The 121,896-nt window shown below is 44.8% G+C and overlaps 2 protein-coding genes across 2 annotated transcripts in view; one reads left to right on the forward strand and one right to left on the reverse strand.

The window, feature by feature from the left end:
• KCNH5 (potassium voltage-gated channel subfamily H member 5) overlaps window positions 1–21,341 on the reverse strand; it is a 157,519-nt gene extending 136,178 nt beyond the window's left edge. Inside the window, exons 1-3 of the mRNA XM_033062188.1 lie at window positions 21,228–21,341; window positions 9,015–9,138; window positions 4,546–4,652 (exon numbers count right to left, since the gene is read on the reverse strand). Coding sequence (XP_032918079.1) covers window positions 4,546–4,652; window positions 9,015–9,138; window positions 21,228–21,300 — 304 coding nt within the window. The 5' untranslated portion in view covers window positions 21,301–21,341. The remainder of the gene's footprint in view (window positions 1–4,545; window positions 4,653–9,014; window positions 9,139–21,227) is intronic.
• Window positions 21,342–62,535: 41,194 nt separating this feature from the next.
• On the forward strand, window positions 62,536–119,621 carry RHOJ (ras homolog family member J). Its single transcript, XM_033063030.1, has 5 exons — window positions 62,536–63,423; window positions 107,712–107,770; window positions 114,190–114,354; window positions 115,450–115,545; window positions 116,830–119,621. The coding sequence occupies exons 1-5, from the start codon at window positions 63,246–63,248 to the stop codon at window positions 116,974–116,976; spliced, it is 645 nt and encodes a 214-aa protein (XP_032918921.1). The 5' UTR covers window positions 62,536–63,245; the 3' UTR covers window positions 116,977–119,621.
• Window positions 119,622–121,896: the final 2,275 nt, after the last annotated feature.

A 121,896-nucleotide genomic window follows, 5' to 3' on the forward strand; every position in this document is an offset into this window, starting at 1 on the left:
GCACAAACTACCCCCAGCCCATAACATTTACACATTATTAAAGCACACATGTAGTTTAGCTGTGTATCTCAATATTCTGCATCTTCCATAGTTTTTTAATTTTACTTCCTCCAAGAAAAACAATATATTCCCATTTTTACAGCTTCATTAATCTAACTACATGATAAAGAGAAACTGGAGGCTATATAAAAATTCATTTTGAAATAAAATACATTGTTCTTCCCCTCTTGTTCTCATTTTTTCCTAGCACGTCACACAAACTTAGGTCTGAAAGGTAGAAGGGCAAGGAAGAAAACAGGTGGATGGCATCTTGATTCCCAGTTTACATAACATGGAGCTATCAAACCCAAAAACGATGGACTGTATGTGAAGTGCTCCAAATTTTATATGATTACATTATTTAAGAGGACCTGAGTTGGACTCTCAACGTCCTATCAGGACAAATCAGATTTGATCTCCTTCTTTGTGTTTCAGGTCACACCTCCACCTCCTCACTGCCCTGCTCTCTCCCAGCATAGTTATTTCTATTTAACTTCTGAAATGAAACCAAATGTTTTTCAAATCCTACCACTCAACAAAAACCAGCCAAAACCAGCCCTTAGTTTTGGAGTGGTCAGCTTGGTTTTTGGTAAATCCCCCTTGTTTGCAGAGGGCTCCTGCAGGTGCCCAGGAGCTGAAGCTGGTCTCCCAGGCTGGCACACACGTGCAGGTGTGCTCCACAAGGGGTGAAATCCTAGGACACTGGAGCAATTTTCTTAGGAACACCCTGCTCCCCTGCAGGGCTGAGGATGTCAGATGTTCTCCATCCAGCAAAGCTCTGTGTCCCTCCCTCCCAAACAGCACCTACACATGCTGCACCATAAATGCCTTCACAGCCAGCTAATTACCTCTGGGATTTGATGTGTTTTCAGCCAGTTGACAGCATGGCTTTTCTCCTGAGCTGCCTGAGAGCTGGCACACTGGCACAAACCTTCATGCCCACTGTTATCCCACAGGGGCACTGCTGCCCCCCCAAATCTCCTCTGATGCACCAGGTCTGGGAGCTGTGCCAGAACTGCAGATCCCAGAGGGCAGAGAAAACCATTTGGGCTAGGACTACTGTGAGGAAGGTTAAAACCCACAAGGGTTTATTGAAATTCATCTGGGATTAAACCAGTAACTCACTACCAGTAAACTGGAGAAGTGGGAGAGATGTGGGACTGCTTTTTGTGGTAATTCCAAAGCCATTATGCTAATTATCTTAATTCCCAGTTGCTAACCCAAGACAAAAGACTTTTTATAACTACTAAAACAGAGTGCTGCAGCTTTATGGAGGAATAACTTGCACTTATACCTGGGAATCCATTGGTACCCTTTGAGATGAAAGCAAGTAGGCAAGTAGCAAGTACAAGGGTGCTGACAAAAATCAGAGAGAGAGACAAGGTGGCTGCTGCTGTAGAAGCAGCAAAATGAGGAAAAGCTGCAAGAGGTTTCCTGAGTATTACCACAGAGATACACACATAGAGAGGCATGCATAAACATATATACATACATATATGTATGTGCAAGCATGCCTGATGTGATTGGTGAATTGGGCAGGGGTAAGGACTGTAAAATAAGGGAATGCAGCAGAGCAGAAGAAAGTTGTAGCAAGCTTTCTTGAAGCTGGAGCCTGCAAGCTGGCTTAGAACACCAAGGGGAGTGTGAAGGCAGCAGTCAAACAGATGCTGCCAGAGAGCATCAGCCCTTAAAGATCATCTCTAACACAGCAGAGGAGGATGGGAAAACAACCTGAAAACTTCAAAATCTCTCTCTGCCAGAAGCAAAATGGGTAAAGGAAAAAATCCAAAAGACACACACAGTGACACATTATCAAAAATAGCCAGCACACCTGGACCTACAGTTTGAAAATGTGGGTGGGAGGGTGCTCTGAAGGCACTGCAAGCCTCATGTAGGTGATAAACACAAGCCCTTCCACAGAGTAACCACCTACACTCTGCAGGAGTGCATTCATACCAACAGATAACTAATCTTTATTTCCTTCTCTGCTCCAGTTTTCAGCCTGGAGGAGAAGCAGGCAGTGTATTGATGGACCATCTTCCACAAGGCTCAGAGAATGATGAACAGAAGCAAAGCCTGAGCACACCAGCTGCTGAGCTGGAGCCAAAGGTGAGCCTGTTAGCACCAGTGAGAGGTTGAGGTTCTGGGTTTCGGGTGATGGAGAAGAAAGCTGGCAGCAGATGTTACAGATGGGAAGTGACTCAAGCCCAGAGAGGAATACTGAGTAATTCTCCATAAAGTCCTTCTCTAATTCTGCATAATTTATGGAAAGTGTAGGCTTGGAGATCTGGGCAAAGGTGAAGATTTTATTAAGGCAAATGCAGCTCAATAAATCTCTGCAGCATCACCAAGCTCCAGCAGACACAACCCAAAGCTAAAAGTATCTGCCTTGTTACAGGAAAGTCACCAAGAGAAGACTTTTCTCTCTTTATGCATAAATAAAATAGAAAGGAATTTAATTTAGGCCCCTTCTCGAGCAAGAGCTGCTCCAGCATTTACTAAGAGAAGGCAGGATTTGGAAGAGCACAGGGGCTCTGGGATCCACTTTGGAAACCACATGGACACAGCATGGCAGTGCTGGGCACCACCAACAAAGATCCCAACACGAGACTGTCTCAGGAAATTCCCCTGATGTCAGGGGGCATCCAGGTGACCTGCACAGGAAATGGGAAGAGAAGCAGAAAATCTGTGGAACAGACACATCTGTATGCTTAGGAACCAAAGAGAGGTCATTTGGAGGGCTCCCCAAATGTGTCTGCGGGCACCTGCAGGAACAGCTGGACTTCAGAGCTGCTCTGCCTTCTCTCTTTAATGAACATGCTGGCTAAAATGCCTTGATGCAGGCAGAACTGGAGAACTCTGCAGGCAGGCTATTTTAGTGCCCACACAGGAAGATTCAATCTAAATAGGGAAAACAGAGGTAAAGCATAAGGAGAGGTGTCTGGGATGCTCCCTTCAATGTCATGGAAGGTTTAGGTGAGTTTGCAGTCAGGCACAGCAGCTCTTTCCTGAGGCACAGCATTCCCTCCCCTCAGCCCCAGCAAGCAGGGAAGAGCTCTGGTGATCCCAAGCCAGCATCAAAGCCCAGCCAGGTGATGCATGGTGACCCAGGGGGACAGATCCCCATCCCCACAGCACCTGCACAGTACAGGCACCTGTGGATGATACAATTCCTCCAAAGCCATCTTCCCCTAGCCCCTGGAACTTGCTATAATAGATAAGGTATCCAAGGTTGAGCCAAATTCCTTAAGAATTTGGTCACATTCTAACACTTTGGAAGATAATTGGTTAGAAATTAATCTGTGTAATTGGTCAGTTCACCTTTAGAACTTCTCACTTAGATTGGATGCTGTTCTTTGTATAAACTTTTATTGGTTGTAGTTTGAATCCTCCCTGAACCTATAAATAGGGCTGTCTGCCCTTTGTTCAGAGAGATCCCTGCTTGACCACCCTTCACATGAAATAAAGGTTCTTGTGGAACTCATCAAGTAAGGCCTCCGGTTTTTCTCTGCTGGCTAAATGTGAGCTTTTCTGAGAGATAGCTAAATGTTAGCACTCTCTGGTCCTGGTAAATACCACCAGGGACCAAAAAAAAGAAAAAGCTAAGGCATCGAGAGCCCAATTTAAGAGAACATCTCCAGCAGGATTGGTCTTGGACTTCTCTTGGCCACCAACCCACCCAACAGGACTAATTCTGTGCAGAGCAGAGGAACCAGCTTTTCTGGAGCATTTTAACCTGAGTTTTGGCTTTCTGTCTAGGGAGGATGGTCTGTGCTAGTGAAGGAGAACGTCCATTTCCACTGACAACAACAGGAATTGCAGCCACCAGCTCGGCAGGTTTGTCCCCCATGCACCAGCCCGGCGTGAGGCCACACACCAGCATGGGCTGTGCTCACAACACGCCCTGAGCTCCACAAGCCCAGATGTGACTGGAATGGCTCGTGGTTAAGACAAAACGAAGAAAATCTCCAGTTCTGGCGAATTCCTGCACACCCAATGCCACCACCAGGAAGGACCACAGGCCCTGAATCTCATTAAGCTGTGGAAATCCCTGTTTTTCCAACTAATCCCTGGGCCATGAGCCAGGCTCAGTGCTCTCCCCAGAGCTCGTACGTGTTGGTTTACACCCCGGAGCAGCAGGAGAACCCAGCAGGGCCTGGGTTCTCACTTGTGCAGACATGGGGGAGTTCCCTGAGGGATGTGGGGGAACCTCATTCAGCATTTCCTTTCACTTAACCCAGTCAGTTTCCCTGCAGGGAAAAAATCCTCAAAACTAAATATATTTTTGAAGGAAGGAGTCAGACTAGAGACAGCAGGGAACAACTACTATTCTTGGCAATCTGAATTGAGAGCTCTCTTCCTGAGCTGTGGCAACCAAAATACCTGTTTCTTCTCCAAATCTTGCCCCAAATTTACCCACATGTCAAAATGAAAATTTCTTTCAGTCTGTGAATTGCTTTAAATATGCTTTACCCCTCCCAGCACCACACACAAATGTATACATACTGTTTTTCTTGTAGAGGAGAATTTCGAAGCAGTTTGACTCATAGTTGTCAAAAGTCTGTCTGACTTTTTCAATGGTCTTCTTGTCTGTCAGTTCACCATACATAAAACTGAAAAAAGAAAAAAATTCTGTTTTTTTCTAGACAAGCAACAACATTGTTACAATCATCTTAAATAGCAAAAGCATTGAAGATGCTATGAACTGTCATTTAGCAAGGTTTAATTATGATTTACACTCCACTTAAATATTTAGAGTGTCACAAGGACACCTACAATGGTGAGGAACCATGACCACCTTCTTACTGTAAATGACTGCAAATAAATCCAACATAATGCTTCATTAAGTGCTTTACTGAGCATATCTTTAAGGATATATGGTTAGAAAAAGAGCTGACAGCTTATGAAACCATTATCACCACAGCTGCAGGCCATGGCAGTATTGCTGTCAAAACAGAGAAAACTGAGCAAAACCTCTAAAATACCCCAAATTTTGTTCAATCCTCCTGAAAATCCTTCTGGAGGAGGGATGTAAGCTACCATGGGTAAAGACTGTGGGCTGAACCGATGGCTGCAAATCCAATCTTGTCAAGATGCATCTGGGACAATAAGATAATTGGAATTCTTTTACTAAATACCAATACAAATAGAGGTAGGATTTAAACAGTGAGGAGCAATGACTGCAATGTCTGCACAACATAGCTATGTCTGCACTACTACCAAACAACCAAATGCATCCTCATTTTCCTTACTGTATACTGCATTTCTTTAATAGCTCAGTGGAAAATACTAAAAAGCTTTTGGAGACTCATCCGTCTCCAGGCTGAGAACATAAAAACTTAATTTAAACTCTGCTATTTCTTGCCACTTAACCATCTCATCTTTGCATTCTTTTCCAGGTCAGACCTCCAGCTGGTGTAAGCAAACCCAACCCCCTGACCTTACTTTTGACAGCCTTTGTAAGGAAACAGCCAGGCTTTTATTGTCATCCTCCCCTGGATTAAAAATAAGTGAAGGCTGCTCTGTGCAAATTCCCAATTACAGAACTGAAAGAAAATGGAGCACCAGATAAAAGCTTTCAGACACTTGGATATATATACTTTTAATTGATCAGACTTTTTTTTCCTCCCATTCTCTTAGTTCACAAACAGCTTGAGCCTCAGCTGAAACCTACAACAGACAACCCTGAGAATGTGAAAAGGAAAAGCTATCAGTGCCTCTGTGGTTTCAGTGCAGCTTCTCTTATTGATCAACAGACCTCCAAAGGTTCAATAAACATTTATTTTATGTCTGCTGCTCTGAAAGAAACAATAAAACAACATAGTGCTTAGAGGCTTGCCAAGCATTAAGGTACTCAATGAAGGCCAGCCCATGAATCTTTTTTTCCACAGCCAGCCCAGGGAGGCAGTGGAGCTGCTCCCACAACAAGGTGCTGCCTGCTCTGGGTGATGGAAGCATCAGAGGGGCTGCAACATCTGCATGTCAGCACAGCTGCAGGAAAAGCATCCCTGAAAGGGTGGTCAGGCACTGCAACAGGTTGCCCAGGAAGGCTGTGCTGCTGCCTGGAAAGGCTGTCTTGGAACAGAGACTGGACAGAGCAAAAGGGATAAAATAGGAATTTATTGAAAGGATTCACCTTGGGCAGTGCAAGAGCCTGCCCAGGGCTACACCCAAATCAAATCCAAGATGGATCCTGGTCAGGAGTTTTACACTTTTACAAGTTTTGGTTCATCTTGGGGTCAATTGTCCAACCCCAGCCCCAGGCTATGAAGTCTCAGCCCCTGCCTTGCCCCCTTTCCCTCGCTGCTGTTTCTGCTTTTTGGGTACTGGGTGTCCTTGATTCTCCAGCTGGGAAGGGATTGCTTTGTCCAACCACCCTGTGAAGAGAGCTCACTAACACCTAACATGAAGTTTCAGAGCAACACACTAAGCAGCAGAGATTCTAAAAAATAGAAAAGTTAAAACCCAGGCCATCAGTGAATGGGCAGCCCTGGAAGTGTTCACGAGGATGTGGCACTTGGGAACGTGGCTTCGTGGTGGAGGTGGCAGCGCTGGGTGGGGGCTGGTCTTGATCTCAGAGGTCTTTCCCAACCCAAATGATTCTGTGATTCCATAAAGGGCATGGCAAAACTGTCACCTTTGGGACAGCAGAGGAGATGCCACCACAGCAGCTGAGAGCAGGAAATGGTTGTACCCAGGCATGAGGCGTCATTAATGTTCTGATTCTCATGAACATGCACAGCTGTCTGCAGGACATGCAGAGCACAGCTCCTTCCAAATGACCTGCCCTTCTCTCCCCATGTCACCTGATAACCTTTTATACATTTATACATGAGATGAGTGCAAAAATTTGGATTTTTAATTTTTTTTTTTAATCTATGCCTTTTGATGCTCTGGTGCAGCTCTTTTTTTTTGTTTTCTTGAGACTTAAAAAAATATTTCTCATAGTTCTGAAGGAAAAAAATAGCAAGAATTTGTTGAAGTGCTTGATTTTACATGACTTACAATACAGAAAGTTGTCATTAATTAGTGTTAAAATGACAAATCCTACTTGATGAGAGGTGGATGATACCAGTTAGTGCTGCAGAACATGATCAATCAACTTTATGTTTTAAATTACAGGCAGCTTATTGTTGCAGTAAACCTGTAATGCTCAAATCTCATATTATATTCACACATAAAGAGACATTTTAAAGGCTTCTGGAACAATAAAAACATTTTTCAGAAGGCAATTTTTAACAGCACCAAAGGAACCTCAGAGCCTTTCACTGCACAAGTTATATAAGATTTTTGCTTATCACAACTTTAATTTAATTTAGTCTGTCCTATTTTGTACACATGGAGGGACTCCTACTTCTTTAGTCAATCACTCTGTCTTTTTCTGCCTCTTTTTTTTTGGTTTTTTTTTTGTTTTTTGGTTTTTTTGGTTTTTTGTTTTTGTTATTTAGTGCTTGTCAAATGCCTTGAGTGCAAACTATACAAGACATAAATATCAAAACCACTCTGCTACTGGGAATCTTACTACATAGAAAACACACTTATCAAAGAGAAGCAAGACTTGCTGAAATACACAGAGAGTGGCACAATCTTAGATATTTTATCCACCCTAAAACAGACCAGCTGTCATTTAGGATGCCTGGGTTCCCACCTCCCTCTTAAAGCATCTCTTGGCACAGAAAAGCCTCGTCTGAAGCTCCACATTGTGCTCCTCCATCCTTTGCCAGGATGCAGAGCAGCAGCATCAGGGCAGGTCTGGGTTTGCAGGGCAGTGTTTGAGAGGAATCATCCAGGACAGAGGAAAAATGAAGCATGGAAAGCATCCAACCCTACACCAAATTTCTAGCTCTCTTCATCCTAAAGCATCCAGGCATCAATTACAAGAGACAAACATCTGCCCAGGAGGAACAGCAAGTGCAGATGCACATCAATAACTTCAAAACTCTGCAAGGTGAAGAGCAGACACCATTTCTGAGGTGCAGCTCCGTGGGTCCCATGGGCATCCCCAGTGGGGCTTTTTGCACAGCTTTGGCACTGCAAGGACACACAAAAATCAGGGCACAGAGGGGCCATTCCAGCACCAAATCTGACACACCAGCTGATCACCAGGGCATGGCAGCATCATCTCCTAGAAACTGCCATTGTAGATCACAGAACCACAGAATCACAGAATGGTTTGGGTTGAAAGGGATCTCAAAGATCCAAACCCCTGCCATGGGCAGGGACACCTTCCACCAGACCAGGCTGCTCCAAGTTCTGTCCAGCCTGGCCTTGAGCACTTCCAGATATTCCATCCCCTGTGCCCAGTGCCTGGAATTGGATGCTCCTTGAAAGCAGAAAGGGAAAACCTATCCAAACTTGTATCTCAGCCTGCCCTTCTTGCCTCTGTCCCTCATTTGCTCTGCTCACACACATTCACACACATCAGGGAGCCAGCCCTTCCCCAAAAGCACCTCTTCCTAAAGGATGCAGCAGACACAGCTTAAATGCACATCCAGCCACAAATCACAGCTGCTAGCTCCTAAAAGACCACCAATAAAAGAAAAAAGCCATAAAGCTGCAATGCTTAGAGTAAATATATCAGCAGCCTAATCACTTTCTTGGGAATAAAGATGCATTTTGTGCATTACTGGGCTCTGTGTATGCTTAATAACAGGGGCCAGCATGGGCTACAGAAGAACCACAGTAACAGCAGAACTCAGAACAATGCAGCAAAAGTGCCTTTGAACTGTATAACCTAAAACCCCACTCTACTGGATCATTAGCTAGAGTATATTCTCACCAATAGTAGCCAGGATAAATTTCAAGGTGCTTTACCATGTTGTGTATAAGTTACCAGTTTCATTTAAAGATTGTTTTAAGACTCCAACATCTGCAAAACAATGCCTTTCTCACCTCAATCCTTTCTCCCAAAACCTCCCCAGCAGATTGGAAGTTTCCAAGTGCACCAAGTGGCAGCAAAAAGGCAATGAGCATACCTGCAAGTGCTGCTCTTCTGCATGACGTCAGCTCGGTGGTACCCAGAGAGTTTGCAAAATCCGTCATTACTGTAAACTACGGGCCAGTCCACAATCTGGGCGTTCCCCAACAAAAAACTGGATTCTGCAAGGACAAAGAGCAAAACAGAGGAAGGGCTGTTTTCAGTGGCAAAGTACTATGAAATCCTCCTTGTGTCACACAGCAGATGCAGAGTTATTTGTGACAGTAACTTCTGTCTTGACGTTTCAGAGGGAAATCCAGATGGACATCTGAAAAGAATTAGTGATAAAACAGGATAACTCCTGGTAATGCAAGTAACTTCCTACACCACAAAACACTGATTCAAGCCCCAATGCTTCAACAATTTAGAAAGCATTCATTTTTTCACAACATCTGGGCAAGATAGGATGTTTTATTTTTATTTTATACATATCTTGAAAGCAACATTAAATTAATGAGCAAACTGAGCTTTAAATGTTGAATTGTAAGTGTGCCCAAAGCTGATAATGACTCTTTTCCTTAGAGAAGTAATTTTTTTCTTCCTGGCAGATCTGAGTCTGTTTTGCAGAACACAGCCAGCATCCCTGGGATGAGGGACAGAGTGCCAGGTGATGCTGGGGAAACCAGATGTTTTAAAATTGTAGTCCATGGTAGTCTTCAGTGTTTTCTTTATTTTTCCTGTTAGTTTTCAATTTTGTTCTGGCTACAGCAATGGAACTATATGGTCCCATTCACTGGTGCTAAAAAGCTATTAAAATGTAACTATTAACAATCACTGCTGCATAAAAATTATAGAAAATGTTCCTTTCAGTAGTTCTTGTTGGGGGGGGGAATGGATATTTTTACAAATTTTCCTCATAATAGCCAAAGAATGGTTATGACAACATCAGACATTTACTCAGGTGTGCATGCTGATTTTAACATAGCACTGAGTTTGCATGAGCTACACTGGATTGTACAGTCTGCAAATATTATTCTACTGAATATGGAACATGTACTAAAAAAATAGTATTTCTATCTTTTTTCTTTATAAGCATGAATTTTGAAAAAAAATAATCTGGAGATTATTGGATTTCCTACAGAAAAGCAGATTTCAAAATATTTTAAAGCCATCCAGTGGGAGAAATAGAAGTTTAGATTTTGTGGAATCTAACACTTTATGCTCAAGGCATTTACTCGGATCCATCACAAATATTCTTTAAGCCTAAATGTCAACTTTTAAAAATTGCTTTCCTGCCCACAGGAAGATTCCCTCACTCCAAACAGCAGGAGACCCAGAGTAAAGGCTGAGCATTACATAAAATATCCCTGGATTCCACCAGCCCCTTTCTGCTGGGACTCAGCCCAGCTCAGGGGACATCCTAAACCCTGGGGACCAGAGGGTTTGCTGGAGCTCATCCCACTGCACTGCCATTCCCCCCACACCTGCATCCCCACTGATGCCTAAAGATATTTTAGCTTTTTATATATTTTCATATATTTTTAGCCTTGCAGATTTTCAATACACAGCTGTATACTTTCTAGTACTTTTCCTGCCCTTTCTCATAATAAGCAAACACTTTTCTAGCACATTCTCAAAATTCTGTTTAATCTTATACTTAAGGAGAGAATTTCTGATAAGGACATTTTGTTTTCCACCAGAACTTAACAAATATAACAACAAAATAGGGCAAAGAAGCCCTGGGACCAACTCCAAAGGGCTGACCCAAGGGTGGGTTACTGGGGTGAATAATTTCCTATTGGATGTACTGGCTAGATATACTAATTCGTTAAGTTTTTAAAAATTGTGAAAATCCTTTTTCACATGTGCACAGAGCCATATTTGTTCATCTGGAAGCTTTCATTAAAAGCTGCTTTTTATCTTACCCCTTTAACACTATTGCAATTTTTTTTCCTTTTGTCATTAGGCAGCATCTCCAGTTTGGGAAAGGGGAGACACCCCCAACCCCAAAAATCTGGGCTCTCCCCATGGCTGCCACCCCACCAGCACCAGATTCAGAAATGGAGATGCTGGGAACATCAGCAATTCTGAATTTCCCATCCCACAGGAAAACAACCCAAGGCTGAAAGTTAAATTTGGAAAGATTGTCTTTACAGAACCATCTCTGGCTGAAATTCTCCTCACACATCTCGACACAAAGGGCACAGCCTGGCAATGATGCACTCAGGGATGCCCTGCACACCCCTGAGCTCCCCAAGAGCAGATAACCCTCCTGCCCTCCTGCAAAGCTTCCCCATCCCCAGACATGGACTCCATTGTGTATTCCCACCACATCTCTGTTTCAGGACACAGAGCACACAACAGGAGATACGTGGTGCAGCCAGATAAATAGCATTTAATGGTTGTCCTCTATGGATTTTGTAGTTCTTTGCACCTGAGGGTCTCAAAATATTTGATAAGGTATTCACCAAACTGATCAAATCCACAAGAAACTTGAAAGGGGACAAAATGTAAGACCAAGCTATTGACAAATTGTTGTGGGTTTGTTTTTCTTTTAAATCCCATCAAATTTGGAGTAAAAACAGACACTAGAAACATCTTGGTATATATTAGTATTTCTGATTTTTAAGGTTAAAATCCATAATATTAGTATTAGAAGCTTGACCAGATATTAGAAGGTGTTTTCTTTTGCCCCCTTGAATTTTCCTTTACTTAACCAACTTCTTTTTTTTACCCGTGTCTCTTTCATCCATGCTCAGCACACGAATATGAATCATAGAATCTTTTCTATGATTGAGTCCAGCTGCAAACCCAGCACTGCCAGGTCCAATATCTGTGTATGTGTGTTTGTGTGTCCAATTCCAGCCCAGGGAAAACCTTGAATCAATATTTGCCTCTTGTTAGAGACCAATAAATCCAACTGCAAGCACAAAGCCACAGGAATCCACGTTTCATTAATGCTGCTACTCACCGAGCAACTTGACAAAATTGAAGGAAGAACAGGTCAGTGTCTGACCCTTTGGTTTTATTGTGTACCCAAATCTCAGAATTCACAGAACTCTCTATATTTAACCTACCTAATATTTTATCAGGAGTCGTTATTTTCTTCAACCAAGACACAATTAATTCTTCTCTATTTCTACAGTTACAAATCATAACTCCAGGCAGATTTAATTCTACAAGAGCCAGTCCACACCCACCTGTAAAAATCCAAACTGTGTACTGGATGACTTTCAGAAAACCTCTCTGGTTTTGACCATAATTTATAAAATCATGTTATCACTAACTACGCATAGAAAGTCCATTTCTGCAGTTCCCTCCAATGAGGATGGATCCACAACCAGTTCATGACTAAATCCACCTGCATGCCTGACCTTCCTATTGCTACAGTTCTGATTCACGATTTCCTGGCTAAGAAAGCTCATTACAATTGTGTCTTTGATTGTGATTTCTAGGAGTCTATGGCAAATTCCACTCTGTCCAATTTCCAGCTGGCTGTCTGAACCAGGTGTAAGAGACAAGGGCTGGAAAAATCTTCATTTTATCTCCATCTCCTGTTGCCACAGGGCAGCCAAGAATGGAGGTGTTCAGACTCCCTTCAGGGGAAAGGCAACCTCTCCTTCTCTGCTCAAGTCCTCAAAAGATGAAAGGGGTGTTTGTGCCTTCTTCAGAAGAAAAAGAAAAGGAGCCAACAGAAGGTCAGGAAATGCAGGGTGATGGGCATGGCAAGGACACCAGCACTGGTACCTCCATAGATCCTGTCAGATCCAATAAACAAGAACTATATTCTGCAAGCAAGTCTTTTGAAAGAATATGTTCTTCTGGGGGTATTCTCAAAAACAAGTGTTTCATAAGAGAGTTTAGTTACTAATAGCTGGGCATCACTGAATCCAGCTACTACACCTACACTAGAACACATGAATTTACTTCAATTGTGTCACAATTTCATAGGGATTGCCAAGGAGAGCCAAAGTTATGACTGGTAGGGCATAAATAAACACAGTTGATATCAGCTGTAAGGTGCTGTAAACTAAAACTTGTGCAATATCCATGTTGTGGTGCAGAAAGGAAAATCTCTTTCTGTGAAGCTCCCAATCTCACAAGTATTTTTCCACAGAAGATGAGGACTTCCCCACAGGTCAGTGAGACACTGGGCAGAGCTGAAAGCAACCCAGTAACCCTGACAGGCTCTGGTGTGATCCAGCACATGGTGGAACTCCAGGAAACTGGGAACCAGCTGACCATGGTGTGGTATCTCCTACTCTGAAAACACTTACAGCTGATTTCAAAACTCACACAGTGATTATCCCAAAATCTCTGCTGATGTGCTCATCCTCAGATTTCTCCAATGCACTGAAAGTACATGTCCACTTCCCATTTCCTTACAGATAAAAGGTCAATATTTATTATTTCTAAAGTTGTCTGGATGTCATTGCCTCCACCAACCATCCTCTCCACCACTGCCCTTTCTGATGCACTGTAGGGAGCCCAGATCACACCTCTGTAGGTTGTGCATGCTCCTTGCCACCTCAAACACCAGCAAGGAAAGCAGGGGCTGCCAGCAGACTCATCTGTCTCACTATTGCCAGATTCCTCTCAGGAAGGCAGCAGGCTTTTTATTAGCTAACATAACTCTCATAACATATTTAATAAGGTTTAATGCTGATGGCAAGGAAGCAGGGTATTAGAGGCATACAGTCAGCAAAACTTCAGGTTGGAAAACACCAAATTGAGGAAAACAATTTTTTTAAAAGGAGCTGCATTTGCTGTTGCCACAATTCTATTTTGTAAAAAGGCTCTTTTGTATAAAGGCAGCCTATGCTGTAGAGCAGCAAGCCTTTAATCTTACTCTATCTTGCAGTAGCTAGCACTCAACCCAGTGCTGAGCCTTGTGTTTGTTATTAAAATGAAATAAAAAGACCATAGTGTGCGAGCAATTTTTTAACTAACAAAATGCCTAAAGCAGTGTAAAATTCATGTTATGTAATGACAGGAGAGCAAGAACAGCTAAATCATTCCAGGAGATATGCTTAACCAAGTGAGAAACGTTGTCTCTAATCATTTTTTCTCAAGAATGCTTGGGTACCACTTGCAACCAAAATTGTTTAAATCACCATTTTTGAGAATTCCCTCTCTTCCCAAGGAAACTGGCAACTGACCTTTTTAGAAAGGTCACCTCTGAAAAGACGTTCTATAGAAAGTAAAGTAGTAGCAGAACACAAACAACAATAATGATTACAGCAACAAAAGGAAGCAGTGTTTCCATCTAGGAACAAATTCCTAACTCTATCAATTTGACACAGAGCTGTCCTTCAGAACCACCACCCTTCCACTGCACAGCAAAGGCAGCTCAGACCTCATGGGGGCTGGGAAATATCTGGAATTTGCCTTTTTTTGCTAATATAAAAACCCTGAACCACCTCAGCTGTTGTCAGTTGATTCTGCTCAAAACTGTACAGGGTCAGCATTATTGCTGCAGACTTGTTCAGAGCATCTTGGAAAACTGGTGGTGCTCCTCTGTGGGTGTACTCAGGAGGGGTGTACTAAAAAAGTTCTCTTTTTAAATTTTCTTAGCTTTCCTGAGCGAGTCTTGGCCCTGACAATACCCAGTGTTTTCTGTGGTGACTCCAGCCATGTGCTCATGTGTGACCCCATGAAATACAGAGGAAGATCCTGAGCCCTCTTGGAGAGCACAGCCCTCTGAAATCTGTCTCAACATCCCTCCAGCTCTGGGGCTGGCTGCAGACAAATCTCAGTTCTCGAAGCAGCAACCTCCACCAGCACTTTGTACTCCTGTCAGTAAAACCACAGTGCTGTTTTCTAACAAAGCTGTAATTTCCCCAGTGTCTTTAAAGCATGCAAAACATCAGTGTCATCCAATTTACCCAGTACATTAAGCGTTGCTTGCCTGAAAAAAATAAACTCTCAAAGGACTGACTCTTTACGTCACCTTTCTGTGCCAGTGCTGTCTTTATTTAATACTCATGCTATGGAGATGCAGCAAGGGCTAAACCCAGAGCAAGGTGTCATCACACTGACTCTGCTGAAATTATCCACTTCCTGCCCCAAAAACTGCTTCTCAAATAAAACAGAAGACAAATAATCCAGCGCTGGCTGAAATATTAAATTCACATGTAAGCCACTCAGCTGGGAACACAGCAGCTTTCAGCAATTTAGCAGGTGAGCTCATGGAGAAAAATTAGAGTCTACCTGAAATTTATCTCCTTGAAACTTAGAAAATGAACTGCAGTCATTTGGAGTGTGGAAGCCCACAAACAGCCCCTGCCTTTACTGTGGCACATCACTGACCCCAGGAAGAGCTCTGAGGCAATAAGGACATGAGAGCATCTCTATGAATTACCTGAAAAACGTCATTTCATACAATTCTGATCACAGTTTCTCCCCCACACATCCATTTATCCTAGAATTAAACTAACCCTCACCTATCCCAGTTATCATCTAAATGCCACTGCTGAATCTGCTCTCTATTAAAATTATGCAGAACACAACATAGATGTACTGAGACTAAATTTAAACTGGAGCATGCTGGAGCTCTCACTCAAGGCACACAGGCACCCTCAGGGAGAGCCAGAATCCAGACTTCCAGCTTTATACAAATGAGAGTTCTGCCTTCCCATTCCCAGAGGAGAAAATTGTGGTACCAGGAGCTCTTCAGACACAAGGCTCCTCCAGCAAACGCTGAGCTCACAGCGAGTCCTGGCTGCAGCTCCACACAGCCTGGCTGCTTCCCAAAAATACCTGTTTGGGCAGAAAATGGGCTGCACCCCCTGAGCTCTCCTCTCCGTGCCAGTGGCTGAAGCAAAGCTTTGCACAGGATCCCAGAACCCCTCCTGGCTGTGGAGTGAGGTCCTGGCCCCTTGGGATAGCCAGGGCTTAGCACTTACCATAGCCAGTGCCCTGAGTGTGCTGATTAAACAAGTATTGTCCTTTTTTTATCTGAAAAGCAGATTATTAGAGTAACGACCCCAAAATCTTCTATTATTTAATGTTATCAAATCAGAAAATCCTATTTCCTTCAGCTATCCAAGACTGATATCCAATAACTTAAAATCCCAGTCCACCATTAGACAGCACCCTGTAAAACAGGCTAATTAAATGTATTTCCACTTCCTGACATTATTCTTTGCCTGTATACTCCTTCCAACTGCAATAAGAAAACCTGAATGTTTCCTCAAAAAAAAAAAAAAAATCAATTTAATTTTTTTCCTTCTCTCAGGTTTTAACATTAACCTGGGAATGCAGCAGCTCTTGCAGTGACCTCTTGTGGCAAGTGCTCAGCAGCACTCAAATTTCCTCCAGAAGGAGAGGATGGACACCTCTCCCACCACCCCATCCCACCAACCACGGGACAAAAGGTGAGAAAGGAAAAAAAAAAAGAAGAAAATTAAATATAATAATAATAATAGAAATTAAATGAGGAAGGGAGGGAGGAAAAGGAAGGAATGAAGGGAAGGAAGGGAAGGAAGGGAAGGGAGGGAAGGAAGGAAGGGAAGGAAGGGAAGGGAGGAAGGAAGGAAGGAAGGAAGGAAGGAAGGAAGGAAGGAAGGAAGGAAGGAAGGAAGGAAGGAAGGAAGGAAGGAAGGAAGGAAGGAAGGAAGGAAGGAAGGAAGGAAGGAAGGAAGGAAGGAAGGAAGGAAGGAAGGAAGGAAGGAAGGAAGGAAGGAAGGAAGGAAGGAAGGAAGGAAGGAAGGAAGGAAGGAAGGAAGGAAGGAAGGAAGGAAGGAAGGAAGGAAGGAAGGAAGGAAGGAAGGAAGGAAGGAAGGAAGGAAGGAAGGAAGGAAGGAAGGAAGGAAGGAAGGAAGGAAGGAAGGAAGGAAGGAAGGAAGGAAGGAAGGTGCATCCTGCTTCTGTGCAGGGATTTAGGGAACTGCTGAGCTCTGCATTTTTCTCAGGGCATCCCAAGTGACAGACACATCCACTAAACTTGAGGTACTTTCCTTTAAAGAACTTTCTCTGTGTAGCATGTGTAATTTAATTGGTGCCAGATGAAAATGCAACTTGTTTTAATACAGGGGAGAGAAGCCCATGTGTATCATATCCCACACCCCTGCCTGGAAAACAGGAACCCTACATGAGCTAGTAAGAACAGAAGAGACAAGAGATGCTTTTTTTATCAGTTATACCAGTGGAATAAAAATTTAAAAGGTGTCACAGATGTGACACTTGTTCCCCCCACTCCTTTCCAGGTAACAAAATCACCTGTGAACAGGACTGATCCTTTCACCCACCAGTCACAGGGACCCAGCAGGCATAAAGGTCTGTGGGAAGGAACTGCTTTTTAGGAACAGGGCATAAAGCTGAAAAAGGCCACGATTTAAATGCTAGATTCATTAAAATTCATGCTGAAATTCCCATATTAGCCATACAGAGCTAGGATTTCATCCCAGTGTCAAAATGCATTTGTGAAAGACCCACTTTCATAAGGAAGCTTTTAAGAGTTATTGCAACAGAAACAATACCCAATAATGACTCTTATCATAAAGATAATATATTTATTATATACAGTTTTTCACTAAATTCATTCCCTCTTCCAAACTATTAGCAGTCTTTATTGTGGATTGCTGCCAAGTCCCAGAGTCACCCTTTCCACAAATTCATGCTCCACCACAAAAGTCAATTATGCCATCAACATACACTTGATTTTTTTGTTGATAGAATTTGTGAAGGCAAGACAGACTTGCATGGCTCAACTCACTGGATGACTCTGCCCATGGGACAGGTCCATAAATCCCAGTCCTGATCTAGAGACTTGCCCAGTTCTTTACCCTCTGCACTTCCACAAAGCTGAGCACAGGTCAGCATCAGTAGGAGCTCTAAATGCACTGAAGGAGTGAACAATAATATCAGTAATAACAGGCACAGCCTGCTGAGAACATCTTGGGAGAGAACATTGCCCTTAGGATGGTCCTTATTAAACATCCCAAATACTAATGGCAGTAAAAGGCAGACACCTTAATGTGGTTTAGCCCAGTGCTCTCACAAAACACCTTTCAGCTCAGCAAAACACCTGGTGCTCTTGAGATCTAGGGCACAGCCACGGCTGTAGCGAGATTGTATCAATCTTTGTGAGCCTCAGATAAGCCTCAATGTATTTTCACTGTGCTTTAGCAGAAGAAAAAAAGAAGATTGCAGAGAGTGCACTGAGGTTACCCTGAAGACAGCTCTGCCTGTCCCTTTTACCAACCACAGCAGCGCTGAGGACAGACCCTGCTGCTCCCCGTGGGCTTTGGCTCCCCGTAAGTGGAGCTCAGCTCTGGTGGGAGCAAAGCCCTGCCAAGCAGAGGCTGCCATGCACCTCCCCATGCTCTGGGAAGCACCTGCAACCTGGGATGCTACCCAAACCCCAAAGTTCAACGCTGACCTAAAGCACTTCACAAGCTCCAAGGTGGAAAGTCGTCTCCAAAAGAGATTTCCCCAGGCAAGGCGACACCGTGGGACTCTCCATGGCTTTGGCAGCTGCTCCATCCTTCCCAAACACACTGGCATGGACAGGACATCCAGCAGGGCAGCTCAGCTCTCCCACTCCCCAACACAGAGGGCAAAGAGCCACGGTCACCCCGCTTCAGAGCCATCCTGGTCACAGCCACCCCGCTCCTTTCTGCTCAGCTCCTTGGTGCTTTGCTCATGGCTGCACACTGTGAGCACTTCTCCCACAATTTTAACCTGATGAGCAGCCAAAGCTGAGGTAAAAAGGAAGGGTTCTCAACATTCCTAAAGAGAAAGTGCCCAAAGAATGCTGAAAATTCAATATATGATTGCTTTTAACACCACACCAAGCCTGCACACCGTATTCCCACTGCACCCACTCCCAGTCCTGACTTTTCACATTTTAAAATTATTACAATTTTGTCTATAAATTTTCTTATTAGGATCCATCTCTGGTAACTCTGAGTCATTTGTCTCCATCAACACTTCATTTTGAAGCCATTGCTTCTATTTCACCTGAAGAAGAGCCTATCTGCTGAAATACCTGCCTGATTTTTTCCAGCACTACCCGTAGCCTAATAGAAGTCATTACCCACATCCACAAACCTTCTCCTGACTGTTAAAAAAAGACTTATGATCAAGAAGTGCAAGGGGATTGCACAAATGTGACAAACCTCAAAGGAGAATGTTCCCAAACCAGGAATGGTGACAGAAAGGCTTTTTTGGGGGGAATGCTGAAGATGTATTTTTAAAAACAATCATCAGTCTTTCCTTCATCCCATTCCTCAAACTGTCAGTGAAAAATCCCTTGGAACTCGGTGAATCCAAGTCTAAAAACAAACCCAGCAGACAGCCAGCAGACCAAATCCTTGTTTTCTACCGAGCGCTGGCAGGAGATACTTGAACCAGATTTGCTCCACTGTATACTGTTGAGTTTGGATTAAACAGTACTGAATCCAATGAAAATTACTATTTCTATAAAGGATAAATAAGGCTATGTCCTGGATGACAAAAATAAGAACTAAATCACATTTCAGCTCACAACACTGACAACTTACATGAGTTTAATACAAATTCCCAATCTACTTTCCTCTTGGTGTCCAACAGGGAAGATTTACCTCTCTAGCTAGCACCATGCTTAGACATCATCAGTGGCACAACAAAAGCAGAATAAATGACCAGATCAGCATGATTTATGCTCCTAAATTAGACCAGGTTAAAAACTGGAGGGGATACATGCTTTTAAAGTATAATGTTCGAAAGCCTTCTGAGCTTTTCCAGTTTTTGATATCTCAAAGCTTTACTGAGCTTTCACCAGGGAGGATGTGTGATTTAATTAGAGCTGGATACAAAACCATGGCATTCCCAGACCATGCTCCCAGCCCTGCCAGTGACATGCTGCATGACCTAGGGAAATCAGCTGTGCTGCCCCAAGCCCCCATTTACACCACAATTTGATGAACAGGTTGAGAAAGTCTCTGTATGTCCTCTTCCACAAGGAGTCATACGTGTAATTAAATTCCACCCAACACTTTGAAATTGTCAGAGGCAAAGTGCTATATAAATGCCTATTAATTAAGCCTGCATTTAATATCCTGGGAAATAAATACATTACTGGGGGAAACCAGCTCTTGGAGATCGTGCAGCTACAGGGCTTGACAGGGAGTCAGCTGCCGAGCACAGGACTGACAGAGGCAACACGAGAGGGAGGAAGCCCCCCAAAAACGGCTCAATACAATGCTGGCATTTTAACACACAACATTTGGAAACAAATTCCAACTCCTCATCCGGCTCCTGCTCATGAGGAAAATCCATGAATCACCAATTCACTACCTGCCTTCAAAATCCACTCCAAGCCAGCACACCAGACAGTACTGGTGTGACTGTGAGGTACCTCCAGCGCTGTGCAAGATGGAAAGGTGGAAAGGAACATTTTTCAGCATCATTTCACAGCCCATTGGTGTCTTGATTAATACTAAATGTAGTAACTCTTCTCAGTGTTCCGCTCACCTTTCCCACTCCTGTCCCCAGATGTACGCTGGCACAGCAGTGCTTCCCCATGGGAGCATCACCCTAAACTTGGGCTGACCAAGGAGTTACCTTTTAGCAAACCCAAAGCCGAGCTCTCCTACATTTGTGCAAACACTCCTATGTCTCAGTAGTTACGTGCCAGTGCAAAAACTGCATTAAAAAATGAATGTAACTAGCACAGGACTTCCCTAAAGCAGCATCTACATCAGCACACCCAAAGAGACAGTGAGCTGCAAGCACATCGTAACTTTAATGGAGCTGTGAGCAGTGCTCTTGGTCAGTGCTTTGCACTAGAAAGAGAGAAATTAACTCCAGCAGCAAGGAATAACTGGGTGCCACACAGTCCTGAACTAGCCCTGTAAATATTCACCTAACAGAGGAGCCGTAAATGACCAACTGCAGACAGTTCTTCACCCATTTGCTCAGCCACAGCATTACCATCATCCAAACCACAGTCACTCCCTCACCGCTTTCCCGGCACCTTCGCCACAGACTTTAAAGTGTCACAGAATTGCAAAAAAAACTTTGAACCCCCTGAATGGAAACAGTTGCGAGTCCTAATTACTACAAAACTAAAGAATAAGAAAAAGGGGGGAAAAACGTATGGGGGGAGAGGATGACAATTTATTGTCTCATAGAGGAGAAAAAGGTTCAAATCGGCAGTAGCGATGTGAGAAGTGCGGGGAGGCAGGGAAAGGACCGCGAGGGGATGCTCCAGAGGGGATGCGCGGCGCGGCAACGCCGGGGCGAGAAACCGGAGGGATGGACGGGCATGACCGGGGGAATCTCTCACCGCTGGAGCGCCGGACGATGTTCTCCAGGAAGGTGTTCTGCGGTGCCACCAGCCCTCTCTTGCCCCCCGGCATCCTGCAGCGCCGGGCTCGGGGGCCGGGGGTGCGCGGCGGCAGCGGCGGCGGCGGCGGCGGCGGGGGGGGGCCGGCGGCGGCGGCGGCAGCGCCCGGTGCCCGTGAGTCGCGCAGGGGCGGCCGCGGCCGCTCATGGTAGAGGCGCCCCCGCGGCGGCTGCAGCGCGGTCTGGGGCCGCGCCGCGCTCCGCGCTCCCCGCGCCGCGCCCGCCCCCCCTGCGCCTGCGCGCCCGCCCCGCCGGCCCGCGGGATGCCAGGGCATGGGGGGGACGGGGGGGGACGGCGGGGGATGGGGAGGATGCGGGGGGACACGGTGTGCGGTCTGCCGGCATCCCTTCCGTCCCGCCGAGCGTCCCTCGCATCAGTCTGAGCATCCCCCACATCACTCCGAGCATCCCCCACATCACTACGAGCATCCCCCGCATCCCTCGACCATCCCCCGCACCCCTCCGAGCATCCTCCACATCACTCCGAGTATCCCTCGCATCCCTCGAGCATCCCCCGCATCCCTCGAGTATCCCCCGTATCCCTCCGAGCATCCCCGTATCCCTCTGAGCATCCCGCACATCCCTCTGAGCATCCCGCACATCCCTCTGAGCATCCCGCACATCCCTCTGAGCATCCCGCACACCCCTCAGCATCCCCCCTTCGCTGGTCCTCCATGAAGTTCTGCCCTGAGCGAAACTCACACAAAACCCCCTCCCCACCCCTCCTGGTTTTGCATCTATGCATCGTTAGGTTTGTGGTTGTTCTTTGGGGTTTTTTATCCCCCACGGTGGTTGGGTTTGAGGGGAAACACTCGTATGGCACACACTGGAAGGCGGCCGCGCTTCGCCCGCCAAAGATAAATGCAAAGTGCAACGAAACGTGTTAAACGCCACTAGCCCTGCCTGAAGGCATCAAATATTTCTTGGAGCATTCCCCCCTCTCTCCGTGCGAGGCAACAGGAGGTGGATTTGGGGTGGAAACCTCTTTTCTCCCCGTACTCAGGGAGCAGGCTCTGCTGCGCCGGAGCCCCAGCGGAGCAGGTGAGTCAGTGCCACACCCGAGTTTCTGGGCAAGCTTCGCCCATTCCGGCCCCGGCCACCGTCCTCCCTCCAGCCGTTTCTTGACTAGGATAGTATTTTTTAAAGCTACGGATAGTAAAATCCTGGAAGGAATTTCTCCACCTACTGCTTCTGCCAATTTTGCATGCTGCTGCAGGCAGGAAAGGATCGTAGAAGGAACTGAGACATGGAAAATCAGTGTTTGTTCAGAGCAGGAGCATTCTCTGCAGAGCACATCCCAGTGTGCCGCACACTCCTGCCCTGGTTGGCACAAGCAGCAGTGCTTTTCCCAGGGGACATCATTCCACTGTGGAAAAATCAATTTATTTATTTTTTCATCCTGCTTGAAGCACCTGCTTCCTCCTGTGCTTGAGTCTTGGTTCAGCAAGTCACACTGAGGTCACCTGCACTCCACAGCTTAAAGTTTAAAATCTCTACCACACCAGGAGCTGCTGCTGGAACAGCTCTTTCCTGGGAGCCAGTATTGCTGTTCCTGGAAAATGTCTGGTATTCCTTTCATTTAAACAAATGCAAATCAGGAGCGGCTCAATTACAATCAGCTTGGGAATGCTGACAGAAAACAATTTCGGGGTATGAACCACACCCGATTTGTCAAACATTCATTGTTTTCCATCCAGGTTCGGCATCTTCAGGGCTTTCGTTAGAGTGGTGTGGTTTAAAAGATGCTCCTGCTGAGCGCTGTCCCGAGGTACAGGGAAATTTCCCTCCCGGTAATTGAAGGGTGGAGGGCAATGCCTTGTCCTAAAGCACCTGTGCACAGCAAATACTGAGTGACTGATCTGTGCGGCCAGTGCTGCCAGGACCTCCCTCCCAACCAATCTGAATTTTTATACTCATTTCCCAACCCTCCCTAGACTTGCTACTTGCCCTCCCACTCCCCTTTTCACCAAACCCTTTCTTGTTCCCCCTTCCCACTAAACTGTTCTGTTCTGATGTGACAGCCATGCCCAAGAGTCACTCCATCCTCCCTGCTCCATTCTCCTCAGCTTCAAATCCCTCGTTTAACTTCTTTTGCTTTATTTCCAGTGGCACTAATTAAACAATAGGTTATGGAGAGGGACAAGCCCCAAAACCACATCTTTAAATGTCACAGACGTCAGATAGGAACGGCAAGACGTGGTGGGATGTTTCTATACCAAGGCTGCAAAAAACTCCAGAGGACACTTCTTTCTTTTCCTGGAATGCTGGATGAGGCTAAAGATAACCTTGAAAAGAAGAGTCTGACAAAGAAAGCAAACCGGGAACTGCAAAGAGACTCTTGTCTTCTTTTGGGAATCTTCGAACTGTGCTTGGAAACAGCATCGAGCCACCACGCAGGAAACTGTCAGAAAGGTTTGAGGTCAGTGTAAGTAGGAAAAAGACAACTTGGCAGCTTCTTTCTACATCAAAAATGCCCCAGTCTCAACCAGCTGTTATTAAGTGTGACAGAAAACCAACTGTGATTCAAAATGCTTTTTTTTCCTTTTTTTTTTTTTTTCTCCAGAATAGGTAAATGAAAACAGTTTCAATTTTAAGGAATGTATTAATTGTTAAAACATTAAGAAGAAAAAGAAGTCTAAGCTAAATGTAACAACATTGCTGATGGATGATCAGAGCAATCCTAGTTCTTCTTTCTTCCTGGCTTGCAAACTTTATTTCTTTAAGGGAAGAAACTAGTTTTCCTTTCCTAAAAGGAAAAAGGCAAAAAGGGAATAAGCACATCGCTGTACCAGGGTAAAAGTAATCACGATTCTTTCTGCTTCACCATTTCTTTTCTTCTGAAATTTGAAGCACCTGCTCAGGGTGATTTACCTCTTTTCTGGTATTTCTACAAAAGGCACAATAACCAAATCCAACCTAGCAGTGGGCAAGCACCGAGCTCCCACAGCAATTGGAGACAGCACACACGATGAAGTTCAGCTGCATGTGGTGAAGAGCTGACCCTTGGAATCCAAACCTACAGGAGAGGGTTATTTCACTTCAGGGACTATTAAACATTTCAGAACCGGTTCTTATTCACAGCACAGAGCCTTAAATGTGTCTTCTGCGAATTTATGAATTGGAGAATCATCGCTCCCAGGGCTCCTAGAGGGGAGGGAGACACAGAGCAGCATAAACAGGTCAGGCACTGATCCAATCCAATCGCCTGAGTCATTGGAACATCCGAGCTGCTGAACAGATGCACATTTCCTTTGCTCTCAGTGCTGTGTGTAACAAGGTGAGTCAGGTTCCCTGGGACCACCCTGGGGACCCAGTGAGACTCACCCGCATAAATCTAAAAATATTGTGAGCAGAACTGAGTCATGGAATACCCTTGGCAAGGCTCAGAGATGTTTTCTACCCCAGGTGCACACAGAAGACTTCCCATTGTAAAAACCAGCATCAGGATGACCGTGGGCTTTTGTTATGAACAACATGATTTGTACATATGAACTCCAAATTAGCAATATTTGACTTCCAATGACCTACAGGTATTACTGTAACAACAGCTCAAGTGGGAAACAGATGCCAGACATTTGAAGGATGTTAAATGGTGGGAAAGCAGGTAGAGTTTTCTCCTTACAACCCAAATAATCTGCACCAAAAAACATAACAGAAGAGACTTTTCAGCTAAGAGCATTAATGAATCTTTCTCATGAGTAAAGCACATCTGTTGTCAGATACTGCAGTGGGACAACAGGGAAGCTCATGCTGCAACTTTTTCTCCTCAGTAGGGAGGACTATAAGGTTAGGGGGTTTTTTACTGGGTCGAAAAACACTACCCTAGAACTGGGTGGGGGTTGTCAGAAATCTGCAGGAAGCAAAGCAGCATCTCTGAGCCCCCCATCCTGCTCGCCATAAAGATGAAATCTGAGTCTGGAAGTTGCTGAGGGGATGGCATCAGGTCTGCATTTCTGCATTGCCTTCAGACAGCAGTCTTCAGAAAGGAGGAAATATCACTGCTCATAGCAGCACCTGATAATTCCAGAAAAAAATACTTAGATGACAAAAAATAGAGAGGGGGAGGAAATAAATTGCTGTTTCTTTCCTAAAAATGAAAAATCACAGTTTCTTTCCTTCCCTGCTTTGTGGGGGGGTTTGCTTCTTACCCCATTACAAATTTGAAGAAGTACTTTGGCAGACAGGAAATCAATAAAACCTCAACAAAAGTCACTGCTTTTGGTATAAAATTGATGGAAAGTATTGATGAAACCTCAGACCTAAAGTACTCGCTGGATTCTAATTTGGCACCGATGAGAATTCTTTATTCTCTGTTGTGTTGGGCAAGTTAAGTCTGGACAAGTAGACCTGGAAGTTATGAATCTCCTGTCCCTCAGCTCCTTTAGCAGTTCAAAGCAAAGGAATGCAGAATTTCTGGGAGGCAGCAGCATTCAGCTGAGTCAAGCACACAGGAATTAGGAAGAATTAAGGCTCCCTGTGTATCCTGCACCTGGGATGCACTGAGGATGGCTCAGTGCAGGGATAATGGCTAAGCCTTTCCCTTTTACACTTCTCATTCAACATGGCCTTGTGCCACATTCCTGGGACCCCAGCCAACCTCTGCTCAAGTATGGCATGATTAATTTTTTTTCTGTGTGGTGCTCACCACTAATCTGCTGGTGCTTTGTAGGCACCATTGAATATCTTCTGCATTCTACCTTGTCATACTGGGATCAGACAGGAAACTGGGGCACAGGGAGATTAAGGTCAAAATGGTCAGGGAAATCACAGTGCCCAACTTGAGACATGCAGGATCCTTTAGCAGAGGAGTCCCAGTTCAGCAGAAGTTTATGCACTCAGTGTCTGCAGGCTTTGGTTACAGCTGGGAGAGCAAAGCACTTCTCCAGATCACAAGCTCTGCATTCCCCATGAGCTTATGAAAAGCGCAGGGAGAGTGGGCAGTGGGAGAGCCTAGGTTTGAACAACTTGCACAGCTTCATGGAAGATCCCTGTTTAACGGGAGATTTTACAATAACAGCTCTTGTTTGCTTTTCACATGACACTTTTTATAGCCCTTGCCTTATTATTTCATTGCTTTCATTTTCTCTAGTGGGCACACCAAAGATATTGCAGGCCAAAGCTGCACACAAGTCACAAGAAGGCAGTGGGGGAGGTTTATACACACACACACACATGAAATATTGTGGGGAATGTAACTGAAGACTGTTGCAATGCACAGACATAAGGGCAGAAGCAACCCAGGCATTGTACGGGTATTGCCTCCCTTTGGAGTGGCTAGAAACCCAATTTTTCTTTTCCAGTCTTTTCTTAAGCCAGAATCAGACACTGGGGAAAAGAGCCTTTAAAACATTATCATTTTATTAATGTTGTTTTTCATATTTCTTCACCTGCAAGGTCTGTGCTTCAGTTATCATGAGTCCAGCTGTGCAGTCACAGGGAGCCATTAAAGCCTCTGAAATGACCTAAAATAACACCTTGAATTGAACAGCATCAAAACTTTCCAAGTCCATTATCACAGCATCAGGCAGGTGCTGCAAGGCCCAAACCAAGACTCATGTGTACCTTCTCCCTGGAAGAAGGGAAATCTTTCATTTCCAAGGGTACAGAGCTCATAATTCCTACCCTGGAAGGAAATCCTGACACAGGCTGCAGCATGTTTGTGGGTAGGGAAGCACACAGTGATAAGAGTGAAAGTTTTAATGTCTTCTAGACCTTTCAGGAGAGAAGAGGCAGAAATCTCAAACTCCTGCTTGGAAAGAAGAGTCCTGATTTAATGTGAAACCCCAGTATGACCAGTACCACAGGATGGCAGCTTGCAGATGCCCAGGAAGCAACGTCTGGGACAAGGGAAAATCACAGAGTCAGATGTGAAAAGTAAATGGTTGGTGCTCAGTGGCCAAAAAGGTAATGTGGAATAAGTCTTCCATCATAAGGACAGCAATTATCAGCACCCATGTTAATCACTGGGGGCTCTAATGAGTCCATGGCAACTTCCTCTCCCAGGGTTTCATCCTGAGAAATAAGTTGATAGCAACCAATAATTTATTGGCAGGCTTTGCAGAGATAAATCACTTTATTAATTACAGAGGGCCAAGAAAAATGGACTCATGTCCTTTTCTTCTTGCTGTTCTTTTGGTTTATTTGAGGGGTTTTTGGTTTGGTTGGTTGGGTGATTTTTTTTTGGTTTTGTTTTTGTTTTTTAATGGGGTTTTTTTAAGTGGAAAATATTTTTACCCTGAACAGGTAGTACCTGAAATAACAATCATGTGAAGAGGGGATGACAGTGCTTCCACATTGTACTTCTCAGCTTATTTTTGCCAAGAGCTGAATCATCATAGAAAAGATTCAGAATTGGAAACAATCCACTGGTTTATCTTAGAAGAAGCATTTTGCATTTAATGTCCATCGAAGAACATGTCACAGAAGCACATTCTTCTTCTCTTGGCCTTTTTGACGAATGCTGGATTTTTACCCCAAATTCATCCTTGCAGGCATGCTCTGAGGAAATCCATGACAGAGGCAAGGACTGCACAGGCTCACAGGTCCTTCCTGGATACAGTTTAAAAACCCTGCTCTTGACTCCAGAGTCCCATATTTTGGGGAGTCTTTGGATTACTTGAAACAGCAATAAATCCTTGGCACCATAGGGACAGGAAACTCAGGACTAAATGCCATCCTAGTAGCAGAAAGGGATATTTTTACAGGCAGGAGTAGATAATAGCCTAGATTAAATCTGAAAGAAGCCCTAAACAGTGACACCCCCCCTGCACCCCAAAGGTCACAATCCCAGCACAGGGGAGGTGGGGGAGTGTGAAAGGAAGAGCAGCAGAGAATGTGGAGCCATGGTCACACATGGGAGATGAGAGGAGAGCAAGCACCCTGCTGGAGAATGGAGCCATTTTCTGCATCAGAGCTGCTTTTCAGGCTTCCTGCAGGCTCCAAGGCATGAATTGCTTCACAGGCTGTGCTCTCACTGGGTTTCCAGGCTTTCTGGGGGATTCCAAAGTGAAGACATCCTCTTTGCTGAAGAAGGGCAAGCTGAGAGTCCCTGGTGCTGTGACTCAAGGATCTGGGGCTTTAGCTCTGATCATGGGTCTTTTTTATTTTTTGGAAGATAAATATTTTGGTCCTTCCACAGGTGCTAGCACACACATGTGGGAAGCAGGCAGGAAAATGCACTGGCAGGAAGGGGGACAGACCAGTCAGTCATCACAGGTGCCTGTGGCAGAGTGAGACACTTCATTTTCCTCCCCAGAGGTGATCCAGGTTATTCCCACCTCTGACACCTCTCTGGACCCTTCTCCATGTGAGAATTGTGCCAATTTTGGAGCCTCTTCTGAAATCAGCAGGAAAAAAAACCTTCCCCAGAACTAAAAGTTCACATTTTATATTACAGGGATACCTCTGAGAGCCTGGAGATTGTGCCTCAAGTACACTAGAAAATCTCAATACTTTCTGGTGGCTGAAGGGTGGACATAAGGGGGTGACATTAAATTGTCCTGGAAGTTATGTACCTAAAAACCCAGACATCACAAACAGGTGTTGAACACAACATTTGCTTCTAAGGCAGGCAATCTAAGTTAAATGTTTCATATGTTTGGGGGAATATGTTATGATAACAGTGACGCAGTTAAGAACAAATTGTCGGGGATTTTTTCCAATTTTAAACTTATTTATATACACTTATTATAAAAATTACCTTTGAGAAGGAAATTACTTGCATCAGAGCTTATCTCAGCTGCAATTTTATTTTTTATTTTTTTTAGAAATTGTCATTAGAGCTCAGCATGAGGCTAATTTTGAGTTTAAACATGCTTGTTAGAACTTGTGTTACTGGAAAACCAGAAAGTTTAGCTGTCCAAGTTTAGGATGAGTGGTGGCTGGCTGGCTGCTTTTTCTTTTTTTAGATTAATTCTGTGTGAGTTTTCATATTGATTTTCACAGGAGCAGAAAGAAGTCCTTAAATTGGTATGTTTATAATAGTGACTCTTCAGAGAAGTTAAAAAAGACTCAGCATGGAATTGCCTCTTTAGTGCAGTTCATCTCAACCTATCACCTCACTGGCAATGTTTTCTCATATTAAGTTTTATTAGGATTTGCTGCTGGCTCTGCAGAAAAACACAACGTGGAGGCAGAATCTGCTGACACACAGACCTTTCATAACAAGTCACACAGCTGCTACTCCAGCACTTCTTTGGAAGGCAGTAACATCTTCTGTGACTAATTGATTAGCATGGAAAAGGTGTCCCTAATTTGCTGTTCTGTTGGATACACAGAGTAACACCACTCTTCACTAATAAAAACTGCCCCAGCAGATGAGACCCTGTTCAAAATGCTGCTCAGCCTGAGTTAAGAATTGCAGGGCACTAAATTCTGCTCTGTGAGAAGGAAGTTTGTGCCAGGCCATTGACCAAGCAACTTAAAAAAAAAAAAATCTTTCTAGGTTGGTTTCTTCCCTTGTGTTTACAAACATGCCAGGTAAACAGTGTAAGATAAAACACATTTTTCTGTGGATAGTGGGTGACCAGCCTGAAGCCTACAGACCTTGTACTGCCTGCAGCACATTTGGGCTGTGGAATAAATCTTAGGATGAGGTGTCCCTCAGAGTCATCCACTGATTAATTGGATCTAACCCTCCCTCCAAACAACTTCTTGCTGGATAAAAATGAACAAAGCTCATCTTGCCTTTTTAAAATTTATTTATGACAGGGGTTTAAAGAGGGCTCAGGGGACAGGAGTTACTGTGTGCCACTGAACCATTAGAATGTCTCTCTTTGACTGTGGGGGAACAAGAGTTGCTGAGAGTATCTCAGGCAAAAACTCTGCAACTGCTGGAGGTTGAGAATTTCTTATTTCAAAATCCTAACTTTTAGTTTACTTTGGAAGAAGCTATTAGGTGATGTAAAACCCATTTTAACATAAGGCAGGTAATTAAATTAACTTACTGAAACATAGAGCATCTGTACATTTGGGACAATAATTTGTTCTGACATTGCTTTATGAAAGCAGCTCACAGCAGTATTGCCCATTTGACATCTAATTCCTTAATCTATTTTCATGTTTCCAAATGCAGCTCAAGTTAACTACAGGTTGTAGAAATCCCTTCACCTAAAACAGTTTTCCAGCTGCTGAGGTTTAACAGGAGTGCAGAGCAGGCTACAGTTTCCCACTTCATGTGTGAAGAGAAAAAGGCTGTAGTCAGTGCTGTGAATACAAAATATAAAAGGAGTGTGTATATGAATAGTGCCATGTACAGGGGTATGAGTGGTTGTAGCCATAATAATTATCTCTGTAATAAATATTACTTTCATTTCCAAAGACCACAATTTGTGCTTGCACTGTAGCTCCTCACTGAAGTCCTTTGCATTCAGTAATCAAATAATTCAGGGCAAGGATTTCTCCAAACTTAAGGAATCTCATTTCCATCAGAAAGATGTAATTGCAGCCTCGTGTTAATTTCTGGTTAGAAAACTGGGAATTACCAATACAAACAAATTTGTACTAGAAACACTTGTAATTTTCAAGTGCTTTTTGAGCTGCAAATCATGCAAAAATCTTCTGATTGTTAATTACATCTGTCTCACTTATTTTTGTCTCAGAATAGATACAGGCTAGACCTAAGAAAACCAGACTTATACAGTTACTAAATCTTCTGGAAATAAAACAAAAAATAACAGAATCCTGCATCTTTTTAAGGGTACAAGATTCACGTCCTGCTGTTTTCAATCAAACTACTCAGATTTTTCCCTGCTAGGAATAGAAATACACATTTAATAAGCATAAACCTAATGCCCCCTGTTGGTTATATGCAGCTTAAACCCTCGCCTGTGCACACAGGGACTCCTCATCTACTGCTGGCTAAAGCATCCTACAAAACATTTAAGGTTTTACATGGGCACAGAGATTATGCTCTAGATTCACCTGAATTAATTTCTCTCCTCCCTCACAGGCACAGAGACACATTCTGATAGATAAGATTTTCTGTGCCTACAAAGCCAGCCCACCCCATCAGAGCACTCTGCAATATCCAATCTTCAATCACTGCACATGGAAATTGCAGAATAATGGGATCATAGAATCATTAGGGTGAAAAAACACCTCTAAGATCCAGCTGTTTACCCAGCACTGCCAAGCACCACTAAACCACGTTCCCAAGTGCCACATTTACACATCTTTCTAATCCCTCCAGGGATGGTGACTCCACCCTGCCCTGGGCAGCCTGTGCCAGTGCTTGACACCCCTTCAGCAGCAGAACTATTCCCAATATCCATTTTAAACTTCCCCTGGCACAGCTTGAGGCCATTTCCACTTGTCCTATCACTTGTTACCTGGGAGGAGAGACCAGCTCCCACCTGGCTACAGCCTCCCTTCGGGGAGTTGCAGAGAACAGCAAGGTTCCCCCTGAGTCTCCTGTTCTCCTGACTAAACAACAGCAGCCACACAGCCTGGGGCTTCTGTGTTACCTGTTAGAAAAAGGCAAAATGCTAATTGTGGGTCAGGTGTTTAAAACCAAAATTACTTGGGGTTTTTAGCTTTTCCACAACACATGTCACTGGTTTCTGATGAGACTCCCAAACTGAAAACTAACAGCATTTCCAGCTGGGTGTGTATTCTGTAGTCAACATAAATTTGGAATTGCCCTTCCTTGAAAAAGTAATAATTATTCAAAAATATATAAAATTAAGTGAAGGAGTTTTTTTACCAAAATTCCTTTGGCCAACAGCACTTTTTCTGTTGAGTGAATGTTAAGCACAGTGGTTCACTTGGCTCTGCACAGCAGAAGATGCTCAGAGACTCCTGCCAACTGTGGGCAACATCTTCAGGGGCAGGAATCACTTCTGTGAGTGTACAGAGGTGTTTGTACCCCTCTGTACCTCTGCCTTTCAGCAAGAACCACAGCCAGCCACAGCTGAACACCCCCTGTCCCTCCTACCTGGCAGACACATCCCCAGAGGAGACTCTGCACCAATCCTGCAGAGCTGGCTGAGCACCTTGTCCCTCAGTATAGAACCACAGAATCACTTCAGCTGGAAAAGACCTTTAAGGTCATGGAAGCAACAGACAGCTCAGACCTATGCACCAGAGCAAAATGCAAAGATCATCCTCCTGTCCTCACCTGGAAATAGCATCAGAATTGGAGCCACACAGCAGGAATTGCCATCCTCTCACATTTCACTGCAAATGCCACCATTTAGGTTGTTACATTTGTGAGGATTCCTGTGCCATCCCCTCTTGTTTGAGCCTGTGATGCAACAGGCTGCAGGGTGGATCAGAGAGAGGCAGGGCAGGGCTGGGTGTCTGCAATAGCAGCCTCCTCCCAGGGCACAGCTGGGGTCCTCCACAGCTGGAGAAACTGCTCAGAGCTGAATCATGTACAGAATCACAGAATGGCTTGGGTTAAAAGGGACCTTGAAGACCATCCATTCCCAATCCCCTGCCATGGCAGGGACACCTTCCACCAGACCAAGTCCTGTCCAACCTGGCCTTGAAAATTTCCAGGGATCCAGGGGCACCCACAACTGCTCTGGGCAGCCTGTGCCAGAGCCTCACCACCCTCACAATCCAGAAATTCTTCCTAATAGCTAATCTAAGCCAGCCCTCAATTTGAAACCTTTGCCTCTTAAATCCCACTTCATTTCCTTACCTTAGCTCCTGGAGTAGTTGCCTCTCCTGGTAGAATCTCTGTAACTTTTGTCTTCACATTACAAGCATGCTAGTGATATCAGGGTCAGGAGCAAGTGGGACAGACTGAACTTGCTGTGGAAAGGCAGAACATTAAAATGCAGGAGAACAGGAGGAGATATTTTGTGACTGCTGGCCAAATGAGCTTCATCTCCCTCAGCCACACCAGGCACAGCCAAAACCAGCACAGCTCCTTTGCCTTGCTTAAATCTCTGCAGAGCTACTTCTTGGTGCTTGCCTCCACCCTCCACCCCTGGCTGGGCACAGCTTTTCTCAAGCCCCTCTCCTCATTCCCTGTCAGGCTGTGTCACCAGGGATGCTGAAATCCCCAGGGACCCAGAATGGGAGCCCATGAGCCCCTCAAGTGCCACTCAGCCCCTTGGTGCCCTGCAGGGTAACAAGCACCACCAGCAAAACCAGGCTTATTTGTCCAATTTTTATTTGTGCCAGGAGGAGGGTGGGTTGGTGCTAATTCAACCACCTGAGATCAGGAGGCAGCTCCTGCAGGGTTTGATACTGCACCTTGGGAGCCAAGATTTGGGGTGCCACCCCTCCAGTCACCTCAGTTGTCTCTGGATGTGGCCAAACCTAAGCTTCATACCCAAAGTCTCTGGCACAGCTGAGCTGAGCCAGAATGTAAGTTATAAAACATCCAGGTTCCTTAATTGCAGCAGCACATGGAGAAAGCATGGCTGAAATCACAGTATAAAACACGAGCAATGGAGAACCACGCTGTAAGCATTTCTTTAATCAAATCCAGCAAAGCCTGCAACAATTTTCCAATATCCAGTTGCTCCTTCAAGAAAAGCAAATGTAATTTCCTCTCTGGCCTTAATTTGAAAACATTCTACATTAGATGATTTTTGGATATTCATTAAGGAAATATAAACGCTATAAGTAGTTAGGCAACAAAATTCCTTTGCTGCTTTTGTTATAAAATATCTTTACTGAGCCACTCTTGAACCAACATTATTTGGATGGAATTAAAATGTAATTTCAGGTCCTTTGATAGAGGTTTGGGGATATTTTTGCTCTTCCTGGCACTCCCCCCGCCTGTCTTTTTTTAAATACATTCAAGAAATCTCATCAGTGATAGGAGAGAGGGGAGACACTGCAAAGAGTATCAGGATTTATGTGTTAAAGTGTTTTTTGCAATCCAGTCTGACTTTATTCCATGCTGGGGAACCTGATGCTTATCCTCACATGTGACCTCCAAGGCCACGAAGATAAGAAGAGCAAAGCTTTTAAAATAATGCAGTGTCATATCTCTGAAAGATTCCTGTAAATCTGCCTTTGAGGCTGAAGGGAGGAAAGGAGAATCCAGCTGAACAAAACCTTGAAAAAACACATGTGATACACCACAAATCTGTGTAACCACTCAAAGAAACTGGAAGAAAAGGGGGAAAGAAACACCTGCAAAACAGCGCTGAAAATGGCATGTGCTGCAAGAATGATAAAGGAAATCTTGCAGCCATTAAGGACATCAAGTGAAATGCAAAATGCTCAAAGTTGGCTTGGCTCACTCTCTGCTTGATTTAAATTTCAAGCTCTGATGTACAAAAAGCTTTGTCTCCATGCAAGGTTTTGAAGTCCTGTAGGACTGCCTGCCTGGATGCTTTTGCTTTGAAGCTGTCTAAAGCTTCTCTTGTCATCACTGTTTCACATTAAAATATATATTCTCCATTGCAGGACTTAACAAATAGATTTTCAGCTGTTCCATCCCCTTCCTCCCCCTTGCTCCATCAGATTGTTTTCTTCAGGCTCCAAGTATATGCAGATTTAATGGGGAGATCTTTAAAATATAATGCTTTCCTTAGAGAAAACAATAAGTTAAAAGCCATTTGTTGTCTCATGCTGTCAGATTTTTGCCAACAAAACCAGAAAACATAATATAATCAGAATTATCTATGCTCTGAAGCAAAACTGCCTGCCTCTTCTAAACCATTCTTTTGTCCTGGTTACATCAATTCCTGCCACCGAAGTGTTTCCATGATTTCAGCCTCTTCCCAGGTGATGCCCAAGCCCAGTCCCGTGAGCTGAGCAGCATTGGATGCACTCAATGATTCAGATCACAGGCTCTGCAGATTCCCTGTGCCCTGCATTTCAGGCTCAGTGCTGGGTCCTCTGCCAGGCTCCAGTGGCTCCCACTCCAGTATCTGTGCCTTTCCCTCCTTTTGCAGCCTTTTCTTTCTCCCTCCACTTCATGCTTCCACTCACCACTCTCCATTTTCCTCCTTTTCATGACCCTGATCTCCCGCCTCTTAAACTCCTCTTCTTGCACCTACCTGCCTCTTGCAATGGTGGAACAGATTCAGAGCAAACAAACACAATGGATTCAGAGAACAGTAGTGATGTGGAGTGAACCAAACTTACCCAAGGATGTGATGGTTTTGCACTGGGAAAAAACACTGCCCTCTTTCCTGCTCCATATAATGAGTAATGGTGATTAGGATCTGAAGATGATCTTTAACCATCACCAATTTTAAGGTTTCAGGAAGTGCACTGTGTATTTTAGAAATGTGAATATACTGTGGTGATCTGTGAGCTGGCATCAGCAGACAGAGGAACAAGGAGCTGCTTCAGTAAGGAACACCCTTAAAAGAGATTAAAGCAATTTGATCTGCAGCATGAGCAGGTCTGTCTGCAGTTACTCTGTTGTCTTTGCCTAGGAGGCTGAAATACACCTATTAATTGGAAATTAAATAACACAATTCTGCTTTTAACGAATAAGGTTTACTAATACTATATTGTGCAGTCTGAACAGAGACTCAGTGTAGAAAATACTGCCTGAAATTCTTTTCATTCAAATCTTTTATGTTTTTTCTCGCACCATCTACTAGTTTATTTCTCAAATTCTGCAGCTTCAGGTTGCCCTCATGTTCTGAATCCTGTTTCAGCCCCATAAATCAGAGAATGGTTTGGGTTGGAAGGGATCTTAAAGTTCATCTCATTCCAACCTGCTGCCATGGGCAGGGACACCTTCCACCAGACCAGGTAACAACCAAGCTGGCCTTGAACTCTTCCAGGGATGGAGCAGCCACAGCTTCTCTGGTCAGTCTGTGCCAGGACCTCACCACCCTCACAGGGAAGAATTTAATATAAAATTTGATCTATCTCCCTTCATCTTAAAGCCATCCCCCTAGTCCATCTCCCCAGGTGTTGTAATCCCTCTCCATCCCCTCTGTGCCCTGCACACAGGAGCTGTGTCTCACACACCACCCCAGAGCATCACCCCTGGCTTCCCTCCAGTGCTGCAAACCCCACTCCCTCTCCCCAGCACTCCTGGATAACCTGAGATCCCTCCCTAAAAACAACCCAACCCCTTGCAGGGTTTACATCTCTCCAGCAGCTCTTGGTGGAAATCTTTTGAGCAGCTCTGGTTTATAGCCTAAACTGCTGCCCAGCTCTGATTAATTTGTCAAGCCCCTGGACTTTCTGTATTGCTCCCTATTCCCCTGTTAACACAACTTCCACAATGTTCTTGGCTTTCCGCAGCTGCTTTGCATTGTGGAGACATTTTCCCCATGTTCACAGGGATACCTGCAGCTGCTCTTTTCAAGAAACTCAGACCTTGTGTGCAAGGGTGACTCTGGTCTACCCTGATTTTCAATTTCCTCCAGTTTTCTTAGGTAAGAGCATCTCAAGTGGCAGATTTTGAGGAATTAATATGAATCTGGAGCAAAAGTAAATTTTGCTGGAAATTCACCAAGCTCCAAGGCACATGATGTCTTCCACATTCCTGCAGGACATCTCATATTTCTTCATGTTCTCCAGGCTCTGAGAGACCAGCATGTCAAACACAGCATGAGATTCTGCCTGGGCCATCAGAGGCAGAAGCTGAGTCCTGCTTCCTTCTGGGCAGATTTCTATAAAAGAACGCAGAAGATTTTAATAAATAATAGAAAAATTGGTAAATTTTCTTGGAGGCTGCTGGTGAAAAATAGGCATAGCCTTATGTTGCATCCTTCTGGGATTCCTCAAGCAGCTGTCTGGTTCAAATTAACTGAAGACATTTGTTAAGGCAACATGTCCTCTTAATTTGTAGTTTCCTTTTTTGAAAGGTGTTTTGATTAAATGGTTTTTCACTTATCAAACTTGAAGTCTTGAGTATAAAATCTAGAGGGGGGAAAAAACCAAAAGGGAATGATGCATGGGTTTATTTTTGACAGCTGGGATATTTTCCCGGCAGGCTACCACAAGACAGGGTACAAATACCCCCCTCCAGGTGTGACCAGAGCTAAATCCAAACGGTATCAGGGGTGGGCAAGAGGCACTCAGCACAGCTAAACCAGATTATTTGGGCATCTGCAGAGATGCCTTTTCTTCTCTAACACACAAATCAGCAATTCTTTAACCAAATTGAACCCTTTGAAGAACTCCCACTTTGTCCTGACAGTGGCTGTACGAAGGGATAGGAGAGTCACAACATCTTGGGGGTCCACTGATTATTTCTAGTATAAAGTTCTCCAGGTGACCCCATGCAATTGCTGCATTGCCCTGAGCCACTTATTAAAATTTTCCACTGCACTGCTGCTACCCTGTGTTTCTCTCACACTTCCCTGGTCCAAACACTGTGGATGCCAAAATGACTGGGACTGAGGAGAAGAATATGAGGTTATTTCTGATTCCCTGCAGCAGTGAAAAATTATAATTTGGGCAATCTTATTAAATCAGGTATATGAAACTAACTTGATGTTTTTCCTGCCTTTGAGAGCAGTTCTCATAAAGAATTTCATCAAGAGAAAGTCAAGCCACAAATGAGCTCATATGACCAGAGCAAACCACAAACAGTTTACTGCTCTGATTGTCGTTTAATGAAGTTTGTATTAAGCTTTTAAGGGATTTCCATGAAGTTTTGTCATATGTCTTTTTCATTTTTAGTGGTTACTTTCAAGATGTGCCAGTTTCCAGAGTTAGCTGGGGTGCACCTAACTGCAGCACCTTTCTGTTTCAATACACTCTATTTTTTTGTTTCACATGCAAACTTTGCAATGTAGATTACCATATCAACAAGCTGGTTCCTTTTCTGCTGTGATATGCAGCCAAAGTAGCTCCAAAAATCAGGTGTGTTGCTGCTGAGAAATGTTTTCGAAGCACCAAAATTTTTGTGGTTTCATGACACAGAATAAAAACAGGAGGACAAAACGCTGAGATACTGCTGCAGATAAAAGACCCATTGTCCTTTTTCCAGCACTGACTGAGAACCCACTGCATGGGAAGGAATACAAGCACCTGGCAGTCATGTGAAGGTGCAGTCCATGGTTACTCTCTAAAATGGATATTTTGCACTCCAGGAGTTTCCTAAGGCAGAGGTGTTTCTTTTGCATTTAACATTGACAGGCAGCTTCTTCCTCCATGAATTCATCTAGCTGCTCTTTGTACACTGAGACAAACATCTGAACCAAAAGTTCTGTGGCTTTTTGTTTGTTTGTAATATGAAATCTGAGGGCAGCAGCTGCCATCACCACTGATTCTGAGAAAAAAAAATTCTCATACAAGGAGTATAATAAACCTCACAAAGGTTTATTGTTCAACAAGGCCAAGTGCAACATCCTGCACACAGGTCAGGGTAATCTGAAAGGTAGATTTAGATTAGGAATAAATTCTTGATTGTGAGGGTGGTGAGGCCCTGGCATGGGGTGCCCAGAGCAGCTGTGGATGCTCCTGGATCCGTGGGAGTGCTCAAGGCCAGGTTGGATGGGGCTCTAAACAATCTGTTCTAGTGGAAGTTGTCCCTGCCCATGGCAGGAGATGGAACAAGATGGTCTTTAAGGTCCCTTCCAACCCAAACCATTCTGTCATTCTTTATTCATGGAAAACAAAACAAAAATGAACAGACCTGAACAAAAAGCATTTCTCCAAGAGCTGACTTTTACACGTATAAATGACAAGTTTTACAAAGCAAGACAATTTTTTGTAGCTCCTACTGGTAATTTGCAATAAACATTCTTGAGCCTACTGGGGAAAAAAAATAATTTAAAAACCCCACCCCAAATCAAAATTCTAATTGCAGAAGTATTTGCTTTTTTTAGTTTCAACAACAACAGCAACAACAAAAGCACCCTATTTCAATCATCACCACCGAGTTCTGTTTCAGAGGACAAAAATATCCCACAAAAAATGAAGGTTGTCAGAAATAATGTCATTTCAAGGGTTTTGATCTTTATTCACTGTTTGCAAAACACATTTTCCCAAAAGGAATTCATTTGGTGTGGTTCCCTAAAACCCAGGTAACCCTCATCTCCTGCCTCCTCCTGGGACAGCCCCTTGAACACTGAAATGCACTGAGAGAGCCAAGGACAGCTGAGCATCTGCCACTGCTGGGCCTACATTTCCTACATCACAAATGCTGCTCAGCCCAAACACAGCTGATTTATGCCTGAAAACTCCTCTTTCCAATTGTCTTCCCTTGCCAGAAGCCAACTGACCAAGAAATCTGCATGGGGTATGTTTTCTCTTGGTGTGTACTTAACCACAGTAGCATATTTCTGTGAGAACATCACAACGCTTTATAGACGTGCTGGTACTGCCACGAGCTTTGCTCATTATTGCTTCCAAAAGCTTCTGGTCAGAGCCAGGCACAGCTTTTCCTCTCTGAGCTGTCACATCTAGACACAGACATGGTGTGGGGCACATCCTTTGCAGTGTTTACTTGTGCAAATTGAGACTTCTGAAGGGATAAACAACTGGTTTCCCCCTCTTCCAGCTGTGTAACCCCAAGCCTTTGCACAGATGCATCCTTTACATCTTCTTTCAAATGAATTGGCAAACCTTGAAGGAAAAAAGATGCTTTTGGCTTCTCTGAATCATAAATAAATACATCTCTGATAGACATGCAGCTTTCTGGTGACTTTAAATATCGTTGTGGTTCCTTCTTTGATCACACACTCAGTGCAGACACAAGCTTGAGGTAAGAGTTTTCATATCAATTCCACATAAGGAAAGAGGCCACCCAGAAGGGCCAGATGAGCCTTGGACCCTGGTTTTGAAGAACAGGCCTTTTAAATTTTATATTATTACACTGCATCACTATATCAGGTTGTGTTACGTAATGTTATACAGCAATGGAAAGATTCATAGACTGGAAGATTTATAGACTTAAATTTTGCTCTCAGCTCCCTGAAATCTCTGTTTGTTAAAGCACGGAGCAGGTACCTAACATTTCAATGAGACTGCTTTTCTACCTATTATAATAATGCTGCTTTCTTACTCAATGCTTTCTTCAAACTCTCTATTGAGTTAGTGGGGCTGTCATTGTCTAAGAAATATCAGGTTATTGGTTCTGCTTGTGAAGGAAGACACACTGAGGGACTAATTGCTTTCATTATGTAATGAGCTGTCTGCTCCCATCCAACTGCTGCTGCCTTTGCTCCTGCAGGACTTGTACCCCTCAGTTTTGCCAAGCAGGAATTGCCACTGGGCTTCCATTGCCTTAATATTCACTCTTTTTTTTTATTATTTTTATTTTTCAACTTTTGTTAGGGTTCATCCATACAGTCTCTTGGAAAACTTTTGATCCCCTAGGGAGCTGTTTTTCACTCAAAAGTCCTTCTCTTGCCGTGCCAGCCAGAGGGCCACATGTCCCTGTGCAGCCTTTGAGCCACACCAGGAGGTGCCAGAATGACATCTGGCACTTTGCAGGTTCAGTGATAACACTTGACCTCGGTTTCCCCAGGGCTCTGGGGATTTTTCAGGCAATTTGCTGCTGTTCTCCATCTTTTTTTGTGGTTTTATTTTCTGTGGAATGTTTCTATTACAAGCCCTCACCTGAGCACCCAAATTAGAGAATAAGTTCCACACCTTGTCCAATTAATATATGTAATCCAACTGCTCACCACTGCAACTGAAGATTTTACCTATACAGTGATAATTCTATTTCAGGGTATTTGAAAACTGCCAAGGGAAAAAGATAAGGAAGCATATATCACAGGATGTGAGAAAAAAAATCACACATTCCATCCAAACTGCCTGTTGGGCAGGGTATTGTACCTCATCATCTTCCTAAGGTAATTTTTTAATTTTTTTTTTTAAGTTTTCCCACACAGCCACAATCAAGCCATCAGTGCAGTTTTACTCAGATCCCCAGTGGGTGTAAGACACTGTGATCTCCAAAAACTCTGTTTGTGTTCATGGAGGATTTGTCCTAAGGTGTTAAAATATTTACTGCAGAGAGTTTCATAGATCTATTATAATTACATTTTATCTACTGAGCCAACCTGTGACTGCTCCTAGTGCCTTAATTACTAAACTTGGATTTCTTCCAGGAAGAGATAAACACCAGTAGACAGATGGGGAAGAAAGGGAAAAAAACAGGATAATTTAATATTTCCCTGGAGAAGCAACAGAGAAGAAAACATTTAACAATAACCAAAATGAAGACTAGATTAAGATGTTCAGTAGTCGTTGTTCATGAACAAAATCAGACAGACTAGAGAGGGGCACAAGCCATGTTACAGCTTCATGTACCCAGCTGGTCCCTGGTGCCCACTCAGACACCAAGGTTCCTCTTGCCCATTAAATAACTCTTTTTCCTGGACTTTTGGCACTCCTTTTATTATTCAGAGGTACAACACACCATTGAGAATTTTTTCTTGTTTTTCCACAGGAGGTTTTACCTTCTGATCCCCACAACCTTGGCTTTAAAGGCTCTGTGACCTGCTGGCTGCAGTTCTGTGGCACCACAGGAGTTCACCAGTTTCCTTGCAATAATTTGTTCTGTTTTTCAGCTGGGGATAGAAATCAAACTAGAGGTAGCACACAGGTAACTCATATAAATCATCACAACTTCCCAGTGCTGCAGAGGGCACAACAAGCTTTCCCATGAACTGAAATCAGGAGGGCAAAAAAGCATCCAGGAATTTTGCAAGGCAGAGTTCCCACTGAGTCCTTCTTTCAGTACAAGGCTGTCTGGCATGAGCAAGAGCTCCAGGAATCTGTTCCAAGTCCTTTCCTGGATGTGTATCACACACATGCATGCTGCTGGCTGCTGGAGAAGAGTTTTCCATAAAGACCATCATGCACACACTCAAAAAAAACCCCACCTGAACAAAACACTGCTCTGCCCACACTTTTCCTAGCCAAAGAGAAGCCAAGAGCACAATGCAAACACACACAGGAGCTGGTTTATTTGCTGTGCTGTTGCAAGGTGCTCAGAGGAGGGAAGGACAAGCCAAGCTTGCAGACACTGTGTTGGCTGCTTCCAGATGTGGTATAGGATATTCTAGCTGGTGGCTTTCAGTTTGCTGCCAAAGGCCTGCAGATTCATTTTTAAGGGGTCACAAATGGTAGAAAGAGAATAAGACGAACATCAGAGCATTTAAATGCACTTCTACAGAAAATAATAGAGTACCTGTCTACAAAAATTACTGAAAATAACCTGCTCCTGAAAAATAATGTGGGAGTGTTCCCTGTCCCCATATCAAATCCCTGCTACCAAATCCCAGATTTGATATGAAGAAGGAAGATGAGGGTGTGTTGCTCTGCAATCTCATCTCTTCTGCTCACCTGCCCCACTTCCCAGGGAGGTGAGCTGTCCAAACTCAGCTGGAAGCAAGTTCAGCCTGAGTCCTACCCAGCCCCCAAACACCAGCCAGGAACACCACAGACATGTGGAAGACAGGGACTGAGAGGGAAAAGTCCCACTGTGCTGTCCTGGGTGGGCAGGCAGGGTCAGGAGTTCAGTCCATGGTGTGAGCTGGTGCCAAATCTCATGCAGGGCAGAGATTTCACTTCTTACATGGTCATTCCTTCAGTGTGAGGTAATGAACCAAATCTGGAGCCCATCCCTGCACAGCACCCAAACTTGCCTCTTCCTGACTTAATTTGGATGCTCATTTTGCTATTCCTGCTGTACAGTATACAACCAGAAATCACATTTCCTGGAAGAGTAGAGGAAAATGCATACCTTGCTCATCATACAGGACAAGACAGACATAATTTAAATACAGATGTTCTGAAGATGATGCATCTGAGGCATTTTTTCAGAAAATCAGACTTAGCTCTAAAACCATCTGGAACTTGAAAATGAGGACAGATTTCCCAGTTACATCATTGGAGTTTCAAAAATAGTCCATTACATCAGATACAAACTAATTTACCTACATTATTAGTCTTCATTAGTTGTATTACTAATCCTCTCAGGAGACTCAGCTGTGAACAGCAATCAGCATGAGCAAGGCTAAGTAAAAATAACATCAACAATTATCTCTTTACCTGTGTTTGACATTTACACAATTTGTGCCAAACACAAAAATGACACCCTGGGTCAGTTCAGTTCCCTCCCCTCAAATCTTCAGTCAATACTCATTTATTAGATGATAGTATTTCTTAGAAATACTCATTATTTCTAAGAAGAAAGATTTCCTATTTCCCCTAACTAAGCACATTCTGTCTCAGACACCACATATTAAACATTACTTAACATTTAAATATATCCTAGAATTTCATTTTAATTTTCTTCTCCATCCAACAGTCTTGCTTGGTCTTTGCAGCACCATCAGCACTTTCCAAGGGAGTAGAAATGAAGCAAAACCTTAATCCTAGCAAACATCTTGCTGCCTGCCTTCAGGAGGTATCTAATGAATTTCCATTCTCTGGCAAAGGAGAAGGCTTCAGCTTTCATGTGTTTTGTAGGTTATTGTGGAGCTGTGCATTTCTTTGTCTTCCCAAAGCCAAATAGAAATATCCCCTGTTCCCCTGTTTCCCCAGCAGATTGTCACTGCTGTGTCCTCTGTACCTTCAGAGCCAGCTGCACAGGGTCAGCAACTTGCCAGCCTGAGTTATGGATGGCCTGAGTGCTCAAACATCACTTAGCTAGGTTTTATTTAAAAAGATAACTCCATGAGATAGGGCAAGCCCGCCAATTAACCAGGAGGAAAAGGAGTGTGTACCTTTTCCTCGTGTTCCTTTCATTGACTTAGCATGTGGGCTTAGATTCTATACCATTTTGAAAAGGTTAGATATTCCAGCTCTTTCAACACCTTGTCTCTGCTCTTGCTGGGTGGTTGGTGTCAATTCATCATCTTCAAGTAACACTCCGTGGTTGATTTCTGCTATTTATTTATTTAATGTTTCATATTAACAGGGACAGATGCTCTCCTGAGTTGCTTTAGAAGTGTTGCACCACTAATTAAGTGAAGTTATTATCAAAATAGAGTGTTTGCACCAAAGGCTATTCAACACCTCCAGGGTATTCCTAAATACCAAGTCACACCAGTGCCACTGGGGTAATGTTTCACTTCCCACTTTCACCTCACTTTTATTTAGATATATTCTTAGGATGCAAGCTGTTGTTTCCTTAGTCAGGGCCATTTTATCAGCCACAAAAGAAAGGAAAAAAAGTGATTATGTTTGTCTTCTGAGATGTGTTCCCAGATTTGGTTTGTTAAAAGTTCAATCTCACTGTGACCATGGGGTCCCACAGTTCTGCATTACCAGGGAACACAGGACATGAGAACTGAAGCCAGAACCACTGATCTACTGAAAGCAAAGGATTAATTTTCCTAAGCAGCCCCTGGGTCACTTCCCCAAGAGCCAAGGTGAGTGTGCTTTGCAGTGACCTCAACCATTTATTGCACACCACTCTACAGGTTTTTCTGAAAGATTTTATACTTCTGCTGACCCTGCAGACAAATCTTCCACATTTTTAGTGCTCTTTTAGGTAGAGAAGGGGTACACCTACATAAGTGAGTTGCAGTCTGTCCTGTGAGCTTCCCATTAAACTGCCCCAATACTCTGTGAACTTGGCTGCAGTTCCTGTTCATTATGTCTGCAGACACTTGACTGAGAGCTCTCTGTAATGGAAATATTTGGCAACTGGGCTTTGTGACTATTTTTTCTGCTGACTTAATTTCTTCTGACCAAATACTGAAGGAATGAAGAAGAGATCTGTTTTAAATAATGAGGATATTTGACTTGGGAACATGATGCAGCTGCTTTAGTATTAAGAAAAAAATAATCACTTTAAAATTATTTTGTCTGTCACATGGGAAAGCACTGCAGAAAGGCACTGGGAAAAGAAAGCTCCTTGCCATCAGCAAAGATTACTGAAAACTCATGGTGTGAAGGAAAGAATACAATGGTAGAACTCCAAGAGGGACCTGATTTGGCAACCTTTATCCTGAGCCAGCCTGTGCCCAGGTGGCCAAGGAGGCACCTGGCCTGTACCAGCAATAGCAGCAGGAGCAGGGAAGTGATCCCCTGTACTGGGCATTGGTGAGGCCTCACCTCAAACCCTGGGTTCATTTGTGAGCTAAAATATTCCCTCACCTGCAGGAATTCAGTCATGCTTCCTTCAGAGTGTTGACTTGTAAGGCCATGCACAGGACTCATTTCATAGCAAGGGGCTGAGGTTGAGACACAATCCACAATCCTACACTGTAAAGAGAAAACCCCAGGAACCACTGCAGCACCATCACAACTCCTCCTTAATGTTAAATAAAAAATATTTCATGTGATGGTACACATCAAGAGTGTTTGAAACTGACATCCATTATGACAAAATGATGGGATTCCCCCAAATTTCCATTTTCTAAGCTCTGAGAAACAGAAATTACAAACACAGATCCAAGATAGCAATGGTACACTTAAATTTAAGCATTTGGATTTAAGACAGGCAAAGAGAAAATTATGAAGTTATTAACGACAAAAGTGTCTTCTGGATTGTCTGTACTTTTGCCTTGTGTTATGTTCTAACAATAAAAAGGATGCAGTTGTCAGCAGCAAGAAGATAATAGTTTTCATAAGGGATGTTTGTGTCTAGCACAGCTTATTATGAAAGTTTATATAAGCATCATGTCCCAGTACCTAATCCACCAAAATAGGTCAATCAAGCATTGCCAGAGAAAAAGAAACTTTTTTAAAAAATAAACTGTTTGGGAACTTAATTCAATTTTTATTAAACTACAGGGTTCATTTTTTTTTTTCCACACCAGGGATTAATGTGGATATGACAGAAGCTACATGTCTGACTTTGTCCTGTCAGTTCTTTCAGTCCATCACTGCATTCTGGAAAAGGCAAGTTTGGGAAATGAGATGGACAGCAGTGCATCCCTACCAAAATATCATAATACCAGCAGCCAAACACCCAAATGCTTGGATTCTGGTGATGCTGCAGCACGTGCAATTCTTGTCTGGCAGATTCTTTTCTCCCTGCAGCCCATCCTGACTGAGGCACAGCTGCCACCCACCCTCTGAAAGGTGGGATGCTGCTGCTGGCACAGCCTTTCCCTGCTGCCTTGTTATCTCTATGAACATTCAGGTCCTACCACTGCTGCTGTTCCTGTTTAATCCTTGGGATGACTCAGAATAGTCGCTACAATGCAATATTAGTTTGCTGTTTCTTTGCATAAAATGTTTTGTGTTGCACACCAGGAGAGTAAACAGAGTACCTCTCACTTTTAAAGGTGGAAAATGAGGGTCTGGGGAACCAAAAAACCATCAGTGTGGAAAAAGAATACCACAAATTATTAAACAATCTGTTTATAAACACCAGGAGAACTATAAAGTGATTTTTAAAAAGCTAGAGTGAATGTCAAGAACACGTTGTACCCAACCCAAACTCATTTTCCTCTTTGACAGGATGAGTGGGAAAGCAGGAGGTGGTAGATGCTGGATATCTTGATTTCAGTGATGAAAAATGAGGGAAGTGTGGTTTCCAGGAGCTTGCAAAAAGGTGTCCCAACAATCTGTCCTCAGACTGAGAGCACACATTGCCACTGAGCTCCTGAAGCGGTGTGTCCTGCTCAGTTGCACTCAACATTTCCATTCATCATGTTAATGACCATGTAAAGCTTCAGAAACATGCAGGTGGCCTCAGCTGAGAGGGTCCTAGCCAGCAAGGAGGGCAGGACGTGCCCACAGACAGAGCAGAACCAGGTGTGAGCAGCAGGGACAGGAGTCAGGATGCTGGCAGGGAAGGGGCTGAACGCTCCCTCTGTGCCAGACCATCAATGCAGCATCAGCCACTCACCCTACAAACACACCCTTCAGGTGTTCCAGGTGTAAATTAGGGTTAGTTGTCAACCTAACCCAATTTGAAATTTGTCAGTTAATCTACCTTTCACCCTCTCGACAGCTTCTCTGGCACCCTCTGTAAGGGAAACCTCTACTGAAAATAAAAAATGTAAAAACCCTGGGATATCTAACATTGGCTGTCAGTAATATCTTATTTAAGCAAGACAATGTGTCCACAGCCCTGTCCCATGCTGTTATATATTTCAGAACAGTTAGCAATAAATATCTGAGTGTATGTTTAGAGGAAGCAATGGCAGCTGGGAACACTGACAAGCAAGCTCCATTTCCCTGTTATTTACTGTTCAGCAGAGGTATTGATAAGAGAGCTAGAAGGAGGATGCACATTTCTCTCCATCTGCTTTATTATACCACTGTAAGACACAGCATGAAGGTCTCTGTAGAGTCAAGTGGAGAAAATAATAACTAGGTTTTAGATGAGCAGGAATTTAACTTGCACTTCTTCCATCCCAAACTCATCCCACCTTTCAGAAATGTGGTGTCACATGTGGAAACCTTCTGCCAGACCTTTTTTCTCCTCCTCACCTGAGCCACAGGATAATTTGATCCCTTCCCATGGGCTTTCAGGTTCTCTTCCTGGCTTAGGTATTTATTAAAGCCAAAGTCAGTCTGACACCTGAGACACGTGGTGGGAAGTCTGAGGGGAGATGTCTGTCTTCTCTCCAGGGAAGCTGGTCCCAATTTGCTAGAGCTGAGAGCAGTTCAAATCTCAGCTAAAAGACTTTATTAGTGTGCAGGAGGGGAAGGCTCATCAGCAAGCAGTGAATTGTGTACCCAGGGTGAGATGGGGGAGCAGCACCATGACTGAGCAACCTCTGAGTCCCTCCTCCACTCAGGGTCTGCATCCAGAGGGACAGAGCTCAGTGCAGCCTCAAGTTCCAGGGATTTTCTGCAAAATTCTTCAGGGAAGTTTGCCTGCTGATGATCCAGACCCTGCCTGGCCCTGCCTCCACATGTGGGACAGGACAGGGGTCTGGGATTTTCTAGTTGGAGGGAAGGGCACTCGAGCTGCCCTGGAAATGATAAACCTCTGTCAGCACTTTTGGCATAGCTGCAGTCTTTAATTACAGCTTTCAACTTTCATTTGCAAAGTTTTGTTCACAGCAAGAAAAATATCATTACCCTCATTTCACAGCTACAGATTAACAGAACAGCACTGAAGTTCTGGGAAGCACAGCAGGAGATGATCTAGCTCTGAGGCAGGGAGACATCCCTGGGTAACCCAGAGTCAGCACAGAGTACCACTGGGGCTGGTCTCTTGTGAGCTGCTCTAAAAGAGGGGTAGCATTAAAAAAAGCACAGCTTTCCCCAAAAGGACCACTCCCCACAGGATATGTGTGATGAGCAGGCTCAGGGAAGGTAGTGGAATGTCTTGTGTACTATGACCATGTTTTTGTCTCACCTGTATTTTCCTCACACCTTAGGGCATTGGAATGGGAAGAATTCAAACTTTGCTTTCACTCCTTCCTCTCTTGCCTCCCTTATTCATATTTAGCCAAGTCAGCATCAGCTTTGCTTAACATCCAAATTCATTTTAATTTCACCTTCCTCTCCCCTCACCCAATGCCTCGCTGTTTGCAGGAAGAATTAACCACAGCCAGGCCAAACACACTGTTGAGCAATGAAGATGTTTCTGTGCCTGCCACATTTCAAACTTGCTCTCACTCACCACAAAACCCACAGAAGGAGGATTACAGCAGAAGGAAAAATCAGTGGCCACAGCCAAACCATTGGTTCACAATCATTTCCTACCATCACTTCAGTTTCTTACCCTTGCCATATTTTAAGTGTACTGGAAAAGAAGGGAATCCTCCTGGTATCCTCCTCTCTGCTTTCATCTGAGCTAGATAACCTACAGCAAAGGGAGCAACCATCTCCTCCCTGATTTTCCTGTTTTGTGGAAAAATCAGAGAATGGATCTGCTGCTGAGCAGCCTGGTTTAGGCTGCTGTTCTGTTCAAAGGCTCTTGGTGACCACTAGGTGGGGAGAGAAACTTATTGTCCTTAAATCCCACGGAAAACACACAGTCAGCACGGTGTGCTCTCACTCCAAACCCTCAGTGTTTCACCTGACCTTTCCCTCCCCTCCCAGATGAGTAATGAGGACATGAACTCGAGGTGATTAGAAGAAAAAAAATCTCGGTATGATCTACAGGTTTCATTTATGATCTGTAGCTTTTCTGGACTCTGTTGCAATCTCTGAGATAGAGGATCTGAAATTTGTTGATGATGCAGGAGTAAGTTTAATACTATGTACAGGAAATGTTGGGCCAAAGTAATTTTTAGGGGTGAGTTCCTTACTGACAGATTTATTTGGCAGAGGGATTTGGACTATTGTGTATTTCTTTGGTTATGGAATAGAAGGTACTTTTAAAAAGACCTGGCTTTGCAACTTGTGAGTCCTAGGAGAGAATTATCAGATTCAGAGAGTTTAAGAAAGATGACTGAAGAGATGCAAGATGTGAGTTATCTCTCCAGTTATCTCAGAGATGCCAATATTCCCTCTTTCCAAAGATTCAGTCATCTAAGTTCCATTAGGTAAGCACTTACAGGGGTGCCTGGGGTCTGTGGAGGGGTGGATATCCCTGGAGAATCATCAATCCTTCTCTGATGGCAACCAGAAACCCCAAGTCTGCAACTTTTATCAGCTTCATCCAACTGGCTGGCATGAATCTGAGCCTGTGTGCCTAAATGCTGCCTTGCAGAGCACCATGCACCCTCAGTGTTAGCTCTGACAGAAATGCAGCCTTCACCATTTCCCCATGAGGACAAACAACTGATGAAGATGCTCAGCACTGCCAGGCCAGTCCCTACTCACACCCAGCTGGCTTCTTTAAACCGAGCCTGGGTCTGCAGCACAAACACGTCCTCAGAAACCCGACCTCCTGCTATTTGCTTTAGAGACAGAATCAGAAGCTCTCCTTCTCACTCACAGCCTGAGCTGAGAACTACAACAGCGCCCACAAACAACTGTGGTTGCTATAAAAATTGTCTCTTAGTCACCTTTCAGTAGCAAATACCTTGAAAGCATTTGGCTTCAGTAGCTGTGAGTTTCTCACTTCATGCCTGGTAGTAAACAACATTATCCTTCAAACAAGATGTGAAGGTTGCCATGGAGCTCCCAAATCTTTCTGGTCCAAGAGAAGTTAATGCTTCAACTACAGCATTTTGATGAGGACATTCTGTGTGGTCTTTTTCCTCCACATTCCCTGATAGAGGAATCATTACCTATGACCAAATAAGAGAAGCACTTGGCAGCTGCTGCACTCATCCACCAAGTTCAGTGTAATGTACTTCCAAGGGGAACATCTGGCTCTGTAATTTTGTTCCTTGGCAGTGCAGCTGTTGTCTGCATGGCTGGCTACCCCTCTCTGCTGGCAGCTGTGAAACTGGGCTATGCTTTGGACACAGACTGCTGCTTTATGATGTCTGGATGTTCTTTGTCCTCTCCTTCTCCCCAAAACTGCCTACACCTAGGAATGATTTTGCTTTTCAAATGAATGCAAGGTGCAGCCCCTCAAATTTCACCTCACTGCAGATGGAAGCAGCTAGGGAAAAATAATAGCATGGGCCTATTTACCTACTCAGCAGAATTAGCAGCAGGTGTTAGTGAATTTAACACCCCACCTGCAGTTAACAGGCACACATCACCACATATGCTGCCCCCACACAAAGTAAGAGAGGAAGGAATTCCTGTCTCAATCACAGGCCATCTTATGGAAGCTTTGCTGAGATCTTAAGTGAATCTGAGACAGAAAATAATGAGTTTTCCAGGGAATTTAAGCATCAGATTTATCTGTTTAGCAATAGTAAAAATTTAGGAGGTATGGGTCTCAGGCCACCACCATTAAATCTGCAGAGGGGGAATGCAGCATTAATAACTACAGAGGAGATGGCATGAACTTGAGTAGGGGGAGGTTTAGGGAAAAGTTTTTCTCCCAGAGGGTGTTTGGGCACTGGAACAGGCTCCCCAGGGAATGGTCACAGCTCCAAGGCTGACACAGCTCAAGAAGGTTTCCACAAAGCTCTCAGGCACAGGGTTTGATTCTTGGGGTGTCCTGTGCAGGGCCAGGAGTTGGGCTCCATGATCCTGATGGGTCTCTTCCAACTCAGCATATTCTGTGATTCTCAATTCTACACTGACAGCTGACTGCTCTGTCACTCAACTGTCCAGTGCATTAAATATTTTCAGAAACAATTCAGATTTTACAAGAGACTCACAGGGTAAGCATCCCAGAGCAATGCCAGACACTAAAATGCAGTAATTTCATGACCATAAGGCGCACTGGACTATAAGGCGCACTTCCAGGTTGGGGAAAAATTTTAGTCAAAAGGGTGTGCCTTATAGTCGTGAAATTACTGTAATTAGGGATGTTGGAGGAGAAAATCTAAGGCAGAAGAACCAAGGTATGGACTAAGAAAAGGTGAAAGTGGCACTGATGCAATGGATACCTTTAAAGCCACCTTCATGTTGGGAGAAATGAGCCTTGCAAGGGATACATGAAACAAATTGGTTAATATTTTATAATCACAGAATCATTAAGGTTGGAAAAGACCTCTGAGATGACTGAGTCCAGCTGATACCACAGAACCATGTCCTGAGCCAAGCAGAGAGCCCCAATGATGTTTTTGTGTTGAACACCACACTCTTCCTCACTGAAGGAGGTGTCTGCAAGATGGGCAACAGCAGGAGAAAAGACAGAATAGACTGTAAATTATTGAAGAATGATGTATCAATAAGGGGAGGACAGAGTCCTTGATTGTAGCAACCAGATCATGACTGGAATTTGGGGTGAAGTCAACACACTCCATACAAATGAAGAAGTATCTTCCAACAGAGGACTTCAAGTTAGTCAAGGAAAGGATGAAAGGAAATACCCCTGTCCAGGCAGAGCATACAGTGGGTGAACACTGCCATCAAATTTCATTAGGGTAACCAAAAGTTTGAGTCCACTGGGAAAAAACAAACAAAACAAAACTTACACATACTGTGGCCATTGTCACAGTGTCTGGCCAAAAAAAACCAGACAATTTGAGGTGTCCAAGAATCACTGTGGAACAGTGTGCTCTCACCACCAGGGCAGAGCAGGAGCAAAGTGATCACAAGAGCACTGAGAACAGTTTTTCTGTGCAAACAACAGAAAAGCCCACATCAGAAAATGAAAAAATTCTCCATCAGCTAACAAATGAAACAAAACCTTTATTTTGAATGGGTTTGGAGATGACAAGGCAGTGTCCCCTCAGGAACAATGACATCAAGGGTGTTAAAAGTCCCCTGCCTGCCTGCTCCAGAGAGAGTGGGAGTTTGGATAGACCACAATAACAGAGCTCAGCAGCTCAAGGTGACACAAACCCTGTTTTTAAACTATAATGGTCCCACTTTAGTGCTCCATGTTTTTTCCATCAAACAGTTGGAGCAGTTCCCCAGGATCCAAACCACAGTTGGCCTCTGACGCTTGGAATAACCTTTAGAGCAGATAAACCCCCCATTTTCTGTCAGGTACAGCTGAGTGTTTGTTACAGCTCCCTGGTGAGTTGCTATGAAAACCAGTGTCAAATTAATAAAAGCCTTAGGAAAAAGTGTCACAGGGTCAGCCACTGCTCCATATTTGGGGCTGTTAATTACAGAGAGGCAGGAGAGGCTGGGATTTCACCTGCTGGCACTCTGCTCACCGCTACTCATAAAACAGAAAATGCCTTCACGGCTGGACACGGAGGTCAGCTGTGGGAAGAGAGAGAGAAGGAGAAGAAAATAGCTTGTTAGGGTCTGAAAGCTTAAGTTCTCCCACTGCATCTTAACAGCAAAGCTGTGTGTATCCACAGTGGGAAACAGCAGCTGTGAGCAGCTGCCTGTTGTGAGAAGTAACCTCGTGGTTGTGGGAAGTTGCTTGTCCCACCAGCTCCATCCTGCTCAGATGTAAAAGTGGTTCCTACACTCTGGAAGGGAGAAAAGGTGGGATGTGATTGTGCACCTGAGAAGATCTCTTATCTTTGTTGTCACATATTTTTGCATTCCAAGCCCATTTTGAATCCACTCTTCTGAAACCCCAAAATTTGCCAGCTTGCTGGTCCCCAAACTGATTTGTGTTGGCTGGGAACCAAGGGACTTGCCAGCCAAAGAAATTTAGTCACAGGAAGTGTCCAGACTTGGATTTTGCCAGCCAAAGAAATTTAGTCACAGGAAGTGTCTAGACTTGGATTTTGCCTCTTGGGGCAGAATGGCAGCAGCTGGTAGGAGCTGTGTGATGCAACAAACTCAAGCACAAATTCAAGCCCAGTCAATGGGATGGTCTCAACAGGGAGAGGCAACAACAGGAGGATGAAAGAGCAGCAGTAAGGAAAGGCCCCTGTGTCATTGTTGATATCTTCACAGTCTTTGATACAGCTGGGTAGGGAGAAGGAATGTACTTCCCTAAAGGACATTTCCAGCAAACATCTCTGCTGTAACAGAGAGGAGCAGAGGAGCCCTGACCTGAGCCCTGAGAATTGTCTGCTCTGCTTGAGTGACACCTGGAGAACAGTTTAAACAGAAATCATGGAATGGTTTGGGTTGGAAGGGACCTCAAAAACCATCTAGTTCCAGCCACCACTAGACCAGGTTGGTCAAAGCCACATCCAGCCTGGCCTTGGACATTTCCAGGGATGGGGCAGGCACAGCTTCTCCTGTGCCAGGGCCTCAGCACCCTCACAGTCAACAACTCCTTCCTAGAATCTAATCCAAATCTACCCTTTCAGTTTGAAGCCATTCCTCCCTGTCCTATCACATTCTGTCCATATAAATAGTCCCTCTCCAGCTCTCCTGGAGTCCTTTTTGGTACTGCAAGGTCACAATATGGTCACTCCAGAGCCTTCTTTTCTCCAGGTTGAACAGCCCCAGCTCTCTCAGCCTTTCCTTGTAGCAGAAGAGCTCCATCCCTCTGATCATCTTCATGGCCTCCTCTGGACTCACTCCAACAGCTCTATATCCTTCAATTTTAGCACCTTACACTCAGTCCTTCCCCAGTGCTGCAGAGCAGCAGGTCCCACAGCAGGAAAATCCCATAAACAGCTACTCTGGCCCCCAGCTTGCACTGAGAGCAACCTGCTTTAGGCACAGCACATGACATTTATCTCAGCCAGAGATAACCAGTGGTCATGGCTCAAGGGCATGGGCTGCTATTTCTGGCAACTCCAGAACTTCACACATCAGCTGGACAACACTTCCCCTTCTGGCTGCCTGCTGTCACCTGCACCTTTGGCCTGCCAGAGGCTGGAGCTGCAGAGTGTCCCTGTCCCTGTGCTGGTGTGACAGCAGCCTGCTCCCACTGCTGGCTCCAGCCCTGCCAGCACAGGGCCATTGGAGCAGGGGCCACGGTGACAGGAGGGCATTTAAACCAGAATATTATGCAAACACCGAGTGAGAAGGCAAACCAGACCTTTTATAGAAATAAAAAGCACTGGTGAAGTTTTGCCTCGTTCCCACAAGCACGCACTCAGCCCAGTTCCATCAAAAGCAGGGCAGGCAGTGACATGGTTGAGTGCTGAAAGGCTGCTGCTCTGCTATTCACGGCATGACAAGTCACAGAAAGAGCTGTCACATGAACCCACTCTCAGATGATTCCCCAGTGGACTGTTTTCCAGTCCTCCTTACCTCAGCACAAATTTGGAAAAGGACTGTTAACAGGAGCTGGTCAAAAATTTGGGAAATCTCATCAGGACAGGTTTTTGAAGAGCCTGACAGCTCCTTTTCTGGGAAAACCTATAAAGTAAGTTTATTTGTGTTATTCCACTTATTGATCTTTTTCTTTTTTCTTTTCTTTTTCACCAAAAATTTAAATGTAGCCCAAAATTATCTTGGTGAAATTGAGACAGGCATTGAAATGGAAGCAATCTAAACTCTACTTCCAAACTGGTGAAGAAAAAAAAATTAACAGTATTCAAGACATCTAAGAAAGAGGAGACATGTATGTAAGCACCATGCCATCATTCAGATATTTAATGAATGGCTTTAAATGGGGATTATCATTTGTCATGGTTAACCAGTAACTCAAACAGGAAAATTGGTCCTAAACTAAGGAAAATAACCACAGGGATTCCTGCCATTCAGTGGCAGGCACTGGGAGCAAACCCAGAGAGCTCTGAGATGGTGACTAATGTTCAGCCAGGCTCACTTTACATAAATGTGCCACTGTGGGAGAAGAGGGAGCAGGGAAAGGGAGCCCTGACCCTTGAAAACCTCACAGGGCTGCCCCAGTGCAGAGCACAGCACCACAGCACAGCATTCAGCACCCACACTTCAGCACAGCTGCACTGACTGTTCTCCACCTCTCCCTCCCCTTCCATCGCATGCTCAGCTATTTGCAGGTCCTGTGGTTTAACCTAAGGCCTTAACCTTTAGCCTGATGCAATTTCTGGACATTTCAGCAGCCTAGGTAGGGTGCCCACATTCCTCACTTGTTTTACCACCACACCCAGACACCTTTAAAGCACGAGGATGATTTGGCAGTGCAAATAAAACCTCCAATTCCTACAAAAGGAGCAAAGCAGCCCTCTGCTGCCAGCACTTCTCCCATAATTCTCATCACTTGTGGAAAATCAAGCTGTCCCTATAGTGAGCTGGGGGATGTCAGCCTGCAGAAAACCAATTCAAAGAGGGGAAAAAGAGCAGAAGAATTTTCTATGCATTTTCTCCTTTAAAAAGCTCATTGTCAGGTTAGACCAAGCACTTTCTGGGGGGCAATCAGCAAGTTGGTTTAATTGTGTCATGGGCCCACACCCTCAAACAAGGCAGGAGCTGGTCCCTGCCCTGAAGATCAGCAGTATAAATAATCTATATAATAGAAAAAAAAAAAAAGCATTCCTCGTTCCTATTTCACTCATGAGGTAAGGGCTTTACTTGGATGATCCCCTCTGCCTGTGCCAGTCTGAGCAGCAGTTTTGGAAATGGAGCTCCCAGGTCTCATTGCAGTGCTCTGGCACAGGGCTCTGCTGAGAATGGGCTCAGCAAGGAGACACAGCATGAAAACTGTGACATCCCTTTGCTTGCCACCTTGGTCCTCCTCCTGTCTGCCTGCTCCTGCAATGTGGAGGCAGCAGCAGCCTTCTGCTTATTTTTGAGCAGAGGCAGAAAGATCACATGAAGCAAAAAAGCACATTCCCTTCCTGGAAGCAGCCTGCTCCCTTCTTTCCAAGAGAGTAAAAACTCTGCATGAATGTTTTATGAATCAGACGTGTGTTCATTTCAACGATAAAGCCAGCTTGGCAATTTGGGCTGGGAAGGGGGAAGCTGAAAACCTGCAGATTCCAGCTGGCATGTTTTTAGACACGAACCTCTTCCCCCATTGGAAACATTACATTTGGACCCATCTAACTTGGGGAAGTTTCTCTGCTTTTAAAGAAATTGCAGATTATGTCCCAAGCATTACTCAGAGGTGAACAAAACAGATTTGTCCCTGTAATGACTTCACTGAGTACCTGCACACACGGTGCTAATTGATCACAGTGCTGGTGTCCTCAGTGCTGCTTGATTTCCTGATTGCAGCCCTTTTACATTCCCAGCAGTCCACCATCTGCAGAGGCAAATGCCATTTCGAGATGCAGAAGAGGCATAGATGAGGTTTCTCTTTGCTTCACCTCCTGCTGTACCATTCAACCTAAAATAAATGTAATTTAGGAAAAAATCTCCATGGAAAACATCATAGGTAGGGAGAAAGAAATTGCCTGAAGTGATGGGGTTGGTTTTTTTTGCTATGTTAATCCCAGGCTGAATTCTTACCTAAGTCCACTTCTCCCCACTGTGATAGGGAGAGGTAAACAGCTTTTGTCAGAGAGAAGAGAAGAGAAGAGAAGAGAAGAGAAGGGAAGGGAAGGGAAGGGAAGGGAAGGGAAGGGAAGGGAAGGGAAGGGAAGGGAAGGGAAGGGAAGGGAAGGGAAGGGAAGGGAAGGGAAGGGAAGGGAAGGGAAGGGAAGGGAAGGGAAGGGAAGGGAAGGGAAGGGAAGGGAAGGGAAGGGAAGGGAAGGGAAGGGAAGGGAAGGGAAGGGAAGGGAAGGGAAGGGAAGGGAAGGGAAGGGAAGGGAAGGGAAGGGAAGGGAAGGGAAGGGAAGGGAAGGGAAGGGAAGAGACAACTGTGCAAGAACAAAACCAGAAAGCAGAGAAGGCAGAGGCAACAGCCAGTGATTTTCTGGAAGGGAATGAGAGAATTCTGATGCAAACAGGGAGAATATGCTCCAGGTGCAGATATTCCACTATCCAGAGGGAACTTTCACACCTCCAAGGAAAACTCATGCTCAAAGCCCCAATTCAAGTACCTGTGAACAGAAAACAGCTGGAAGTGCAGGCTCTGGATAGGTACCACCAGCTGGGGGGTGGGAGACACACACAGAGCACTGTCTGCAGTCCGTGGTGCAGAATTAGCTGTGAGGTAACAGGGAGAACCACCTGCCCTAGCTGAAAACTGCCCTTCCATTCACAAACATGTGCAATTCTCATTTTACAGTTCTGGGAAGCAAGAGGGTTCTCTACTGGACAGGACACGAAACTTCCTTTGCTTGACCTTCTCTCCCAGAAGGCTCTTGTTTTATTAGCCAAGGGCAATTCAATGGTGTTAATTATGTCCATGGCAGCAGCTTGAAGCTGGGAACCCCCCACTGGTGGCATGGACCACCACAGTGGTGGTGCTGGTGGCAGCTGCCTGGTGGGGTGGGATGGCTGGAGAGAGCCCTGCTCTCTCTCAACAAGCCTCAGAGATGGCTCTCAGCACCTGCCCATCAGCAAGATGCTTTTAAAAAGGCTTCACACAGAGCACTTCCACCCCTCCCGTGGTCACTGTTAAACTATTACCTTTTTTCTCCTGAATTTGCTGCTTCTGCTTTTCAATATACCAAATTCACTTGAGGTCTCAGGGAGCACTTCACTGGAGTGGGAGGCTGATAAATGGGGCTGACAGAAAAAGGGGAAGAGAGGATGGAGGGAATAAGATAAAATGCTCTAATTTAATTAAATCTTTGCACAATGTGGAGGGCAGCCCTAGAACAATCAGAAGCCACCCCAATATCTAAGACTGGAGGTGAGAGATATGGTGACTGTGGGGCTGTCCTAAAGTCCCAAAGATGTTTTTTTACTGCAAAAGTCTGGCTCTTACAACAATATAGTTCAGGCAAGATCCTGAATTTGATGGCCAGGTAAATTTGGTTTTGAACAGCACAGTGATAGTTAAGCTTAATGTAGTTTTGCTATGTTCAGTCCAATACCAACACAACCTCTGCCCTAAAAAAACCTCAAAATCCAAACAGATTAGACAAAGGATAAGAAAAATGTGAGAAGATTTGCCTGAAATCAATTTACAGTTCAGTAGTAGTGCCAGAAACTTCATTTCATCATCAACACTGGTAGGTGGAAGGAGAGTGGCTGAGTGTGTCTATTTCTAGCAGCAAGACATGGGGAGAAAAGCTTCACAGCAGTGTTGTCACCTTCAAAATCCCCCACCTTGGGGAGCTTCTTAAGGGTGAGAATGTAGTGACAGATCTGCTTGGTTTAGCCAGGAGAGGATTTAGATGAACAGGACCTAAGGAAGAGTAAGGCTCCCTTAAAATCAGTCAGGTCTGGTGAGAAAATGAGTTAATGCAGAACACTGCTCTGGCTGTCAAGTTCTAAACTCAGAGGATTGCACAAAGTTAGACCACTGCACTTCAGGAGGCACTGGAGAAATGTGGGGATAGCAGGCTGGCCAGGGGAAGAAAGCAGGGAGAGCACGACAGCATCGTATCACTTTTATCCTCCTGTAAGCCTGCACAGAAACAGAATAGAGTTAATTGGCCAAGATATGGCTAATTGCAGAGCTAATTAAAAATTTTGCAAGTCCTTCATGTCCTGCAGATCTTCTCAGCTAAATTTTTTGCACCAGCCTTGAACTTGCCCATCCCCTAGGAAGCAATCCCAGGCACCCCTGTCTGGCCTGGGCTGATGAAGATGAAGGTGATGCATCCCCACAGCGCAGGGGAGCTGGAGATACCTGCAGTCTCAGGAGTAGATCTCCTGCCAGTTAATTCATTAATTAACAAAAAGTCAGAGGCACTTCATCTAGAGCAGAGATTGCCTGGGAAACCTGGCTAGAAAGTGCCTCAGGTGACGTCTTCAGTCCATGGTGCTCACAGCACCTGCTCAGGTCTGTGTGTGCTGGGGAGCCCTTGGCCAGAAATTTGTAAAATCAGTGGGAAACAAGCTGGGCTGGATACCTGAGAACCACACACATTTAAACAAGATTTCCAAGCATTCTGGCTTTTTTTTTTTTTTTTTTTTTGCTTGAGACATCTTTGCAAACTGTGGCTCGTAACCACCCTGCTCTTATTGGGTTTGTGAGATGGTAATGACTGAAATCTTGTGAAAAAATCTGACCAATTCTAACCTGATTAGTGAAATAGCAAAAACAAGCCCTGGATTGAGACTAAATCATTAGACCTTCTGACATTTGCTAATGATTACCAATAACCCTGTGGCTTCCAGGCTGGGGCTTGGAGGCAGCTCCATTGTTCAGAAGAGCTCTTAGGGGAGTGAAAGCACAGAAGCACAAGTCAGATGAACCTATAGCATTGCCACTTGCCATTTGCAGGTTAACAAATCTTCTGTAAAATGCAACAGGATTGCCTCAAACTTTGCCAAACTGAGATGACAGGTCTGGCCTGTTAATTCAGCAAAGTCAGAGCCAACATGATAAGTAAAACAACAACAACCCCAGAGTAGCAAAGGGGTAAACACTCGCTCAGTCCCTGAGTAAAGTGGTGTAAAACAGGATCAAACTTTGCTGAAACTAAACCAGCTCTTAAAATGTTTTGATCCAGCTGCTCTAAATGGTGCCAAACTGAGTTAAAGTCATGAGATTAAAAAGAACATGTGCTTTTAATCTGGATACAATTCTTATTTTATAACTTTATCGTAACTCCTCTAAGCTACACATATCACCTATATAGGTAAAGCAAAGCTGTAGCACTGAGTTTGAGTTTTGCAGGTGAGATGTCAGCCTTCCTCACCTTCAAGATAAACTCCTCCTCTTGTTTTATTCCAGGCCATCCATTATTTAGGCTCTGGATTCATTGCTGCAGTTCCATCATTCACACTGAGGGATATAAAGCCTTTTATTGATGCATTTTTAACTAAAACTGGTTCCCCACAAAGTGTCCCATGCATCAGAGCTTAGAATTGGAAGGGTCTGCAAAGACCTAAGGAGTTCAGGAAAAATTTCTGCCTTGAAAGGATGCACTGGAATGGGAGGTGTTGGAGTCACCACCCATGGAAGTGTTCTAGAAATGACTGGATGAGGCACTCAGTGCTGTGATTTAGTTGCCATGTGATAATGGAGCAAAGATTGGACTGGATGATCTTGGACATTTTTTCCAGCCTTAATGATTCTGGGTTTCTCTGATTCTATGATCGTTCTGTTCAGCCCCTTGATAGCAAGAGAAAACCTTTAAATTTTGGAAGATCTTTTTTTCAAAGGGGAAGAGAGAATAAAGTCACCTTAATCCTCTAGAAAAAAACAGCAAAGAAATTTCATCATTTAACTTCTTAAAAGAAGTGGAGGTGGGCACAGTCCTGCTGAAACTTGCCGAGCTTTATGACCAGGGAGGAATGAGACACAAGGATCTTGTTGCAGGGCTAAATCTGGCCCAAGCAGGATTAAATCTTGCCTTAACTGGAGTATGTCTGATGTTGAAAAAAGATCGATTATGCCAGTGTAAAATGGGAAGCAAGACAGCTTTTGCTTTTGTCTGATAGAGGCAGTGGGGAACTGAACCATGAATTGTTGGAATGTTTTTCTTCCTCAGGCTGTGCAGTTACCTTGCAACAGCATGCACCTACATATTTGGCAAACTTTCCCCACAAGGTCACCTGGCTGGTAAACAAAGGCACAGGGGGGATCAGGGTGCTGGTACCTACTCAGCTGCACAGCCACTAAACAGAGCACAGGCTTGGAGTTTGACCTGAATTACAACTAGAAATAAGCTTACAGAATAAATCCCTGCAGCATGTGCTGCACCTCAGGATGACCCAGCCAGGCTGCTGATGGTGGAAGTGATCAGCAGAGCAAATGCTTGGAGAAGGGGGGTTCTGATGCCCAGAGCTCACAGGTTTTCTTGGATGAAGCTCAGCCTGGGGCTGCAGTTTGAAGCTAGGAGGATGCACCTGGTCTCCTAACTCTGGGAAACATTTTAGTGATGTCTCTGGCAGCAGGTGAGCCTCACACTGCCTGCCCAGATCCCTGTTATCAGCAGGGAGGGGGGCATGAATGAGGGGAAGGTCACAGCACAAATTACTGAACGGCCAGGACTCCTGGTTAGAGACAGCAAACAGAGCTCCCTGGGGCTCTCCAGGTGAACAGACAAACCTTGTTCACATGTTTTATCCATCTCCCATCTATTTAAGTGTTCAAGTCCAGCTTGGATGGGGCTGGAAGCAACCTGGTCTAGTGGAAGGTGTCCCATGGCAGGGGGATTAGACTAGATGATCTTTGATGTCCCATCTATCCCAAACTACTACAGGATTCTATAATTCTACCACTTCTTGGGGAAGATGTCCAGAGCTGATCCAGCACAGCTGGATCATTGAAGAGCTTTGACAGACTTAGCCTGTCCAGGGGAGGTTGCAGGTGGGCCTACCATGTCCCTTCACCAAAATAACTGAAGGACACACATTTTGGGACTCCAGAGTTCCATTATTATGGCTGTGTTAGTCTTTACTCATGCAGTTTGGGGCTAAAAGGCTTCCTTTCCAAGGCTGTGCTGGTCTTTGCACTTCCAGGTGTGCACTAACCCGGGCTTGTGTGTACCTTTGGCATTTATCTCTCACCAGGTGTGAGCAGGGCAGGGGAAGCATTTGTGCAGTGCCAGCAGGGGGGAGTTTCCCCCTCTCAAAGCCTTCCAGCCTCGTGGAAGGGAAGTGCAGCCAGCAGGATGCGCTGGGCTGCTGCACTGGGGTTTGTGTCAATGTCTGGCTCGTTTCTGCTGGAAATTGCAAAATCTTTCCTGTGCAAGGAGCGGGAAGTTTTGCCCTTCGTGTACATGTAGATTGTTGTGTATTTAAATGGGGAGAAGGCTTAGGAGGCACGTGAAGCACAGGAACAAACCAGAGGAGGGGGCAGGAATCTTGTAGTTCAAAGCTGGTTTTTCACAGACTGCTATGAGGGAAGGGGGGGGGATGTTGTTTGTTTGCTTAATTTTTTAATTTTTCCAACTCTTAATTCTTCTTTATTCTTTCTGTCTGTGTTTACATCTTCACATTAATCTGTCTTCTGGGGGGGGTGGATGAGGGGAAAGGCAAGAGAAACTTTCTGAGAGTGTGAACTGAAAAATCAGTTATTTATTCTTTATAGCAAACACTTCAAAGAGCTATAGGGAAAGAAAGTTGACATTATCTAGCAAATATATCTCCTCTCTGCTTCTCCACCTCCCCCTTTCCCAAATGGGAGAAAATACCTATTTGAGATGAGGGGAGGTCGTGCCTGGGGTCAGAGGAGTCCCTGGGACAGGGGCAGAGTCACAGCCTGGCCAGGATTCCGTATTCTCCCAAATCCTCCTCCAGGAGAGCAGCTGGAGCGCAGGATGGAGCAGAGAGACTAAAAAACTTCATTCTGCAGGGGGACCTCTAGTGTTTTCCTTTCTCCATGTCCTGGCAGAGTTCCTCCAAAGTACAAATACACACAGAGCTCCCATTGTTTGCAGCCCTTCACAAGCCCACTGATCCTAATATGGAATTCAGCAGGAAACCCATGATTTCCTGACACACAGCAAGCTGGAGAAAGAAAGGAAAAACTCCATTAAAAACCTCCAGACTCTCCTCCATGTAGAAATGAAATGGAAAATGGAGTGGATTTAGCAGGAATCCCTGGTTCCTGCGGCCAGGCTGGAGGAAGGGAGACGCGGATCTGCTGCTGATATTTCTGAAGTCGCAATAAAGACTGCGAACAGCCGGGCAGGATGAGGATTTCCTGACTGGGACAAACAAAAAAAGGACAGATCACTCTTTTTTTATGATATTCCTCTCCGTGTGTTTAATTTATTCACCTCGATGATCCTCTTGACTGATCTGGTAACTGTTAGAGGCGGCTGTGACAGCCTGGAAGCATTAGTATGATTTCCTGAGTTTGAGATTTGCTGCTCCCCCCGCAACCCCCTCCTTCTCCAAACTCAGGAAAAGTCAATACAATCGCACTTCATTTTTCCTTCATGTGCACTTGGAAATCCTGGGAGCAGCAAGAGCAGCAGCAGAAGCAAGAATGAACTGCAAGGAGGAAAATGACAACTGCACTGACGGGAGCAGGAACAACAGCAAGAAGATGCTGAAATGTGTGGTGGTTGGGGACGGTGCAGTGGGGAAAACCTGCCTGCTGATGAGCTATGCCAATGATGCCTTCCCAGAGGAGTATGTCCCCACTGTGTTTGACCACTATGCAGGTAAGAAAGTGCTTTAAATGAAATTTAATGGAGAGCTGCAGGACACTCAGGTGGGAGGAAGCTGGAGGAGAGGACAGTTCAAAAGGGATGCACGGGTTACTTCTTGTCCAGAAATGTCATTCAGGCCTGGATGGCTGCCAGGCAGCTTAGATGGCAGCTCGTAAAATTGGGGCAATGCAGGATTTATTTAGAAAACTTATTTGTTTGCTTCTGATTTTTTGTGTCTCTTTTTTGGCAAATAAAAAGCATTGGGGGTGCAGTGAAATCCGCTGTGTTTTGGGACAACAAATGTAATTCAGCTTCTATCAACTTGTATTCTTGGTTAGTTTTTTGAAGTTCTGAGCTTTGCAGTCTGCAGTTAGGAAGACTATACATTTGTGTGTGTGTGTGTGTGTGTGTGTGTATATAGATATATATATGTATATATATATGTGTGTGTGCGTGTATGTATGTGTGTGTATATATATATAGATAGATATATAGATGTGTGCTATCACAAGCTAGTCCCTCTTGGCAAATGATGCATAAATTACAATATTTATATCCTATTTAAGGGATAATCTTTGATAATATATCCTATTTAAGGAGTGATCTTTGAGAAAACCAGCACAGTCTCTTTCCAAGCTGTCAGTATATAACTCTCCTTTCAGAGATGTTTGTTACTTCATCTATAAATAGATTTTAATACTACAACTTGAAGGTAGTGAAAAGCAGAAGAGGTGATTGATTTGAATCCTTGATAGCAGGGGAATTTGTAGTAGAAGAAAAATCACAAACATAATCAAGATCATCAGTGATACTCACTGCATTGCTGTGCAGAACAGACCACAGATTAAGTACAATATTCACAGGCCTCTTTCTGTAGCAATTACTGATTTTACTCAGCTGTGTCCAAAGTTATCACGCAGATGTTTCATAGGCTAAAACTGGTGTTCAAACATCTGCTCAAATTTTACTATCCCAAATTCTGCTGTTTTTCTTCTCCCAGTGCTCCTTTGGCTTAAAGGGGTTTTTTTATAAGATCCCTGACACACAGATTCTAGAAGCACTGCAAAACTCATTGCTTATCTTGCAGCAGCAGTTGGAGTTTCCCTCATTCTCTCCCCACCTCCTTAAAAACTGAATTTTCATGGCGTGGCTTATCATAGATTTGGTATTCTGTAATGGGAAAAATCCCTGTTTGCATTCTGGCTCTGTGTCAGGTTTAGCAGATGAACTGGCCAAACAAGAAAGCTGTGTAATTGCAGAATCTGATCCATGGAAATGTGAAGACCTTTTCCTCCACAAGAGTGGGCAGCATCACTTCTAATGCAAGCAGCTCTCTCTTTTTCTCTGCCCTTCCTACTAGATACACTGAGTGATCACTGTAGAATAAAAACTTTTCCACAGATAAGATATACAACAGAATATTGCTTGTTGGAAATACGTGCTTCCATGAGCCAAAATCCCTTAGGGCTGCTTATATTGCAACAGCACCCACTTTCCTGTGGTAACTTCAGATCTGCTCATCCCTTACAAAATGCTGATCCCAGCACCCACTGCCCTCTCCCACCCTCCTCCAAGCCCTGCAAATGCCTCTGCCTATGGAAAAAGCCACAGCTGGTGCCAGACCATGTGGGCATCAGTTTTGGTGGTTTTGGTGTGAGCCTGGGGGCTGTGCACACCAAGGGCAGTGATGCCAGCCAGCCAGGCTGGCACTTGGGGGAACAACACTCTGAGTTTTTCCTTCCTAGCCAGCCACAGGTGACTGTCAGGGACTTGCTCTGATTCCCTTTCCTCTGTCAGGAGTGTTGGAAATTGCCAGTGACCTCAAAAGTTAGTGAGGGATGTGAGGGCTGAAAGAAGGACAGAATAATCATGATTTCCTTGGGGTAAAAGGAGTATGCAGGCACTTTTAAATCAAGCCTCACTTTCAGGGTTTGAAGATTTAGCCTCTAAAATATCTCCACTATTTTAATGTGCCTTCTTAACTACTATAGCACATAAATATAAAAGTATTTTCAATGAGAAAACTCATAAAGATGAGGGGGAAACATAGCTCTGTATATCAACATGCTGTTCTGAGGCAATCTCTGTCCAGTGGCAGTGGTCAAAACCAGCATTGATCACAAATGGAATTTCAGTTTTTTGAGGAATCCCATCATTTATTAAACCAATTTCACTACAAAACTACACACAGAGTCGAGCAGTAGGAATTACTTGTAGAGCAGAGTGCTGAAAAAAAATCCCACTCATAAAAATATTACATGGCATAAAGTATACCACAGCCTATTTAAAATACTGTGGGTATTGACTGAGCAAAGCACTCACTTGGGACAATCTTACCATTGGATTTTCCACATCCATCTGTGTGGCAGCCCATGGTGAAGGAGAGAGTGGCACAGCAGTACCTTGGGCATGGTGACAGCACGTGGGAAAGCTGCACACATGGACACATCCTGAAGGGTGTAGGAGACTGGAAAATCACATTGAAATTTTACCCCAGGGAACTGGCTTCTCTACCCCTGTCCTTGCTACTGCTGAAACCACCTGTTTCAGTTTTCCCAAACAAGCTGAAAACATCAGATTCAATGGTTCATTTCTGTGCTGGAAATGCTCAAAAGCAATTAATTGCTGCAGATTTTTGCAAAGCTTCACTTTCCATGGAAGATTTTCCACCCAGGTGTTATTACCAGCAGTGGTGTGCTAGCCAGGGCTTCCTCTTGCCTCACCAGGTCACAGCCTGGTTGTGATTCCCGGGGCATTTACCAATTTATTCTTTCCAATGGAAAATGTAGGGGGTGGGGAGGGGAAGCATTAAAACCCAAGGATTCCAGTGGTGATCTCAGAGCAGTTTCTCACTGCCACGACTCCAGCGACTCGGGGGGGAGACAGTGATGCTCTCCAGCCCAGCTTTGGGAAGAGCTCCAGCTGCACCAGTGCTGAGGCCAAGGCATTAACTGTTCATGGCCCTGGAGCACCAGCTCTGTGCACTTGCCCTGCTGCAGCTCATCTCCTCAGCTCCTGCAGCTGAAGCAGCTGGACTAGAGACAGGAGTGGTCTGAGGAAGCAACAGCAGAGTTCCAGCATTTTTAGATCTGCACGGTGCTTATTCAGTGCCTTTCACGTGAAAGAGCTCGAAACCACTTTATAAAAGTTGGGCCCCAACCTGCCTCTCAGGAAATCCAAGGCAGCAGCTGAGTGTCACCCAGGGAAGGAGCAGATATTCCTGCAGACACTCACACAGCATTTACAACTTGTATGCAGCGGTGCCTGGCACTAAAAGCTCTTGGTGGCTCAGCACGTGTGCAGCTGCACTGTACAGAATTCCAGACCAGTTATTAGCTCCACACTGGTAATATTCTGCCACAGATTTCACCCACAGTCCACAAAACCAAATTTCTTCAGGGCCTGTTGCCAGAGTTGGGATGTGGCAAGTGTGGAGTAGGATCAGAGCAATGCCAGACAGATGGGGAGGGCGAATCTGTTACTTGGATATGAAAATGGTTTCTTTCATTGGATGCATGGAATTTTATGAGTCTGGTTATTTCTCAAGACATTCTGAAGAGGTTTTGCTGGAGGCCAGAGCCCTGAGTAGGCTTCCTTGCTTTGGTGAATTCCCAAGTCCCACACTGGAAGTGTTTAGCCACAAGGCAAAGGGCTGATTCTAGGGCAGGCTCACCAAAGTGCTGTCCCAGCAACAAACAGGATATTGCTGGCAATAACTGCAACAATAGGCACTGTTTGGATAGTGAGTAGATGCTTTAACATGCTGGTTCCACTCCATCTTTTGAACATCAAATGCTGGTTTTCTGTGAGCAAAGGCCTCTCAGCCAGGGTGACTTCTATTGTGCTTGGCTATGTAAGGTTACAAATGTTTATTTAGGGCTAAGGTTGGACCAACAAAAAAAGTCAGTTCAACTACTAGCAGAATTGGCTTAACAGTACCAAAGTTAGCTGGCTTGCTCTGTGAAATACATAAGAAAAATGTGTGTTGTTACTTAGGAAGGCACTAAGCATCCCATTTTATATTCATGAAGCTTAAAAACATAGCAATTTTTAGCATGAAATTTATTCATCCTAAAATTTCTATCCAGGCTTCCTGGAGAGGCAATCAATGCCCCAGGGCTGTCAGTATTTAATAAGCATTTGTATAATGCCCTTAATGACGTACTGTGAGTTTTGGTCAGCCCTGAAATGGTCGAGCAGTTGGGCTAGATGATTCCTGTAGGCTCCATCCAACTGAAACTACTCTGTTCCACTTATTCCAAAAGTGCATTTCTTGTAAGAATAAAAAGAACTCTCCAGGCTTAAGGAGCAGTAAGGATGGCAGGCAGCTAACTTGGCCCACTGTGCAGACAAGGGTGATTGGACTCATTATAGGGCTGAAGTCTGAGGAAAAGAGGGTTTTGAGCCTTAAACTCAACTCTGTTCAGGCACAGTACAGAGATGAATACCATACAAACAGTTTTAGGAGCCAAAGTTGCATCTTTGATAAATGAGAGAGGTCAATCCCTCCAAAGGAGAACTGTGAAGCATCTGCAAAAAGTAGATGGTGTAAACATTTCCCTCCCCTCATGTGTCAGCACAAACTGGTGAACATTTATAAATAGTGAACCCATTTGAAAAAAATTAGCATTGGCATGTGATCAGCTAATTAATAGCATATAGAACAGCTCAGCCCTGACTGGGGCTCTGTAAATTAAAAGCAATATAGAAGAAGAGAGACGTTATTTACTGTTAGGAGACACATTTTTTGTGCTTCAGTGATGATTCAATGAATCTGTCTGACTTTGGACTGAAGTGGGCTGGAGCATCAGCAGTCTCACAGGGCAGTGATTCTAACCTTGCTGGCCAGACAAGCTATGCAGAAAGGGAGAGTTTTCTGCTCTGGTATTTTTAATAGCATAGAAACAGTACTACTGCTCTTGCCCAGAGCAGGCAGCTTGTACCTGTGCAAATCCACAAATCTATTATATCCTGCCTGTATGTGACAGCACTGACCCAAATCCCTGTTCCTCATGTCCTCTCATAAAGAAAGGAGTTGGGAGTGGGCTCTCAGTGATCCTGGGGCTGCCCATGGCTGGTTGCTCTCTGTCCTGGGCAGGCAGGAGCACCCAGGGGAGCACCAGGCAGCTCTGCCTTGCAGCCTCTCCCCAAGGGGCAGGAAACACCATCCAGGACATGGCAGAAACCCAATGGGAGCCCTAACATCCTAAATTTCTCAGCTACAGGCACGAGAGCACATCTGTCCACACTCTTGGTGTGCTAGCTATTTCTAATTGCACACTGGTTTCAATCCTTCCCTGCTTACCATGGTGTGTAAGTGATAACTTAACCCCAAGATCATCACTTTTTTTTTCCCTGTTAAAGCTGTGACAGGAAGAGACTGTCCAAGCAGAGCTGCAATTTCTGCACGGGTGCTACCGTGGGAGTCTTCACACTGCCACATTCTTGAGACAGTTGTCTCCTATAAACAGTCTTGGTAACACATTAGAGAAACTCTTCATACAATGTTTGGGGTCATTAAACTCAAATAGATATAAATAGCACTGAAAGAGAGCTGTGATGTTTATTTGCATGGATATTTGCAGTGGGTTTTTTTTTCCTTTTAATGTTCATCCAATTTTGATCACACAGATTTGAACTTCATCTTTGAGACAAGAAAGCATTGACTCTTTTAAGATGTGGCTCTTTAAACTGGCAGCCACTAAACAGATATGTTCATTTTGCCTCTCATGAGTTGAAAAGATTTTTCTGCCAGTCTTCATGGTATCATCCAGAATAGACCAGGGATCTCAATAAAACGTTCAAGGTATGACAACAGAAACACACCAGTGCAATTCAAATGCTTGCATTGCTGGATTTTTTGAAGATGAATTTTACAGAACCACTAATTCTCAGTCTCCCCACAGAAGGTTTAATTCTGTCCTGAGTCATACAAGTCAGAGGTGATGCAGTGATCCTCGTGCTTTTTCACATCCAGGAAGTGTGAGCAGTCCTTTTACTGAAAAGATGCCTTTTGCCTGAATCACCGTGACTGTTCCACACTCATTTGGGAGGCTCCACAAACACCCCCAGCATCTCAGGACCTTTTCCTTCTGAAGGTGTTCTCAGTATGCAAAGCCCTGAGATAACCATCGCTGCTATCTCTTCCTCACACACATCCCTGTATTGTCCTGCTGCTGCACAATCCCCTCGGAGCCCATGGAGACAGAGGTGTGTGCTTTGGGTTTCTGTTTCTCAGGGCAGATGGTTTCTGCAGCAGTGCTCTGAGCGCTGTGGTGACCAAGTCCCCACTGTCCCCTGCCCCTACAGCTGTGAATGGGGATGAGCCTGCAGCACCTGAGCTGCTTCCCACCTTGGCTCTGGCTGTGCTGTGCAGCTTCTCTTAGTGCTGCTGCCACTCCTGCACCATCCCACACCCTCCAGAGCTCCCTGGTGAGCCAGGACTCAGCTGAGAGCCCAACACACAGAACTGATTTCAGCAGCCAGTGGATGTCCTTGTACTTCAGGCACAGCAGGGGACAACACTGCACCATGAATGACATTGGCAGTCTGAAAACTGGGTGTAGAGGGTGAGCAGACTACAGCACTCATCACAAAGGGTAGTGCCAGGAATTAGAGGAGTAGATGGAGCAGCCTTGTTGCTTTATCCAGACTTATCCAGCCTAAATTCCACCTAAGCCTCACTCTCTACTCTTTTGTGTTAGATATGTGGTGCTTGAAGGGCAAGAGGAACCATAAAGAATACTAAACAAGGAGTTAGACCATTTGAGTGTGTGTTGGTGGTTTGGATGTAGAATGATGGGATTTTTCTTAAGGTCAGCCACAGGCCTGAGGGAATTGGAAAGATGGAAAAGTCAAATGGCTTAAATAGAAATATTTCTTTGCATTGTGTGTGATTAACCCAGGGAACTTATCACTTTATAAAAGTTCTTGAGGACAAAATTTTAACAAGGTTTGCAAAAAACGGGTGTTGAACAGTGTATCAGGGAGATTGAGTGCTGTCATAAGCGCATGAAAAAGACTTCTGCAAGAAATGAGCTGGCACAATCTCAGTTTAGAGTTCAGGACAAGACCTAGATTTGGTCTGGTGAATGGCAAATTATGTTAAAGCTGTTCACTGCTATGTCAGAGATGAAGACACCAGGCTGTGAGTTTGGCCCAACCTAGCACCTTGTGCCCAGAGCTTTAGAAAATCACTTTTTGGCATGATTCTTCTGATATATGGATGGGAAAACAGATTTTGCACTTTTGCTTACCCAGCAATGGACTGCTGCAATGATACATGAAGGGATTTGAAAAAATGACCCTTTTCTTCTCCACTACTCCAAGATAGCCAGGCCTAGTCTTTCCCTCCCCTTGTCACCTGTGTGGCATTGCAGGAGGTGACATCAGCTGAGAAGAACAAAACTGAAACTGTGGCCTCTGGCCCTTGAAGGAAATCTCTACAGCTTGAACTTAATTATATCAACTATCTCAAAATCAATAATTGTCTCCTCATGTGGGTGGCTTGGCCACATGTATTGAATCAAAGTCACTTTATGGGTGGTGCCAGCCCAGGCAGAATCTTCACAGCAGAAGATGCTCCACATGTAGGAAAGAAAAACAAAAACTTAGCAAAGCAGTCTAAGAAACCAAATTCCTAGACATGTAAAAACTTCATTTCTGCCAGATGTGACAGCGTTTTCACTAAGTCTCCATTGCAGTGGCTTAATTACTGATCAAGTCAGTGCTAAATACCTCCACTGAAACTTGCTTCTCGTTTTCTGCTCTCTTGATAACATTGATGCTTTGATGTCTGCACCAGTGATACACATCATGCCTCTCTGCATCACTGAGTAGATTTTGCCGTGCAGGCAGTGCCTTTCCTATGTTCTGACTTTCCAGTTGTTATGGCCAGACCTAGTGACATCATGGAAATGGCAAGGGATGAGGAAGAGCAAACATATTTCCTTCAATTGTTCTGTTCAGACAAAGTCACTGAACAGTAATGACATCTCCTGTCAAATTATTATTTATCTTTGCAATGAAAAAATACAAGTTATTATATTTCTCATCTGCTTTTAAGAGTGACCATTTGCCATTCTCCACTTGTATTGTCCTTGTACCTCGAGTATGGGTCTTCCACCTAAGTCAGGGAATGTGTTGGTAAAGAATGAAAGTTTTACAAATTGTCACCCAATGTTTTATGCCAAGAGGGAGTGAATGAATTGATTCTAAACTGGATTATTGAAGTAGTATTAATCTCCCTTTTTTCCCCAAATAATATCTGGGAAAATGAGTTTTCAAGTAATGTCTAATAATTAAAAGATTACAAAAATTTTATTTACTTTATTTAATATCTAGAGTCATTTGCATTCAAAATGAGAGGTCTCTCCCCTTCATTGATTTAATGGCAAGATCAAAACCCTCCTCTTAAATGGAAATTCATATGTGAGGCAAGATGGCTTGGCAGGCTCCTGGGGGACATTTGCTGGGAGTTGTTGTCCCCTAGCTAGTCCTCACATCCAACGTGATGTCTGGGGTCCCAGGGAAGGGGAAGGCACGTGAGACCATGCCAGGCTGTTATTTCAGCTAGAACAGCTCTCCAGATTCAGTGTGTGTCCAGTGGAGCAGCAGAGCCAGCAGTGGGGTTGCCCCAGGGTTGCCTTTTCACCTCGGGAACTGGCACAGCAATGAATCCATAAATACACCAACCAACCTCAGGGGAAGAAAGGGCTGGAAAAAAACTTTCACTGACAGGAGAAGCACTGGGGGAAAAAAAACAAAAAAAAAACTCCCAAAGGAAGGAGATGGACAGCTGTAAAAATATTCCCAGGCACAGTGAGTGGCACAGGAGGCACAGTCAGGAGGGTGATGGCATTGGAGCAAGAGGGAAAAAACAGCACAGTGCTGTACCAACATCCCAACTCCTGGTTCAGGACAGTGTACAAGTGTCTCCTGGAGACAGCAATCCCAGGGATGAGCACAGGAGCCAGCACTTAGGCACCTGAAAGGGTTAAAAGGGGCTGGACAGAAAGGTCCTGCCACAGTGCAGGAGGATGATTCACTGGAACTGCTTTCCAGCCCTGCAAACACAGGCCATGTCTCCTACCAAAGGCTCTCTGGCACTGACTCCAGCTCTAACTTTGAAGTAATGGCACTAACAGGATCTGCTCATGCTTTCTGCAGACTTTAAGGGAAAGCACAGCTTCAGCAATCAGTGGGAAAACATACATGTTCAAACATAACATTAATTTCTATCCCCTGGGAGAAGGGACCAAAAGAGCATCTATTTGCAATAATATGCTGCTTTGCTGAGAACAGACTTAAAGGAAAATCCCATAAGGTTGGAAAATGTGTTTTAAGTACACAAACTGTCTCATGCTCCTTCTTCAGAGCTGGCAGCCATCCAGGTGCTGTGTCCTCACAGGCCAGACCCTCCCCATCTAGGACACACATGGTTTCTGAGAAAACCCTCCAGCTCCATTTCAGAACTGGTTTTCTCCAAAAACTAGGTGTAAAATCAACATCTATGTCTAATTTTGGGAACCCAGTTGCTGAAGTCCCTGTCCATGAGCAGCAGAAATGCAGAGATTTGGTTTTTTACTTAAAAGTTGAGGTATTGCCACCAGGGAATCTCAGCTCTAGCACAAACTCACACTGAAAATGCCTCCTGAGACCATCTATTTTGTGCTGTCTATATCAAACAATGGCTTGTGGCAGTAATGCCCAGGACTTCATGTTGTCCATTCCAGCTGGGACAAGAGCACTGCTGGTGACAGTTTGGGCTCTGTGATCCTGCTTCCCAAATGGCTCCACATGGGCACACAAACTTCCCTGAGGCTCATGGTGTATCAGCAAATAAATCACAAAATAGCTCTAGAGAGCTGTTCTGAAACTGCATCTTTATTTTTTTTTAGTTATAGCTACACATAAACCTTTTCAGCTGTATCAAGAACACTGAGGAGACTGTAGAATTGCTTGTAGTTTCTGTCTAGTTTGAGTCCATTTTTGCCCATTGAAAACATGCCATCAAAATTTTCAGCAAAAGCACGAACAACTTCTAGCAGGTCAGTAGAATGCTATTATTTAACTCCTAGAAAGACCCTTTACCTCCACAGTACAGCTCTGCTTTTTTCTGGCTAGCCAGTAATGTAACCAGTGAATTGCAAAAATCCAGCACAGTTCCCTTCATCTCATTACTTTCTAGTTACTGCTCAGGATATTTTAAGCCTGTTCCATGAATACAAGGGAGCAACAGCTTTCATTTAAAAAAAAATATATGTGAAGTACAGCTTTAAGAAAATAATTTTCCAGGAAAATCAGCCATGAAAACAGGATCAATCTTGACATTAAAAGAGGAGTTCATACTCAAAACAAATTCAGTTAATCTGCCAGAAACCAGGCCTTATGGATGAAGTCCAAATTAGCTGAGCCAGTTCATGATATCATTAATATGGAGAACTTTCCTTGCCACGCATAGAAATAATCTCTCATGGATTGTGCCACTTGAAGATCTGCTGGGCATTTACCTAAACCATCCAGTTTGGTTCAAGTCCAGAGGGGTGAGGTTGCTGTGGTTCTTTTATTTTAATTTTTTAGAGTGTTAAGTGCATTTTCTCCCTCGAGTGTCCCTCACGGGAAACTGCTAAAATGATGAAATAATTCATTCTTCCATTATTTGAATCACATTGCCCAATTTATTTCCTTTCCTGTAAAGAGCTCCTTGTAGCAATACCATAAGTCCCTCCTAATGCTTCCAAGGAAGGAAGAAGCAACAGGGAGTGTGAATACAAAATGAGGTCCCAAATCTGAAGTAATGTTTGACAAAGGAAATCTGTGCCAAGATAATGGGGGAACAGCAATAACTTGTGTTCTCTCCATATGGTGCTCCCAACTGGGTTTCTCTCCCCCTGCCTTCTATTTAAATGCATGGACGTGAGAGATTAGGAAAAGAAAAATAATAATACAACGATTTTGCAAGGAGAACAGTATTTGGAGACTATGCCCTGCAGGGTGGAAAATCCTGGGGACACAGGGGAGTCTTGTCCCTGGCCAAATGCATTCACAGCATGTCTTGGTGAGGTGCATGAGACAATTCTTACAACAACCTCCTGACTAGAAAGCACCTTGTACTTTCCATCACAGAAAATCCTTCCAGGTCCTGATCCCCTTTCTGCTGCTCCCTCCAGCTTTCAGAATGAACAGCCACATTTCCTTTTCTTGGTATTTATTTTGCACCCTGCTTTTTTTCCTCATGAGCAGGGTCTTTCCACCTGAAATGTTAAAGAAAAAGAAAGGCAGATTGTCTTCCCAAAGCTTTCCTGGGTACAGCATGGGTCGTGGAGCTGGCCAGAACCAGATATGGATCCTGCAGAGCCACCTCTGAGCCAGCTGGGTCCAAAACCAAACCACAGACATTGCACACATAGCGACTGCCCCGCACGCCCCGGGTGATAATTATTGCTGGGTGTCTCCTCCCATTCCCTCCCATGCTGCTGAGCTGGCCAGGGCCAAGGGCATGAGAGCAGATGTTCTTCCTCCTGACAGATGTCAGCTCTGCCCCATGGAAAATGTCATCTGAGATGAGTGAGAACCAGCAAGCAGCCAGACAGGGCTTTGTGGGATGGTGGTGGGACCACCCCACGGTGACCACTATCCATTCCAGCAGCCACCTCTTTCCTGGCAAACCCCTGCCACAGCATTCCATAAAAATATTATCTCAGCATTGCCTCTTCTGTGTAAGTTAGAGAAGGTCAAACGAGCCAAGGGTCTGCATGAGAACCAAAAAAATGCCCAAGTAAATAGGAGAGAAGTGGAGAAGTGTGGGAAAGAAATGCACATCCATAGAGGATGGAGGGGAAAGGTATATTTAAGAGCAGACAGTCCAGAAGAGATCCATAAATCACAAAACAAGTGATTTGTAACAGCCATGTTTTGGGGGATGTGACTCAGAGTTTTGAACTTTTGGGGTTAGCAAAAGTTCTGGCCAGAGCATTTTTCATGAACTGTCCCACCAAGAGAAAATGCTGATTCACGAAAGCTAAAGCATTTTTTAAATACTTGAAAGGACAAATTCTTGAGGTCCAGGGCCCTCTGGTTATTTCTGACAGTGCAGCAAAAAAGGCCCAAATTGAAAACATAATATCTGAAGGTTTTGTTTTCATTCCATTGTAAAATGAAAACAAATTGTAAAACCTCAGAAGTTGTCACAGAGCTGAATTATCATCCCCCTGGCCAGTTCTAGTTGGTTGCTGTTATTATCCTTTTTACAGTTACTGTATTGCAATCATTTATTATCCAAGGGCAGGCTTCCTCTAAATTAAATATTTGTGCTGAAAAGACAAAAATTTCCAAGGAAAGGGCTTCAAATAGCATGAGATCAGGTGTGGTTTGGGGCTCTCTCAATATGAAGAGCTGGTTGCAGGTTGGCAATCCTCAAGCTTTGGCAAACCTGAGGGCAGAACAAGTGCTTAGGAGAAGGGAAAACAATCTTTGAGCTGAGTGTTGCTCATTGTGTCTTCACTCTCTATGGTACAGGCTACTGCAGAGGGGTTTTTTCCTCTTTTTTGATGACTCCTGTCATCATGAAAATGTCCAATAAATCCACATTTCTCATTTATAAGATTATATATGTTTGGTTCCCAGAAGAAGGAAGTTACCCCAACCCTCTCAGAGGTTTTCAAGGGACATCTTCCCTCTACCAGACACAATCTTGCTCCAGTGAGTGGTCCCCAAAGTCAGTGACACTGGAACAGGGTGTCTGTGATGCCCAGTGGACGTGGAGGGAGGTGTCTGTGGCCACATTCTAGAAATGCTGCTTGTAAACTATGGAGGAAATATGAAGTAAAGGACCTGACTGGGAGCTCATTCTGCATTCACTTAGGAAGAACATCATTATAGTTAGGGGAGTTGGGTTCTGTGCAATCAGTTCAGCTGAAATTCAACCCATATTCCCATTTCTGTCAGGTCACCTCCAGGATCCCTCCCATATATCTGCATTTCTGTTGTCTGACATGTGAACAAACCAAGGCACTGCTGTTTGATAGGAGGGATTCATCCCATAAGCCTGGAGCTGAAACAGCCAGGCCTTCCCAGGAGCTTCTCCAGGGAGGGCTCAAAATCCTGTCACAACTATGAATTGCATCTGACCTAAGGAAGTTCATTTGGGGTGTCTGAGGACCACTGAATTTCAGATTTCCTATATGGGCAACCCTTTTGACTGTGCTCCTGCTGTGAGCTGTCAGGCAAGAAATAAAACAGAGACAACAGAAGTAGTGAGAACTCACTACTGACAGTGCCTAATGGATTTTCTTCCTTAGAAGAGCTGGAAGCATAACCTGAAAGAGCCTGGTTTCCTTTCCCAGTCAGCATGGTGGGTGTGGGTGCCTAAAATTAGATATAGCCTTTATTAGCTGTAAATATTTATGCCTGTTGCCATAATAAATGGCTTTTAGTCTGATGGCCTTCAGTATGAAGAAATTGTGGTAAATACATTTTCAGATTGAAAAAGGAAGAAGTAATAGATTTTTAGGCAATGCTTTTCAAGGCTGGCTATGCTCACACATGAATTGGTTTCCTCTGGTTTTGGAAGGCTCACAGAGCTGGGGCCAGGCAAACCTAAGTCAGGAAACCCTTGAAGTGAAGGAATGTATGGCATATGATAAAAACACAAGTAGATTAGTAAAATAAGAAAAAGAAGCAGGTATTTTAATTAATGCAATTCTGTGCAAAATTCAAAGCTCCCAAGGAATCAGAATAAAGATATTTATGACACACAATAGGTAATTTCTCAAGAAGGGAGTACCAGTTTTCCCCTTATATATTTACAGAACATGCAGGGAAATGTTCACATATTAATAATTCTATGCTTTATTTTTTGTCAAAGAATTAGATTACAAAGAAGCCATATGTTTGGGGACTTTTCAATCTTACTTGTATTAATTTGTATAAACAATTAGACGAGTATCTACAGTTTCCATTTCAGGGAATTTTCCCCAAAATTATTTTACAGATGCCTCTTGCTAAGCAAAGACAACAGCTCTAATGTCCCTCTCTATTTCACAGGTGCAACCCCTGTTAATTACAGGGGCTCATTAATGAGCTTTATTTCTCTCCATGTTTTGTAATTATCAGAGGAATAAGAGATTGATCAGCAGGGGAATACTGGGCATTCCTCCAGTTCTGGGAAACCTCCCATGTACCTGCTCAGAGAAAAGCAACCCCACCAAAATCCTGGTAAGGGCCAGAGTTCACCAGCAACAATAGGAGAGAACAGCAACAGGAACCAGAAAGTCAGGGCAGATCAGGCAAAATAAACACCAACTTCAAAAAATGTGCAGAGCCCAGAAGGAAACTGGACTTTGGCATTCGTGCTGTACAATGGAGTCTTTCCCAGGGTAGAAAAATATGTAGTTGGCTGGAAAAGTTTTGTCTTTTGCCTGCACACCTCAGGCCATGGCCAGATGTGAGAGGATGGAAAACATATCTACCTCTTCTGGAAAATTAGGGCAGGGTTTTTAAAGCCACCTTGTAGAGCTGGGGATCCTGTTCAAATTCAGCTTGGAAACAGACATTTTGGGAAATGCTGTCCCCTCATTTTGACTTCCAAGCTGTTCAAATCCCCTCATTCCTGAGCTGCTGGAGGGTCCCAGCTCCCTCGTGGCCATGAGTCCTGTCCCAAACATCAGCACCCACTGCATTACTTTATGGAATGGTGTCTTTGGGTGGTCATTAAACCCTTGGCTGTGGAAATGCAAGTGCTCAGCAGGAGTCTCAGTATCAGAGACTTTGGTAGCTGCAGCAGAGGATGTTTGACATCACAATTTCTGAAGTCACCCAGTGGGAGGGAAGGCCACGAATTCCCTTAGCTCAGCAAAAATACAGAGTAACTGGGAGATGATCACTGACACAGGGAGTGCAGTGGATACACTCCAGATGTCTCTTTGACATCTGCTGGGATTTATGTTCACCCATTGGCAGATGGGAAACCTCAGTTCTGAAGAAAAAAAAAAAATCTATGGGCTGAGTTTACAGTAAGGTAGCCAAGACTAGAACTTCTAGTGGTTTGTTTGTCATCTAGCTATTTCTAGAAATACCTCCCTCTGCCCTCTTGGACACCAGGGTGTGTATTTCCCAGACTTGTAGCTGTCTTAAAAGAAAACAGATCTTCTACCAGGAAGAAGTGAGACTGTGGAGATCAATATGTCTGGAGGAGCAGGGGTGGGAAAATCTCCAGAGAAAAATGTTCAAGAAGGAAAGCATATTTGCTAGAAAAAACCTCTGCAGCTTGCCCTCATCCACATAGCCTTGGGTGAATAAAGAGCTTTTTTGGAGTGAGCAAACATAGGCAAACATGGCAGTAAGGCTAAAGGATGTGGTCCTGAGTTCAAAAGGGTATGGCCCTTGTTTCACCTCACAATTACAAAGTGAACAGAAGGTTATGAGGATGAAATTATTGGTAGGATTGAGTTAATTTGTTCCTAGTGTGTTCCTGTGATTACAAGAAGATGTAACTTTTCCATAACTCACCCCCAGCTTACTTTAGCCCCAGTTTGCTGGACACCAATCCATCCCTGACCAGGCAGATACAACCTGAGGGGTGTCTGACCCCTCCATCCATTTGTTAAATGTCAGGGAGCACACTCAGACACCCCAGGCTGCCTTATGAACACACCAGCAGCAATTTATCATTAAACTGAAGGGGATGGGTTTGAAGGGATGTACAGGCACACATTTCCTGGCATTTTTCTCATTCTAATTTCTCCAGAGGGTCTCAGCAGTGGTCAATCCATCTTTTATTCGAGAATCTGCTCCTAACTCAAAGTCCAAAGATCTTGTGTGTACAGAGGAATGTTGCTGTTCTGAGAGGGCAGAGATTTTTGAGAAACCCCTTTGTTTTGAAATCCTCTTAAAACCAAACCAAACCAGTTTCTTAGTGGTCCTCAGTGGAGCGGTATAAACAAGATTTAATTCTCATATCTTTGCCATTTGCTCACTGCTTTCCCCACTGAAATGGCACCAGCTGGCCATTATTATTTCACACTCTGGAGGGTTCAAATGTTCATGAGCTCTCTGATTTTGGGAGCTCTCACTACCAAGAGCAAGAAAGGTTTCTGGGCTGTTTGGTCAAAAAACACACTTCATGTATGAGCACAGCATAATAATGCATATGCTGCTTAATGTTAGGCAACTCATTGCACACTACTGAATGCTTAAAAACAAAATGAACCACTGTTATTTTAGATGATCTTGATCATTAAAGCCCTGTGGGAAGCAGCCATCACAGCAGTTAATAGTAACAGTATTTAACATCAAGGAGTAAGATATATTAAGCAAACATTAAGTTCAACCCTTAAGCAGTCTCTAGTATAAGCTCAGCAATACATAAAAGCAGGTTTGTGTCAATACTCACATTTTATTTGGAGGCAGACACTGCCTTGGGAGGGTCACACAGCTGCAGGGCAGGAACCATGGCCAAATCCATCTGTGTCATGGACCAGAGCCTTGCCCACAGCCCGCCCCGGCTGCGTGCACAAAAGCTGTGCCTTTATTTTTCCCCTGGAACAGCTCGAGGTTTAAGCCCTGTTTTGCTTTGCCAAAGCAGTTCCCAGTCAGCCATCACATCGTGATTTCTCTTCTGTTTCAGTGTCTGTTCATACACAGGGAGTGGAATCACTCAGCATTCCCGTTGGCGTGGCCAGACAGGGATGTCACCCTGTGCCCCAAAGCCTCTCCAGCTGGGCAGCCAGGCTTTCCCTTTACTGCCCTTCACACTGTCTCTCCCAGCACATGAGTGATGCTGGAGATCACTGAACTCTGCCCTGAGGGGAACAGCAGAAGTACAGAGTGAGGAATTAGGTGCCACAGCAAGTTCTTGTGCTTTCTGCCACTAAAATCTTCCCTCCATATCTTCATTCAACCCCTGTACAAGTGTAATTACATGTTTGCCTCCATGCATGGCAAGGAAAGTCCTTCCCATACGCATGTTTACACTCATCTGGGCTTAAACACTCATTAAAAATAAGCACACATTGCGTGTTCTGCTGAAAAAAGCCCAGGATGAGCAAAGTCGGAATTACGCAATATGGAAGGAATACTCTCCACTTATTAAGCATGTCTTGACAGTACATAAAAAAAACATTCTGGAGCTTTCTTCTGGGCCAAATATTTCTCCCACTTCATACCATAGGTATGCTCCAATTGTGCTGGGAGCAGAATGGCAGTGCTATGACTCACTCCATATTGCAGGCTGGAAGCGCCGTGTTTTGTTCCAGAATGAAATAGGTCGTAGGCATAAGATTTAAAAGGCAGCTTTTTGTAAACTCTACTCCAGTGTGTTCTGGAGCACGTTTTGATCAGTTGCACCATCCAGTCCCTCTCCAGCTACAGCCCTGGCTGTGCTTATTTTTAAATTTACAGCTGTGCTGGGAATATAGCATGTCCAAATTACCTTACAGTGGCGAGTGCGGGAGTTAAATGAATTTTCTGTGTTTCTTTCCAGAGCAATCCTCACGGCAGTAATTGCTGCCACACACTTTTGCCATCAATTCACTGTTGTGACTGTGCTGGAGCACTCAGGCACATATGAAGTGGTGCTGTTCTTGCATCTCATAAGGGCCTAATAAAGTGATCCAAATCTTTTTGTCTGCCAGCCTATAGGGAGTGAGAATGATCATCCTCCTGCTTTGGCTTTGCATAAACTACACAGGGCTGGCCCCCCAAGACCACCAGAGGCTGAAAGTTTAGAATTAAATTTTCTTTGGTAGGTTGGAAGCAAAAAATAATTTAATTCCTGGTGTTTAGTGGATGATGCAAAGCCTCTATGTTGTTTAGCTTCATTTGTAACAATCCAGCATTGTCCCCTCTGCGTGGGCTCAGACACCAGCCAGCATCACTGGCCCCAGCACAGCCAAACTGGAAACTTCTGAGGAGCACATGCAGTCCCTAAAAAACATCCACAGGGTTAAAAACAAACCCTGGGAAACAGTCCCCAGACCCACAGCCTTTCTCACTAGGACTGAAGCATTTTTAAACACAACTGCCTGTCTCAAAACTGCAGGGACTGTTGCTGGTGTTTACTCTGGAAGTGCCTTAAGCACCAGCCATGTTTTTCACTTCTGACAAGCAAAGCCCATGTGGCAGAGCTTTGGCAGCCACATCAGCCAGCCACGCTTTCTTGGGCTTGCCTCTGAAAAAACTCTCAGTATCCTTGTGTGGAACACACAGAAATCATGTAAAATGTTGGAGGTTCCTGTACATCCCAGCCCAGCAGGATATAGGTTCCTGTACATCCAGCAGCTGAGAAGCAGTGATTCTTTGCTGCAATTCTGAATTTATAGGTTCCTGTACATCCAGCAGCTGAGAAGCAGTGATTCCTTGCTGCAATTCTGAATTTATAGGTTCCTGTACATCCAGCAGCTGAGAAGCAGTGACTCCTTGCTGCAATTCTGATTTTATACGTGTGGTTTGTGTTTAACCAGCCAAGCCCTCCGCACACCTCCGTGACCGCTCCACGTCCAAGAGATCAGGGCAGATTGAGCAGTGCTGTAAATCTCCAGCTGCCTGGCCTTGGATTCTGGCCAGAAATCCTTCCTTCCCCCCTCCATGGCTCACTGAACCCCCTGTAAGCCCTGAGCTTTCCTGGGATCAGCTGCACCTGAAGCCTTCGGTTCAGAGCCACATTCCTGCAGGGAGCTCTGAATCCCTCCAAGGGTCTGCTCCAAGCACAGGGTTATTCCTTCCCTTAGGAAACCAACAGTGCAGGACACCAGAGACTCCCTTCAGGGGATAGACATGCAGATAAAGCCTCGAAACTGTTGGTTGTGTGGAAAGGATGGAGGACAGAGGCATTTTGCTTTTGGTGGCAGCATCCTCCAGAGACAGCATCAACACATCCACACATCCTTCCCCATCCTCACAGCAACCCCAGAGCTCTGGGAAAGCTCCACACTCCCGTGGGTGCAAAGCAGAGCTGTGCTCAGCACCTGTGGGAGCATGGGGAAGGACACTGCAGGGTTAAAAACACATCAGGGTGTAAAAACACGTCCTGTAGGAATGGGTTGGGATTATTTCTGTCTGTATCAAGACTGTCTTACAAAGAATGCTCTTGAAATGGAAAGTATCCTGAAAGGTCACAAAAATAATAGAAGGTTTTAAAAATAAGGTGTGTAAAGGAAAAAAAAATTCCAGCATTGCAGACATCGAAGCCAGGGACTGTGTGCAAAAACAATACAGAGCAGCAAGGTAAAAGTCCAGAGGGAGCAGGGAGGAAGAGAAAATATGAAACTCAGGGCAGAAGGATGCTTTTTTTTTAGTGGAGTTCATACCTACAGAATAGCCTCAATGACCTTCAACTGCCCAAAATTTAGAGTAAAAGTTTTCTACTAAAATTGAGCTGGCCAGTGAGAGTCCTGTGGCACAGTCAATGCAGAGATACAGAGTTCAGAGGAAGAGTGGGCAGGGAGTGGATGCTCATTCACACAGCCCAACATCACAACTTCACCTTCAAAAGTCACACTGTCTGTTCTTGTCCTGTTTATCTGGTCAAACAGGAATCTACAGTAATGTCCAAAAAAAGCCATTGTACTGTCAACATACTGTGATGGTTGAAGAGTGCACAGGCAAAGTAAAACAACCTTCCCAGCATCCCTCCATCCTGAATCCAGTGGAAGTCCCAAGGAGAAGGGCATGTCTGTGGTGTCCCATTTGCTGTTGATATAGCCTCTGGTTTTAAGTTTTAAACCTTCTGTGTAATAATGTGATTTCCATTTCTTTTCTGATATGTTTGAGGCCTGCAGGTTATTGAGTCTAAAAGCCAAAACATACAGACGTAGAATTTTGCTTCAGGGTTGAAAAAACATATAACCTATTGGAAGGGTGGGATCAAGTTAGCCTTTGTTCTCCCAAATTTCACATAAACAAGCACGCTCGTGTGTCATGTACAAGACAAGCAAAATCAAGAGTGCCTTTTTCAACTGGAATATCCCTAGCCCAGGGTGGGTGGCAGGAACATATGTGCAAGTTATAAGGCTTGACATTTTGGACTTTGCTCTATAGAATGCCCACAAAGATGAGATGAGAAATTGCCACTCATTGGATGAAATGCTGTGACTGTGTTAGATCCTGACAGCCTGAGCCACCTGGGACATTTGCAGGCAGTATGTGCATCAAATTTTGGTCAGAGATATTTTGGTCCTCAGCAATATTATGTGCCAGTGAATGGTTCTTGAAAAATATGCATTGACAACATTGATGCAAAAGAAAACCACAACAATATAAAACAAGTAATTTCCAAATCCTGTAGTGGATGATACTTTATGATGCATGAAATAGCTGTAACACAGAAATAGAACAGACAGAGCGCGGATTAATGATTTGGGATTTTTTTAAATTGTGATAATTATCCTTATGACTACAATATAACCATATAATTATACATACATTCTGCCTTTGTAAGACTTCTGGTGTCAATTTCTCAGCCATTTAAAGCAGTCATTAAATGATGCTGGGAAACAGTCCACATGGTCTGATGTATTGCCTGCCTCCTCCCCCTCTTCTTTTGTGTGTTCTTCCTCTCTCCTCCTCCTCCCAACCAATTTCAGAGCTACAAAATATCACTGCCTGCCTCAAACTGTGGAAACCAGGAGCAATTCCACCAAAGTCAAACCTGGGGGAGGTGGCTCTCTTCAAACAGTGAGGGAGTCTCCTGGGCAGAGAAGGGGTTGCCAAAGGATGCCAAGAAAGTGATTAAAATCTGCAAAGTCCATATGAAATTCTTTCTAAATGTAAATGTGAGTGCATGTGTGTGTGAGTAAACACGTACCTACAAAAACCCATTGATTAGAATACCAATTATTGGTGTAAAGGAGTCCCCTAAGGACATTGACTGAGTACAAGGATAACCAGATCCATAGTGGAGCCTATGGCAGATCCTGTTTTGCCATATTTAGCATATCTTCATGAGATGTTATATGTGTGCAAAATATTAGACACTACATCACCTGTCAGCACCTCTGGGAGATATCTGCCATCTGCTATTTTCCTGCTATCTGCCATTCCTATTTCCAATGCCTTGCCTTGGACTGAAAGGTAAATATGCAGTCAGGAGGTTTCCTGACTTTCTACCCTATCCCCTCTCATGGACATGCCTGTAGTATCTTCAAGCCTCACATACAGTAATTTCACGACTATAAGGCGCACCCTTTTGACTAAAATCTCCCCCCAAAACCAGAAGTGCGCCTTATAGTCCGGTGCGCCTTATCTGATCTACAAAGTTGCGACATTTGCCACCCCGGAAGTGAGAGCCCGTCGGCATCGGGGCCTCCCCCGTGCGGGGCGGGACCACCGGCATCGGGGCCTCCCCGCCGGCATCGGGGCCGCCCCCGCGTGGGGCGGACCCGCCGGCATCGGGGCCTCCCCCGCGCGGGGTGGGCCCACCGGCATCGGGGCCTCCCCGCCGGCTTCGGGGCCGCCCCTGCGCGGGGCGGACCCGCCGGCATCGGGGCCTCCCCGCCGGCTTCGGGGCCGCCCCCGTGCGGGGCCGGCCCACCGACATTGGGACGGCTCCCTTGCGGGGGGTGTGAAAGCCGCAGGAATCGGATCGGCTGCTGCACAGGGGGGGCGAAAGCCGCAGGAATCGGATCGGCTGCTGCGCGGGGGGGGCGAAAGCCGCCGGAATCACAGCGGCTGCCATGCGGAGAGGGGGAAAGCCGCCAGAATCGGAGCGGCTGCCACGCGGGGAGGGGGCAAGCAGCTGGAATCGGGGCAGCGGCGGCACGGGGCAAGCCTGCCGGCATTGGGTCACCCGGAGCGCCAGGGAACTCCCAGAACAGCGGGGCCCTGGGGATGCTGCACGGAGCGGCGGTGGGCATAGCCTGGCCCTGCCGGGTACAGGCAGGCCCGGGAGCCAATGGCTGCCGGATTGAGGCGGGGCCTCGGCCAGCAAGCGCACGGGAGGAGCTGGGGGCGGAGCCTCGCTGCAAAAAAAAACCCGGTGCGCCTTATAGACCGGTGCGCCTTATCTGATCTACAAAGTTGCAAAATGTGCCGGCTCCCTGGGGGTGCGCCTTATAGTCCGGTGCGCCTTATGGTCGTGAAATTACTGTAATTTGGAGAACTGTGTTGTGTGAGCTGAGAGCTTTTTGTTAAAGGTTACTTATCAAAGGAACAAGGTCAAAAAGCAATAATTAAATTTAAATATACAGGAAAGAGAGAGAGAAAGAGAAGGAGGACAAGAAGACTACAACAACTTTCACCCCTTTATATAAAATTATGTCCAAACATTCTCTGCTGTGAAAAGCAGTTTATATCTAAATATATATGGCCAGATGGGTATGGTAACTCAGTGCTGATGGACTCCCAGGATCATTAGGAAAAAAACTGTTATTAAAGCAGGCCCTTCCCAAGCTGTGCAAGGACTGGTTTTGGATTTTGGTAGTTGTTTTAAATTATGTTAGGTTTTGCTCAATAATAGAGAATCAAAAGCACAGCTCAGTTTCCAGACCAGTTCTGACCCCTTAGAAAAAATAATGGAAAATTTTCAGAAAACACCAGGAGTGGCTAGAGAAGTTCATCACAATGCTTTTGCTGTCATTGCTCTGCTTTCCCAGGGACAGCTGATGGAGGGCTGTTCCACTGGAGGTGGAATTTCAATTAAGGACTTAACATTTTAGTAAGTAGAGACTGTAAGAACAAACTTGTGGAAGCAGAACAGCCATATTAACCATATTTATGGATTTGCATTCGGGCTGTGCCTGGAAAGGACAATGCAGGCTCTATCATTTCCTATGGAAAGCTGTCTACAACAGAGCCATTCTCCTGAGTGCATTGCACACAGTGGAGGCATTGGCTGGTTTTCATGTTGTGCAGAGTTCAGCCTCACTACTCACAGCAGATGGAGTCCCCATTGTGTTCCAGATGCACCACACACACATCTGAGTGCAGCAAATGATCCAGAGCTGCCTCTCTTCTGAAGTGAAAATGAGCCCTCAGTTTCTGCAGAATTCAGTGCTTCTGAAAGCTCCTTCCTGAAGTATTTTGTTCTTCCTTTCTCCTACTTTCTTAGTCCAAATACGTATATATATATATGAGCAATAACTCTTGTGCCTGGGCTGAAGTCAATAGGGTATCCCAACCAACAAGCTCAGCTGCAATCATCCTTATTTCATCATTCCATGCAGCCTGTGAGCTTGCCTTCAGAGCAAGGGCAAGCTTTTCTGAGTGATCTGAGAGTCCACAGCAGTGCCCTGAACTTCAGCTGCCATTTGGTGCTGGTCACACCAGCCATGTGCTGCTTGAGAGCTGATTTCCACACAGAAGGGGCATCACACCAGGTGTGAAGCTCCTGTGATTTATTAATGGGGCAGAACTCCAAATTACCATTTTCTCCTGGTTTGCCTGGTCTTGAACACCAGCTTGGATCATCTGACAGGGCTCATGATCTTTTTTTTTCCTTATTCAAAGTGACAACTCTTAAACCTTCTGTGCCAACAATCATTACTATCCTAAAGGAGGATCTCTAAGACCAGAGCATAACAGAGGACAGAGGGGTGAACACAAGTATCTGCTTTTCATAGTGATTTCACTTAAGGGTGACAGTTAACCTTCATGCCCAGGCTATTATTACCCTTCTAAATGCATATGTTGTGAATTACAGCCAGTGTCAAGGTCAGATTAGGAAGAGGGTCTTAAAAGCCAGTTCCAGCTTTCAATACTATCAACAGAATTTTTCCATTGACTCACTGGGATTCTTCCCAAGAGAGACATCAGAAATGCTGAAACACCAAAGAACAGAAAACACAACCAAAGAGATAGGCTGGGAGCTCGGGGCATCTACACAAAAGTCACTGCAGCAGCAGAAGAGCAGCCTGAAGAACACCAAGTTTGGTAGCACAGTCAGTGGAGCTTCTTTACATTTTTAAGCTTACACAGCAATAGAAAAAGAAGAGAACTTACTCAGCCTCTGAGTGCACTTAGCAGACTGTCCCACTGATTGCTGTCATGTAAGATTTTCAAGTCTCATGGTGAAGCATGACTTTGGGAAGCCTGGAAGGGAAGATGTCTTTTAGGAACAGACGTCTCTGGAGAGCGCAGCTCCTACGTGCTCTCCAGACAGAGCTGAGACTGTCACTGACAGACAGACAAACAGCTGCCTTGCCAGGACAAACTTCTGGGGCAGCTTCTAGCAGCAGAAAGACAGAAGTGGTGTGGTTTCACTTAAAATTCACTGCCACAAACCTTACAGGAGCTCTGTTCCCTCAATTCTCATTTCAGCCACTGAAAAAAACTTGGATGAACACACAAAACCCAGGTCCTAATATCTGAAATGAAGTGACCTCAATGTCTGCTGGTTTGTCATCAAAAAGATTTGAGTAAAAAATCAAGATTCACTTAAAACATCATTTTGGATTTTTAGACAATTCAATTATTTTCCATACTCCAGGAATCACTGCATAATGCAACATGCCCCTGCAAACCTCATGGATCTCTGTGTGTTCCCATGCAAGGCTAATCTAATCTTTACCTAGCTGGTGTCTGATTGGTTGAAGATGAGGAGTTTGCATGAACAGCTGAGGGAAAATTCAGGCCCTCGTGGCTGAACAAGATAGGACTTAACAGGATAGAAAAATGTAAATGTTTGGAGCAGCAAAAAGGAAAATTTGAAAGATTTATACAATTTCTAAAGTAATAAAGCAACTTTAGTTTCAAAACATCCTGTACTTCATTTCTAATATACAGCTCCCAGTGAGAATTGGTGGCTTTGTGCTCTTCCACCTCTCAAAACTCCTTGCTAAAACCCTGTCCAGCAAAAAGCTCAGAGCAAATAGCTGACTTTAAAATGTGTGTCCTGTCCCAGCAGTCAGAGAGGGTCTGCAGGAAGGCACGCATCTGCCCACACACACCCAGCCACAAGATCACAGCCAAAGCCTTTATCAGTGGAACCTCACCAGAGATTTTTTTTAGATCTGTTTGCATAAATGTCAACATTGGCTTCTAAGCTTTTCCTCAATTTGACAGCAAGTGACGTTTGAAGGGACAAAAGATCTTTTCACACGCAGATCAACAGAGGCTGTCACGCAACTGCAAAGTCTGCAGCGTAACCACGCAGCTCCAGAGACACGAGCACCATTTCCTACTCAGATGAACGCCATCATCTCCTCAGTCTTCTGCAAGGAAAGCACATGCCTGTCAGAGGCATTTCCCTGCCTTTTAACTCTGCTGTCAGCACAACTGTCCCTTCTTTGCACTGTCCACACGTGAAGTAACCCTCCTAAGAATAGTTTTAACATTTGCACGCACAGAAGCAGTTTGATGGTGAGGTGGATGTGGACAACACAGCCTGTGATACAGCAGGAGGAAAGAGTCATACATTTTCCATCCAGGTCCAAAAGGTTTTCTTCCCTCCTTTTGAGGTATGAATAAAAGATATCATAGAACAGTGGAAGGGTTTGGGTGGAAAGGAACCTTTAAGATCATGCTGTCCCAAACTCCTTGCCCCTGGCAGTGACACCTTCCCCTAGATCAGGTTTATGAGAGCCCACTCCAGCCTGGCCTTGGACATTTCCAGGGATGAGCCATCCACATCTTCTCTGAGCTATGTTGCACTAGCCACAATTCTCAAGAGAACTGATTAAAACCAGGCTTCCTTTTCTCCCCCCTGTAATTTCATTCCATTTGATTCAATATTTTCCAAAGAAACACCTACAGCTCCCACTTAATCTGTCTTTAGAGAAAAGTAATCAGTTTCACCTTTCATAGACAGCATTTCCTTTTATAGACTTTAATTGAAAAGGAAATTTCTTAGGAAATGGCCATTCTTTTAAATGAACATATTATAAAAAGCCAGCATAAGACAGGGAAATACTCTTTTTTGGCATTCATTGCTGAGTGAGTTTTGATGCTCCATGGCGCCTTGTTGGTCCAGGGGGATTGTCTTTAAGGTCCCTTCAACCCAAATCATTTTGTGATTCCATGATTCCATGATTCTTTGACTTGAGAAGACAAGTTGTTTGAAGTTAGAGCGAGCCATAAGCACATTTAGCACCTCCCTGGCACCTCTGTGTGCACATCACAGCCCAGGGAGCCCTGCTGCTACCCAGAGCACTTCAGCCACGAGCTGCAGTGACAAACAGCAACTCTGACTCATTGTTGATGTACCTCCAGTGCAGAGTGTGTCTAATTTCCACTGAGTGTGTCTAATGAGCTGATATTTTATGGGTATTTCCTAAGCACTGTAATATGAGCCCTACAGATCCCCGTGCTGGAAGTCAGCCTGCTGTTCCCTAAACACAAGTCTTGGTGCTGCAAGCCAGCAGTGCTTGTAAAAGTCTTGGTTTCTGTGGGGTGAGCACGGATGGCAGAGAGGGCAGAGCTTCAGTCCATGCTGGTGTGAGTGGGGAGGATGCAATGCTCCGTGTCAGGGTGCAGAGGGAGGATGCAATGGGTGAGCACAGCCCATCCCTTTTTCCATCTGCTCCAGCTGCCAGACTGACTCAGAGGCAGGAAGTCTCTCCCCCAGTGGGGAAGGCTGCAGGACAGGGCAGCGTGAACCACCAGAGAAAGATCAACACCAGTGATGACCTTGTGGGGAAAGGGCAAAATGAGACACCAGCATTTGAGAGGAACATCCTCAGAAAGGTTCATCAGGCCTTTCCTGGCAATGTGTTGGACTGTGAGCAAACCCAGCAGAGGTGTGTCCCACTCCTCCTCTGTACCCACACTGCAAGGTGAGAGCAGGGTCAGCCTCTTGCCCTGGCTAAGAGAAAGATGATCTGCAAGTCACGATGCAGCAGAATTCCAGGAAGGAAAAAATGCCACCAGCTCAGGGGAACGAGCTGGAATGTCACCAGCTCTGGCCCTGGGCTGCCTTTGCACAGACACATCGTGGCTCCTCTCTGTGCAACTGCTTTGGATTCACAGCAAGCACCAGCCACGGCCAGGGGCCAGCAGCAAAGTTCAAGAATTAAATGATGATGCTTTTGACTTTTCATTGACCTGTGGAGCTGGATGATCTTCTAATAACCAGATTAGAGGTGGGTTGCCTTTTTACATTAGTCAGGGGGAAAGGCACCAAGGTGTGAGCTTCTTAAAAATAGAGTGTGTAAAACCAGGACCAGAATATCTAACCAGCCTGTCCAGACACACAGGGGAGCAGCAGGCTCCTGCTCTCCAGGCAGAATTGCTGCATAAATCTTTAGGATGGCAAGGCTGTGCTGACATTTCAGTATCTAGGGCAAGGTGCTGTTCCTTCCTGGTGGCACAGGCAGCACTTCCTTGCAGACATCTCCATACATGTGGACTAGAGACATATTTCAAAACAGCTAGAAAATTCAGAAGTACAGCAAGATGAAAGGAAATTATTCAGGAATATGCACCAAGCTGCAGTGCTTGTCATCTGAGCCTCAGCAGTGAAGCCTGCCAGCTTGCACCAGACCAGACTCATCACTGACCCTGCAGTTAAATTGCCAAAAATAGTGTTGTGCACCTCAGACAGAGAGACTCCATCCATCCTGCTCCCATGCCAGGCTTCTGCATCACATCCCTCTGTCACAGAGCTGTGGCTCCCCTGAGTTTGGGCAGAGGGATTTCCACCACAGATTCTGATTCACAATTCTTGTGCTGGTTTTAAACTGATGGTGTGTGGTGCAGTTACACCAATGAGCAGGGAGAAATCCTGCAGTGAGAGAAGGCTGCAGTCATGCACTGTGCTCTCTCTTTTCCTGGTTCTGATTTACAAAGGATCCCTAATCCTTACATATTTCAACAGTCACTAAATCAACTACTCGACATGGCTTCCACTATCTCCAATCTAAGTTGTCTCCAAGGATGAAACAAGCCAGGAAGTCACTCCCAACTTTCTGTCTCCAAATGGTCGCTGTCCAAGAGGGCCAGGAAGCCTTTCAATGTTGCCATATTTATATCCACTGAAAGAGCCTCCCATTTCCTCTAGCATCTCTCTAAGAACTGTAGCAAACTGAAATGGTGGAACTGGCTGCCCAGGCAAGAGGTGGAATCACCATTCCTAGAAGTGTTCCAAAGACATGGATGTGGTACTTGGGAACATGGCAGAATGGCAGAGATTATTTAATGGGCTTGACAATCATGCTATAACCTTAATTAATCTGTGATTCTATGAAATACAGTCCTGTCAATGTAACATGAAAGTATGTGTGTTGAACCAGAGAAAGCCCTCCATGAATATTTTCAGTCTTATTTAATAATGCAGGTACAGCCCACAGATATTGCAGCTTACTTGTCAGCTATGATGCTAAATGCTTTGAAAATAAACAATAAAGTGGTTGTTTGGCAGAGGAGAAATAGAGGAACAGCAAGTTCACTTTGTGTGGTAGGAAAGGACAGTAATTGCAGTGTCTATTTGCAGCACAGGTTTGCTACATGCTGCACATCAAATTGTTAGAAAGGGGAACTGTGAGCATGGAGGGGGAAGAAAAAAGAGCTGAAACCACAGTTGTTCAGACAAATGGGCTAATCACAGCCTGGGTTACACACACATGTGCAGGTGCAGACTGATCCCAGCCAGCATCTGTGGAAAATGTCACTTGGCAGAGGGCAATGTCACACAAAGCCAATGCTGTGTGTGCACACAGAGCCCACTGCTGGGAAAGAGTCCTCTGGGGCCTCCATTGCATCCTGGCCTCTCAGAAAGACATGTGAAATGTATTCCATCAGGGCTGGGCAGTTCAGGTGCAGCAGAGCAGTTTCCCTGACCTGCAGAGGGGCTCTGGCTGATGGGAGCCCTGGAGGGGAGCTGGCAGAGGGGCAGCAGGGCAGGGAGTGGGGCACTGTGAGGCTGGCACTGGAATAAACACACCACCCCAAGCAGCATTTTTCTCACCCTGCTGCTCCCAGTTCCACGTGGTGAAGATTGCACAGCCCTTCCCTTACCTGTGCTCCCTGCCTGGTTGTGTAACATCTTCAGCCTGCCCTTTTATACACAGATTTTGTCCTGTTTCTTCTTTGATGTAAGAACCCTGGATAACCCAGGGATCAGGGAAAAAGAAAGACAGATAAAGTACACTAGGTGAAAGCAACTGAGTTCATTCTGCCTTCTGCATTTCACTGATGTCCTGCCTCCCTCTGAGAAATGTTGGGTGGAACATGGAACGAGAACAGAAAAACACAGGCAGGAGGAAAATAGAAAAGATGTTTTGCTCAGAGCACTAGAAATATCAGAAATTTAAACAAAAGTTATTCCTTTTGTTGCACTTTAGCTGTGCCTTTGGGCTTTTGGACACAGCTCTGGTCCTCACTGGCTTTGCCTTCCCTTGCACCGTGTTTGGCCCCAAGCTGTGGCTGAGCACACAATGTGGTCACTGACTGCAGAGCAGAGTTCCCAGTGCATCAGAGCATTAGCTGGCAGCTGGGCAGACAGATTTACACATCCCAGATGTCCAGGGTGCTGCCTCCAAACCATGCAGCAGCGTCAGAGAGGGTTTAAAACCAGCAGCATCCTCCCCCTTGAATTTCTCTCCCAGTGCAGCTCGGTGGCAGCTGTCCTTATATGGATGGGTTAGAAAGCAGTCAAAGGGATATCCTTAATAATTCCAGTCTGTGGCAGCAACAAAGATCTTCAAAATGCAACCTGGGGTTGCTACATGAGAGCCCTGGCCCCTCTATAACCTGTGCAAATCTGTATTTCCACCTCTGCAGCCTTTCTAGATCTGTTCTCCACATCAGAGCTCACTCACACCACTGGCATGAGTGAGAGTGTGACAAAAAATGGCTAAATCCACCCAAGAATCACAGAATTATTTGGGTTGGAAATTACCTTAAAATCATCTAGTTCTGACCCCCCTGCCACAGACAATTTCCAGTAGATTAAATTGCTCACAGCCCCATCCAGCCTGGCCTTGAACAATTCCAGTGATAGGCCATCTGAAGCTCCTCTGGGTTTGGTTTAAAATGCCTCAGACTATTTTGTTCACTCTAATTTTGGGAAACCAAAGCAGAGAGTTGAGAGTTTCTCAGTCTTTTCTAAAGCTGTTGCTATGAGAATGCACAAAAATGCTCAAAACCCTTTTAAAATGGAAAAAAGCAAATAACTTGGCTTTTCTCTGTGCAGAGAAGCATGCTTCAGCTGAACTCAGAGGTGTCCGAGTTAATATCTGTTTTACTTAATCTGGCAGCCTGTTTTCTTTGAGGATGTACTTTCTGAATTGATTTCTGTGCACCTGTCAGACACATTGCTCTGACAAGGCAGGAACAGGGAAAAAAATGTTATCTGATGAGTTCAGCTCTGGACACAATCAGCACGAGACCCTGAGGTGCATTTGTATACAGGCAGCAGCATTGCTTCATTAAAAATCAATAGAAAATTGCAGAAACTCAGCAACATTCCAGTGACTGCAGAGAAACCAGCCCTGCCAGGCAGCTGTGGCTGAGAGGAACGTGTGCCTTGCTGATGCTCAGCATCAATTTCCAGCAGCAGCGATGCTTCGGCACTCTAATCATGTTGTCAGGGAAATCAGCTCGAATAAAATAGTGCAGGGACTTTAACTTTCCAAAATCACACGTGGACAATGCTCTCTGTTCTGTGCTGCTCCACTTTGCTCCAGAGCAAAATGTTCAAGAAACCAGCAGACATGGATCCTGACAGACTGTTCAGTGCCTGGTGGTGTGGGTGAAGGGGTGGACTGGATGATCTTGGAGATCTTTTCCAACCCTGATGGTTCTGTGATTGTGTGAGTGGGAGCATCCTGCAGGGATGAGCAGGACAGAACAGCCAGGCTCTGAGGCCACAGCTCAGAGTGTCCAGTTCCCCTCAGTTTGGGAAGGACATTGAGGTGCTGGAGCAGGTTCAAAGAAGGGCAGTGAAGCTGGTGAAGAGTCTGGAGCACGAGTCCTGTGAGGAGCAGCTGGGGGATCTGGGGGTGTTTAGCCATGAAAGAGGAGGCTCAGGGGGGATTTTATTGCTTTGCAACTCCCTGACAGGAGGCTGTAGCCAAATGAGGGGCGGGTTCTTCTCCCAGGCAGCCAGGACAAGAGGTCAAACCCTCAAACTGCACCAGGGGAGGTTTAGGTTGGACATCAGGAGGAATTTCTTCACAGAAAGGATGATCAGACAGTGGGTGGGCTGTCCAGGGAGGAGCTGGGATTGCTGTCCCTGCAGGTGTGTAAGGAAAGGCTGGGTGGATCATCCAGTGCCATGGCTTGGCTAACACAGTGCAGTTTGGCCATAGCTGGACCCACTGATCCCAGAGGGCTTTCCCAGCCCCAAGGGTTCTGTGATGCTGTGATCACTCAGCAGGATGTGCTGCCTGCAGGGGTGGCCAAACCCAATCTCAGCTGAGATGCAGCCACAGCCTGAGGCTCAGGGTTTTGTTCCCCAGCTGCCCTGAACAGCCACATCCCCTCTGCACACCTTGTTTCCCTCGCCCTGAAACAGGAAATTTCCTTTCTGCACCTTCATTGTTGGTGTGTTTGCCCTGCAGGGCCTCTCTCAGCCTGTTTGCACCAGCCTCCTACAATGGAGTCACAATCTGAGGTGTTGCCATCGCAAAAATAGAAACGGAGAACAATGTCGCTCTTCAAAACAAGACTTTTCATGTATCTCATTGTGTAAAATACACTGCTTCAAATCCATTCTCTGTGCTAAGCAGCAACTCAAATCAAAGGCAGAATTCACATCATACTTGGTAATCAATTGAGGGAAGTAGCTGTGGATTTTCTACCTTGATTCATTTCTCCTTTATTTGCAATTTTCTGTGATTTTTCTTCAAAGTCCCTTTCCTCTCAAGTCAGATGGGATCCCCATTAGTGGCACTTTCATGTAGCTGAAGAAGTGTGTCAACGTTTTCTAATGTAGATTAAAGCTGCAAAAAACAAGAGGGAATGAACTGTTGGGCTCTCAGGAGAGCAGTGGGAAATAGAAAAATTACCAGGCATGGTGTTTAAGACTCTCTCAGAATGCTTAAATGCTGTGTATTTCAGTCAGTCCTTAAGCAAATGCAGTTTTAAATAAAGCTAGGTATAAAATAAATAAATATTTTTGCCAGGTAAAAGAATAATTTGGAGACATGCCCGATTTCATATAGGCTAATATTTTGAATTTTAATTGAGCTATTTGCTGCTATCCTGTATTTTTCTGTGTTCCTTTCTCACCTAAGGCAAAAAATTAAATGCTATAAAAATAATAGTTTCCTCATAAATTTCTCCTCTGTGCACCTAGTGACCGTTGCATGCATAACATTTTAACCGCAATTCACTTTAAAATATACACTGCTTGTTTCAAAATTACTTCACTTGTTTTGCAGCTACATGATTGATGTTTCTCCCAACCAAAAGTAACTCCTCTGAGCTCAGCAGAGCTGCCTCTGATGTTCACAAGGCAGCAGAGAAGGTGAATTAAACCTAATAAATCTTTTTGAGAGTAAATACACTCCAAATGAAGTTACAGCTAAGAGGCAGTACAAGAAATTCGTGGAAACGCCACTGAATTAGAACATTTGACTCAGAAATTGTATTCAAGCATGGAATGATTAACAGAACAGTTAAATTATTTAATCCTAACATGAGAGTTAGAAGTTTAAAGAGCTTTGGTTAGAGCAGAAACCCATCACTAATTCCTGTCACTTGGAAAAGCTACACATTGCAGAATTCATTTTCATTGTACATGTGGATGAAAGGTTAAAATTATAGAATTTTCATGAGAACAAACTTCCTGCAAATAAAAAAAAAAAAAAAAAGGGTAAATAAATGGGTCTGCTGAAAAAACTCAACCGTTTCACTTCAAAACTTTTAAATCAAGGTGAGGGTTGTGCTTATCCATGCCAGCAGCATAATGCATTTCCAACAGCCTGAAAAATCTGTGCTACACTTCGTGTTCACTCCTGGCAGCTGGAGGAGCAGATGTGGCTGAGTGTGTTTGCTGTCAGCCCAGGCTGCAGTCCTGCTTGTCCCAGTTGTCCCAGGGCTGTGGTGGCTCCCTGCACCCCAGGGCTGTGCTCCCATCCAGGGTCACTGCCCCAGGTGCAGGAGTCACTGCCACTGTCAGGGAAACAGCTTTGCTTAAACTGGCTCAGGTCTTCCCAACAGAGGGAACAGTTCAGATCAGGGTCAGTTAGTTCACACCATTTCACCTCATTTCTCCCAGTGGAAATGTCTGAACTCCTCTGCTCAAAGTGAGAGCTTCTCATGGAAACTTCGGATTCTGCAGAAATCACATTTTATAGCTGAAAATTCCTCTCCAGCCCTACAGAGGAATTTGGATTTATTTTTTCTGTTCAGCTCAATGAGGCACTTCAGCACCTCCTCTGTGCACCCTGGGCTGCAGCCAACCTGCAGCCTCCTGCTCTCCCAACAGGAGCCTGCAAGACCCAGCTCTGTGCTGAAAGAGCCACCAAATCACCCTAGAAACTACCCTCCTGAGATCATGGGAGATCACACTGCTCCATGGGAGTGCAGCCATGCTGAAATAAAGGATAAGGGTATCCAGAGCTCAGGTTTGCTCCCACCTCTCCCTTTCACAGGCACATAAAAACACACTGAGGGTTAAGACCATTTCATCCATCTCCATCTGCTGCTTTTCAACATTACAATCACTTCATTGTCTGCAGTGGCTGCTACACTGGACAGGAAAGTGGAAAGATCCTCAGCAGGGCACAGAGAAAGCATTAGCAGCATTTAAAACCTTTGTGGTAGCCAAGAGAAAAAATAATAATTCCCAGCTCCAGCTTTTCTTATCAGAAAGTTTAAATATTTCCAAGACTTTTGTTTGCAGTGTTTAACATTTCTGCTTCTCAAATCATACAGGCTTAGAGCTGCTGCCCAAATGTTTGGCTAATCTCTGCAAGCTGCAGGGCAAATAGCAGCTGAGTTTTGGTCCTGCTTGGAAGGACAATGGGCCTTATTCTTTTTGTGGGAAATGCAAAGCTGAGTTTCTGTCCTGGTCCTGGTTCTCCTAAGGTTCCTCCTTAGGTGTTTTGTTTTCAAGCGTCTCAAGCAACACTTCATGGGGAAAAGTGCATGGGAAAAACCAGCATTAAGGTCAGACTTAAACAAGATGCAGACAAAGTGTCAGAGAGGCTGGTGTTAGGAATTTAATCTTCCCCCTGCCCAAAACAGGACTGATGGTAAAATATCAGCTGCAGAAGCACTGGAGTTTGGGCTGAGCTGTCACCCTGACCTCAGCACCACACTGGAGCCTGCTGGATTCAGTTCAGTGTGCCAAACGTGCCCCTGCCCCATCAGTTCACAGCTCAGAGGATCAGATGCTATTTTAAGTCCCACTGCCCAGAGCCATCAGATGCTATTTTAAGTTCTGCTGCCCTAACTCTGGAATGATGCCCGAGGCATCTCTGAGCTGAGCCAGGGAGTGGCTGTGACTGCAGAGGTCTCACTCCAGTGTTGATGTGCCCAAATCCAGCACCCAGAACACCTCAGCCTGGCTCTAGATACTTCTTGGCTTTAGGCACCACAGCCAGCTCAGGACAGGCCTGCCCAGCTCACCTGGCACGAGGGTGAGGAAGAGGAGTGCCAGGCTCTCTGCACAGACAGCAGCCAAGCTGTGGCTGCTTCCTGGTTTGTATTCCTATATTCTATTATAAATCATATTTCCCCTAATATCAGATTCTTATAAAAAACACACTCTTGCTCCCATCTTGTATATCAGGCAGATTTTTTATTCCTTTTTAGTTTTGGTATCTGTACTTTTTGTTGAAGATGCTGGTAAGCAGAAAAGCTGTTTTTTCCCCCTGAAACGCACCTGGGGGAGGTAGGATGTGCCACAGTGCTCTGCCAGAATTGGGAGGGCCTTTCTGCCAGTGTAAGTCACTGGGACAGAGTCACTCCATCACTGGAAGGTCCAGCCCACAGTGGGGACATCCCCCCACTGCAGAGCTGACTTTCTGCCTCCAGCAGCAGTACCTGCTCCCACTGTCACCTAACCCAGACCAAAGCAGGTTTTAGAAGGACACCTAGAGCAGAGCCAGCATTGTTAGGCAGCACTGCCTCTCCAGGCTGCTCCCCTCTCCTTTCCAGGGAAAAACATCCCCCAGTTCTGGCCTTTGAACAGGGCAAGAAGTGTAGGGATGAGCTGCCTTGATTCCCCCCAGGCACACACCCTGTGTATTGCCTGGATACATTTCAGTGCAATTTGTTTCATTTTACCACTCCCATTTATTCTGATGCTGTTTACCAGGTCTCATGTTCCCTTGATAATCAGATGCCTGACATAACTTTGGGGATATTCTTTTTGCCAGCACTCAGCTGAGTTAGGGGAATGATTTTTGCCTAACGTAGAAAGGAGACAGGAAAACTCTCTTTATTCCTATATTTTTCTCCCTTTATTCCTACTTTTTGTCCTTGGTGGAAAATTCCCACTGCTTTCTCTGCTTACCATGACCTCAGCATCACTGATAGGAGACTCCAAATACATCCTTCAGTGTTAGGTTTCAAGATTTTATTAAAGAATCCTGACAGACTTTATCTGTATTAAAAGAAACTGAAAATGTTGTAGTAATCTGGTTTTTTATAGGTCAGGTCAGCATAACTAGTTAAGATACTAATAAAGATACTTCAATTATTAGTTACATTTTAATAATCTCAGAAGTCTACTGTGTTTGCTATTGACTTGAGTTAAAAATCCAGCTCCAAAAAATAGGTTTTTCTAAATATTGTGCTAGAGTGATGGAAACTTCAAAAATATTTAGTAGAGCTAAAAATATTTTTAAATCTACGTGTTGCCTTTTTTTTGTCTTTTGTAATAGGTTTACACTACGGTCGCAGCCAAAATTTTGTTCTTTCATTTATCTCAATGCTACAGACAATCACATGGTCTCAGAAAAGGCCTCAGAAAAATCCATCAGGGTTAAGATAATATCCAGAATTCCTCATTGTTTAGGAACAATCACATTTCTTTAGGAACATGATCAGGTTCTATCTAGTTATATTGCCCCATGCTATAGCTGTTACTCTGTCTTGCCTTCGGTTGGATTTAATTCTGTAACTTTCAGTAAAGAGCAAAAAGACTTTCAATTAGATTGCCATTGAAATTCACACATCAGAGCCTATTTGCCTGCAAATTTACTCCATTTATTATCAATTTACTACAGTTATTATTAGTTTCTGACTCGGGAGAGGACAGCTGATGGTGCACAGGGAGCTGAAACGCTCAGGAAGCTCCTCCCAGGCTGCAGCAGTGCTCAGCCCTCTATTTAAGACTGAGCAGAATAACAAAACCCTCCCTTGGACACAATGCCAATTGCTCCTCAATTCCCCAAGCACTGTAATCATGTTTGCCTTTTCCACCAGCATGGCTTTGCACAGCCTTGAGGTCCCAAGAGCTCCCTCCACAGTGTTTTACTGGAGAAACTGGGCATGGTCTCCTTGCAAACAGAGACCCCAAGGTTCCTGCTATCAGTGGAGCTGAATTTGTTCAAGGATTGATTAGCACAGAAATAATTCATGGGGATACAGGGGAAATCCTCCAGTGCTGAATTTACAAACAATGAGGTCGATGATGCTGATAAATCAACTTCATTCATGCTGCCTATAAATAAGTAATGTCCCAGACTGGGAAGAAGCTGGCTCATGATGTAGTGTTGTGCTTGCTCTGAAAGCTTTGGGAATTTCCATTCTCTTTTATCCATTTCTGGACCAAATTCTTTCTGTTTCATTTTCCTAATCAACCTCCACTGCTTTTGTGTTCCATGTCTGTATGCTGGCCAGTGCTGAAGTCTGACTTCTCAATGTGTTTTGAAAGATTTAGAACATTTCATTTGAGCTACTTGATTAAAAATGATAGGTGGACTGGTACACCTCCTCTGTTTGCTGTCTCTGAGTGGCAAACACCCAGCTGTGGAGAGCTGCACCGTTTTTTCTCTCAGGTTCCAAAAAGACCACACAGCACAGGTTTGGAATCCTCCTCTAGGACAGCACAGTCCACATGAATCTGTTGCTGTTGCAGAGTGGGACAATAGAACTGTCATTTGGTGCCAGCCTCCTTCCCCAGTGAGGCTGCAGCACGAGTCAGGATTGGGCATTTTCCCACTAATTCCACTGGAATCTTCAAACCTGTATGGACAGGGAAGAGGGGAGGTGGAGCCCCTTGCTGTATAAGAGCCCAGGGTGAAGAGCAGTCCCTAGAGGCAGTGGAGAGATGTCTGGAAGAGAACACTGAGAAGTTTAAATATGGTTTCTCTGACCTGAAACATTCTGCTGAAAAAGCTTGTCACTGCATAGACAACCCCTGACTCCCAAAGCCTTTAATGCTGACTTCCAAAAATCCTTCACTGTTGTCTTCCATGCTCTGGGGGCATTGCAGGAGTGTGGATCTTCCCCTCCCCTTTTGTGAGATGCCTTCAGTTTGAGTTACAGTCTCCAGATTTTCCACTCAGGGAAAAAAAGAGAGTAAAAAAAGAATGTAATAAAAAAGCTTGCAGATGCAAAAGTCAAGAATGACTGGACTTTCGCCTTAAGAAAGGAATAAAGCTCTGCAAGATTCACTAAATAATGAGGATAATCAACCAATGAGAACTTTAGATGAGCCATTGGGGGATGACAGGTAGGAATAGGAAAGTCATGTTACCTCTGGCTAGATCATTAATGAAACCATTGCTAGACCACACTGTCTGGTCACAGCAACTGCTCAACAGAAAATTCGGAAAACAGCTGCAAGGATGATTCAAGAAAAAGAAAATATGCCTTGTAGGAAGGCACTAGATAAGCTATTTAGAGCAGAATAAATGATGCTATGAATCCTATCTGGCTTTAGAATCACTAAATGTCTGTGGCCTTAAGACAAAGCAGCAAATTCCTCACCACCTCATTAGACCAAGAGCTACATGGGGTGAAATCAGCTGAATCCCAGCCCTGGAGGCCTCTCTGTGCTCCCACCACAGGGAGCAGACTGGAAATGTTTTTCAGATATTGTAAATATCAGATGGGCAGAAGTATTTGCTCAGCAGAACATAGATCTCATCCATTGATGAGGTGACAGGAAATGGTGAGGTTTACTCTGAGCCCTTCTTTTGGAGAACACTGGCTCTCAGAGGTCTGTGTGTGATTGGTGGTACATGATTACAGGAGCAATTAAAAGCATTTAGAAAAAAATTTTATATAAAGTGGGGTATTTAGGCCAATTACAGGGTAAAATAGCATGCTTTTGATTTTCTTTTCAGAAGAATGTAGCTAAGCTGCAGGGTAAGTTTGGGTAGAACATTGATTTGGCAGTAATCAAATCTTGTTTGTCATGAAGGAGGGAGTGGGAAAACATTCCTTGAGCATCAAGTCACTGGAATTCCTGGAGATGACCCTTATGCATGGAAGTGAAGAAAGGCCCAGGCTTGAGGCACAGACCCTGGGTGAGCCAAGGCTCCTGTAACACCAGCTCTTACCTGCCCTGGGTGTGTTGGCCATGAAATATTGCAGGATTGCCTTCCAGCCAAAGCAAAGGGAGTGTTTCCAAGGGCAACACTGCAAGAGAACCTTCTGCTAGTGTGGCAACCACAGAGCTCAGCTGTCCTTAAGGTCTTTCTAACTCTTTTTTTTTTTTTTTTAACCATCTTCCTTTGGAGACTGCTGGATTGCAGAGTCCCCAGGGCTTTGATTTGCAGTTTCCAGAGCATTCCCAGCTTCAGTTGCAGCAGTGCAACATCTTCTGCAGGGTGCTCCACAGCAACAGAAATTAAGTTTCCCAGACAGTGACACAAACAAAATCAAACTGTGTGTGACACCTAATCCCATTTTATTTTCTGCACCTGGATTAGCCAAAGATATTCTGAAGAAAAATATTACCCAAAACAGGATTCAGAAATGCACGTGAGGCACTTAGAAGGTGCTACAAAAATGCACTGCCCACATTCACTTTGTTTTCTGATGGGATATTCAAAGCTCCTATTCCTTAAAGCATGGGATGTGTAGTTCCAGTTCAGTTACTTAGATGCCTGACCATTATGGGAACAAAACTGAATCAGAGATCTAAATATCTTTGATCTTAAATGTCTTTGAGGTGTTTTTGAGTTTCAGTGCATAGTTGGGACAGGGATCTTCAAAGTCCAGCCACAGAGACCCTTATTTAGGAACTATGGAGTACCAAAACAAGACAATTTACAAACCAGATTCAAACTCCTACCAGAACCCTCCTGTCCTGTCCTGTCCTCCAGAGAGCAGAAGATGTCTGTAGAGTGGAGGGGAATTTCCAGTTCATTACCAGAGATTTCACAAATCTCCATTCAGGAAGGAAGGAAAAATGTTGCCCAGTGAGCAAACATACAGTCAGTATCCCCAGGGACATGCTGGAGAGCAGACCACATTCACTGTATCAGTAACTTCACATCACAGAAATTACCCTGAAAAGTGCCTTAGAAGGAACTTGCTGACCAAGATCTGTCCTTTTGCCCATATTCTGATTTTATCTTTTTTTCCCTGTAGAAAAAGAAATAGACTTGGGTATTTCTAGTGCCAGCAGCTCAACCAGAGCTGCAGTTCTTACACTGGTGACCATCCCTGGGAGTGTTCAAGGTCAGGCTGGATGGGGCATTGAGCAGCCTGGTGTAGTGCAGATATCCCTGCCCATGGCAGGGGGCTGGGAACTGGAATGCCTTTAAGGTCCCTTCCATCCCATCATTTTATCATTTCATGATTAGTCTGTGTTAAGTAACCAGGTACACATAAACATTGTGAATTGTCAAATGCACAGATTAATACTCACAGCTTGCTGGCTAGGGCAGAAGATGGCCCTTGTGAAAGTTTGAGGCTTGAAGCAGACTAATTTGCCCAAAACCATGAGAAAATCTTTCCACCCAGGCAGGTGCCACCATCCCTGCTTGCTCACAGGCTCCTGGCTTCTTCCTCTGAAGCAGCTGGACCTTAATTTGTTGGCAGGAAGGTGCTAGAATAAATGGATGACTTTTCCCATCTGATGTCACATTAGACACTGCCTGGCTGCTGTGTGTATTCTGCCTGGTAGTTTCACAGTCTTTGGGTTCTGCAAGCATTTCTTCACTGGCACAGAAAAATTCCCCTGATGTGTAAATCCACTCTGCCGTGCCACAGCTTAGCGTGGCTGAGACATTACATCCTAGCTTGGTGTCATACCACAGATTTATGGGCTGCTTTGCTCCATTAATCAAACTTAAGATGTTCTGAGAGTTCAGCAGACAATTTATGTCCCATTTCTGTCAGAGCAGGCTGTGAACATTGCTGCTGTCTGGCTGAAGGGCTCTTCCACAGGTGCAGCTCAGTCCCAAAAAGTTACTGAACAAAGTACAATGGGAGAAGAATTTGGCAAAGATTGGCCATGGCAGGTGGACTTGGGGCAATCTGGGCATTAATGAAAATTGTCACATTGTCCCCAGAAACACAAACTGAGCACAGATTTAAAAACAGAGCTCCCAGCTCAGACCATTTCATGGCCCACACACCAGCTCCAATAATATATCCAACAATATCCATCTACACCTGGCCAAGCTCCGTGTTGAGGTCCCTTAGCAGAACCCCAGACACACAGACCTGCCACAAAGCCTTGGAAGTGACCCAAAATAATTATTCAAACTCTAGTAAGCAATATCCAGCTAATTTACGACCTAGCAAACATCTTTAAAGCAGTGTTTTACACATTCTTCACTTTGTTAAAACCACCTAGTGAAGCAAGGGGAACATCTGGCCTGCTGCATCATCTGGTGCAACCCAGACTGGAGAGAAATGAGGGCCAGGATTGTGCAAATATTCATCCTCATTTTACTGCAGTCCATGCTGCACTCAGTGTTAAAGGCCGTGTTGTTTCAGTGCTTAATCAATATATCAATATAGTCAGTAAATGACAAGGAGAGTTCATGTTTGTCTTGTTACCCCAAGACTGCTCGTAAATTTGAGTTCACAATCCTGTAAAGGAGCCTGCATTACCCCAGTAGCTGGGAAGGAATTTTATATTGGCTTCCCATAGGCCTGTCCACTGAGAGAGCAGGAAAAGATAACAGGGTGAGTAAGAGTAAACTGGAATAAAGCCAAAAGTAAGGCTTTAAAAAAATCCAATCCAGCAGGGCAATCTCAGCTCATAAACATGACCCACCAAGTGGATACCCTGAACAGACTGACAGAGGCAGACTGATAAACCCATGGTGTAAAAACACCATAAAGTTTTCACAGGAAAAAGCCATTTATTTTCACATCTGTTTTGCCTGCTTGAAAGTGTGGTGGAAATTTTAGCACCAATACATTAATCTGGACATCACTGCTTCAAGAGCCAGGGATCATTTGCCAGTGTGAGCCATTTGGTCCCCACTGCATTCGGAGCCAGAAATCCAAATACAATACTCGAGGTTTAGCCAACAAGGCAGTTCTGCTGGGGTGGTAGCTGAAAATTCAGAGGTGATGTGGGCAGGAAGAATATCCTCTGATGATGAGACAGGTTAGAACAATGGACAAAAAAAGAAAATATAAAGCTTGATGGGCAAAAAAAAAAAAAAAAAAGCAGGGGAGGGGGGAAAAAGAGGGGGAGAAAGTAAGAAGAAGAGAAAGAAAGAGAGAAAAATTAAAGATATAGGACGGTGCCATGCAGAAATTCACAGCAGGACCCATAAGGGACAAGATGCTAGAAGGAGAATTAAAATGTGATAGGCAAGCTGGGTAGACTCAGGATGTATTTTTCCAAGACCCCTTGCAATTCTTATCCCTTGTGTGGGGGAAGAGTAATGGTAGGACAACACCAATCTCTTTATTCCCCCTCAGCATTTCCCAGTGCTGACCAAGAGCCAAACTGAGCAGCACAAACCATCAATCACTGCTCAGTGTGTGGCTGCACAGACCTGCTGCAAAACATCCACAGTGACTTCATGGACCACAAAGCACAGATAAGAGTCTAGGAGTTACATCTTTCTGGCAAAGTGTGGCCCACTTGAGGCAGACTGATGCTCTGTCCAAACAGCTTATCTCCAAACCATATCAATTACTGGGACACAGCAGCAATTTGTATCTGCACCAGGGCTTTTTGTCAGTGCAGCTCTCAGTCAGATGCCACCAACAAAGAGATGGGCCAGCAAAGCTTTACAGCAGAGTAAATTTAAGTTTTTTAAGCACTGGAGATGTGAGCTGGTCTTTGCAAGCAGGAGCCAACCCAGTTTGCCTGTGCTCAGGGTGAGGCAGCAGAGGCAGGGCTGGATAACCCTGTCAGCACTGATGTGTGGCACATGTCTCTTCATATTCCTCAGAAACATCAGCACCTGCACCTCCATGTGCCTCACAGCTGGCCTAAGAGCATCCTGCTCTGCAGGAGCTCTGCAGGCTCCATGCAAATTCCACCAAGGACTGACAGTGCAACTGCTGTCCTAGAAACCACCTAAACACCACCTCAGCCAGCTGTGCATTGCAGCTGGAAAGCTGCCTTCAGCTGAAGGGCACATCTTCCCACAGCTGGGCCTTGAGCAGAGTAAAATCTGCAGAGCAGGTCTGGCTCCTGCATTTCTTGGCACAAGAGAGGATTGGAGGCTTGCCAAGGTTGAAACTGGGGAAAAAGCACATTTCCCACTGCCTTTGGTGAGCTGTGCTGACCACCTGTAAGCCCAGTGCTTCTGAGAAGGCAGCTAAGAAAAGCAGGAGTGGTGCCAGTAACTTACACAGTTCTGCCTCTGCTGGGACATTCTGGGATTCCCTACACCTCAACAAGTTGAAAACCACGGTGTCAGGGAGGATTATTTCAAATTATTTTAATCAAATCAGGTTGAAGGAAGAGGATGGGGTATCTGGGCTGTCTCCTGTCTGTGTTGGTGCCCATCTCCCCACTCTTGTCCTTCTTCCCCAAGCTCTTCCAGCCTTGGGCATCCATGCCCAGTGTCCATCAGTTCCCCTGGGAGCTGTGCAGTGCAGAGCTACCTCTGAGATGAGGAGAGGGAGCTCCCTCCCCTTCCCCACCTCCTGTTCCAGCCCCAGCAGAGGGTGAGTGCAGCCCATCCTGCTCTCATCAGCAAGTCTGGTCCTCACGGAGCCCTTGTACCTCCAGGATGTCAGGTTTGCTCTGTTTATGTGCTGGCAGCACTGCTGTGTCTCTTTGCAAGCAAATAAAGCTGCTGAATAGTCAGCCTGTCCAGTCACACTGGCAGAGACTTTTCAGTCCAAGACATTTCAAACAGGACATTGTTCCCCAGTGCACAAGCTATTAAATTCCATAAATTTGTGGCTGCTTTTCTACTATAAATTTTATCACAAAAAAAAAAATCAACAAGATACTCCATGATGCTTTCAAGTCCTTTTTTTTTTCCTTGCTCTATTACTCATTTACTCATTCCCAGCCCTCTTCATTAATTGCAAGTTGTGATCACCTGATGGGCACCAGTCTGAGCCTCTTTCCCCATTCCTGACAAAGCTTTATGCTCATTCCTATGTTCAGCCACTTGTCCTGATGTTTAAAAAAAAATTAATAGTCCATATGCAGCAACAATATGATTATTTTAGGCAACCTTCCTGAAAAATGTTTGAAGGCTTCCTGTTGACTAATGGGTGGAACTGGACTGCCCTCCTTTCTTTCCAGCTGAGTAGTAATGATTTAAGCAGATTAACTGGTTAACTAAATGTCATTAAGCCAGATCATGTCCTTTACACAAAATAACACTGGTTACAGGAATCAGCTAATAATGGGGTTCATGCAAAGGCAATGAGAAAACATTTTTGCCAATGTCAAAGCTTGTCAATGGGCTCAAAATGAAGTTCAGTGTGATTTCTGCTAAAGGATTAAATATGCTGGATGTGATCAACAAACTAAGCCATGCTTTCCTTAATTTCCTTCATTTGCAACAGAATGTGGTCAACATCCCTGAAAATATTCAAGCTCCCCTTCCTTCCTGTCCTTCAAATCATGCACCACATAGCCCCAGGTACAAAACTCTGCCACTTCACCTGTGAGAGCACAGGGCAGGACAGTTCCAGTGAGACCCACCAAACACCAGCCACTGCTGAATGCTTCATCATTTCACAGCCTGGAAGAAATAAAATAATAAAAAAGAAATAAAATTATAAAAAACCCCTCCAATGATGCATGACCAACCCACCCCTCTGCCCATGGTGGGGAGGCAGGAATCTTGTGTTTTCAAGTCCAGGATGTTCAGTTGGTGGCTGCAGAGACAGGCAAATGTCCCCCTGTCCCTGGGACCCTGGTGGCAGCAGTGTGTGCAGCTCAGCACCCTGGGCTCTCTGTACAGAAATAACATCTTGGCATAAAGGGTTTGCTTTTGCTGTTTGGGTTGAATAGATGTGCTTGGTTCAGGATGCCTGATGCAGTTCACATGCTAATTGGCATTTTGGGATTAAAACACATCAAAATGAGGTCACTGGCTTGTGCATAAACAACATTTCTTGTTTCTCTCTTCCAGTAACCGTGACTGTGGGAGGACAACAACACTTGCTGGGGCTTTATGACACTGCAGGGCAGGTAAAGGACTGCAAAACTTTCATCATTTTCCTTTCCCATGGTTTGTTGTTTGTAATGTTTGTGGAGTTTGTTGGGGGGTGTTCCACAAATAATAACCATCAGTTTTGAGCTGTAATGGTTGAATTACTGACCTTCTCCCTTTTGTTTTCATTCTGTTTCAGCAGTAAAATACATACAAATGCACTCACCCCTTAGACTATGTTTGGTCTAATCAAAAAGTCAAAGCCTGATGGGGCTGTGCAATCTCCATACATCCACCTCCTGCAAATACAATGTTTTGTGTAGTCAGTGTTTTCTTACCTTTACCACATGGTGGCATTGAAGATACAGGGAATAATTCCCATTTTCAAGATCAGAAAACTGGTATAATTCAGCACCAGTCTATCAGTCATCAGCTGTTGACTTTTTAAGTGTTAACCCAGCCAAATTTGCATCCATCCCAACATCCCAACATTCTTGTCCCAGGTGTCCCTTACAAGAAAGTTACCCCATGCTCACTTACATTTAGAATGCTTCTGCTGTTTCCACTGTCCACACCCTGATATGGTGAGATTGCACTCAAAGCTTGCAGAATAATTTCACCCCCTGGAGAGGAGGAGAAATTATTTCTCACTGCTTTGCTCTGCCAGCAGAAGGGCAGAAGAAAGTACAAGAGGGACAAATTTTTGTGGTGAGATTTCCCTCTCCTGACTCCAAGTGCCAGTGAGTGACAAAATAAAGAAAGGGACGTAGTCTGCACAGAAACCTTGCAAAAAATCATCTGCTGAGAGTGGAGGGAGCAGGTTCCAGGTTCCTCACAGGCTGGGAATGTTGTAACCCACATCCAGCAGCTCCTCCAGTCAGAGCTGACACTGAAGCCAGCAGGAGGAAAAGCAGATTTGGGAACTTGCTTCACTGTCTCTGGGTTCCAGCAGCCCTGGATGCAGAGCTTTGCTTTCACCAGGAGCTCTTCTTGGCTGCACCACTTTTGGCCATGACTGACTGCTATGAAAGGCACAAAGAGTGCAGAAGGAGACCCTCCTGTCTGCAAAAGGCTACTTCTTGCAGAATATACTTTGCAGCAGAGAGATCAAAAAACCCACACCAGAACAGACTGTCACTTCCAGAAAAACCTGCACTCAGCAGAGCTGGGGCTTTGATGCTTTGCGTTTCACTTTCTTTAATTTTATCCTTATCATGTTTCTGTAGGCAGCACCAGTTGTAGCTGGTTTGGTGGCCCTTGCAGACCACACATCTTTCCTCTCCACATGGTGCAGATGACCCAAAAGCCAATCCCAAAATACAACCCAAGTCCTTGCCCCATGTCCAAAGCCTGTTCAATCTTTTTTTCTGTGCTCACAAACTCAGAGCTCCGAGCCTGTGTCAGGATCCATCAGCCCTGCAAGCCTTTACAAAGCCAGACTGGAGTTATATTCAGTTCCCAGGCAGTTTTCACCCCATGCCTTAATATTCCTACTTGTTTTGTAGGGCTGACAGTTCCACCTGCCACCCATTTCTGCAGCAACACCTCCTCTCATTTGTCCTCCTGAGCCAGAAGGAGCACTCAGCTGTCTCTTTGACAAGCCTCACCCCTCCATCCATTCCTCCACATCATTTTGCCATCTCCTGCTTCAAACTAGACAGTTCTCCACCTGCCTCCAAACCCTTTCTCTAGCTCACCAAGCTCATGTCCCTTCCAGACTCCTCTGGTGGGGCCATCTAGCCAGAGCTCAGAGCCTGAATCAGCCCTTGATGACCAGATTGTGCCCATGGAGGCAGGAGGGATGATGCTTCCCACATGCTCCAGTTATAACAACAGATATCTGGGTTGTTTCCTCCCTCCTTCTCCTTGTGCTGTGTGGCTTTCCAAAGGCATGGGTGTGAAGTCATCGTCAGAAATAGCCCTTGACACTGCGATGCTATAAAACATATGCTAATGAAATAACAATTGGAAAATGTACTCCTGCTGCAGGACCCTCTGTCAGTGTGAAGGGAGAGCTGGCACAGACCCCAGACGAGGTATCTGGCTTTCTGTATCCCTGGCACAAACAGTCCTAGGAGGAAAAAACTCTGGTCTTTTTGCCAGGCTGGACTCAGGTGCAAAATGCTTTAGCAGAGTGTGCAAGAGATCAGCACAGCAACAACATCAAAACAGAACAAAAAAAACCAAACAAACAAAAGCCAGTTTTGCTGCATTTTGAGGCCCAAACGCTGCTGAGCTGATGGCCAAGATGGAGAGAAGGGAGCAGCACCAGCTGATCTTGGCAAATAACACAGCAGGGCCAGGTCTGGCACTGACATTTCCAGGCCAAAGCAGTGGCCAGGAAATCTTAACAGGGAAGCCTCAAGCTCCCTAAATAGCAGGCAGCCCAATGCAAGCACAAGCTGGGAAACTAAATAATTAAAGTTAAATTATTGATCAGCCACAGCCCAGGTCCACAAGGACTCATGTTCCTTCCCAAACATGACTGTCACTCACTGCAGATCCTCTGGATATGCCCCATACCCATGCAAATCTCCAGTCCCTTCTTTCTATTATTTATTTGCTTGACTTCAACCATCCCTGAATGAGAAGTGACCCTGCAGGGCTGTCTTTTCTAAAGATCCATTGCAAGGTTTTATAGCCTTCTCCTGGAGAGCAGGTGCAGGGAAGAGGTCCTTGTCTGGTGTGATCTGAAGGATCCTGCACATGCACAGGAGCCCAGATCGACTCTTATCCATGATATTTGTGTTTTAACCTGTCTGTGAAAAATCCCATGTGCCCTGGTGGGAGGTGAGACCTCTGCTGTGAGATGCATGGCTGTCCCTGCTTACAACTATAATGTGCTAATAGCTCAAATCAGGAATGCTCTTCCTGAAAAAGGATTTTCTAGGGGTTCAGAAGGAACAAGGAAAATCAAATTAAATGCATGTCACAGCCAGGCAGAGCTCTCATGGCTTTAATCTGTAGTTTCAATGGTACAGTGAGTCCCAGCCCCTCTAAATATGCATGTCTGGCATATTGGAGCTGGCTGTATTTAGCCAATTTCTTCCCAAAACGCCTCGATGAGGATTCCTTGAGGCTTGCTGCCACCACGTGGCTGCTTCAGGAGCCTGACCTGCAGCAGCTGAACCAAAAACACAAACAGGATCTTTGCCAAGCACCCAGTACCAACCCGTGGTGGCTGTGCCACAATCAGTCTCAGGTTTGGTGTTCTGGGTTAAATAATGTCCCATAGTCAGGCCAGGCTTTCCTAACCCACAGCATCCACATAAAATTCTCTCTACAATGCAATTTCTCCTCTGACCCATCACCTTGGCATCCACTTTGTCTCTATTAACTTCTGCTGGGAGCTGACTGACATCTCCAGAGCCTTGGATAAATCTGCTGTCACTGACTTTGCTCCTTCCTGAACTGCATCAGTACTGTACCCACAAACACCTCTGAGGAGTTTTTCCTTCTTCCTTTAATGCAGAGAATCCATTTTCTTGGGAGGTGATATATCCAAACACCTCCTCTGTAAATCCTTCTTCAGACCCACTCTTTCTATGCCACTGGAAAGACATAATTATGTCAGTTGAAAAATACTCTGGTTTTACCCCAAATGCTGTGGCTGTGAGAGCTGGAGGTGGTAAATGAGAATTTACTCTTCCTGTCAGAGTGGGCTTGGAACAATAACATCCAGTTAGACAAAACAAAACATTTTGTTTGTGTTTTAGGATGCTTGTTTAAAGTTAAATTTGGGCTCCTGCTTCCTTTCAGAATAAATAATTAAAGTTTTGGAGATTTTTTTAGAAAGAGCTGGTGCAAACAGTTTTTGAGTAATTCATTTGTATGTTTTGGAAACTGGTGTTGACACAGAAGTAGTCTGTGTCAATTTATTACTGTACAGTCAGGGGAAAAGAGACTCCAGAAAGGTGATTTACCAGTCTCTATTCACAATTAAGTCCACCCATTTGTTGACACAATCAAAGCAAGGCAGAAGTAAAACATCTAAAACATCATCTGTTCTGACACAGGTACAGTCCTGCATCACTTTCTCCTGCAGGACAGGCAGCAGCTTCCATTGCTCCTGCCCTTAATGGGTTTTCCCTGCCTAAAATAAATGTTCTCAAGTCTGAGAAACAGCACCCAGGTGTCCTTTTTTCCCCTTTTACTAGCCTTATTTCCTTTTATTAACTAGTCTGTATCTGCAGAGCAAATACATACCAGCTGAATTTTCACACAGTTCTAACCAAAGGTGACCAGACTGCAGAGATCTGAGACTTGTCCAAAATGCAAAAACTATAAACTGCAGATCTACATTGCAGTCAGGCTTGACAGCAGCATGTATTATTGCTTCCCACACTCCAACTTTGTGCTCCTTTCCCCTTTTTTAGTTCTGGACCCCCTAAAAAAGCCTTTGGAACAGATGGACCCCCTCTGAAAAGCATCTGTTTCGTTGCTCTGAAGTTTTCTAGCAGGTTTCATTGAACAGTACCCACCAGACAGCTACAAATGCTCCCACAGTCAGAAAGAGCCAGGCTATCCCTTTCACATGGCTTGCAAAACCTCTGCTTGCTCTCAGCTTCTCGAGCCTGAAAACAGACCTAAATTCTTCCTTGAAACTCAGCTACCAAAGCCAGCTCATGACATCTCACAGCTGTGATTCAAGGGTTTGAAAATTCGCCCTCTTCACCACTAGCCCATGGAGAAAACATCTCTCCTTCCACCCCCCATGCCTGTGGAAACACTGAATCCCCCACAGTGAGTGCCCAGGTCCTGCAGGCTGGGTTTGATCTGCTTTCTGCTTTCAGGAGGTGTCTCTGCTGACTGGCACAGCGCTGTGCACCATGCTCAGCACCACCTTCTGCACCAACACCTCCACACTGAACACAAACAAATTTATTCACACAATCACAGGATGACTGAGGGGGAAGAAACCTTCAAAATTATCTAATTCCACAGACACACACACACTCCCCACCAGGGATAGGGACACCTTTCACTAGACCAGGCTGCTCACAGCCCCATCCAACGTGGCTTTGAACACTTGCAGAGATGGGGCATCTTTCAGCTCTTTTTTGTGATAAACCAGCACCCTTCTCCTCTTGAAACACTAATCTTAAAGAAATTAGGATTTTAGTTAAAAGTTAGAAGAAACTGGGCTTGAGATAGTTACCTGAAACTTCTATAATTGATTGCCTGTCAATTTATGTTTGCTCAGCTGTGCTTGCAATGGGAAAGGATGAAACTAGTAGTTAGGTCCAAAGAACACAAACAATTGCAACCAGAAACTCATTCTTTGCAAAACTGGAGTTGCCCCAAAAGCCATTTGTACTGTCATTGATAGAAAAGGTCAGAGCGAGGAAGACTCGCCTTACTTCCTCATCTTATGACCCCCCCCACAAAAACGACCCCAGACTTAATTCAAGAAGCCAACCACGCTGCTTAATAGATATTCAAGCTAATTGCCATAGGAAGCAGGGGATGGGAGGGGCTGGTATCATGAATACGTATTTGTTTGAACCTTTTGTCAATAAATAGACTCTGTGACCACCTGTAATTTTGCAGTGTGTATCAGGGGGCTACCCCACGCTGCTGCCCAGCGCTGAATAAACATACCCTTTGTAACTGTTGTGGGTTGGCGAGGTTTAGAAATTTTTTCCATTATTATGTTAAGCTAGCCGGGATGGCTCTCCTATTAGCCGTTAAGAGCTGGAGATAAAGGACTGCTGAAGCAATGATGGCCCATTAGGGAAAGGTGGAGTCCTGCTTTTGTGTTCCGCAAGTAAGAGGACACTGGGGGTAGGAGAACTACACAGCTCGCCGGCCGAACTCGAGGAGAGAGGTTCCGTTTCTCCTGTTGGGATCAGGCTTCTTGGATTTGGACTGCTAAAGCTTGCTGTTTCCTCTGAACAACTGGGAACTGGGACGCTCACGGTGAGCAGAGCTCCTTCCTCACCCTTTTCTTCCACCTGGGGTGGTGAAGCTACCTCGCCCCCTCCCCTGCCCCTGCAGCAGTCGCGACTAAGAAGCCGCCCGCCCTGGTCCATCGGAGAGCCATCGGTGACTGAAAAAGGGACTGGGACTGAATTCCGTTCTGTTCTGTCACTGTTTTTTTTTCTTTCGTATAGCTGATGCTGTTTTTGTTTGTCTTATAAATATTTCAGTAAAGAACTGTTATTCCCAACCTATACCTTTTTTGTGCCTGCGAGTTCCTGAATTCCCTTTTCCTGGTAATACTGTCCCTTTAAACCGGGACAGTAACTTTAAATTGTTAGAGAGTCTTTTGTCCATCACAGTTGAGTATGGTGTTAGACCAATACTCACATTTTGGTAAATCACTGTGAGGGGTGGTTCCCCTCTCCCCAGCAGCCACCTGGAGCTCAGAAGTGTGAATTACTCTGGCCAGTGTTGACCCCCCCTCAAACCCAACTTGCATCATCCCCTCCTGTGACACTCTGCTCTCCCCTGGCAGGAGGACTACAACCAGCTGAGACCCCTGTCCTACCCCAACACAGATGTGTTCCTCATCTGCTTCTCCGTGGTGAATCCTGCCTCCTACCACAACGTGCAGGAGGAGTGGGTGCCCGAGCTGAAGGTCTGCATGCCCAACGTGCCTTATGTCCTCATAGGAACACAGGTAAAGCTTCTCCTGAGCACCTGGGAAGGTTTTCTATCTAACCCATGGGAAATTCAGTCAGATCTTCCCATTAGATGAAAACTTAGGGACTGGGAATGGAAGCCGACATGCAGGTGTCCAGACTGGCAAAGCTCATCCCATCTTTTTATTCAAATATTAATGTGGCAACGAGTCATTAATACCTATAGGAATAAAGGATTTTGTACATGTCTCTAATGAGGGGAAAAAAAATCAAAGTTTGTGGCTAGAAGCTGAAGATAAATTTCAAACTAAGTTTTAAGAATGGGAGTAATTAGCCAAATGACATGGGAAGGAAGTGGCGTCCCCTCATCCTTTTACATCAACATTACAACTGGTGACTCACCATCCTGGCTGTGTTACATACATGCTTGTCAGACTGAATGATCAAACCCCTTTATTTTGACCCTAAAATCTATTAATCTGTCAATCAAATAAATAAATATGGATTTGTAACCAAGATAGAGAGGATAGAGACTGTGAGGGTAGGGATTCAACCACCTGGAAAATGTCAGAGCACTGGACAGTAACCTAAGTCAAATTAGAGAAACAGATCAAATTCTGGTCAAAACCAAAATCTTAATGCCACAAGAAAGGCAAATAATTCAAACACTGGCTTTGTTTTCTACACTGGAATAATCTAAAACATTTAAAAATGAAAGTAGTATCCTTTGGATCACACAGTCCGAAAATGGACAGGTTTGAAATGCCAGAATACTTCACTTTGATGTTTTACATGGAAACAAAGGATTTTGTTTCAACTCAGACTGAGCTGTGTCTGTCAGGGTGGGTTTGGGTGATGCTGTGCAGGGTTGCAGCAGCTTCCCTACCAGTGGGGTTCCTTCCTTTACCACACCCCCTGAGCTGAGTCCCAGCAACCTGCAAAGGAGAACTAATTCATGGTAATTTAAAAAAAAAAAAAAAAAAAAAAAAAAAAAAAAAAAAAAAAGTAAGCAAATGTGCAATTCATTTCTGAAGTATCACCTGAGTTGAGGAGTGAAACAGATGCCCTGATGTGGGTTTGTAAAACCATGAATATCACGAATTACAGCAGAGATTTTGTGTATTTCCCACTAGATTGACCTCCGGGATGATCCCAAAACTTTGGCGCGGCTGCTTTACATGAAGGAGAAACCACTCACCTATGAGCACGGAGTGAAGCTGGCAAAGGAGGTAACAGCTTCTCCTGATGGCTCCTGAAGCTGCCTGATCACAGCTTCCCACTGGGCTTCTTTCATTCAAGGCTCCTCCAAGGTCCACTGGTCCCAGAACAGAGATTAAAGCCTCTATGCAAACAGGCTGGACCAGGCACACATTGTGACCCTGAGTTTGAATTTCTGCTGCAACATCAGCTCAAACATAGAATATCCTCAGTGGGAAGGGAACCAAAAGGGTCAATGAGTTCCAGCTCCTGGTCATGAACAAGGCAACCCCAAAAATCACACCATGTGTCAGAGAGAACTGTCCAAACACTTCTGATCTCTGGCAGGTGCTGTGACCAAGCTGTAAGAAAAGCACTGAGGAACACCAGGAAGCAGGTGGTAAATGGGCATCAAAACAGATTTTCCTGCCTGTTTTATCTAAGTCAGGTGCTTCTTGCTCAGGGTTCTGCCAGGAGATGCATTTGGCAAACCCCTCTCTGCAGTCAAACCACCTCCTGTCAAACTCCTCCCTATCCCTTACAAAAGCACAGACAGCTGGATTCCCACATCCATTGCACTTCAGGCAGCACAGAAGGTGCTCCCAAAGTTTCTGGAAAGGCAGGGGGTTAGAAGCACTCCCCAAGCCCTGGGATGCAGGATTCTGGATCCTGGCCTTGTCCCCTTATATGCTGCAGGTGCTATTATTGTCCCTGACCCTCAGAATCAGAGCATCCATGAGCAGAACAAGCTGAATAAGCCACAAGGTTGCTGAATGAGCTGAGACTGCTTTCCCAGGGCTCTGTGGGTGTTTGTGTCGTGCCAGCATACCCAGGAAACTCCTGTCTCAAAATGCTGCTTCCTATTCCCAGGTACCAGCTGGAAGCCCTCCCCAGGTAGCAGCTCCCTGGGAGTGGAGGAGGCAGGGCAGTGACATTTCAGGGGAGAAGAGCCAAGTGTGTGAAGGACTCAGCTACTGCCCAGCATTTCCCTGCAGCCTTCCCAGCTGCACAGACAGGAGGCCAATTTCCTGGTCCAGCACTCAAACATGGGTGCAGCCCCTCTCTCTGGAGGGAATTCCTGCAGCCCAGTCCCCCCATGTGGTGAGATACTCATGGTGATGCTGATACTCGTGGTGATGCTGATTCCTGCTCTCCTGCTCAGGATGACCCCATGAGCTTGTCCCTTCCTCCCACAGGCAGCCAGATACAAAACAGAGAAATAGTCTGACCCCTTTCTAAATGTGGAAAGATGCTGGAACAGCATCACTGTCTCTTCCAAGAGTGGATACTCACTCATTTTCCCTCTTCTCTTTCAGATTGGAGCCCAGTGCTATCTGGAGTGCTCAGCACTCACACAGAAGGGCCTTAAGACTGTCTTTGACGAGGCAATCATGACCATTTTCCACCCCAAGAAGAAGAAGAAGCGCTGTGCAAAGTGCCACAGATGCTGCACCCTCGTGTGACGTCCCCTGGGAATTGGAGCCAGCTGAGTTCAGTGACACCAAGCAGGTTGGAAAGGCAAAGAAGGTCACACGAAACTGAAAAGGGGAACACGAGCAGAAAAGGGTCCTTCCTACCCAAATACAGGAGCTCTCCGTTCTGTGAAACCTCCAAGCTGTATCACCCTTGGCCAACTCCTGTCTCTGTGCTTTCCTAACCCTCCAGAGCTGCTTTGCAGCCTGTTCCCACTGCTGCAGACTGCACCAACAGAAACCAGGATGCCTGCTTGGCTCCCCACCTTAGGAATAAGGTGAGGGTGGCTTGTGACAAAACAAAGAGCTAAAGATGGCAAAAGAAACAGGAGAAACTTCTTTTGTGGCCTTAAGTAAGAATCGTTTAAAATTAGGAATTTGCAGTCCTTAGGAATTGAATCTGAATTGACTGAAAGCTCATGGAGATCTGTAGAAATCTAATATGTAAGATATACACTATAGGTAGGATGTACTTAAAATTTGCTTTTCTTTTATAAGACTTGCTAGTTCAGGAGATATTTCAGTTTGTTCAAGCCACATGGAAACAAAGGTGGAGTGATTCCAGTTTGGTTTTACCTAATGGTGAAACTGCACAGCATCAGAATGTTGCTGTACCCAAGCTATCAAAATGGATCAACATTTACCTCCAGACTTCAGGAATGTTCTTACAACTAAAAAAAAAAAATGCAAATAACTGTACATTTACAGAGGAACATTCAGGCTGAGCCATGTTTCTGTAAGCTGAGAAAGGAAGTACAGAGTTGTAGCATTAATGTACTGAAACAAAGAAATTCTGCCACCAAAGAATATTGCCCTAGACATGAAATAGCAGCGTGAAACAATCCCTCTTCCAACTGAGAACAAGAACGAGACACATTGCCATGGCAACTGAGAATTTACCTTATAGATCAGCTGGATTTCTACATCTCACCCAACAGCCAAGAATAGAAAAAAAAAATATATAGCCAAAGGTCATACTGACTTTAAGTGCTTTGAGGTGATCCAATTGCCTTAAAATTATCCTTTTCTTATGAAGCATTCCTGTAAAAAACCTCATCAAAGTGGAGTTGTGAACTTGTTGGCTTATTGTAGCCTCCCTCCTCCCATTCATTTCTTCTCTCCCTGCTCCCATTTCCCATCTTCACTTCATTGCTGTTCCAGCTGCAGCCTGGCTGCTGTCCTCAGGAGTGGACTTGTCCAGGTGATGGGCTGCAGCCAACAGCATGGAGGGGGAAATCCAGCCCACAGGGAAGGGAAGCTCCTGTGGTGTCCCCTTGCTGCTGGGGAATTTGTGCCTTTTCACTGAAGCCTCTCTGGGGATCCTGCAGCTTTGCACATCACAGCAGCACAGACTCTCCCAGGTGAGCTCCAAGGGGCTCTTGTCACCTGCAGCTGCCTCTGGCAGTGTCACAAGAGTGCCTTGTCATGGATTTCATTCCCCAAGCAGGAAACCACAGCAGCAGCACACACAGACTGGAGGATGTAACTCCTTTCAAAAACCAGCGTGTCCAGAAGTGCCAGGAGGGAGCAGGTGACAGCAGAGCATCCTCCAGCCCTGGGGCACAGCCCCTGCTCCCCTCTGCCCCCCTCCCAGCAGCCCTGTCCTCTTGGGAAGCACAGTGTCCTGCCTGAGAACACCCCTGCCACCAGGCAAAGCAGGGAGCTGCAGTCCTGGAGCTGCCCAGAGAGATGGGTGCCTGCACAGCACCAAGGACCAAGCTTGGTGCAGGGCCCAGTTCTGCATCAGGACCAGGCTGGTGGAGCTGAGCTCCTCCTTCAGCACAAATTCATCTTCATACAGTTCTAGAATGGTTTGGGTTGGAAGGGGCCTCAAAGATCATCTAATTCCAAGCCCCAGTTTACCATGGACAGCTACAGAAACCAGCTCTGACACCCCAAAACATTTCTGAGTAGAAATCAACAGTTCCCTCTCAAAAGCCACCAGACTCAAGACAAATGCTTTGGGGTTTTTTTACCCAGTGCCTTCCACTCACCATCATTTTCCCCTTGCACACAAACATGGATGAAAACACAGCTGTGCCATACCTGAGACAGACAAGTTCTCCTCATTGCTGGTGATATTTTGTGCACGTTTTCTGTTTGGTTTTATTATGTCCCAGGCATTTATTCAGATGGCCTGGCTGCTAAAGCCCAGCTCAGTGAGGTGCAGGGGTCCATGCCATGCCAGAGTTTGTGTCCATCCCCAGGCAGAGCAGTGAGTGTGCACCTCAGCAGGACACTGCTATCAGCTGAACTGTGATGTGTAAAAATATACTAGAAGAATATGAAGACAACTAGGCATAGATTAAATAAATTAATATTTAGGCTTAAAACATGACTAGAGGTCCACTGAAATAACAACATTTTTAAAAAGCCTTTAACAAATTTCAGGGAAATTATATCTGCACTGTGCTGCCTTTTACATCAGTGGAAATTAATTAAGAGGAATGTTTCAGCTCATGTAGTTTGCTGGAGAGTGATGTACGAGTCTCTGGTGGAAGAAGAAAAGATCTGGTTTAGCTGAAGCACAATGCAAGTGCTCAGGTTGGAGCTGCCTGGTTTTCTTAGGGCTTCAAAAATGTGGAAATGGAGGAAATAGAAAATCCAGAGTGACAGCTGAGCTCATCCTAATGTAACAAGCACACTGGAAAAGTGAAATGGAGAGCCCTGGTATTCATCAGGGAAAGCCACAAATAATCAAATTGGTTTTTTGCATGCCACTGAGTACCAGGGGTGATTGTTAATCCTAATGAAATAGCACAGGATCAGCAGTAAAATCAAAAATCACGTGGGAAGTTGTAGCATTAATGTAACTGCAGTGGTTTGAGGGGAATTAACTCCAAAACATATGGTGATGGAGAAACTAAAATGCTGCTGTCCTAATGTGTGAAACTGCAGCATCCTGACCAAGTCCTTGCATAAAGGAAGCAGATAGAAAAATGCTAATATACATACAGAAAATGTTAAGGCTAAGCAGGGGTTTCTTTGCACTTACAAAATGGAGCATGTCAAGCTTGTGAGGCAGTAAAATTTCAAGTTTTTCAAACTAATTTTGCCCAAAATTTGAATTCTGGGAGCTGCAAGAGAGGAAGAATGGTCACAATCCACTGAGAAATGGCCTCTGCACTCCATTTATTTTAATTTTTCTTCCAGCGAAAATAAATGTATTTTGAAAAGCCATGTTTAATGCAGGTCCCATAAACATTATTCCTGTGTTAGGTTATGTACACACAGCTGCCCATGAAGTGTGGCAATTTCTCAGGGATCTGCCCTCTTACACTATTTTTTTGGGGAGGCAGGGACAGCACAGGCCAAGGGGCTTTAGAAAGGGATTGTAGGCAGATGTAAGGAGAGTCATTGACTATCTGGCAAGTCATACCTAATGCCTTTTTTAAAGGCAACAGATGGTGTGTGAACAGGCAGTAAAGCTTATTTTCAGAAAAACCACAACACCAGACATAGAGCAAATGCAGGCATAAGGCCACAGATATAAACTTGAAGTTATTTTCAAGCACCATTAGTAATAAGGAAAGAAAATCGATAGAGGACTGCCAGGTGAAGGGAGATGGGTGTACTCACTGAGAGATGAGCTGGAAATCAGATCCCAATTTCACCTTAAGAGGAGTGCTGTTAAGGAGAGCCATAAAGGTCAGAAACCATCCCTGGAACTTATTTGACAATGTCCCCTTAATGCAGCTGGTGTCAAAGCCTTTCCTGACAGACCTGCCTTTGCTAATAGTCTGCTGTCATTCCTAAAGCACTCACAACTTAGAGGAAACTTGCTGGATCCTGTACAACCCATCTCCTTTGGCCTCTTCTGGAACCTTCCCATTTCACCAAGAGTTCTTAAACTGAAGCTGCTGTTTCAGAGTTCCCAAAGTATTTTCAAGCAAACCCCTGCAAGGAGATATTAGAGGTGTTTGAGAGAGATCTCAATTCATCAGAGTTGCTGTCACATTAAAACCACCTGCAGGTGCCTCTGCCCTTCAGAGCCCTGTGAAAACACCAGGACAGTGGAACTGGGACAGCCCTGACACTTCCAGCATGACTTGAAGGAGGTCCCACAAAAATTCACAGCTTGTCCTGTGCCTCCCAGAGCTCTGAAAAGGAGGGAGAAGGCAGAAACAAGGCTCTCAACCCACTCAGGTGCATTCTTATTTGTTCAACTGGATAAACACCCTGGGTAGGCACAGAATTCACCACAAGTCCAGTATGAAAATCAAAACAATAATTTCAGCAGCTGACATGGATATTTCTCACCTTTTTTCACTCTTGAAGCACTCAAAGCATTCAAAAGAGACACAGAATTAAACACAGCACTGCATCTTAATGTGAAATAAAGTTATTCCAAATACTTTTATTAAAGGGACAGATTTTGGCCATCCTCCTCATACTGAAGAGAATCTCAGTTCACAAGGAGCTGTCTCCAAGTTGTTCATGTCTCATTCAATCCCATGGGCACTGCTCAGGTCATGAGGGAGGCTGATTGGTGATCCTTCCTTGTGGTTTAATTACCAGAAAACCTCTTCCAGCTGCTCTAGTCTTGGTGGCCTGTGTTCTTGTGAACACCTTCAGGAATGGTGACTCAATCGCTTCCCCCTGGGCAGCCTCTCTCTCCCTTTAATTCACATATGGAAGATGCCCATCTGCTTTTATACCTTGCTTAGAGCCTGTGACATTTTCCTGTGCCTTTTTTCCCCAAGTGACACAGCAAATACCTCTTGACTCGCCAAACCTCATCTGGATTAAAAACAATTTGCAGTGGCATCAATTTGTCTCAGGCCAGGATTGTCTAAAAGCACATTTGTCTTCTCCAACAAAGCAATCCATAAGCTCACCTTGGCCCAGGGACCCTTTGTTAAACAAAGAGGTAGAATGCAGGAATCTGACTGCACATGTATTTTCTTTTTC

This window comes from Catharus ustulatus, chromosome 6, assembly GCF_009819885.2.
Source record: "Catharus ustulatus isolate bCatUst1 chromosome 6, bCatUst1.pri.v2, whole genome shotgun sequence".
Taxonomy (NCBI): domain Eukaryota; kingdom Metazoa; phylum Chordata; class Aves; order Passeriformes; family Turdidae; genus Catharus; species Catharus ustulatus.

Bases quoted from the DNA above. Each gene is read 5' to 3' on its own strand.
- RHOJ (XM_033063030.1), top strand. From the start codon at position 63,246: ATGAACTGCAAGGAGGAAAATGACAACTGCACTGACGGGAGCAGGAAC. The intron at 107,771-114,189 runs GTAAAGGACTGC...CTCCCCTGGCAG, and splicing joins TTTATGACACTGCAGGGCAG to GAGGACTACAACCAGCTGAG. The intron at 114,355-115,449 runs GTAAAGCTTCTC...ATTTCCCACTAG, and splicing joins ATGTCCTCATAGGAACACAG to ATTGACCTCCGGGATGATCC.